This window comes from Hyla sarda, chromosome 4 (genome assembly GCF_029499605.1).
Source record: "Hyla sarda isolate aHylSar1 chromosome 4, aHylSar1.hap1, whole genome shotgun sequence".
NCBI classification, from domain to species: domain Eukaryota; kingdom Metazoa; phylum Chordata; class Amphibia; order Anura; family Hylidae; genus Hyla; species Hyla sarda.
Window position 1 is genome coordinate 401,180,768 of NC_079192.1, and position 144,179 is coordinate 401,324,946.

Genomic DNA, 144,179 nt, shown 5'->3' on the forward strand with positions numbered 1-144,179 from the left:
ATCTCTCTCATAGTTGAGGTATACCCATGATGAAAATTACAGGTCTCTCTCATCTGGAAGAACTTGCACAATTGTTGGCTGACTAAATACTTTTTTGCCCCACTGTACAGTGGGGATCGAAAGTTTGGGCACCCCAGGTAAAAATTTGTATTAATGTGCATAAAGAAGCCAAGGAAAGATGGAAAAATCTCCAAAAGGCATCAAATTACAGATTAGACATTCTTATAATATGTCAACAAAAGTTAGATTTTATTTCCATCATTTACACTTTCAAAATAACAGAAAACCAAAAAAGTATCACAGCTTTTTGTAGCCAGCCAAGAGTCTTTCAATTCTTGTTTGAGGAATCTTTGCCCATTCTTCCTTACAAAAAACTTCCAGTTCTTTGAGATTTCTGGGCTGTCTGTCACGCACTGCTCTTTTAAGGTCTATCCATAGATTTTCAATTATGTTGAGGTCAGGAGATTGTGAAGGCCATGGCAAAACCTTCAGTTTATGCCTCTTGATGTAATCCCCCGTGGATTTCAAGGGGTGTTTAGGATCATTGTCCATTTGTAGAATCCATCCTCTCTTTAACCAGCTTTTTCACAGATGGCATCAAGTTAGCATCCAAAATTTGCTGAAATTTTATTGAATCCATTTTTCCTTCTACTCGTGAGATGTTCCCTGTGCCACTGGCTTCAATACAACCCCAAAGCATGATTGATCCACCCCCACCCTTAACAGTTGGACAGAGATTCTTTTCATTAAATTCTGTTCCCCTTCTTCTCCAAACGTACCTTTGCTCATTCCGGCCAAAAAGTTAAATTTTAAACTCATCAGTCCACAGAACTTGTTTCCAAAATGCATCAGGCTTGTCTATATGTTCATTTGCAAAGTTCAAACGCTGATTTTTGTGGTGAGGACGTAGAAGAGATTTTCTTCTGATGACTGTTCCATGAAGACCATATTTGTACAAGTATCTCTTTATAGTGGAATAGTGTACCACAACTCCAGTGTCTGCCAGATCTTTCTGGAGGGATTGTGCAGGCAGACGTGGGTTTTGAATAGTTTTTCTCACAATCCTGCGAGCTGTTCTGTCTGATATTTTCTTGGTCTTCCAGATCTTGCTTCAACTTCAACTGTTCCTGATAACTACCATTTCTTAATAACATTCCGAACAGAGGATATTGACATCTGAAAATGTTTTGCTATCTTCTTATAGCCTTCTCCAGCTTTGTGAGTGTCAACTTGTCATTGCGTGCGCTCCGGTCCCCTCCCCCGGACCAGAGCGCCCGCTTCCCCAGCCTCCCTGTTTGGGATCCCGGCGCCTCCCGGTCAGACGCGTTGACCGGGGGCACGGGTTCCCTTGTGTCAGGGACGCGGCTGCCGTGGCGGCTGGTCCCCGCTCACGCGCCGCGTCCCTGTCTGTCCTACCTGGCTCCCCGCTCCCTGCGCCATTTGTCCCTGCCTCCCGGCGTGCGCGGCCCCGCTCTCTAGGGCGCGTGCGCGCCACCTTTTGTAAATTTAAAGGGCCAGCGCACCTTTGATTGGTGCGCTGGTCCCTGACCTCTGGCCACTTACTAATAAATGTTACCTGCCCCTTCCTGCCCTTGCCGGATCTTTGTGCCCTTGTTTCTCTGAGAAAGCGTTCCCTACAGTGTTTATTGCCTCACCTGTTGCCGAACCCGTTGCTACCCTCTACTCGCCCTCGAACCTTTGCTGCCTGCCCTGACCTCTGCTACGTCCGACTATGCTCCTGCCTACTCCCTGTGTACCACGCCATATTAGCTGCCAGAGAGGTCGAGTTGTTACTGGGGGATACGACCTGGTAGTTACCGCCGCAGCAAATCCCGACCTGGTAGTTACCGCCGCAGCAAATCCATCCCGCTTTGCAGCGGGCTCTGCTGAAGACCAGTGACTGCTTAGAACTGGTCCTCCAGTACAACCCGCTCCATCGCCTCTCTGGTCCAGAGGATCCACTACCCGTCCTGCCGGTCTGTGACAGTAAGATCCGGCCATGGATCCCGCTGATGTTCCCCTGCCAAGCCTAGCGGACCTCACCTCCATTGTGGCCCAGCAGGGTCAACAGCTGGCCCAGTTGACTGCTATGATGCAGCAGCTTCTGCCTTCTCAGCAACAGCCAGCCTCTCCGTCTGCACCTGCCGCTACACCTCCGCCTGCAGTTGCCACCGGTTCCAGGATCCGTTTGTCCCTGCCTGATAAATATGACGGAGATCCGAAGTAGTGCCGTGGGTTCTTGTCGCAGTGCTCTCTTCACCTCGAGCTGCTGTCCGACCAGTTTCCTTCTGAGCGAGCCAAGTTAGCCTTTATTCTCAATTTGTTGTCCGGGAAGGCCCTGGCCTGGGCTACTCCACTATGGGATTGCACAGATCCAGCCACTTCTTCCATCCAGAACTTCTGCCAAGAGTTCCGGAATGTGTTTGAGGAGCCCGCCCGGATTACCTCCGCAGAGACTGCCTTACTTAACTTGACCCAAAGAGGTTCTTCCGTGGGTGACTATGCCATTCAGTTCCGCACCCTGGCCTCTGAACTGAACTGGAACAATGAAGCCCTTTGTGCCACCTTCAAGAAGGGTCTCAACAGTGAGATAAAGAACGTTCTGGCTGCACGTGACCTACCTTCCACCCTTAGTGACCTCATTTTGCTGGCCACTAGGATTGACAAACATTTGGCCGAGAGACAAGAGGAACTCCTCCTTAAAAAGGAAAAGGCTCGTCCTAGACGCTACCCTCGTCTGGCTCCCGTTTTTCAGCGTCCACCTCAAACCGCTACTGGGCCTCTCGCCGTGGAAGCCATGCAGGTGGATCGGTCACGCCTGACTCCGCAAGAACGAAGCCGCCGCAGAGACGAGAACCTATGTCTGTACTGTGCCAGTAATGAGCACTTCCTTAAAGATTGTCCTTTCCGTCCCCCGCGTTCGGGAAACGCTTGCACCTAGTAAACGTGGGAGAGGCGTTGCTAGGTATGGATTCATCCTCTCCACGTCTCACCATACCCATGCAGTTGTTCATCTCTTCCAAGTCCTCTTTCTCCGCTACCGCCTTCTTGGATTCAGGTTCAGCTGGCAACTTCATTCACGCCTCCTTGGTTGACAAGTACCGCATTCCAGTAATCCGTCTACTCAAGCCGTTCCTCATCTCTACAGTTAACGGTGAGAGGCTCTCTACCACTGTGCAGTACCGTACCCAGCCTCTGCAGATGGACATTGGAATATTTCATACAGAGACTTTACAGGTCTTTGTCCTTCCTTTCTGCTCCTCTGAACTCCTCCTGGGTCTGCCGTGGCTTCAACGACATTGTCCTGTCCTGAATTGGACCACCGGTGAGATCCTGCGATGGGGTTCCTCCTGTTTTGACCATTGTCTCAAGCCTGGTCCGGTCAAACTGGTCCCGCAAGTTTCCCCGCCTCCTGATCTGCCCAAGCCATCCCATTCTTTTGCGGATGTCTTTTGCAAAAAACAAGCTGAGGTCCTTCCTCCTCACAGACCCTATGACTGTCCGATCGACCTGATGCCCGGTTCGACTCCACCTCGGGGCAGAATTTATCCTCTCTCACCTCCTGAGACTCTTGCCATGTCCGACTGTATTCGTAAGAACCTGCAGAGGGGGTTCATAAGAAATTCTTCTTCCCCTGCTGGAGCTGGTTTCTTCTTCGTGGCCAAGAAGGACGGTTCTCTCCGTCCCTGCATTGACTACAGAGGACTAAATAAAATTACCATCAAGAACCGCTACCCTCTGCCCCTAATCTCTGAGCTATTTGACCGTCTCCAAGGGGCTAAGATCTTCACCAAATTGGACCTTCAAGGGGCCTATAATTTGATCCGCATCCGTGAGGGAGATGAGTGGAAGACTGCCTTTAACACAAGGGACGGGCACTTTGAGTATCTGGTAATGCCCTTCGGCCTTTGTAATGTGCCTGCCGTCTTCCAGGAATTTGTCAACGACATCTTCAGGGACCTGCTTTATACCTGCGTGGTCGTATACTTGGATGACATCCTCATCTTTTCCCCCAATTTGGACCAACATCGGGTCCATGTGCGACAAGTTCTCACTCCCCTTAGGAGAAATCGCTTATACGACAAACTTGAAAAATGTATTTTTGAACGGTCCTCCCTGCCTTTCCTGGGATACATTATCTCAGTCCAAGGACTTCAAATGGATCCAGCCAAGCTTTCCACGGTTCTGGATTGGCCACACCCCTCTGGTCTCTGAGCCATACAGAGATTCCTGGGCTTTGCTAATTACTACAGGCAATTTATCCCTCATTATTCCACTCTTGTGGCCCCTATCGTGGCTCTAACTAGAAAAGGAGCCAACCCCAAATCCTGACCTTCCCAAGCTGAAGAAGCCTTCCAGTCTCTGACAGCCGCCTTTTCCACAACACCCATTCTCTCTAGGCCAGATTCCACCAAGTCCTTCTCTCTCGTAGATGTAGTAGATGCCTCCTCGGTGGGGGCCGGAGCTGTCCTCACCCAAAAGTCTTCCGGGGGCAAGACAGTGACTTGTGGCTTCTTTTCTAAAACATTCTCTCCCGCGGAGCGAAATTACTCCATTGGAGACAGAGAACTGCTGGCCATTAAGTTGGCACTGGAGGAATGGAGACATTTACTCAAGGGCGGAACACATCCTGTGAACATCTTCACGGACCACAAGAACCTGGCTTATCTCCAGTCTGCTCAGAGACTAAATCCCCGTCAGGCTCGTGGTCTTTGTTCTTCGCCCGTTTTAATTTTGAAATTCATTTCCATCCTGCTTGTAAGAACATTAGGGCAGATGCTCTGTCTCGCTCTTCGGATGTGGTGGGTGACGAGTTATCTCCCCAATATATCATCCCACCAGAACGCCTTATTGCCGTCGCTCCCTTGGACCTGCGCCTTCTTCCTCCGGGCAAATCTTACGTACCTCCACGTCAGCGGCTGCAAATTCTCAAGTGGGGCCACGCTTCCCTTTTTGCTGGTCATCCCGGGATACAAAAATCTCTCCAACTAATCTCCCAAAGGTACTGGTGGCCTTCTCTGGAGAAAGATGTCTCGGACTTCGTCCAGGCCTGTATGATTTGCGCCCGGGATAAATCCCCTCGTCAGAAACCAGTGGGTCTCCTCTTGCCTCTACCTGTTCCTGAAGTTCCCTGGTCTCACATCGCTATGGACTTTGTTACTGATCTTCCCTCCACCTATGGCATGTACGTTATTTGGGTCGTGGTAGATCGCTTCTCCAAAATGGCTCACTTTGTACCCCTGCCCGGTTTACCTTCAGCTCCCATGTTAGCCAAACAATTCTTCCAACACATATCTTCCGTCTCCATGGCCTACCCAAACATATTGTCTCGGATTGTGGGGTACAATTTGTCTCCAAATTCTGGAGGGCTCTTTGTGGTCAGCTCGGGATCAAAATGGACTTTTCTTCTTCGTACCACCCTCAGTCCAACGGCCATGTGGAACGGGTCAACCAAATTTTGTGCGACTATTTGCGCCACTTTGTGTCCTCTCGCCATGACAATTGGGTGGATCTACTTCCCTGGGTGGAATTTTCCTACAATTAAAAACAATCCTCTGCTTCTAACAAGTCCCCTTTCTTTGTAGTTTTTGGCCGTCATCCTCTTTCACCTCTGCTGCAGTATTCCACTCCTTCTTCTGTACCTGCTGTTGACAGTCTTGTACTGGACTTTTCCGTTTGGCGTGAAACTCACGCTGCTCTCCTCAAGGCTTCCGCTCGTATGAAAGTCCAAGCCGACAAGAGACGCAGAGCTCTTCCGGAATTCCGCCCAGGTGACAAGGTTTGGCTCTCCTCTAAATACATCAGATTTAGGGTCCCTAGTTACAAGTTGGGCCCTCGCTACTTGGGACCCTATAAAATCAAGAGCCGGATCAATCAGGTCTCTTACCAGCTTCATCTTCCCCCCTCCCTCCGAATCCATAACTCCTTCCATGTCTCCATTCTTAAACCTGCTGTCTTTAACCGTTTCTCTCCCAAGCTTGTTTCTCCCACCCCTGTTGCCGGTACCTCCGATAATTTTTCTGTCAAGGAGAACTTGGTGACTAGGATCTCTCGGTGGAAAAGATTTTTTTCTGGTTGATTGGGAGGGCTGAGGTCCTGAGGAGAGGTCTTGGGAGCCTGAGGAGAACATCTTGGACCGCAGTCTCATCCTCAGTTTTCTGGGCTCCAAGAAGAGGGGGAGACCTAAGGGGGGTTACTGTCACAGCGTGCGCTCCGGTCCCCTCCCCCGGACCAGAGCGCCCGATTCCCCGGCCTCCCTGTTCGGGATCCCGGCGCCTCCCGGTCAGACGCGCTGACCGGGGGCACGGGTTCCCTTGTGTCAGGGACGCGGCTGCCGTGGCGGCTGGTCCCCGCTCACGCGCCGCGTCCCTGTCTGTCCTACCTGGCTCCCTGCACCGTTTATCCCTGCCTCCTAACGTGCGCGGCCCCGCTCTCTAGGGCGCGCGCGCGACACCTTCTGTAAATTTAAAGGGCCAGTGTACCAATCACCAACCCTGACCTCTTCCTAATAAATGTTACCTGCCCCTTCCTGCCCTTGCCGGATCTTTGTGCCCTTGTGCCTCTGAGAAAGCGTTCCCTACAGTGTTTATTGCCTCGCCTGTTGCCGAATCCGTTGCTACCCTCTACTCGCCCTCGAACCTTTGCTGCCTGCCCTGACCTCTGCTATGTCTGACTACGCTCCTGCCTACTCCCTGTGTACCACGCCATATCAGCTGCCAGAGAGGTCGAGTTGTTACTGGGGGATACGACCTGGTAGTTACCGCCGCAGCAAATCCATCCCGCTTTGCGGCGGGCTCTGGTGAAGACCAGTAACTGCTTAGAACCGGTCCTCCAGTACAACCTGCGCCATCGCCTCTCCTTTGGATAGGGGATAAGATGTCTCAAGGCCGGAATACCCCTTTAAAGGGGTATTCCTGCCCCTATCCACAGTGTAGGTGTTAATTGTTTGATCATGGAGGACTCAACCTCTGGGACCCCCAGTGATATCCTGAACGGCTCAACTTTTCTTGCTGCATCGAGCATAATGTGTTGATAAGCATGTCCGCCATCACTTCAGCGATTTCTTGCATTTGGTGCACAATATTGCAGCAATGTATAACTGGATAGTTCTTTTTTGACAGAACTGTGATCACTGTATATGGAGATTTTCCATTAGTTTGTAAATTAATTGAATAAAAATTATTGCAGGCTACCTTCAACAGGATGTAAGCTCTGCAAGGGTTACTAGTGTGTGCAGAGGAGAAGTAGCTGCTTCTGTGTATCAGTAAGGCTATGTTCACACGTCAGAATTTCTGTGCGGAATTCCGCTTTGAATGTCTGCACAGAAATTCCGCTGCAGCAGAGTCCCGTAGGATTCTGCTGCACTGAGCACTCAGCAGAATTTCCGTGCCAGATGTTTCCCTTTTCTGTGTCCGCAGAAAGAATAATCATGTTCATTCTTGCTGCGGACACCGCAAGGAATGCATAGCCATCTATGAGACGGCCCATTCCTGTGCAGTCCTAGAGCCCACATAATATGCTGACGCCCGTGACATTCTGAGGTGTGAACATAGCCTAAAGAAAAACAATCTTGAAAAGGTACTTGTATGCTTAGCAGTTTTGGACTTAAAGTAGCACTCTGCCCCTAGACATCTTATCCCCTATCCAAAGGATAGAGGATAAGATGTCTGATTGTGGGGGTCCCGCCGCTGGGACCCCCGCCATCTCTGCTGCAGCATCCCAGTCTTCCAGTGCACGGAACTAACTTTGCTCCGTGCCAGGTGACTAGCGATGCGGTGCCAGAGGCTCGTGATGTCATGCCCTCCCTCTCAATGCAAGTCTACGGGAGGGGGGACGCCTGCCACGCCCCCTCCCATAGACTTGCATTGAGGGGGCATGGCGGGACATCACGAGCCGCCGGCACCGCTGCCCAATACTGCTCAGGGATCGCGTGGGGTCCAAGCGGCGGGACCCCCGCGATCAGACTTCTTATTCCCTATTCTTTGGATAGGGGATAAGATGTCTAGGGGCGGAGTACCCCTTTAATGATTGGGTCTGATAAGGACTCCTTATTGGTACCAAATGATGATAGCCAAACTCGACCCTTGGCATGGTAAAATGATTATGACTTGTGGGGGTTCTCGAGTACAACTCCAATATTGTTGGCGCTAAAACAGGGTCTTCTCAGGAGTGTAGCTGAGGTACCGTAGAAGACTTTAGAAGGTACTTTAGAAGACTTAGTACAGGATCCTGCACAACACTGGCCCTGCTGAGACGCTCCTGCTGGGGCATCCAGGTGGGTATCCACCGACTTGTAATTGGTCTGCTCAACCGAACCAGGACCTAGAGGCAACAGACGCCCAATTTTCGTTGTGTGCAATCAGGCCCATGAAACCTCTCATGGATGCTCCCTTTGACTCTGTAGTGGTCACCCTGTCAGCGTGGAATAGGCTGGGTATGTATGCAGCTTAGTTTCTCTGTCTTTGGCGGTCCAGGCCAGCTGAGAGTTGTAGTATTGCAAAAGCGTGAAACACACTGTTTGGAAAACAACTGGTATAAGCAATCAAATGATTGCTTATACAAGTCCCCTCAGCGGGGATAATAATAATTAAAATTATATATATATATATATATATATATATATATATATAGTAAAAAATTTAAATTTTTTAATATATTCTTTTAAAATATACCCCCCACCCAATAAAACTTCATCTCACCCCCCCCCCCCCATCTTTTTCTATTTGTCAAATAAAAACTCTAAATTTACATATTTCATACGCGCGCTTACAAGTTCATACTAGTAAACTCTAACATTATTGTTCCCATAAGTTAAATGCCCTAAACCAGCGGTCTTCAAACTGTGGCCCTCCAGATGTTGCAAAACTACAACTCCCAGCATGCTCGGACAGCCAACGGCTGTCCGGGCATGCTGGGAATTGTAGTTTTGCAACATCTGGAGGGCCACAGTTTGAAGACCACTGCCCTAAACGTTTAAAAAAAATTATAAATAAAAAAAGGGAAAAAATTTCATTCTACAATAAGTCATATGGTAAATAAATAAATAATACGGCGTTAAAAAAAAAAATTGAAACCTTTGGAAAAACCTAAATCGCCATTGTGAGGTTTTTCAAAAGAGAAATGTCTTTGTTGCCCATAGAAACCAATGGCAGCTCAGCTTCGATTTTATAAACCGCTGTGCTAATATGAAGGCTGGGCTCTGATTTGTTGCTTCCTTTTTTTAATGAAGGGGTTAAAGACAGCTGACAGCTCTATGATTCCGCCCCGCATCACGTGCTGTCAGTCCTCCACTGGGTAACGCCCCCTGCCAGTGACGCAGGCGCTTATTATTCCGTTACCATGACGCGCCTCACTAGTTACCTGTCCTCCTGACGTCACTTCCAAGGTGGAGCTCGCCTGCCTGCGTGGAGAATCGGAAAAAGCTCAGGGCGAACGCGACCACAGCGCGCATGCGTTGTGAAGTCAAGTCTGACCGCGCAGGCGCGAACTCACTACCTGGTTTCTCCTTATCTTGGACTGCGCATGAGTCGTCTGGTTGGCGATCGACGCGTGACGCGACTGCGCTTGCGTAGAGCGCTTTGGAGCTTGCTAGTGCGCAGGCGCGACGTGACGCGATCGGTCGTTGCGTGTAGGGCAGCGGAGCGGTTGCGCGGAGTGACATCGGCAGGTCTCCGGTGAGAGAGAAAGAGGGGAGAGAGCAAGTCCTCGGGACCGGAGGAAGAGAGATCGGGAGCGAAGATGCTCAACATGTGGAAAGTCCGGGAGTTGGTGGATAAAGCGTAAGTTGTCATGGGGCGGAGGAGGGAGCTGGGCTGTGTGTGTACACCGGGCCCGGCCTGTCACGGTGTCTGAATCTATTGCAGAACTACAACTCCCAACATGCCCGGACAGACTTTGGCTGTCTGGGCATGCTGGGAGTTGTAGTTTTGCAACAGCAGGAGGCACCCTGTTTAGGAAACACTGGTAAACCCCATAATTCTGTATAGGAGTGTTATTATTGTGACCTTTATCACAATACGATGGGACGTGTCATGTGACGGTTTTTTACGCAATACCGATACACCTAATAACCTATGGATTGTGCAATAGGTCACCTATTGAAATGGCAGAATGTTGCCTACGTGACCGGTGGCGTTGCCTATAGCAACAATCTCTGCTTTAGTGGTCCCCAAACTACAACTCCCAGCATGCCTTGATAGCCAGGGGTCTACAGCTATTGCAGATCTCTAAGGCCTCATTCACACTACCGTTAGGTGACGGTCGCCGGGAGAAAAAATACACCTTGCGCCGTCTCTTTCTCCCGCTGAAAAAGTGTGGCGCACCATGGACCCCATTGACTATAATGGGGTCCGTCGGGACCCGTTGTGGCCCGTTGAAACGGCAGTGTGAAAGAAGCCTAACCTGGGAAATACAACTCCCAGCATGCCTTTCCAGTGCCTGCAAAACTACTACTCCCAGCATGCCTTGACAGTCGGGTGTCTTTCCGGTGGCTGCAAAACTACTACTCCCAGCATGCCCTGGCAATTCTACACCTTTCAGTAGGGATCGACAGATATTGATCTTTTTAGGGCCGATAACGATAATCTGTGACCCTTCAGGCCCATAACTTATACCGATATCCTGGTATAAGTTATCGGCTATTTCACCTACCCCCGGCGGGGCAGAAGCCGCTGCAGATCTGATTTAAAGCGGGCGCTTTAAATCAATGAACTGCAGCGGCTTTTGTGGGGCCAGAGACCGCCCACTTCTCTCCCCTGCCTGTCCTGAGTCCAATCACCGCTGCTGCCCCATTGCCTCCCCCATCCCCAGTTTTATAATTACCTGTTCCCGGGGTCCGCACTACTTCTGGCTCCGGTGGCGTCCTGAGCTGTCACTGTGCGCACTTACGGTGACGTCGCGTTGAGGACGTCACTCGTCATTGTGCAGCGCAGTGCGCAAAACGCTGCAGGAGCCAGAAGTAGCGCGGACCCCGGGAACAGGTAATTATAAAACCGGGAATGGGGGAGGTGATGGGGCAGCGGCGAGGGCGGTCGTCTCTTGCCGGGGGCAGGGCGAAGCGGGGCATTATCAGCACATCGGCAAAGTACTTGCCGATACCGTCCAAAATTGTGAATATCGTCCGATTATATATCGGCGAAACCGATAATCTGTCGATCCCTACCTTTCAGCATGCCTTGCTGGGAGTTGTAGTTTTGCAACAGCTGACGAGCCCCAAGTTTTGAGACCCCTACTACATGGCTACATGTGGTAAGCAGAAACCTTTTTCGATGGCTATCCCGCCACTAACACAGGCCCTCTGGCAGTGTTTTTCTAACAGTGTGTCTCCAGCTGTTGCAAAACTACAACTACCAGCATGCCCGGACAGCCAAAGGCTGCCCGGGCATGCTGGGAGTTGTAGTTTTGCAATTGCTTGGGTAAACACTGCCCTGTGGTTTGTACTCTGTATATATTTGGCATGGCCCTGCAGAGTGATTTTTCAGGGGGGGGGGGAGCATAGTCTTTGGGCTGTGAGACTGTACTGCTAAAAAACGCACTAATATAGGAGGTCCTGCCACAAATCAAGCGTTGAGCTGCCTTTAGAGTCCATTTAAACTATGGGTTTTCTCTCTCCTCTTAAAGGGGTACTCCACTGGAAACCCTTTTTTTTCTTAAATCAACTGGCGCCAGAAAGTTGAACAGATTTGTAAATTACTTCTATTGAAAAAAAAAAAAATTTCCCAATCCTTCCAGTACTTATCAGCTGCTGTATAATACACAGGAAGTTCTTTTCTTTTTGAATTTCCTTTCTGTCTGACCACAGTGCTCTCTGCTGACACCTCTGTCCATTTTAGGAATTGTCCAGAGTAGGAGCAAATCCCCATAGAAAACCTCTCCTGCTCTGGACAGAGGTGTCAGCAGAGAGCACTGTGGTCAGGCAGAAAGAAAAGAACTTCCTGTGTATTATACAGCAGCTGATAAGTACTGGAAGGATTGGGATTTTTTTTATAGAAGTCATTTGCAAATCTGTTTAACTTTCTGGCAGCAGTTGATTTAAAAGAAAATGTTTTCCAATGGAGTACCCCCTTTAACTCCTACCAGATAGCTGATGGAAACCCGTCGGAACCCCATTCAAAGTCAATGGGAGCTGTTGGTGTCTGTTGTGATCCTACTTCTTCAGAGACCATTCGGCGCCAAAAAAAAAAAAAAGCCGAATGTACCCTGAATGGGTTGGAGCACAAGACTGATGTGAAGCTAGCCTTAAAGGGGCAGTCTCCTGAAGACAGTTCCTGTCTATACTCCCTGTTATGGATATCCTGGAGGCATCTTGACCCCATTCAGGATCCCCTTCTATGTTCTGGAATTTGGAGCCGCTCCATACGAGCCGTCCTGGGATTACAAGGACACCTATTTATCTGAATGGCCTCTATGTAATCCTGGCTGGCCTTGGATTCCTTTGACACAATCAGCTGTTTACTAGGACCTGGTGGGATTGGCCGCATTTTCAAAAGTTTTTTATCTAGGGAGACTGCCCCTTTAATACCGTATATACTCGAGTATAAGCCGAGTTTTTCAGCATGATTTTTCGTGCTGAAAACGCCCCCCTCGGCTTATACTCGAGTGAACTCTCCGCCTTTCAATCCCTTCTCAGCTGTCCGGGCATGCTGGGAGTTGTAGATTTGAAACATCTGGAGGTCCGCAGGTTGAAGACCACTGAGGCCTTCGTGACACCTAGTGACGTTTCCTTGACGACGACGCACAGGGACGTCCGTGCGCAGCAGACGTCCCCTATGCGTCGTCGTCAAGGCAACGTCACTAGTCCGGGGCCGGCCCGGAGCAGAGAAGAGGGCCTCCCGGTGAAAATGAACAGCCCGGAACGACTAACCCTCCCCACCGGATGGTCCCTGCAGCATAGATGGCCTGGACCAGCTCACCCTTCCTTCCCACCGAGGGGAGGTGAGTAGAAAACTAAAGGGGGGTCTGGATGATGACGAAGGCCGCAGTGGTCTTCTACCTGCGGACCTCCAGATGTTTCAAAACTGCAACTCCCAGCATGGGGGGGATGTTGTATTTCCCACCCTAGGCTTAAAATCGAGTCAATAACTTTTCCTGGGTTTTTGGGGTGAAATTAGGGGCCTCGGCTTATATTCGGGTCGGCTTATACTCGAGTATATACAGTATTCTGTTTTTACACCACAATGTTTCACCACAGATCTGCCATTAAAACCGTGCACTATAGCTGCTTCTGGCCCTACAGGGGCCACTATGTGTGCCTCTACCCTCATGCGGCAAGCCTGCCCACTTCTGGAATTAGTCGCAGTCATCTGACACCTGCTGACAAATATGTAATCTTCTTGGAATTTGATCTTTCAGTTTAGTAAAACTGAGTTTCTCAGGGTTATGTGTTTTTTATTTTTTTATTGTTATCCTGCACATTCACTACCACTAGTTCTACAGCGCCATCTGTTTTATTCTAGCACAGTTGCATTCCTGTAACTGGGTCATGTGATCACCATTCTGAATCACAGCGCTTTTTTTTCAGGAAGTGGTCAGTCCTGGGTCAGCTGACTTCTTGTCCACTACAGTATGACGTCATCACTAGTGATGAGCGGCAGGGGCCAAATACGAATTGGCGATATTTCGCGAATATATGGACGAATATTCCTCCTATGTTCGCGAAATTTGCATATTCGCTATGTTCGTTGTTTTTTTTTTTTCCCCCAATGCGAAAATTCGTAATGAAATTCGCATAGTGCGCATACGCAATTATATCTTTCACCTAAAAGAAGGGAGGGATCAGTGTCCAGTCTGGAAGTGCTGATATTTGCATAAATAATCTCATTTGAAAAAAAAAATCGTCATTACAAATATAGATCACTATATTCTAAATATTCGCAAAATTGTGAAGTGCCGATACTCGCGGTAAAAATTTGCATTTGGAATATTCGCGCTCAACACTAGTCATCACCTATCAGATGCCTCCTGCCAGTTACGGGATTCTTGGTGTACGTGCTGATAGGTCCGCCTTAAAGGAAACCATAAAGTGTAAAATACAGTGACGTTAAATCGTCCAGTAGGTAGATAAAAAGCCTCAAGTCTTCTTTTCCATTCATCTCGTCCTCACAAAGAAAATCTTACACAGCCGTCCATGCGCGAGCGGGTGTTCAGGTCTGGCAGTGACATCATACCAGCGTGCTCGTGGATGTATGAAGATGCAATGGCTATACCCGTTGTCTCTGTGCACATGATGGCGTTATGGCCTCTGTACAATCGGCATGGTGTTTTATAGAACCATACTCTGCCCATGTAAGGAGGCATGTCCACCCCCCCTCCCCCGGCCCTGCAGAAGCCGCTGCAGATTAATGATTTAAAACAGGCGCCAGAGACTGCCGCCGCCACCCGCTTCTCTGCCCCTGCCGGTCCTGGGGTCCTCTTGAGTCCAACCACCGCCGCCACTGCCCCCCCCCCCCCCCGCCTATCCTCTGGCCAGAGACCGCCACCCGCTTCTCTCCCCCTACCGGTCCTGGGGTCCTCTTGAGTCCAACCACCGCTGCCCCCCCCCCCCCCCCGCCTATCCTCTGGCCAGAGACCGCCGCCGCCACCCGCTTCTCTCCCCCTGCCTGTCCTGGGGTCCTCTCTAGTCCAACCACCGCCGCTGCCCCATTGTCTCCCCCATCCCCGATTTTATAATTACCTGTTGCCGGGGTTCGCTCTACTTCTGGCTCCGGCGGCGTCCTGAACTGTCACTCTGCGCACTGACGGTGAGGTCGCGTTGAGGACGTCACTCGTCATTGCGCAGCGCACAGCAATAGCACAGGACACCGCAGGAGCCAGAAGTAGCGCGGACCCCGGCAACAGGTAATTATAAAACCGGGGATGGGGGAGGCAATGGGGGGGCGGCGGCGGCGGTTGTCTCTGGCCGGGGGGGAGGGGCATTATGGGCATATAGGCAAGGTAATTGCTGATACCGATAATGTCCAAAATCGTGAATATCGGCCGATAATATTGGCCAAACCGATAATTGGTCGATCCCTATTAGGTTCATGCCCTTGTATCATGAAGGTATTCTTAATGCTGGGCGGTATACTGTTTCATACCAAATACCTGTCTTTTAAATTATTATTTTTTTAATAATTTTTTTCATATACTGCAATACCGGTGAGTGTATACCCTGTTGGGGACGGAGGGCGTACCTGTGCGCCCTCCGCCGGCTCCCTTCCTATAACGCGGGGACATGCTGGGGCCCCGTGTCATAGCGGATCTGGCCTAGCACCTAGCAACAGCCGGGACCCGTGGCTAATAGCGTGCGGCACCGCAATCGCTATTAACCCTTTAGATGCGGCGTTCAAAGTTGATCGCCGCATCTAAATTAAAAGCTAATCAGTGCCGGTTAGCTCAGTGGGCTGTTCGGGACCATTGCGGCATCCCGAACAGCTGGAGGACAAGAGGAGGGTCCCCTACCTTCCTCCTGCGTGTCCGATCGCCGAATGACTGCCCCTTACCAATATGAATTGGTTCCAACTTCAGGACGACCATTGTATGTTGAGGCCATTGTATGTTGAGACCATAACTCTATGGTAATTGGTCCTGAAGCCCCCAAAATGTCATCCAAAAATAGGAAAAAGTGAGGATTAAAGAAAAATAAGTAGATAACTAATATAAATAAAGCAAATCCTTACATATAAAAGTAATAAAGATCTGCTGGGAGCTGTAAATCACTGTCTATGTAGAGGACAGGAGCTTCTTCAGGGTCCTGTACAGTACACAGTGTCCTAAAAAAGTAACATGGAGCCACCCTCACCTGGTGTCCAAAGGAGCAGCTAACTCTGGGACAGGTAAAGAGTACAGAACATGTAATACCTTCCTGTACTGTAGGGGGCGCTATCAGACACCAGTCAGTGCATACACTTCAGTAATACAGGTAAAGAGTACAGAACATGTAATACCTCCCTGTACTGTAGAGGGCACTACCAGACAGCCAGCAGTGCATGCACTTCAGTAATACAGGGGTTTTACCAGTGAAATGCCCATTCTGATTGGTCGGTTCTTCCAGCCATTGACATGTTTCACAGATCTGGACTGTCCGTAGCATTGTAGGTTGAGTCTGGTTTCAGGTTACAATGGTCCAGAAAACACCGAAAATATTGTAAGTTGAAGGATCACTGTATTCTCAAATTAGGTGTTCCCCCTGTGGAGAACAAGAGCCCTCTGACTATGCACCCACTTTGAGTCCCCCACCAGTTCATTTAGCACACAAGCCGGCAGCATGGCCCCGTTTAGGTCCTAGCCGTAGGCCATCACTTCATGAGATTCCAATTCCCCTTTAATTGACCTTGAAACGTGTGGCCCATGGACCAAAAGGAAACCAGTTCCCGCCGGTGTGAGTTTCGTTAAGTGATGCTTTCTCGGTCATTTTACATCTCAATGCTCCTCCTATTGTGTGATGAGGTAAGGGAAGATGTCTTTCTCGATCTTCCTAAGGGGGCTCTTCTTGTAGAACCTGTTTGGATGGAGTTACCTAGAATTCAGAACGGTGGGAAAGTCCGGGCTTCTTTATGGAAGTAGTCACCATGGTTGCTATGGGCTCCATAGTGTAGGAGCTGAAATAATTGTAATATTGGAGACTATAGTCAGATAGCGACCTGCTGTATAGCTGCAGTCTCCTAGTGGGATGGCAAAACTATATCTTGGCTGTCTGGGCATGCTGGGAGTTGTAGCCACCCAAAACCTGCTGGTCACCCAAACCTGCTGGTTACATTGGGATCGGCTGATTGTCTGTTTATGGCCTTACGGCTCTTTTATGACAGATAATGTTGGAGAAAGTGAAGGATTAGGCATGGTATATTTTAACAGCTTGGTCATATTATCTGGCATCGGCTTACCCCCCCCCCCCCCCTTTTTCCATTCAGAAGACATGAACTCTCAGCCAAGTTGAGCGTTAAAGGGATGCTCCGCATTTGGAACAAAATGTTCCGAACGCTTAGCGTCGGCAGCTCGTGACGTCATAGCCGCTCATGACATCACACCCCGCCCCCTCAATGCAAGTCTATGGGAGGGGGCGTGGTGGCGTCACGCCCCCTCCCATAGACTTGCATTGAGGGGGTGGGGTGTGACGTCATGAGGGTGTGGGGCTGTGACTTCACAAGCTCCCGGCTCCAGCGTTCGGAACAGTTTGTCCCAAACGCTGAGCTGCGGAGTACCCCTTTAATGTGGATAGGGTGAATGGGAGAAATAGCGGCCAGACATTGTTGATTCAATAGCTATTGAGCTGTGCGTGTAATAAATATATATATATATCTCATGCATTTTATGATTGTGTGTATATAGATAGCCCGGTGACAAGCTGATAACGAGAGCTGTATACTGACACATGACTTGTTATCAGATATATGTATCTATTGAAGAGGTTATTGCCCTTTGTCAGTGAAAGCTATACCTTTTTAAGCTTACCTCCAGTTTCAGAAATCCTTTGATATCTCCGAAGTTTTGACCACTGGGGGTCCAGGTATTGAGACCACCACTTCAGCACAGGTTGGGAGGGGGATAAGCTGTGGCTGGTTTCATAGACTTTGAGCCCTTACACTTTCTGCCCTCTTGGGCGACCCAAGCAAGAGGCCATTAAAGCTGAAGAGACTTGGCCCAGCTTTGTTTCAGTGAGTGATGGCGGAGGGGGGGGGGGTGCTGGTCATATCTACCCCCAGATCCCTACTGTTCAAAAGTTCTGACACATTATTACTAGGGATCGACCAATATCGATTTTTATTTATTTATTTTTTATTTTTTTGGGCCAATACCGATAATCTGTGGACTTTAAGGCCGATAGCCGATAACTTATACCGATATTCCGGTATAAATTATCAGCTATTTCAGCACACCCCCCAAACCCCCCCACCGCTGCCCTCTCGCTTCTCTCCTCCTGACGGTCCTTAGTCCAACCACCGCAGCCGCTGCCCCATTGCCCTGGGAGCGTGTAATTGTGCACAGGGAAAGCTGTGGCGTACGTTGTTTTTTTACCAGACCACCCCTTCGAGGCTCTTTTACACAGACAGATTATCTTCTGAATGAGGCCGAGGCCTGAGCTCTGTCGCAGAGTCCATTCCAGTGACAAGCAACAGACCTGGACGATCCATTGCACGATGGGTCCCATTGACTTTAAATGGGGGTCTGTCGGGTTTCCATCTGGTGTTAGCAAACAGAGCTCAACGGTAATGTGAACCGGGCCTTAGCGTTTCCTAGTTCATCGGCTGATCAGATCTTTTCTGCAGTCAATAAATTTGTCATGGGGCCCCACGTTGCCTTGATGTGCGGGGACAATAATGAAGTTTAGGGCCGTACGATTTAGCCCTAAAGGCTCCGTAACTAAGCACCGATAACTGAGAACACTGCTCATGATGGAGAGCCTGTCCGCTAATGCACAAGGGCTTTTATTGTAGATACACACCACACTACTGCTGACAGTTCTTTATAAAGGATGGAGAGAGGGGTTTAAACATATCCAACGTTCCTGCATGACTTTCCAAGCACCGCTTACCAAGGTGTCCGGAAGGCGGATCCTTCATGCTCTCGGCTCTGTGCATGGAGCTGTTCCCCGGCCCCTTCTGAGATTAAGCTCATTTTATGCTTTTACTTTCCTGACAACAATTGTCATTCATAGGACCCAGACGATTCCTGTACGCAGCAGACAGCCTTCCAGTATACTACCAGATGATAGCGGATTAGGGAGTTTTTCATCCTGCAGTTCCGTTATGGCACTCCGGTTATGACTTACCGTATTTTTCGCTCTATAGGACGCACCGGCATATAAGACGCATCCTATTTTAAAGGTGCAAAATCTAGAAAAAAAAGATTCTGCACCCACCAGTGGTCTTCAACCTGCGGACCTCCAGATGTTGCAAAACTACAACTCCCAGTATGCCCGGACAGCCAACGGCTGTCCGGGCATGCTGGGAGTTGTAGTTTTGCAACATCTGGAGGTCCGCAGGTTGAAGACCACTGGTATAGGAGATTATACTCACGTGTTCCCGCCGCTCCGGACCCGTCACCGCTGCTCTGGATGTCGCTCCGTCGCTGTCCCCGGACGTCTTCTTCCCCGAGATCCACGCTCTCCGTCATCACGTCGCTACACACGCCGCTCCTATTGGATGACGGGATGGCGTGCGCGACGACATGATGTCGGAGAGCGCCGGCCATGCAGGGAATCCCGGCACGGAGCAGACACCGAGGAGGCAGGTAAGGTCCCTCCCGGTGTCCTGTAAGCTGTACCGGACGCCACGATTTCACAGCGGCAGTCCCGAACAGCCCGTCTGAACAGCCAGGTTAGTGTTATTTTAGCTTCAGATGCGGCGGTCCGCTTTGATCGCCACGTCTGAAGGGTTAATACAGGGCATTACCGCGATCGGTAATGTCCTGTATTAGCCGCGGGTCCCGGCCGTTGATGGCTGCAGGGACCAACCCGATAGGTGTGTATTCGTCGTATAAGACGCACCAACTTTTCCCCCCAGTTTTGGGGAAGAAAAAGTGCGTCTTATACGGCGAAAAATACGGTAAGTGATTCACGAGGATCTGACCTTTGGGAAGAGGGGCTCCCAGTTCCTATTGTAGTAAGAGACCTGACATGTGCAGTCTTTCTCCTTTAAAATCAATGAAGATACAAAAATGGCCAACCTCTATGCTGAAATGGGGAAACCTTGACCCCTCACTAGCTGCCCTGTGGAATAGACCTTTTGGGATTATTGACGATTGTCTGCAGTTATTTCCAGGCACCCGGTATGTGGTTCATATGTGTTGGCATTGAAGGTAATCCATTACCCAGGTGTAAATGTAAATGTCTGCTAAATATCCAAGGAGCCACTAAATTCCTCCTAATCCTGAGAACCTGACACGTGAGACTTCATTTGTTTGACGGATTCTGGCCGTTTTGTGTCGACGGTCTAATGCAAAAGAGCAGCCGGTAACAACGCATAAAACCTGATGACTTAAGATGGAGAAAAATTCTCCTGAACTGGGTTATTTTTGTAAATGGGGACAACCAGATTTTGTAAGGGGCAGAGCATGGGTGCTGTTGGCTTTCTGGGGATAGCGACTTGCCTGCAACATGACTAATAAGTTTAAAGGAGTACTCCGGGATGTAAAACTTGTGTTTCAGACTGCCGACAGTTAAAAAATAAATAAATAAATAAAGGGATTGGGTAGTCAAACTGCACTCAGCCAGTCACCGGCCGCAGCAAAGTCCCGCCTTGGCCAGCGATAGGCTGAGCGGCAGTGTGACTTTTTCGGCCCCGGCACTGGTCTTCTTCCTGGTGCCGGGACGGAGAACGGGATGTAAAATTTGTGTTTCAGCCTGCTGGCAATAAAAAAAAAAAAAAATAAAGGGATTGGGTAGTCAAACTGCACTCAGCCAGTCACCGGCCGCAGCAAAGTCCCGCCTTGGCCAGCGATAGGCTGAGCGGCAGTGTGACGTTTTCAGCCCTGGCACTGGTCTTCTTCTTGGTGCCGGGAACGAAAACGTCCCCACTGCCACTCAGCCGGTGATTGACTGAGTGCAGGATGACTCGCAGTCAACCGGCATCCAGGAAGACGATCGCGGCGGAGGCTGGAGTGGGTTACCGGAGGAACCAGGGGAGCGGCTTTACTATCTTCTTGACTGCCGGCAATCTGAAACACAATGTTTACATCCTGGAGTACTCGATGGCTAAGGTCACGCGTACCGTACGTAACTGCATATTTTCCTACCAGTTGAAGTCAATGGGTAGCAAAATCAGCTGCATGTTTTACTACCCACTGACTTCAATGGGCACGTGGCACCCTACCCTAAATGTGCCCATGCACCTTTAACAGGGGTTGTATGGCTGGCAGCTATCACTCCTGATGCCACCATACGCGTGCTCAGCGATGCCAAGCTTATGTGTTCTGAATGGAGAGAGAGGGGGCGGGGGGAAGCCATTGTCGGACTCTCCTTATCCCCTACCCCCCCCCCCCCCCCCCCATCCACCAAGAACAAAAGGATTGGGCAGTTGTCTTCTAGCATGCCTGATCCTTCTATTTACCAACCTCATCTGTCATGAAGGGTGAGTCAAGAGGCCCCTATATACATTAGGCAGTCGGCCAGTCCCACCAAAGTCTATTCAGCGGTGATGCTAGAAGGGGAAGTGTACCTGTTCTGTATGAAAGGAGAATGGACATATAATCATGAGCGCAAGGAGTCTCATTCCAACACAGTACAAGCTGAATGTCAGTATTGTACATTGTATTGAGGTTGTGAACTCAGGCCAGTCCTTGTCCTTGTGATTTGTAGGGTCAAAGAGATGGTCACCCAATTAAGGCACACCCTATTTACCCAACAAGCTGCTCTGTTATGGACAAGTTAGACTATGTATTACTGTGTTTCCCAACCGATGTGCCTCCAGTTGTTGCAAAACTACAACTCCCAGCATGCCCGGACAGCCTTCGGCTGTCCGGGCATGCTCTGAGTTGTAGCTTTGCAACAGCTGGAGGCACCCCGGTTGGGAAACACTGATGTATTATGTAGTCGCCCGTTTTCTCAAGGATCAGTATTCGGCGTATGACAGCAGTGAGCGTATTTAAAGGGGTATTACAGGAAATAACTTTGTTTTTCATTTTTTATTTTTTTTTATGTCAACTGGCTCCAGAAATTTTAACAGATTTGAAAATTACTTCTATTAAAAAAAAAAATCTTAATGCTACCAATAATTATCAGCTGCTGAAGTTGAGTTGTTGTTTTCTGTCTGGCAACAGTGCTCTCTGCTGACATCTCTGCTTGTCTCGGGAACTGCACAGAGTAGAAGAGGTTTGCTATGGGGATTTGCTTCTACTCTGGACAGTTCCCGAGACAGGTGTCATCAGAGAGCACTTAGACAGAAGAACAACTCAACGTCAGCAGCTCATAAGTACTGAAAGGATTAAGATTTTTTAATAGAAGTAATTTACAAATCTGTTTAACTTTCTGGAGCCAGTTGATATATAAAAAAGTTTTTTCCTGGAATACCCCCTTTAATGCTGCGGATGCATTGCAGACAGTCACAGAGCTACGGCAGAGTCGGCTCCCTTTAGCTCTGTGTGTCTGCTCGTAGCGGCAAATTTCCTGCCTGCAGTCATGATCTGCACCTTAGCACTAAATATGCAGCGGATGCGCTGTGTGTGACCATACCCCAAGAATAGATTTGCAGAGTTAGTTTGCAAAATGGAATCAACATTGATTTCCTGGGAAATGCAGTCCTAGCAGCTACTGCCTGTGTCTCTGTGCGGAGACAAAGTACAGGAAGTGTGGGCAGGACAAGCAGTACTCTGTGCAGGCTTCTGGCTTGTCAATCAGCCTGCTGTGTAAGCCGGGGGCAGATCATAGAGCCTCAGTGTACAGAGTCCCGCTTGTCCTCAGTGTACAGAGTCCCGCTTGTCCTCAGTGTACAGAGTCCCGCTTGTCCTCAGTGTACAGAGTCCCGCTTGTCCTCAGTGTACAGAGTCCCGCTTGTCCTCAGTGTACAGAGTCCCGCTTGTCCTCAGTGTACAGAGTCCCGCTTGTCCTCAGTGTACAGAGTCCCGCTTGTCCTCAGTGTACAGAGTCCCGCTTGTCCTCAGTGTACAGAGTCCCGCTTGTCCTCAGTGTACAGAGTCCCGCTTGTCCTCAGTGTACAGAGTCCCGCTTGTCCTCAGTGTACAGAGTCCCGCTTGTCCTCAGTGTACAGAGTCCCGCTTGTCCTCAGTGTACAGAGTCCCGCTTGTCCTCAGTGTACAGAGTCCCGCTTGTCCTCAGGGTACAGAGTCCCGCTTGTCCTCAGGGTACAGAGTCCCGCTTGTCCTCAGGGTACAGAGTCCCGCTTGTCCTCAGGGTACAGAGTCCCGCTTGTCCTCAGGGTACAGAGTCCCGCTTGTCCTCAGGGTACAGAGTCCCGCTTGTCCTCAGGGTACAGAGTCCCGCTTGTCCTCAGGGTACAGAGTCCCGCTTGTCCTCAGGGTACAGAGTCCCGCTTGTCCTCAGGGTACAGAGTCCCGCTTGTCCTCAGGGTACAGAGTCCCGCTTGTCCTCAGGGTACAGAGTCCCGCTTGTCCTCAGGGTACAGAGTCCCGCTTGTCCTCAGGGTACAGAGTCCCGCTTGTCCTCAGGGTACAGAGTCCCGCTTGTCCTCAGGGTACAGAGTCCCGCTTGTCCTCAGGGTACAGAGTCCCGCTTGTCCTCAGGGTACAGAGTCCCGCTTGTCCTCAGGGTACAGAGTCCCGCTTGTCCTCAGGGTACAGAGTCCCGCTTGTCCTCAGGGTACAGAGTCCCGCTTGTCCTCAGGGTACAGAGTCCCGCTTGTCCTCAGGGTACAGAGTCCCGCTTGTCCTCAGGGTACAGAGTCCCGCTTGTCCTCAGGGTACAGAGTCCCGCTTGTCCTCAGGGTGCACGGGGGCCCCCGCTTGTCCTCAGGGTGCACGGGGGCCCCCGCTTGTCCTCAGGGTGCACGGGGGCCCCCGCTTGTCCTCAGGGTGCACGGGGGCCCCCGCTTGTCCTCAGGGTGCACGGGGGCCCCCGCTTGTCCTCAGGGTGCACGGAGGCCCCCGCTTGTCCTCAGGGTGCACGGGGGCCCCCGCTTGTCCTCAGGGTGCACGGGGGCCCCCGCTTGTTTTTTTTTTTTTTTTAGCAAATTACAGGTATACTTTATGCACGTGTCAGCCATAGCAGAGTGTAGAAGAAGGCAGCAACACTGAAAATGATCAATTCAAACGTCAGCATTTTTTTGTCTCTTATAGAGAGGTATAAGCTATTACAAAATGTGGAGGCATTTTCTATACCTGTTCTAGTTGATGTGCTATTTATAGGTCATCTGCTGTCTTGTATACTTCTTCCCTCTCTGACATAGATCTCATAATGTAGCTTATATTTCCCATGTTTCCTCTGGCTCTGGAGTAATGAAGGGGAGTCTCATCACACTTGCTCTGCTCTGAATCTTTTCTAGGTACAACAAATGAAATATCAGTGACACAGAACTTGTGACCCATAACTCATTGTCCCATAGCTTCAGTCTGTCTGCTCTGACAAGCTGGGAGAGCCGTGTGAAGCTGCATGTCATAGGAATATACTGGAGATTTTTGTATGGACTCCCCCACTATATCCCTGCTCTCCTGGTATACTACCCCCCCCCCCCCCCCCCCCCCAGATAAGGCAGAAATATTTGAACAGGAGAGACTCATATCCCGATATATAAAGTATATCATATATGTGCCCTGAGTGGGTGTCACTTACTTGCAGCTACAGTAAGGACTTAAAATGTATAGATGCAGCTGAGTTAGGACGAAACGTGTTACGCTGTAGGAATACTGGTGACGATTTAGCTTTGAATGCGCAAAAAGATTTTGTCAGAGTAATTCCTTAGGTGTACGTGTTGTAAGCTGATGGTTGATTATCTGCAGAATGATGTTCATTCAGTTTGTGTCTTATAACCTATAGTAAGTGGCTGCGCCCGATCCGCTGAAGCGTAAGTAATGAGATCTGTGTGTTTGGAGTGACGGCTCACCATCATTTGACAGCACTTTGCTTGTATAATTTGTCTCCTTGCTCCTTTCTGGGCACTTAGGATGCAAATAACCCAGCGTCTGTAGATTGACATTACCAAAAGTTTGCCTTTCAGCTACGACGTGATTGTTCTGCCAGGTTCTTGTATAGCCAGAGATGGTAAAAGGACCAGATGGCTTAAAGCGTACCTGTCAGATCGCCCCAAAAAAACAACTGTTATATGTTGCTCAGTATCTCATCCTGATCACGTACATATCATTTTTATGTGTCTATGACCTATATTTATCTCAGAATTAGCTTTATTTCTAAATTACCTTAAAGGGGTACTCCGGTGGAAAACTTTTTATTTTTATTTATTTTTATTTTTTTTAAATGAACTGGTGCCAGAAAGTTAAACAGATTTGTAAATGACTTCTATTAAAAATCTTTATCCTTCCTGTACTATTTAGCAGCTGTATGCTACAGAGGAAATTCTTTGCTTTTTGAGTTTCTTTTTTGTCTTGTCCACAGTGCTCTCTGCTGACACCTCTGTTTGTGTCAGGAACTGTCCAGAGCAGCATAGGTTTGCTATGGGGATTTTCTCCTGCTCTGGACAGTTCCTGATACGGGCATCAGGTGTCAGCAGAGAGCACTGTGGACAAGACAAAAAAAAAAAAAAAATTCCTCTGTAGCATACAGCAGCTGATAAGTATTGGAAGGATAAAGATTTTTTAATAGAAGTAATTTGCAAATCTGTTTAACTTTCTGGCACTAGGTGATTTAAAAAAAAAAAAAAGTTTTCCACCGGAGTACCCCTTTTTTAAAAAATTTTTTTCTTCCTTTTATTTTGCGAGAAGAACAAATGTCAGCAAAGTACTACAAACTATCTTAAGAATTCTGGTATTCTTCGCAGCATAAATCTTTGATGTTTTCCTCCTCCTTCCTGTGCTCTGCACGTGAGGTTTTGTGCTCAATCATCAAATTTTTTTTTATTTTTAGGTTTACTAGCCTTTTTAGTTTTTCTGTATACAGCCAGGACACTGTAGACCACTTTATGTAGTGGTGGTAGGTAGGGAGGGAGGGAGGTAGGTAGGTAGGTAGTGGTAGGTTAGTAGTAGGTAGGTAGGGGTGGTAGGAGGTGGTGGTAAGTAGTCGTTGCCATTTGCATCCGAACCATTTTAGGGTCCGATCTGCTCAGAAAAAAAAAAAGCCGATCGGCTGTTAACGTGTCTGTGGAAACGGCTGTGTGAACCTAGCCTTAGATAGACTTTTTAGTGGGGGGTTTTAGGATATAGGTGGGATTTTGATGAAGTGGTTGCATGGGCAGGGGTATATGTAGTGTTTTACCCTTTATTTCTTGTAAGTGTAGTGTAGTGTTTATAGGGTACATTCACACGGGTGAGTGAGTTTCCCACTGTGAGTTTGAGCGGCAGGGGAAAATCTGCTGCATCTCAAGCCTGCAGCGGGAAACTCATTATAAACCCCCGCCCGTGTGAATGTACCCTGTACAAAACCTCCAGCTGTTGCAAAATTACAACTAAAACCCCCAGGGGTTTCACGGGGTGCCTGCTGAATGATGTTAGCAGGCATCCCGATCCGGACCAGAATTCCCACGGGCGTACAGGTGTGTCCTTAAGTACCAGGACGTCAGGGCATACCTGTACGCCGTGTCCTGAACGGGTTAAAGAAACAAAAACAAAAACCCTGTCACATAACATTGAAAAAATGTTGTATTGGTAATTGGTGAGTACTTGTATTGGTAATCTTACCCTATCTTACTCGGGACATCCCTAATGATGACCCATAGGGTTGAGAAATGGAACACACAGGGGCAAATGGAATTTATATTGGTATATTTAGTTATATAGTAGCATGAAAGTAATTAACAAGTTCCCGTTAAGTATCAGCACCACAGATTACTATTATTTGCAGGTCTTTACTTTATGACATTTCTGGTAGAGTTGCCCTCTAAAGGGGTACTCCACTGCCCCAGTTTCCGGAACATTTAGTTCCGAATGCTGGGTATGGGTTTCGGGGGTTGTGACGTCACACCACGCCCCCTCAATGCAAGTCTATGGGAGGGGGCGCCCCCTCCCATAGACTTGCATTGAGGGGGGGTGAGATCACGAGGGGCGTGGCCATGATGTCACGACCCCCCCTCACCCAACGTTCTGAACTAAACGTTCCAGACGCTTTTAACCCTTTCTAGGCTTCAGTATCCTGAACGTTGTTTCTCTTCCATTGCCAGTGTTCTTTCCCCTTTTGGCAAGCGACTAGTGCAGTACGGGCACACGCTGCCCATGTTCCCGACATCATAGAGAATTCATGAATCACTGACTTTCTCCTGAGCCCGGCTCTGGCTGGATCACATTACACAGTATCTCATGACACTTTGTCATTGTGCTGTGTGGATGTACCCGCAGATCATCTCCTGCCATGCGAACATCTCTGCGGGCGCTGCGCTCATAATCTCATGACTAATAGTTACATTTCACATTGCAGATAATGCGTCGCTGGGTATTTGGCTCCAGGTGGGATGTTGACGTCCAAAAGACTCATCGTAAGGATGTGGATCACCAGAGCCAGAGCTCCGCTGCATTATACCGGATCCGAGCTATTTTATTGTACTTTTATTTCTTTTTAGCTATTTTTACTCTACAGTTTGGCAAATATTTTCCCTGTGGTTCATTATATTAAAATACATCAGACATCTTTATTGGTGCAAATGAACCTCATAGCTATCTGAGGCCTAATTCATATTACCTTTTTAGGATCTTATTTCCGTATATCTCAGGACATAGTAAAAAAAAAAAAAAAAAAAAGTTTAACCCCTTAAGGACCAGGCCATTTTACACCTTAGGACCGGAGCGTTTTTTGAACATCTGACCACTGTCACTTTAAACATTAATAACTCTGGGATGCTTTTACTTTTCATTCTGATTCCGAGATTGTTTTTTCGTGACATATTCTATTTTATGTTATTGGTAAAATTTTGTCGATACATCGTTTTAGTGAAAAATTCCAAAATTTGCTGAAAAAATAGAAAATTTAGCATTTTTCTAACTTTGAAGCTCTCTGCTTGTAAGGAAAATGGATATTCCAAATAAAAAAAAAATTTATTCACAAATACAATATGTCTACTTTATGTTTGCATCATAAAATTGACATGATTTTACTTTTGGAAGACACCAGAGGGCTGAGCAGGAATTTTCCAATTTTTTACAAAATTTTCAAACTCACTATTTTTCAGGGACCAGTTCAGGTTTGAAGTGGATTTGAAGGGTCTTCATATTAGAAATACCCCATAAATGACCCCATTATAAAAACTGCACCCCCCAAAGTATTCAAAATGACATTCAGTCAGCGTTTTAACCCTTTAGGTGTTTCACAGGAATAGCAGCAAAGTGAAGGAGAAAATTCACAATCTTCATTTTTCACACTCGCATGTTCTTGTAGACCCAATTTTTTAATTTCAGCAATCATCCAGTTCCGGTCTCTGCCCGGCGAGCGGCAGAGACTGGAAATACGACAGGACGTTCTCTAACGTCCTTGGGCATTAAAGCCCAGGTAGCGGGGACGTTAGAGAACGTCCTATGTCCTTAAGAGGTTAAATGTCCCATTTCACAAAAAGTTATAATTAATGACTTCGCTACTGTAAGAATAAAGACCAATGCATGCAGTGCCTCACGTAACCGCAAAACGAACACGTTAAATGACCGTGAAGAAGCTTTTCATGTGCTTCACTATATGGCACGCAACGCACAATTAGGAGCAGCAATACTTATACTTTCCATAGTGTTGTGCTCTGCTGTTACAGGGAACCCATGGGTAACCTAGCCTCTCACTGATACGGGATTAAGTAAATATGTTTTCTGCAGGACTAGAGACACTTGTATAAGTGAAGGGAATGGAGAGTCAATAGTTCAAGACTGAAGCTGTAAACCATTGGAAAAAGGCTATGAAAACTTGTAAACTCGGTTGTTAGCTTAAAGGGGGTACTCCGCCCCTAGACATCTTATCCCCTATCCAAAGGATAGGGGATAAGATGTCAGATCGCCGGGGTCCCGCTGCTGGGGGCCCCCGGGATCGCCGCTGCGGCACCCCGCTATCATCTTTTTGGAGAGGGGATAAGATGTCTAGGGGCGGAGTACCCCTTTAAACATGACTATGGGATTCTACTAGGGAAATCATGTTTTATAATAAATGTCCCTTCCTGGATCCTCCCACTGCTCTATCTTCAGCAGCAGATCAGCACACAAACTGTTCAAGACAGTAGACTGTTGGCTTCCCAGCCTCTAGTCCTGTGGTAATGACATGTATGTTGCCTACAAAAAACTCTGAAGTCGGAACATTTATCTACCGACTCCACAGCCCTGGTATATACTGTAGCATGTTCTTTGACTTTAAAGGGGTACTCCGGTGGAAAACTTATTTATTTATTTTTATTTTTTTTTAATGCCAGAAAGTTAAACAGATTTGTAAATTACATCTATTAAAATCTATTCTTTGCTTTATGAATTTTTTATTTATTTTTTTGTCTTGTCCACATTGCCCTCTGCTGACACCTCTGTCCGTTTCAGGAACTGTCCAGAGTAGCATAGGTTTGCTTTGAAGATTTTCTTCTCTGGACAGTTCCTGATACGGGCATCAGGTGTCAGCAGAGAGCACTGTGGACGAGATAAAATAGAAATTCAAAAAGCAAAGAATTTCCTCTGTAGCATACAGCTGCTAAAAAGTACTGGAAGGGTAAAGATTTTTTTAATACAAGTAATTTACAAATCTGTTTAACTTTCTGGCACCAGTTGATTTAAAAAAAAAAAAGAAATAAAAATAAAATGTTTTCCAACGGAGTACCTCTTTAAAGGTAGGTTCACACATAACTAAACCGCTTCGGGTTGCCCGCAGTGCAAAATCTGCAAGTAGATTATGGTGCTACACGTTGACTTGTTGAATTCCGTAGCGGGAAATCTGTAAGCAGAATTTCACCTGTAGGGCAACCTGGAACAAGTTTAGTTACCAGAGATCCCCTTTAAGCTTTTTTTTTTTCTTTTTAGCATTGTAAGATGTACACTGTTTTATTCAGGTTTAGCCTCAGGCAGATTCCAGATCTTGGATAAAGCAATGGAAATATACAGGATGGAGAACAACAGCTCTTCATATAGAGGCAGCAGGCCTATAGAGTTATACATGAGCAAGGACATAGGGAAGGTAAGTGGGGCACATTTTGGAGGCGACAATCGTCAGTGTAGGTTTTTGTTGCACCGTTTTTGGAGGGGCGGACAGAGTAGTAAGGGGCAGGTTTAAGTGGGGCTTATATTGAAGGAAATTCAGTATATACAGTGATCCCTCAATTTACAATAGTTTCAACATACAATGGTCTTTTCTGGACCATTGTAACTTGAAACCAGACTCAACATACAATGTTATGGACAGTCCAGATCTGTGAAACGTGTCAATGGCTGGAAGAACTGAACAATCAGAATGGGCATTCACTGGTAAAACCCCTGTATTACTGAAGTGTATGCACTGACTGGTGTCTGGTAGTGCCCCCTACAGTACAGGAAGGTATTACATGTTCTGTACTCTTTACCTGTACCAGGGTTAGCTGCTCCTTTGGACACCAGGTGAGCGCGGCTCCATGTTACTTTTTTAGGACATTGTGTTCTGTACAGGACCCTGAAGAAGCTCCTGTCCTCTACATAGACAGTGATTACAGCTCCCATCAGCTCTTTATTACTTTTATATGTAAGGATTTGCTTTATCTATATTCGTTATCTACTTATTTTTCTTTAATCCTCACTTTTTCCTATTTTTGGATGACATTTTGGTGGCTTCAGAACCAATTACCAGGTTTCCATAGAGTTATGGTTCCAACATACAATGGTTTCCCCATACAATGGTCGTCCTGGAACCGATTAATATTGTAACTTGAGGGACCACTGTATTGTAATTCTGCAGTGTTTACAGTGCTGCAGGGTCCCGTTGAAAACAATGGAAGGCTGATACGCCTGAATCTTCAGGTGGACGTTCGGCAGTGTGCACAGGCCCTTATTCTGTAATCTGAATTGGGAATTACTGGAACCTCCCTTTTACTACATTTCTGCTGACATCCCAGCCTTCATATATAGCCTCCAGGTAAGTATGCAGATCGCTGCGGCCCCAAGGCTTATCAGATCTCATTGTAGTTGTGATATGTTTTATAGCACAGATTGTTTTATAGTTCCTGTTAGATGTGTAGTTATTCTGTGCTTCCTCCTCCTGAATGATAGTGTTTATCTGGCTTTTTCTGTATTTAGGGTTAGGGTAACACATTCTGCAGCAGATGGTACACAGTGAACAATCTACTGTAGATTGGCTACGAGCAGACACACAAGGTTACCTGGCCGGAGCCCTGTGGGAGCAGGAAGGTTTAGGGGTCGGATCGTGCATCACAGTCACTACAAGCAGGGGGCTCACTTTAGTGATTGATGACGCTACTCATCCGCAGCATGAAATACACTGCAGATGTGGTATGTGTGACCCTACCCTTAAAGGGGTACTCTCGGTACCCCTTTAAGGTGCTCGGCGTTTGGAACAAACTGTTCCGAAACGCTGGGGCCGGCGCTGGGAGCTTGTGACGTCATAGCCCCGCACCCTCATGATGTCACGCCCCCTCAATGCAAGTCTATGGGAGGGGGCGTGACGACTGTCACGCCCCCTCCCATAGACTTGCATTGAGGGGGTGGGACATGACGTCATGAGGGGGCGTGGCTATGACTTCACAAGCTCCAGCGTTCCTAACAGTTTGTTCCAAACGCTGAGCAGTGGAGTACCCCTTTAAAGGTTACTTTGCTGCTAGACATCTTATCCCCTACGATCTCCGCGCAGCACCCGGTGTTCTGAACAAACGCCAAATGGGGGTGGTTATGACACCACGCCCCCTACATTCATGTTGGCACTGCCGCCTGAACCCAAAGTTTGTTCAGAACACCGGTTGCAGTGCAGAGATCGCTGGGTTCCCCTGCAATCGGACATCTTATTCCCTGTTCTTTGGATAGGAGATAAGATGTCTGGCAGCAGAGTACCCCTTTAAGAGGAAAAGGAGATCCTTTTTCAATTAGGGGAGCTCTGGGGATGACCTCCAAGTGCAATACTACCACTGATCATACACGCTAGATCAGTGGGCTCCAAACTGTGGCCCTCCAGATGTTGCTACAACTTTGTTTAATTTCTACAGCTCTTTCGCTGGCAATGTGTCTCCATGGTAACAGACAGCAAACCTATTCTAAGTAGAAGAACCCTGTGGTCTCCATAAGCCACGCCCCCTGCTATTTTCGGCCTACAATCTCTTCATCACAGCTCGGCCTCAGGTAGGGGTATGAGGACGAGAGGGTCAGTGTTGCTTTTCCTCTCCCACAAAGTTATGTAGGAAGATCAAGCAGCGCCCCCTAAAGTGAAAAATCCATAGCAGCCATATATATTAAAGTACTGGACTATAACCTAGAACAGTGTTTCCCAACCAGGGTAACTCCAGCTGTTGCAAAACGACAACTCCCAGCATGCCCGGACAGCCAACGGCTGTGAAAACCCGTCCAGGGGAGAAGTTGCCGAGTTGCCCATAGCAACCAATAAGATCACTACTTTCATTTTTGAAAAGGCCTCTGAGAAATGAAAGAAGCAATCTGGTTGCTATGGGCAACTGGGCAACTTTTCCTCTGGACTGGTTCTGATTAAATCTCCCTCACACTATAAAATTCATCCGATTTAAAGATCCGTTTGATGTTTCGTTATCAAAACCCTGAAAAATCGGCCATAAAAGGGGTACTCCGCCCCTGGCATCTTATCCCCTATCCAAAGGATAGGGGATAAGATGTCAGATCGCCGCGCTCCTGCTGCTGGGGACCCCGGGGATCGCCGCTGCGGCACCCCGCTATCATTACTGCACAGAGTGAGTTCGCTCTGTGCGTAATGACGGGCGATACAGGCGCCGGAGCAGCGTGACGTCATGGCTCCGCCCCTCATGACATCACGGCCCGTCCCCTTATTGCAAGTCTATGGCAGGGGGCGTGACTAGAGATGAGCGAACTTACAGTAAATTCGATTCGTCACAAACTTCTCGGCTTGGCAGTTGATGACTTATCCTGCATAAATTAGTTCAGCTTTCCGGTGGGCTGGAAACGGTGGATACAGTCCTAGGAAAGAGTCTTCTAGGACTGTATCCACCTTTTCCAGCCCACGGGAGCATCGGAAAGCTGAACTAATTTATGCAGGAAAAGTCATCAACTGCCGAGCCGAGAAGTTCGTGACGAATCGAATTTACTGTAAGTTCGCTCATCTCTAGGCGTGACGACCGCCACGCACCCTTCCCATAGACTTGTATTGACGGGGGCGGGCCGTGACGTAACGATGCTCCGGCCCCTGTATTGCCCGTCATTTACGTGCAGAGCGATCTCGCTCTGCGCAGAAATGATAGCGGGGTGCTGCAGCGGCGATCCCCGGGGTCCCCAGCAGCGGGACCCCGGCGATCTGACATCTTATCCCCTATCCTTTGCATAGGGGATAAGATGTCTAGGGGCGGAGTACCCCTTTAAGTGGGCACAGTGCGGGAGGTTTATCAAAACCTGAGGAAAAGTTGCTGAGTTGCCCATAGCAACCAATCAGATCGCTTCTTTCATTTTGCAGAGGCCTTGTTAAAAATGAAGAAGCAATCTGATTAGTTGCTATGGGCAACCCAGCAAATTTTCTTCTGGAGGGGTTTTTGATTAATCTCCCCCAGTTTTGCACCAAAACGGCCCATATAGGGTTAGAGGAGGCGGTACATGACACAGGAATTCAGAAATCACCACAGAAGTAATGCTCCGCCCCCTGATCCCCTGCACCATGTATAAGGCTACGTTCACACGTGCTGATTTTGCTACCCGTTGTAATCAATAGGTAGCAAAATCGGCTGTAGCCTAATATTCACGTGTGTGAACGTAGCCTTATACATGGCGCAGGGCATCAGGGGGCGGAGCATTACTTCTGTGGTGATTTCTGAATTCCTGTGTCATGTACCGCCTCCTTTATGAAAGTCAGTTTCCTCCCACTCCTTACAAAGTCTTTTGCAGTACTTTGTACCGTCTTTCTCCTTCATGCCGCCTTTTTCCTCTCCCGTACCTGCGCCATTGTTGAAAGGTTTACTGCCGGATTTCTCTGTGCTAGTAAATGATTGCCTTATATTGTCTGTGTGATCCGGACGTCACCCCATAAGTAACATTCTACTGGTGTCACCTGTCACACACTAGATCAGTGTTTCCCAACCAGGGTGCCTCCAGCTGTTGCAAAATTACAACTCCCAGCATGCCCGGACAGCCTTCGGCTGTCCGGGCATGCTGGGAGTTGTAGTTTTGCAACAGCTGGAGGCACCCTGGTTGGGAAACACTGCACTAGATCTAGTTTCTTTTGAAGTGACTAGAGATGAGCGAACTTACAGTAAATTCGATTCGTCACGGACTTCTCGGCTCGGCAGTTGATGACTTTTCCTGCATAAATGAGTTCAGCTTTCCGGTGCTCCCGTGGGCTGGAAAAGGTGGATACAGTCCTAGGAGACTCTTTTCTAGGACTGTATCCACCTTTTCCAGCCCACCGGAGCACCTGAAAGCTGAACTAATTTATGCAGGAAAAGGCATCAACTGCCGAGCCGAGAAGTTCGTGATGAATCGAATTTACTGTAAGTACGCTCATCTCTAGAAGTGACACTTAAAAGGGGTATTCCACGAAAAACTTTTTTTTATTTTTTTTTATATATAATCAACTAGCTCCAGAAAGTTAAACAGATTTGTTAATGACTTCTATTAAAAAATCTTAATCCTTCCAATAATTATCAGCTGCTGAAGTTGAGTTGTTTGTTTTCCGTCTGGCAACAGTGCTCTCTGCTGTCACCTCTGCTTGTCTCGGGAACTGCACAGAGTAGAAGAGATTTGCTATAGGGATTTGCTTCTACTCTGGACAGTTCCCGAGACATGTGTCATCAGAGAGCACTTAGACAGAAAAGAACAACTCTACTTCAGTAGCTCATAAGTACTGAAAGGATTAAGATTTTTTAATAGAAGTAATTTACAAATCTGTTTCACTTTCTGGAGCCAGTTGAGATGGATGGATGGATGGATATTATTCCTGGATAACCCCTGCGGCCCACAGTATTTTATTGTCTGTAGAAAGGAACCACATACTCCATAGGGAGTTTTTTTTTTTTTTTTTTTCATTTACAGACCTATATGAGGGCTTGTTTTTTGCAGATGCAATTTTACTAGGTCATTCCTTTCTTCGGGTTTCCATTTACAAAACTGGATAAAAATTGTGAAGGGAAATTGAAATGTTATCTCGATCCTTTAGGCCGGTACGGTTACAACAATACCAACTTTGTACAGTTTCTGTCATGTTTTACTGCTTTGACAAAATTCTAAATGTTTTAGATTTTTTTTTTTTTTTTTTTTTTTTTTTTTTATTGCCATTTTCTGCCCCTATAATTTTTTTTTTTTATTATTCCGTATTGTTCTGCAATTCTGGCATTTTAGTGTTTTGTTAACGTTTGCGCCATTACCCAAACAGTTTGGTTAAAATGTTACATTTTCACAGTTCGGACAAATGCATTTTTTCTTTTTTTAATAGAAAAACAGGAAAAGGGAAGTGGTTTCAAATTTTATTATGGAAGGGGTTAATACTATTGTTTGTGTGTGTGTGTGTTTTTATTTTTATTTTTTAATGCACCTTTGGCTGTGTGTACATGATGGCGTTAACTTATAGGGGTTAACACTAGTGATGAGCGGCAGGGGCCATATTCGAATTCGCAATAATGTTCGCAAAATTTGCATATTCGCTCACTTTCTTTTCCGTGTGAAAATTTGCATGAAAATTTGCATAGAAATTTGCATGTGAAAAAAAACAAATATTCCTAATTACGAATATATAGCACTATATTCCGAATATTCGCGATAAAAATCCGCATTACGAATATTGGTGCTCAACACTAGTTAACACTATACAGTGGTCCCTCAACATACGATGGTGATCCGTTCCAAACGAACCATCGTTTGTTGAAACCATCGTATGTTGAGGGATCCGTGCAATGTAAAGTATAGGAAGTTGTACTCGCCTGTCCCCGCTGCTCTGGACCGTCACCGCTGCCCTTGATGCCGCCCTCCATCGCTGTCGCCGCATCCCCGGAGTGTCCCCGCCGCTCCGGAACGTCTCTACTGCCCGGGATCGTCTGTCTCACGTCGCCGCCATCACATCGCTACGCACACCGCTCCTATTGGATGACGGGACGGCGTGCGCGGCGACGTGATGACGATGACTGAGAGCGCCAGCGATGCAGGGGATCCCGAAGAGGACGGTCTGGAGTGCCGGGGACATGAAAGTGATCGTCAGAGGACCACACGGGGCACCGTAAACGGCTATCCGGTGGCAGCTGAAGCAGTCTGCTCTGCCGGATAGCCGTTTATGCGATGGCCCCGACATACAAAAGCAGCGTATGTTGATGCTGCCTCTGAGAGACCATCGTATGGGGAAATGATCGTATGTCGGGGCCATCGTAGGTTGGGGGGGGGGGGGGTCATTTTATTGGTATTTTTGTTCTCCCCTTTCGCTGTCCAGGCATGCTGGGACTTGTAGTTTACAACAGCTCTAGGCACACTGGTTGGGAAACTCTGCTTAATACATGCAAATATTTTTGGCTGCCAAGAAGATGCAGCATCACCAGTCATGACCAGAGTTGTGCCAAGTTCTCAATCTCCTGTTGTATTTTATCACAGCAGCATTCATTGTTGGCAGCAGCGCCGCAGAGCTGATGCCAGCTAAGCCACCGGTCTGATTCAGTCACATGAACAGACCGCACGTCTCTCAGTGGCATATTGAATGGCGGCATTGTACAAATGATGTGATATAATGGGGAAGTGTTTCCCATCCAGGGTGCCACCAGCTGTTTCAAAACAACAACTCCCAGCATGCACAAATGGCATAGTAGCGTTAGTTATTTTGTTTACACAATTTCTGTTAAGGGGGTATTCCAGGATTTCTTTTTATTTGACTATCCTGCAGGGGCTGCAAAGTTAGTTTAGTTCATAATATAGTGTCTGTACCTGTGTTTGATGGCTGGTCTCCCAGTTTATGTGGTCTTTGCCCTGATGTTCATTTTTAGCAGCATACAAAAAGTGTTGTCTCACGCTTTTTCCCAGGTTGCCGTGCGGCCCGACACGTTACATCAGTAGTCAGGTGTTGAAAGGGAGCATGTCTGTGCTTCAGTGGGTGGAGCAACAGATCATATCTACATATATGTGTAGGGGTACATGGTGACAAGGGAGGATTGTTATATATTATTATTTTGGATTAGCAGGTGTCCCTTGAGGGGACTCTCCAGATTACTGGGGGTTCTCCTCCATGGTTTTGGGAGACCATGTGTGATCTGGCTCCAAATATTTTAATTGTTTTTAAATGTGTGATATATACATTGTTTATTATGTGATCTGAATAAAGTATAAATTGTCATTTATCCATTGGTGCGTGCCTATATGTGCTTTTGCTTTTTCTAGTTTGGAATTAATGTGCTTATTATGAAGCATTGGTAGCACCCATTGTTTGGTTTACTCATTGGTTGAGCCCACAAACATTTGTGTAGGTGTTGAAAGGGAGCATGTCTGTGCTTCAGTGGGTGGAGCAACCGCAGTGTGGGAGGAAGTTCATTCTCCACAGGACTGCAGGGAATTGTAGTTTCAAGCACTGCACGGCAGGGAGCTCAGCTGTGCTGCAAAGGGTGGGGTGGTTGATGTGTGGGAAGATAAGTCACCTCTCACCTAGAAACAAGGGATCCTGGGCATTGTAGTTGGTGGGAGGACAAAGAAACAGGAAATGGCCATTTCCTAAAAAAACAAGCCAGCAGCGTGATGGGGGACACAGGACATGGCCATTTACCACCAACACAAGCACAGGTCCTTGATAAGCATGTCTATTACCATATTGCAGCTAAGTACTAAAGTTAACTTATGTTGGATAACACCCTTTAAAGTCTGGATCAACCGATATTGATTTTTTAGGGCTGATACCGGTATGTGAACTTTGAGGCCGATAGCCGATAACTTATACCGGAATATCGGTATAAGTTATGGGCTATTCCCCCCCCCCGGCCCTGCAGAAGCCGCTGCAGATCAATGATTTAAAGCGGGCGCTTTAAATCCATGAACTGCAGCGGCTTTTGCGGGGCCAGAGACCACCGCCGCCCGCTTCTCTCTCCCCTGCCTGTCCTTAGTCCTACCACCGCCGCTGCCCCATTACCTCCCCCATCCCCGGTTTTATAATTACCGGTTCCCGGGGGGTTCGCGCTACTTCTGGTTCCGGCGGCGTCCTCCTGAGCTGTCACTGTGGGCACTGACGGTGACGTCGCGTTGAGGACGTCACTCGTCACTGCGCAGCGCACAGCAATAGTGCAGGACGCGGCAGGAGCCAGTAGCGCGGGCCCCGGGAACAGGTAATTCTAAAACCGGGGATGTGGCAGGCAATGGGGCAGCGGCGGTGGTCTCGGGCCATCGGGGCATTATCGGCATATCTGTAAGGTAATTGCCGATACCGATAATGTCCAAAACTGTGAATATCAGCCGATTAATATCGGCCAAACCGATAATCGGTCGATCCCTACTTTAAAGTCAATAAAGGCTCCGCAAAGTGTCCCACAAACCCATGAAAGATATTTGGTAATAGCGGTGAAACTGTAATAAAGTTATTTTTTATTTATTTTGTTTCTGCAAGCAAATCTGCAGCAAAAAATCTCAAGGATATCTGGTTTAGTGTGTGTACGTACCTTTTTTTTTTTTTTAGGGGTATGTTTACTTATGACTTAGAGATTGTTTTAGAGGAGTATTTTTGGAAAGTGGTCAGCTAAGCTACGTACATAAGGGATTGAAGAGATACATGTAGGGTATGACTGATGTATTTAGAAGGAGCATCGGATGGGTGTCAGAATGGTTTATTATGATTGCTGCTGCAAAACTACAACTCCCAGCATGCCCGGACAGCCTTCGGCTGTCCGGGCATGCTGGGAGTTGTAGTTTTGCAACAGCTGGAGTCACCCTGGTCAGAAAACACAACCCTAAGCCATATTAAATCTGATGCCTAGGAGTTGTCGTTTAGCGAAAGCTGCAGAGTCACATGCTGCATTAAAGGGGTATTCCAGGGAAAACCTTTTTTTTTTTTTTTTATAGATCAACTGACTCCAGAAAGTTAAACAGATTTGTAAATTACTTCTATTAAAAAAATCTTAAAGGGGTACTCTGCCCCTAGACCTCTTACTTATATATATATATATATGTGTGTATATATTCTATATCAACTGGCTCCAGAAAGATAAACAGATCTGAAAATTACTTCTATTAAAAAATCTTAATCTTTTCAGTACTTATGAGCTGCTGAAGTTGAGTTGTTCATTTCTGTCTAAGTGCTCTCTGATGACACCTGTCTCGGGAACCGCCCAGTTTAGAAGCAAATTCCCAAACCTCTTCTAAACTGGGCGGTTCCCGAGACACGTGTCATCAGAGAGCACTTAGACAGAAAAGAACAACCTTAACTTCAGAAGCTCATAAGTACTGAAAGGATTAAGATTTTTTTAATAGAAGTAATTTACAAATCTGTTTAACCTTCTGGAGCCAGTTGATATATAAAAAAAAGTTTTTTTTTCCTGGATAACCCCTTTAATGCTGCTTTACAGCAATGGTCTCCAGCTGCTGCAAAATCACAAGTTCACCAAGGTCACACTAATGCATCACGAAAAATGCTACGATTGCGGTTAGTCGAGAAAAGAGCAAGATCTTTTTGCCTGTAACTAAATATAGTGTATCTGTCTGACGTCCTCTGTGTTTTGGGGCCTCTCCACTCCCGTTCCGGAATTGGCTTCCCCCTGATAAGAGCTGTCGCTGTCACATGCGTCCTGCTCACGTGACCCAGCGCGGTTTGGCTTATTGCAGAGGTGGCATGCCAGGAAACATATTGCGATGGCAGCGTGAACTCAGGAGTTAAGAGGCTGATCACATAGTCTGATTAAGGGCTTACTCCGCCAGTATAAGCAGCATTGCCCTTTAGTGGTGACTGATGAGAACATTTCAGCAATGTGACAGAGGAAGCTGCTCTGCTCGCAGCCTCCCCCTCCCCCGGGTTGGACTTCTTCTGGTCCCGATGACAATTAACTATTTATTCCAAATTGTTAAAAAAAAAAATATTCAAAATTAGCTTGTTATTCCTGGAGGTAGATGAATCACGGAGCAATATTTGGGTCACATCGACCTGACATGTATTGTGTGGTCATGTGACCGGTATGCCGCGCTCTCTTTAATCATACGCTGATCCACCGCCAGGGATCATAAACTTTAATAGTCGTAGATTACGGCCATTAAAATCATGTTTAATACAAATGGCTCTTACAGCAAATTCCCACGATAGTAAGAGCCTATGGGCCGTCCGTCTATTTGCTTGTAGCAGAGCCTAGCCTACGTGCCTATTAAAGGGGTACACCACTGGAAAACATTTATTTATTTATTTTAAATCAACTGGTGCCAGAAAGTTAAACAGATTTGTAAATTTCCTTCCTTTCTGTCTGACCACAGTGCTCTCTGCTGACACCTCTATCCATTTTAGGAACTGTCCAGAGTAGGAGCAAATAGAAAACCTATCCTGTTCTGGACAGTTCCTAAAATGGCCAGAGGTGTCAGCGGAGAGCACTGTGGTCAGACAGAAAAGGGAATTAAAAAAAGAAGAGAACTTCCTGTGGATCATAACAGCAGTTGATAAGTACTGGATGGATTAAGATTTTTTTAATAGAAGTAATTTACAAATCTGTTTAAAGGGGTTATCCAGGAAAAAAACTATATATATATATATATATATATATATATATATATATATATATATATATATATATATATATATATATAGTCAAAATTATCAAAAACGCATGATTTATTTTTTATAAAAACGGACGGAACTGTATGCACTTTTAAAAACAGTATACAGTTATAAAACGCATCCAGATTACTTTTTCCCCATACTGTTCCATCTGTTTATTTGCCATACGGTTCACACCACGTTTTTGCAATACAGTTCCCGTATACCTTTATTAATTTGAAAAACTTACGGAACCGTACTGAAAACCGTATGCACTGACTCTCCATTGAAAACCGTATGCCAAAAGATGCATCAGGTTGTGTCCGTTTTGAGACTTGTACGGTTTTGTCAGTTTTTTTCCCCGTACCCAAAACCGTAACATACCACGGTTTTTGATCCAGGTGAAAAACCGTATACGTTTTTTTTGTTTTTTTTTAACATGGGCGTCAATGGGACAGTAGAGAACCGTATGTGCGTACAGTTCCATCCGATTTTCACCATACGGTTTTTTACTTTGCACAGTTTCTTCTTGGAATTTCAATCAAACAAGTGAAACTTTATTCATACTGTAGTGAAAAGTTAAAGGGGTTATCCAGGTTATTTTTTTTATATATCAACTGGCTCCAGAAAGTTAAACAGATTTGTGAATTGCTTCTATTAAAAAAAATCTTAATCCTTTCAGTACTTATGAGCTTCTGAAGTTAAGGTTGTTCTTTTCTGTCTTAAGTGCTCTCTGATGACATGTGTCTCGGGAACCGCCCAGTTTAGAAGCAAATCCCCATAGCAAACCTCTTCTAAACTGGGCGGTTCCCGAGACACGTGTCATCAGAGAGCACTTAGGCAGAAAAGAACAACCTTAACTTCAGAAGCTCATAAGTACTGAAAGGATTAAGATTTTTTTAATAGAAGTAATTTACAAATCTGAATATGAAACAAATATGAAAACAAGTTTTTTTTCCTGGATAACCCCTTTTAACTTTCTGGCACCAGTTAATTTGAATATTTTTTTTTTTTTCCAGTCGAGTACCCCTTTAAAAATGAGGGGTGTGAAGGGCTATATACATAGAGGAGCTTAGATAGAAATACTTGGGCTACAGTTCATTGTTACAACATATTCAGAATGAAGTTATTATCAGTGGAAGTGGTGAAATTCCACACCCTGGGCAGTGATTAAAGGGGTACTCCGCAGCTCAGCGTTTGGAACAAACTGTTCGGAACGCTGGAGGTGGGAGCTCGTGGCATCACACCCCGCCCCCTCAATGCAAGTCTATGGGAGGGGGCGTGACGGATGTCACGCCCCCTCCCATAGACTTGCATTGAGGGGGCGGGGTGTGATGTCATGAGGGGGCGGGGCTATGGCATCACGAGCTCACGGCTCCAGCGTTCGGAACAGTTTGTTCCAAACGCTGAGCAGCGGAGTACCCCTTTAAGTTGCGTTTTTTTATTATTTTTTTTTCTTCAGAGGTCTGACACTTTATTTCGTGCTTGGCTTTATGTGGTGAGGTTACAATTGCCTGCAGCTATGACTATTAAGTATTGTATATGTCTCTACTGAATAAACACAATTACATCTATGACCGCAGGAGGCTCTAGCACGTGGCTGGGGAACCTTCTTTCTGCCAAGGGACATTTTGGATATTTGTAAGATCAATCGCGGGCCATACAAAATAATTAATTTTTAAACATTGGTCGCGATAGTTGGTCAAACATTTATATAACTCGCCCCAATGTGATGGCTGGAACTTAGGGCTGGGCGGTATACCGGATCATACCGAATACCGAAATTTTTGTGCTGCACGATATGAATTTTAAAGGGGTACTCCGGCGCTTAGACATCTTATCCCCTCCCATAGGCTTACATTGAGGGGACCCCGTGATCTTGCACGCCGCACCCCGTCTACAAACAGTCCCCGAAGCGTGTTCACTCCGGGTCTGATTACTGTCGATCGCGGGGACGGAGCGTTGTGACGTCAAGGCTCCGCCCCGTGTGACGTCACGCTCCGCCCCCTCAATGTAAGCCTATGGGAGGGGATAAGATGTCTAAGCGCGGGAGTACCCCTTTAACCCATACCGCAATACCTGTTTTGCCCCTCCCTCGGGAATGAATGAATCAGCCCAGCGCTGTCACCCGCGAGCGCTGTTCTGCCCCCCCCACCATGTTGCAAAACTGCAACTCTCAGCATGCCCGGACAGGCTGTCCGGGCATGCTGGGAGTTGTAGTTTTGCAGCATCTGGAGGTCCGCAGGTTGAAGACCACTGCTATATACTGTATCCCTATGCCCGGGCTGCAAAAAATAAACAAAATAAACAGTAACTCTCCTCCCGTTGGTCCGGTTCCGGCCTCACCTGCATCTTGGGGACGGGAACGTCAGACAGCCGTCAGCCTATCACCGGCCGCAGCGATGTTCTGCCTCGGCCGGTGATAGGCTGAGCCCATTGTCATGTAAGGAGCCGCCCAGAGCTCCTTACATGACAGTGCGCTCAGCCTATCACCGGCCGAGGTGGAACATCGCTGTGGCCGGTGATAGGCTGACGACTCTCCGACGTTCCCGTCCCCAGCGTAAGGCAGACGTAGGAACGTGCGTTGGTTTATTTTGTTTACCTTTTGCAGCCCGGGCATAGGGATACAGCTATAGAGTGTCAGCGCCGGCGGCCGCAACAAACAGGACGAGGAGGACAGCGTTTGCGGGCAACATGTGAGTATTTACCCCGATGGGGGCAGCGATGGGTTGATAATTAATTTGAGGGGGGGGGGGGGGGAGGAAATACCGTTATATACCGTGGAACCGCCAAAAGTTATAAAAATCCTGTAATACACACATTTGGTCATACCGCCCAGCCCTACTGGAACTGCTTCTCTGTGGCTTCTCAGTATGAATAAAGTTTCACTTGTTTGATTGAAATTCCAAGAAAAAATTGTGCAAAGTCAAAAACCATATTGTGAAAACTGGATGGAACCATACGCACATACGCTTTTCTACGGTTCCCATTGACTCCCATGTTTAAAAAAAAAACTATACTTTTTTTCACCTGGACCAAAAACCGTGGTCGGTTACGGTTTTGGATAAGGTGAAAAAAAACTGACAAAACCGTACAAGACTCAAAACGGACACAACCTGATGCATCTTTTGACATACGGTTTTCAATATGGTTCCATACGGTTTTCAAATTAAAAAGGGTATACGGGAACTGTATTGCAAAAACGTGGTGTGAACCGTATGGCAAAAAAACGGATGGAACAGTATGGGAAAAAGTAAACCGTATGAGTTTTTTTAAACTGTATACTGTTTTTAAAAGTGCATACAGTTCTATCCATTTTTATAAAAAAAAAATACAAAAAAAAAACCATAAGTTTTTGATAATTTAGTCCATTTTTAATAAGAGGGGTGATGGGTGGGGACTTTAGAATGCAAATGCGCACGTGCAAAGTTAAAACCGTATACGGTTTCCCGTATGGAACTTTATACGTGCGTTTCCCATTGACGTCCTTGTTAAAAAAAAAAAAAGTATGCAGTTGCAGTACGGTTTTTAAACCTCCCATTAAAAATGGACAACATTATCAAAAACGTATGAATTTGTTTTTTATAAAAACTGACGGAACTGTATGCACTTTTAAAAACAGTATACAGTTTACTTTTTCCCATACTGTTCCATCCGTTGTTTTTTGCCATACGGTTTTCGTTAGATAAACTGATTGAAACCAGTATGGCAAAAACGTGATGTGAACCCGGCCTTAGATGAAAAAAAAATTGGCAACTTCCTGGCAGCGCTTATGTAACAGTATAGAAACCATAAAGGACATTGCAGTGAGGTCTGCCGCCGACTAACCGGTTTCTTTACATCACATCTCGCCCAGTAAAGCTGCTCCTCCAGTTTTCTGCTCAGTAGTTTCAGAAACAAAGAAATGATTAATATCATGTACAGGGAGGGAGGGCGGGCGGGCGACGCAATACTTCCGGGGTGATGCCACAGGGGAAGGACAGGTGCTGCGGTGATACAATAGTGCACTACAGTACGGGCCGAGACACGTAGACACCTACCTCCACCTCTCATATATTCATTATGTCCCGAGCGTTTGTACACAACTTTTAAGAACGTGAGAGCGCGTGAAGGCCGTGACTGGTCTTCTGGGCAGCATGGGGTTAACTCCGTGCCACTTTGCCCCTCTTGGAGCCTTTCCATGCCACATTGTTCTCTGCATTTGTCGACTGGCGGGAATCCGCCGTGTAATCTGAACCGGATGAATGGCCGTATCGGGACTGGTTTACTGAGCAGCACCTGCCGCCTGCGTCGGATGTGGTTTACTGAGGGATGAGATTACGTGTAGCGCCACAAATCGGCGCCATTTTCAAATTGACTAACTGTTGCGGCACTGCAATAAACGTACAGTTAGAAAGACTTGCATATTTGGCGCAGTTCTCAGCCGCTACTCAGTTCTGCCAAATCCATAGCAGTTGGCAGTAAACCGCACATGGTTTCCCCAACTCGGCCGCATGGTGTAGGGACATCCTAAGGCAGTCGTCTCCAAACTGCAGCCCTCCAAATATTGCAAAACTACAACTCCCAGCATGCCCGGACAGCCGTTGGCTGTCCGGGCATGCTGGGAGTTGTAGTTTTGCACCATCTGGAGGGCTGCAGTTTGGAGACCGGTGGAAATCTACTGGTGCCAGAATGTTAAACAGATTTGTAAATGTCTTCTATTAAAAATTCTTTATCCTTCCAGTACTTTTTAGCAGCTGTATGCTACAGAGGAAATTTCTCTTCTTTTGCAATTAATTTTTCGTCTTGTCCACAGTGCTCTCTGTTGACACCTCTGTCCGTGTCAGGAACTGTCCAGAGCAGGAGAAAATCCCCATTGCAAAACCTAAGCTGCTCTGGACAGTTCCTGACACGGACAGAGGTGTCAGCAGAGAGCACTGTGGACAAGACAAAAAAAGAAAGGAATTTCCTCTGTAGCATACAGCTGCTAAAAAGTACCGGAAGGGTAAAGATTTTTAAATTGAAGTCATTTACAAATCTGTTTAACTTTCTGACACTTTCCACCGGAGTACCCTTTTAAGTCTACATTCAGTATACCCTAAAGTATTAAAGAATTTTGATACCCTAAAGAGTGAAGGGGAGAAAAAAACACACACCAAACAGTGTGTCTGCATAGCTTTTCAGCAGTGTTATGCAAGACAGTGCCATTTTCTACCCCCCCCCCCCCCCCCCCCGACACATGTCAGCGATTTCACATAAAACAGAGCGTTGTTTTGAGTAGAAATACTTGTATTGCTCAGTAAGGCGAAAAATATTCATACTTAGTGACAGGTCACCTTTAAACTCACTTATGTACTTTCCCAGAGGCATGAAGGGAGGAGCTTTATTCATTTTTTTTCTTTTCCTTAAGGCAATCTTTTAATTGTGAATACTGGTCAGTGCTATGAATTGGCATAGCAGTGATCAGTGTAATCGGTGATCTACTTCTATGGTCTGCCAGAAGGAAGACCATAGCAGAAGATCGCCAGAGCGGCACAGAAGCAGGTGAGGGGAGCTCTGGTTGCCATCTTGACTCATTGGCCCCCCGGGATTGCGCCTTGAGTGGTCTGATGAGTCTCTCAAATATCCTTTTATACTTCGGATGACGTTATCAGTATCGATCATGGCATTTGTAGGGGTAATGGGGGCCTCGGGACAAACAAAAGCAGGTGGTCCAGCACGTCAAAGAATGCAGCTTTATTTTAGAGAACGGCACACGTACAGGTAGATGTCAGACGCGTTTCGAGTAATGGGGGACTCAGCTGAAAGCAGCTGGGACTGGTGGTCTATCAGGCAAGCGCAGCTTTGGATGGAACTTGGGACGTCATGGTGGCAGTGGAGCCTTTAGTGCCCCAGGGCCCAGGTGCAACTGCTAACGTTACAGCCCCTATAATTACGCACGTTTCCATAACGCTTATATATTATATACTAATATATTTGTCCTCTAGTGCCCCATTTCCTGGACAGAAGTGAGAAGGGAAAAAAAATATAAACCATGTGTTGTGACTGGTATTGCATTGAATAGGGCTGCACTGCTATACCATACTCCTCCTCACTCAACAGCCATGTTTTTATTTTTTTTTAATTTTTTTATTTTATTAGTTTTTTTGTTAGTCATGGAGAAAACCTGAAGGGACTAATGTTATACCCATGAGCACACGTTATTGAGACCAATATATGGAGGGTGGATTATTAAACCATTTACTTATAGGTTACCAACAGGCAACCCAAAAAAAAAACTTTTCCTCCCATATACCCCCCAAAAAAATGAATGTTAAAAGTGAAATCTTTATTAGTTTGAATCCGCACATTAATTTTGTTTAAAATATACAAAGTGCCATATTGTCCTATCGAAAAATGTCCTGACCATCCGGTCTAATGAATGTGCTCCATTTGAAACAATACAGGGTGCCTGCAGGAACTCCCGTATTCTTGAGAATATAGGACACTGGCACCTGATTTTAAACCATTTCACACGGCCCCCCTCGACATGTTTCACTACCGAAGTAGCTTCATCAAGAGGCCATGAGTGCCCGCTTGCCTCTTGATAAAGCTACTTCGGTAGTGAAACATGTCGAGGGGGGCCGTGTGAAATTGTGCCCTCTTGCCTCTCATGCCTGCTTTCCCTCATGCCCGCTTGCCTCTTGATGAAGCTACTTCGGTAGTGAAACATGTCGAGGGGGGCCGTGTGAAATTGTGCCCGCTTGCCTCTCATGCCCGCTTGCATCTTGATGAAGCTACTTCGGTAGTGAAACATGTTGAGGGGGACCGTGTGAAATTGTGCCCACTTGCCTATTGATGAAGCTACTTCGGTAATGAAACATGTCGGGGGGTGGCGGGGGGGGGGGGGCGTGTGAAATTGTGCCCGCTTGCCTCTCATGCCCGCTTGCCTCTTGATGAAGCTACTTCGGTAGTGAAACATGTCGAGGGGGGCCGTGTGAAATTGTGCCCTCTTGCCTCTCATGCCTGCTTTCCCTCATGCCCGCTTGCCTCTTGATGAAGCTACTTCGGTAGTGAAACATGTCGAGGGGGGCCGTGTGAAATTGTGCCCGCTTGCCTCTCATGCCCGCTTGCCTCTTGATGAAGCTACTTCGGTAGTGAAACATGTTGAGGGGGACCGTGTGAAATTGTGCCCACTTGCCTCTTGATGAAGCTACTTCGGTGGTGAAACATGTCGAGGGGGGCCGTGTGAAATTGTGTCCGCTTGCCTCTCATGCCCGCTTGCCTCTTGATGAAGCTACTTCGGTAGTGAAACATGTCAATGGGGGCCGTGTGAAATTGTGCCTGCTTGCCTCTCATGCTCGCTTGCCCTCGTGCCCGCTTGCCTCTTGATGAAGCTACTTTGGTAGTGAAACATGTCGAGGGGGACCGTGTGAAATTGTGCCCGCTTGCCTCTTGATGAAGCTACTTCGGTAGTGAAACATGTCGAGGGGGATCGTATGAAATTGTTTAAAATCAGGTGCCAGTGTCCTATATTCTCAAGAATGCGGGTTTTCCTGCAGGCACCCTGTATTGTTTCAAATGGAGCACAGTCATTAGACCGGATGGTCAGGACATTTTTCCATAGATAGGACAATATGGCACTTGTATATTTTAAACAAAATGTATGTGCGGATTCATACCCATGAGCAAGATAGAAACTATTTACTAGATTTTCATGTTCATGGCATCATTCTGGTACATTACACTCCAATATAATAATCCTCTGTCTCATGGGGAATTAGGATGGTGATACATTCCTTCTTAGGCCTGTGCTACGGCGTCATCCGGTCTACTAACCCATTTATTCTATATTGATCCACATAATGTATGCTTTCGACATCATGGCCGCCATGGGTTAATGCCTCCTTGTATCTCGTATCATGGCAGAAAAAAAATCTGCCCATACACCTTCAATAGCTGCTGGACAAGCAAATGTTCACTTCATAGCTATTCCCCATACACGTGCACACACAGTTTGGAAGAGTGTGCATGTGGAAAATGTATGAGCCACTACCAACTGCTTATCTCCTTGGGCAGAAAGGATGGGGCGCTCGCCTCCAAGGTGTCCGAGAGAGGACATCCCCACGCACACATGGTCTCATTAACATCACATTTTTAAAGACTTAAAGGGGTACTCTGCCCCTAGACAGCTTATCCCCTATCCAAAGGATAGGGGATTAGATGTCTGATCACGGGGGTCCCGTCACTGGGACCCCCCCCCCCCCCCCCCCGCGATCTCCGTGCAGCACCTGGCATTCTCAATATGTTCAGAACGCTGGGTCGGGTGGTCGTGACGTCATGCCTCACCTCCCCGTTGGGTCATGCCACACCCCTCCATGTCTATGGGAGAATTGAGGGGGCGTGGTGACATCACGAGGGGGCGTGGCATGACGTCACAACCACGGCCTCTTGAACCCAGCATTCCGAACATAATTTTGTCAGAACGCTGGGTGTCTGCACGGAGATTACTGGACCCCAACGATCAGACATCTTGTCCTCTAGCCTTTGGAAAAGGTGATCAGATGTCCAGGGGCGGAGTATCCCTTTAAAGGAAAACTGTCAGCTTTCTCCCCCCCCCACACACACTAACCAGTGGTACTGGCTGGTAGTGTGGGGGATGCTGATCAGTTTGATGCTTACCGTGCCCGGATCCACTGCGCCGTTCAGCCGTTATCTTCTATTTTCAGTATATGCTAATGAGGTGCTAACTGGCACTCTGACGTCAGTGCCTCCGGCCGCAGCACCGCCCAGCTCATCAATATTCCTCCCCTCTCTCTTCATTTACAGAGCGGGGAGAAGAGGGAGAGGCGGAGGAAGGGTAGGAATATTGATGAGCTGCGCGGCTCTGCGGCAGGCGGCACTGACATCAGAGTGCCAGTTAGCACCTCATTAGCATATACCGAAAATAGAAGATTACGTCCCAACGGCGCTGTGGATCCGGGCACGGTAAGCATCAAACTGATCAGTGTCCCCCGCACTAGCAGCCAGTACCGCTGGTTAGGGCCGAGGGAGAGAAAGCTGACCGTTTTCTTTTAATGTAAATATGACTTACGTTAGTTGCCCAGTCTTGCAGAAGTTGTGCCAACTATGCTCTTCTTCATATGGGCAGCTAAACTGAATATAAGCCAAGTGATACTGTCCTGCCACGGTATGTGAGACATTGGTGACAGATTGTTAGGGTGGGTTCACATCACGTTTCCCCCCCATACGGGAGCGCATACGGCAGGGGGGAGCTAAAACCTCGCGCTCCCGTATGCCATCGTATGTAATTAATTTCATTGAGCCGGCCGGAGTGAAACGTTCGGTCCGGTCGGCTCATTTTTCCCCGGACCTAAAACTGTGGTCAACCACGGTTTTAGGTCCAGTTGTAAAAGCGCATACGGCGCAAAAATGAGCCGACCGAACGTTTCACTTCGGCCGGCTCATTGAAATCAATTACATACGGGAGCGCGAGGTTTTAGCTCCCCCTTGCCGTATGCGCTCCCGTATGGGGGAAAACTTGATGTGAACCTACCCTTAGTCAGGACCCAATCTGTACGGCAAAGTTTTCCTACACGTGTGCAGACTTGGAGTTTTCACCACTGATCTCTCTGTCCAGATACATGTGTGTGTGTAGTTTGTGTTTAGTGTCTTTATAATGTGGTAGAACAGGTAGCGGGCATTGTGGTGAGAGACTTGTGTACAATGGGATTTCCTGTTCTTCGAGATGTAACCTCCAGCTCTTACTACACGTTCAGAATTGGTTCATAGGTTAATGTAGGAGGATCCAGGCCTGGGCGTGGAGCGTGTTTCTATTAGGTCAGGTGTGAATGCCCTCTTCGGGGTGTGCCCCCTGTGAACAATGACCTACTTACATACAAACTTCATATCTCATCACCTAGCCAAGAAATTGTTAAAGGGGTACTCCGGTGGGAAAAAAATGTTTTCAGATCAACTGATGCCAGAAAGTTAAACAGATTTGTAAATTACTTATATATAAAAAAAATATATATCTTAATCCTTCCAGTACTTATCAGCTGCTGAAGTTGAGTGGTTCTTTTCTGTCTGACCACAGTTCTCTCTGCTGACCCCTCTCTGTCTCAGGAACTGTCCAGAGCAGGATAGGTTTGCTATGGGGATTTGCTCCTGCTCTGGACAGTTTCTGAGACAGAAAACGGTGCTCTCTGCTGACACCTCTGTCTGTCTCAGGAACTGTCCAGAGCAGGAGCAAATCCCCATAGCACACCTATCCTGCTCTGGTCAGTTCCTGAGACAGAGAGGGGTCAGCAGAGGGCACTGTTATCAAACAGAAAAGAACAACTCAACTTCAGCAGCTGAGAAGTACTGGAAGGATTAAGATTTTTTTAATAGAGATAATTGACAAAAAGTTAAACAGTTTTGTAAATTACTTCTATTAAAAAAAATCTTAATCCTTCCAGTACTTATCAGCTGCTGAAGTTGAGATATTTTCTGTCTGACCACAGTGCTCTCTGCTGACCCCTCTGTCTGTCTGAGGAACTGTCCAGAGCAGGATAGGTTTATGGGGATTTGCTCCTGCTCTGGACAGTTCCTGAGACAGACAGAGATGTCAGCAGAGAGCACTGTTTTCAAACAGAAAAGAACAACTCAACTTCAGCAGCTGATTAGTACTGAAAGGATTAAGATTTTTTTTTTATAGAAGTAATTGACAAATCTGTTTAACTTTCTGGAGCCAGTTGATGTGAAAAATATATAGTTTTTCTCTTGAATACCCCTTTAAGGCCAATAGCTGTGTATTATCTCTTATCCTATGCCCTATGGCACAGCTCATACCTTTTTATTAGGTCACCAGCGTCTCATTTCTTCGTAGCCGTAGGGGCAAGTGTTTGCCTTGCTGATTCTAGATGTTACAGGCGTCGGGCGTCATTTATTTGGATTGCACTGAGCCAATAAGTTTCAGGTCACAGGAAGGGCTTGATGTATGGGCAGCCGGCCTTTACATTGCCTGGAGGATGCGGCTGGCTAACACCGCGGGCTCCGCAGTAATGATCTACAATTATTCTGCCATTAGAGCCGTAATTACAGATCTGACAGCCGAGACGCACGGTTCTCATGTGCCGCGGATAGACGCGCAAATGTGTTTCCCTACTGCTGCAGGAGAGGAGGGATTGTCGCATGGAGGTTCACAGGGAAAGGGGATCAGAAGATAAACCCTGACAGTGATGGCCGCATGGGGTTAGCACCCTACGGGTTCCAATGTTTATATTCCAGTTTTGCTGGTCTTGCCTGTCTTTGCCCTTAGAGGACCTTTACATGTAGTGGTGGGATGTCTGGTTTTATGTAGGTAAATCTTAAAGGGGTATTCACATCTCATAAAGTGATGGCATGCAGTCAACTTATGAACCTTTCATCTAGGACAGGGTTTTAAAACCTGTGTGCCTCCAGCTGTTGCAAAACTACAACTCCCAGCATGCCCGGACAGCCTTTGGCTGTCCGGGCATGCTGGGAGTTGTAGTTTTGCAACAGCTGGAGACACCCTGGTTGGGAAGCACTGGCCTAGAGAAAGATGAAGCAGCAATGGCCCCCTCACAGTATCTACTTGCACAGCAGCTGGACCCATTCACTTACATAGAAACATAGAATGTGTCGGCAGATAAGAACCATTTGGCCCATCTAGTCTGCCCAATAATCTGAATCCTATCAATAGTGCCTGTCCCTATCTTATATGAAGGATAGCCTTATGCTTATCCCTATCTTATATGAAGGATAGCCTTATGCCTAGCTCTATCTTATATGAAGGATAGCCTTATACCTATCCCTATCTTATATGAAGGATAGCCTTATACCTATCCCTATCTTATATGAAGGATAGCCTTATACCTATCCCTATCTTATATGAAGGATAGCCTTATACCTATCTTATATGAAGGATAGCCTTATGCCTATCTCTATCTTATATGAAGGATAGCCTTATGCTTATCCCTATCTTATATGAAGGATAGCCTTATGCCTATCTCTATCTTATATGAAGGATAGCCTTATACCTATCTCTATCTTAAATGAAGGATAGCCTTATGCCTATCTCTATCTTATATGAAGGATAGCCTTATACCTATCCCTATCTTATATGAAGGATAGCCTTATACCTATCTCTATCTTAAATGAAGGATAGCCTTATACCTATCCCTATCTTATATGAAGGATAGCCTTATACCTATACCTATCTTATATGAAGGATAGCCTTATGCCTATCTCTATCTTATATGAAGGATAGCCTTATACCTATCTCTATCTTATATGAATGATAGCCTTATGCCTATCCCGCACATGTTTAAACTCCTTCACTGTATTTGCAGCGACCACTTCTGCAGGAAGGCTATTCCATGCATCCACTACTCTCTCAGTAAAGTAATTGTTCCTGATATTACTGCAGAAACCTTTCCCCTCTAATATAAAACTATTTCCTCTTGTGGTAGTTTTTCTCCTATATAAATCTCTTCTCCTCCTTTACGGTGTTGATTCCCTTTATGTATATAAAAGTCTCTATCGTGTCCCCTCTGTCTCTTCTTTCTTCTATACATGTTAAGGTCCTTTAATCTTTCCTGGTACATTTTATCTTGCAATCCATGTACTAGTTTAGTATTGTCTCAAAATGCTCTCTAGAGTATCTATATCCTTCTGGAGATACGGCCTCCAGTACTGCACACAATACTCAAAGTGAGGTCTCACCAGTGTTCTCTACAGCGGCATGAGCACTTCCCTCTCTACTGCTTATACCTCTCCCCATACACCCATGAGCACTTCCCTCTTTCTACTACTTATACCTCTCCCTATACACCCATGAGCACTTCCCTCTTTCTACTACTTATACCTCTCCCTATACACGCATGAGCACCTCCCTTTTTCTACTGCTTATACTTCTCCCTATACAACCATGTGCACTTCTCTCTCTACTGCTAATACCTCCCCCTATACACCCAAGCATTCTGCTAGCATTTCCTGATGCTTTATTACATTGTCTTCCTAAGTCTTCAGAAATAATGACCCCTAAATCCCTTACCTCACATACTGAGGTCATAGAGCTGTGCTGCAATTCTGCTGCAAAACAAGTGGCCGGGAGCGCTGCTCTGAAGGATTGCAGCTCTCTGGTCACTTCTTTCCCAAGGCAACCTATGAGACCCCCAGAAATCCTAAAGTGATGGCCTATTCTAGTCATACCCCATCTTTTATATGAGAACACCCCTTTAGTTATTCTCTGCTTACCCTTTTCAGATTGCCACATGAAGCCAGCTGAGTAGGAGCATCCTTGCTCCCATAGGCTAAAGCCCTTGGCAATTAGCAATTCTGTCCGGGTATGCTGGGAGTTGTAGTTTGTCAACATCTGGAGGACCGCAGTGTGGAGACCGCTTCTGTAAGGTATACCGAAGCATGCAGGCCCATTATATGCCATAGTTTGTCATAGATTAGGTACATGGGGGCTATGGCTACAGGCGCCTTGGCTGCATATACATCAAACATGAGGTATATATTGGTGTTGCAAAACTTCATATCCCATCATGCCCTGACAGCAACCAATATTAGTTTGAAACCAATATGGCCGTCATTACGGTACAGACTAGCATTTTTTTATGCAGCTTTTTAAAGAGGTACTATGCCCCTAGACATCTTATCCTTTATCCAAATCTTAGGGGATAAGATGTCAGAATGCCGAAGTGCCCCACAGCCGTGGTTGCCCCCCCCCCCCCCTTCATTAATACCTATGGGAGGGGGGCATGACGGCTGCGGTTGTTATTAATCCGGCAAGTAGCAGTGGATTACTAGGTTGCCGGCCCGGAATTGGCAGGAATTCCCAGCGGCCAGACCCACTGCAATATCCTGTCCTAAGGGAATTAGATGTTTAGGGATGGAGTACCCCTTTAAGGATGGGCTCAGGAAATTATTCAAGTTTTCTAGACTTGGTTGCAAAGAGAGATGTAGTGGTCCAAAAAGGATCAGGCAGAACGAATTTAAATGCCTGATCCTTTGGCTGTCCTGGGAGAGCAGGGTTTTCTACCAGGGGTGCCTCCAGCTGTTGCAAAACTACAACTCCCAGCATGCCCGGACAGCCTTTGGCTGTCCGGGCGTGCTGGGAGTTGTAGTTTCACAACAGCCGGAGGCACCCTGGTAGAGAAACACTGTTCTAAGTAAGAGGCGCAAGGAGAAACCTAAAAAAAAAAAATAAATATGTATGCCATTCCACTCCTTGCAGTCCGGTGTCTCCTCTCTTCTCCGTACAAGCAGTAGGACCGTTCCTTCTTCAGCCAATCACTGGCTGCAGCGGTGTCACGTGTCAAGCCAGTGATTGGCTGATGGGGAAAAGTCTTTTTCGGCTGCAAACAGACTAGGTTTCCCGCATCTGGCGGGGGATTTGAAAACCATCCGGAAAACCCAGCGTATTTGCAGTACAAAAAGCTACCTATAGGGGGAGGTTTGTAGTTTTGCAGCAGCTGGAGGCCCCTCAGTAGGAAACACTCTGTTGTAGAGGTATCAGAGAGAAGCAGTACTTCCCCCTCTGAGAACACATGCACACTGGGCCAAACAGAGCATGCATGTGTTGAGGGCTCAGGAGATTTAAAGGGGTTATCCAGGAAAAAACTTAGATAGATAGAGAGATAGATATATATAGATATATATATATATATATATATATATATATATATATATATATATATATATATATATATATATAATATAATATAATATCTATATATATATATCTATATATATCTATATATATCTATATATATATATATATATATATATATATATATATATATATATATATATATATATATATATATATATATATATATCTCCATCAACTGGCTCCAAAAAAGTTAAACAGATTTGTAAATGACTTCTATTAAAAAATCTTAATCCTTTCAGTACTTATGAGCTGCTGAAGTTGAGTTTTTCTTTTCTGTCTAACTGCTTTCTGATGACACCTGACTCGGGAACTGTTCGGAGTAGAAGCAAATCCCCATAGAAAACCTCTTCTACTCTGTGCAGTTCCCGAGACAAGCAGAGAGCACTGTTGCCAGACAGAAAAAAACAACTCAACTTCAGCAGCTGATAATTATTGGAAGGATTAAGATTTTTTTAATACAAGTAATTTACAAATCTGTGTAACTTTCTGGAGCCAGTTGATTGATAATAAATATATATATATATATATATATATATATACCGTGTGTGTGTGTGTGTGTGTGTGTGTGTGTGTGTGTGTGTGTGTATATATATATATATATATATATATATATATATATATATATATAATATATTTATAATATTTATTTATATTATAATTTTTTTTTCCTTGGAGTACCCCTATAAATGTCAGTCAAACCAAAAAAATGAATGAATAAACATTTGACATGTGAAGTTATATCTGTACATGTTGCCCTGTAGTGTTTATGAGGCTGTACTACCACAACCCTACCAGATCTCCACCCCGAGCATCATAAATATATGATGAGGCTCTTACCAGCCATATAAAGAGTGATGCAATGTTAAAATGGTTCCTGGAAATCTGGGTCATTACATCCGCTCCTCAGCCTGCGCCTTCCAGGAATATCTAGTCACTCCGCACACCGCAAAAAGCTGCTATCCGCCTGCCAGGATCACCGGCGGCGGCTGCTGCGTCCACTGTCATCACAGAAGAATAGAAATAATTATTACTGCGGGGGTTAATGGGCCATGAAGTCCTCAATAATCCATTCCCGGAAGCGCAGAATTACTCGGTGGTCTTAGTCTTACGAAAAAACGATCTGTCCAACAAATTGGCGATCTGAGGCCCGTCCCATCCGGGACCGGAGGCGATGACGACAGTGAAGACTGACATACGAGTAAATGGATCAGCTTTGATTATACATTATAAAGCCGCTTCAATACACTCATTGTTGGTCAGGATATTGCACAGATCAGTGTTTCCCCAACCAGGGGGCCTCCAGCTGTTGCAAAAATACAACTTTCAGCATGCCCGGACAGCCGTTGGCTGTCCGGGCATGCTGGAAGTTGTATTTTTGCAACAGCTGGAGGGCCGCAGTTTGGAGACCACTGCCCTAGAGAGACCATCTGACCTTCTAGTTTGTATAGGGGCCTCCCAACCTTCAGTAAACAGAAGGATCGGGCATTTTTTTTTATTTTTATTTTTTTTATATATATATATTTTTATTTTTATTCGGTCCATTTTTGTTTTCGGGATAAATAACCCGTTATTCCACTTCCCTATTTGTTCTGAACACTTGTATGGGTGGTGCCCCCAATACACGTGGTCGCACGTGTATGTATCTAAACCACTGCCTTGTGTGAATGGCCACCTTAAAGGGGTACTCTGGTGAAAACCTTTTTTTTTTTTTTTTTTAAATCAACTGGTGCCAGAAAGTTAAACAGATTTGTAAATTACTTCTATTAAAAAAAAAATCTTAATCCTTCCTGTACTTATTAGCTGCTGAATACTACAGCGGAAATTTTTTTCATTTTGAAACACAGAACTGTCTGCTGACATCATGACCACATTGCTCTCTGCTGACATCTCTGTCCATTTTAGGAACTGTCCAGAACAGCATATGTTTGCTATGGGGATTTCCTTTTACCCTGGACAGTTCCTAAAATGGACAGAGATGTCAGCAGAGAGCACTGTGCTCATGATGTCGGCACAGAGCTCTGTGTTTCAAACTGAAAAGAATTTCCACTGTAGTATTCAGCAGCTAATAAGTACTGGAAGGATTAAGATTTTTTAATAGAAGTAATTTACAAATCTGTTTAACTTTCTGGCACCAGTTGATTTAAAAAAAAAAAAAAAAAAAAAAATATATATATATATATATAATATAATATAATATAATATAATTTTTTTTTCACCGGAGTACCCCTTAAAAGCCATTATACAGAATTCGGAAAGCATAGCTGCTTCCAAAAAAAAATTATTATTATAAATAAATACACAGCGCCTCCCCTGTCCGTAGGTTGTTTGTTGTACTGCAGCTCAGCTCGATTGGAGTGTATGGGACCGAACTTTAATGGGGAACTCTACTTTGGAAAAACGTATCCCTCATCCTGTGAAGTACAGGGACCCAAATCCAAACCCTCCCCAAGTCAATCTCCAGAACAGGCCCCGAATTGCCTCACTTAGTGCTTAAAGAGGTACACCGGTGAAAAAAGAAAATACAATTTCATATCATCTGGCTCCAAAAAGTTAAACAGATTTGTAAATTACTTCTATTAAAAAAATCGTAATCCTACCAGTACTTATCAGCTGCTGAAGTTGAGTTGTTCTTTTCTGTCTGACCACAGGGCTCTCTGCTGACACCTGTCTGTCTGTCTCAGGAACTGTCCAGAGTAGGAGCAAATCCCCATAGCAAACCTCTCCTGCTCAGGAGAGTTCTTGAGACAGACAGAGGTGTCAGCAGAGAGCACTGTGTTGAAAAGCAGAAAAGAACAACATAACTTCAGCAGCTAATAAGTACTGGTAGGATTACGATTTTTTAATAGAAGTAATTTACAAATCTGTTTAACTTTTTGGAGCCAGTCTATGTCAGTGTTTCCCAAGCAGGGATCCTCCAGCTGTTGCAAAACTACAACTCCCAGCATGTTGGGAGTTGTAGTTTTGCAACAGCTGGGGGCACCCTGCTTGGAAAGCACTGGTCTATGTAGAGGACAGGAGCTTCTTCGGGGTCCTGTACAGAACACGCAATGTCCTTAAAAAGTAACATGGAACCGCCCTCACCTGGTGTCCAAAGGAGCAGGTATCCCTGGCCCAGAGAGTAGTACAGAACATGTAATACCTCCCTGTACTGTAGGGGGCGCTACCAGACACCAGTCAGTGCATACACTTCAATAATACAGGTAAAGAGTACAGAACATGTAATACCTCCCTGTACTGTAGGGGGCGCTACCAGACACCAGTCAGTGCATACACTTCAGTAATACATGGGGTTTTACCAGTGAATACCCATTCTGATTGGTCGGTTCATGGACACGTTTCACAGATCTGGACTGTCTGTAGCATTGTATGTTGAGTCTGGTTTCAACTTACAATGGTCCAGAAAAGACCATTGTATGTTGAAACTATTGTATGTTGAGGCCATTGTAAGTTGAGGGATCACTGTATCTTGTAATACCTTTTTTTTATTGGACTAACAAGATTATGACTTGATAAAGGGAGGAATCCCGAAAGCTCGTCTCTACATAATCTTGTTAGTCCAATAAAAAAGGTCTTACAAGATACTGCAACTACCGATGATTTTGCTTTTTGCTTATAAGGAGAAGTGACATCCCAAATAAATAATATATTGATTCGCATATACAATATGTCTTCTTTATGTTTGCATCATATTATTTATGAGTTTTTACTTTTGGAAGACACCAGAGGGCTTCAAAGTTCAGCAGCAATTTTCCAATTTTTAACAACATTTTCAAAATCTGAATTTTTCAGGGACCATTTCAGTTTTGAAGTGGATTTGAAGGGTCTTCATATTAAAAATACCCCATAAATGACCCCATTATAAAAACTACACCCCTCAACGTATTCAAAATAACATTCAGAAAATGTGTTAACCCTTTAGGTGTTTCACAGCAAAGTGAAGTAGAAAATTCAAAGGCTTCCTTTTTTACACTCTTCTTGTAGACCCAGTTTTTGCATTTTTATAAGGGGGGAAAAAGTAGAGAAATCCCCCCCCCAAAAAAAATATTTGTAACCCAATTTCTCTGGAGTAAGGAAATACCTCATATGTGGATGTCAAGTGCTCTGCATTTGCACTACAAGGCTCAGAAGGGAAGGAGCTACAATGGCATTTTGGAGAGTAAATTTTGCTGGTTGTTGGGGGGCATGTCGCATTTAGGAAGCCCCTATGGTGCCAGAACAGCAAAAAACCCACATGGCATACTATTTTGGAAACTGTGCATCTTCAAGGAACGTAACAAGGGGTTCAGTGAGCCTTAACACCCCACAGGTGTTTGACAACTTTTCGTTAAAGTCGCTTATATTTTTTTTTCACAAAAATGCTGATTTTTCTCGGTGAACAGAAACACTGAGGGCGTACAGGTACACCCTTGGTCCTGAAGTCCCAGTACGCAAGGGAGTACCTGTACTCCCTTGGTCTTGGAGGGGTTAAGTACTGGCCGATACCAATTACCGATACTTTTTTCAATGTCATGTGACAGTTTTTTTTTTTTTTTGTTTTTTTTTCCTTTTAATGGGGAAAGTTTTTTTTTTTTTTATTATTAAATATATATATATATATTTTTTTTTATAAATAAATATATATATTTTATTTAAACTTTTTGAAAAGGGGGGGGGGTGATTAATATTTTTAATTGGGAATGGGTTAAAGGGGTACTCCGGCGCTTAGACATCTTATCCCCTAGGGGATAATATGCCTGATCGCAGGGATCCTGCCGCTGGGGCCCCTGTGATCTTGCACGCCGCACCCCATTAAAATCAGTCCTCGGAGCGTGTTCGCTCCGGGTCTGATTACTGTCGATCACGGGGCCGCAGCGTTGTGATGTCAAGGCTCCACCCCTTGTGACATCACGCTCCGCCCCCTAAATGCAAGCCTATCGGAGGGGGCGTGACAGCTGTGACCATTTATTTTTTTTGACATTTTTTTCCCACTTTTTAAGTCCCCATAGGGGATTGTTACATGCAACCTGTAGATTGCATACACTGATCAATGTCATGCCATAGCATTGATCAGTGTTATTGATGCTCCTTTACTAATGCCTGCCATGGCTGGCAGCAGTAAAGGAGCAATGATCGGACGCACGGAGCAGGGTTGTGGTCCTGTGGGTCATCATGTACGCTGCTGGCCCTGGGCTGTGACTGGGATCTGCTGTAAGGCTCCTGACATGCTCCAGTTGTAAAGTAATATATGGGCGGATATGGTCCGGTGTAATGAAGCCTGGTGTACCGCTAATAATTTATCTTCCTTGCAGTCAGAGGTTTCCCGCAAGGCATGCCGAATGTGCTTACATACAGAAAAACCTTGTCAGTTTTGTGGGTCTCCCACCGTGCGTAGGGTTTACTATTCTCCCAGAACAGGGTCAGAATCCATATGCTCAGAGCCCACGTGTCCACCCCCCCACCCCCCATTTATTTTTATTTTTTTACAGTCCACCGTTTGATTTATTTCCCGTCACACAAATCTAATTCCTTGAGACGTGAAGCTGAAGGGGTGCCAAGGATCTGCCATCACAGCCTGCTCCTTCCTAACAACACCCCCCACCCCCCCCCAAAAGAACTCCCCATGATCTCCTACCAAGAGGCCCTAACTAACCCACACGGGCCGCACCTCCCTTCTACTTAGTCGTGTATCCTCCAATATCACATCCATATCAATCACACACGGTTTTATGCTAACAAGGTCCTCGGCCTCCTCCCAACGAGTCCTCCACATCTGGACGTAAATTCCTTCCTTGCACCGAGGTCACCGGGATCCTGGGTACGGCACAGAATGAGGTCTGCGCTTTACATGGGAAAGGAAGAGAAAGCTGGGGGTCCCCTCCTTCCAAGATGTGTTTTGGATTTAATTGCTTTGGATTAAAGCCACATACAGTTTAGTTTTCTTAACTCCATGTCCGCTGGGAGATCGTAGACACAGATAAAAACCTACCATGAAAACGCTTTCTCCTAAAATCACAGACTACCTGAATCTATTAGGCCTTGGTGGGTCACTTTATGGCAGGTTGATACAAATTCTATTCAGCTGTCCTATTATTTGTTCCTGGCAAAGCTGGGTGATAAATAATATGGCCACTTTTACAATTCGGACATTGGTTATCATGTAGTTCTCCTATATAGAGTACAACCGCCTAGTGGTGATACATCCCTCACTGTATAATGTGGTTGAATTGCTAGTCATGAATGAAAAAGTTGATTGAACTGTCTGCCCCATGTGTATGGTGGCATCCTGACCTTATGGGATTGAGAGTATGCTGCTCTAGAGGAAATTGAGCCCTTAAAGGGGTACTCCGTCACTAGACATCTTATCCCCTATCCAAAGGTTAAGGGATAAGATGTCTGATCACGGGGGTCCTGCCGCTGGGACCCCTCCATCTCTGTGCAGCACCCAGCATTCGTTTAGAATGCTGGGCTGGGCTGCTACCCCCATCATGGAACAGACCCTGTTCCATGATGGGGGTTGTAGTACAGGGGCTGACAGATTGATCGCATGTGATCAGAAGTTAATAAACAGGAGCGGGCAGCATGCTCCGCTGCTCTGCGATGTACGGTGTATTTTTACTTTTAAATTCCCTGCGGGTAGCCCTGAATGGCCGGCGCAGAGGAGCCATTCAGGGCTCCCGGTGGGGTTTTTAATCTAATTTGACCCCCAAATCTATGCCCCCCATGCATATTTATAATAATTAATTGGCCCCAGTGTGTTTTAGAATATATTAGCCCCAGTGTGCTTATCCTTATTTCCCCCCAGTGTCAATATTTCCCCTCCCGCTGCCTGCTCATCATCTTCTTGGAGCAGGGCAGCAGGGACATGTCGGGCAGCGGCGGTGAATGAATAAAACTTACATGCGGGGTCATGTTGGCTTCATTCATTCACCGCCGCTGGTTCCCGACATGTCCCACTGCTGCCCTGCTCCAAGAAGAGGATGAGCAGGCAGCGGGAGGGGAAATATTGACACTGGGAGGGGGAAGGAATAAGGATAAACACACTGGGGCCAATGAATTATTATAAATATGCATGGGGGGCATACATTTGGGGGTCAAAGTAGTAGTTTAAAAACCCCACCGGGAGCCCTGAATGGCTCCTTGGTACCGCCTATTCAGGGCTCCTGGCGGGGGATTTCAAAATGAAAGTTTACACAGTAGTATGTACATCACAGGGGAGCGGATCACATCAGGTCTCAGAAGTGAGACCCGGTGCGATAAATCCCTTATCGCCTGTACTACTACCCCCAACAAGGAACAGACTCTGTCCCATGATGGGGTAGTAGTACAAACACTAATGTAGCCTCCCCATCCACCGGCAGACTCCCGGAGGAGGAGTAGTAGTAGTAGTCCCTCAGCACTGCAGGAGTCTGCTGATGTCACCTCTTCTGAGCATGCTCAGAAGTAATAAATGATATTATAATCCAGGTGCAATCAGATGACATTAAAGGCTCATCCGTTTGCCATAGACTTCAATGTTAACATTTTAATGGCCGTTATTCCACCGTTTTTCCGCCGTTATTCCACCATTTTTGACGGAAGAAAAATTACTGCATGTGACGTTTTTACTTCAGTCACAAATAACGTCTGTTATTCATGACTGGCTATAACGGGTGATAACGGATATTCAAAAAATCCCATAGACATGAATGGGATTTTGTAACAGACGTTTTTAAGGGTTTTCTAACGTTTATAGCGGATCTTTTAACGGAGCAAAAGTATAGTGTGAAAACAGCCTTAGAGAACACATCCTATCCACATCCTATCTGAATGAATGAACTAATCGTATGAAATACTTTCGTCTTTACATAGTTGAATGTGCTGACAACAAAATCACACACAAATTATCAATGGAAATCACATTTATCAACCCATGGAGGTCTGGATATGGAGTCACACTCAAAATCACAGTGGAAAACCTCACTACAGGCTGATCCAACTTTATGTAATGTCCTTAATACAAGTCCCAATGAGGCTCAGTAGTGTGTGTGGCCTCCATGTGCCCGTATGACCTCCCTACAATGCTTGGGCATGCTCCTGATGAGGTGGCGGATGGTCTCCTGAGGGATGTCCTCCCAGACCTGGACTAAAGCATCCGCCAACTCCTGGACAGTCTGTGGTGGATGGAGCGAGACATGATGTCTCAGATGTGCTCAATTGGATTCAGGTCTGGGGAACGGGCGGGCCAGTCCATAGCATCAATGCCTTCCTCTTGAAGGAACTGCTGACACACTCCAGCCACATGAGATTTAGCATTGTCTTGTATTAGGAGGAACCCAGGGCCAACCGCACCAACATATGGTCTCACAAGGGGTCTGAGGATCTCATCTCGTTACCTAATGGCAGTCAGGCTACCTCTGGCAAGCACATGGAGGACTGTGCAGCCCTATAAAGAAAGGTCACCCCACATAATTACTAACCCACCACCAAACCGGTCATGCTGGAGGATGTTGCAGGCAGCAGAATGTTCTCCACAGCGTCTCCAGACTCTGTCACGTCTGTCACATGTGCTTAGTGTGAACCTGCTTTCATCTGCGAAGAGCACAGCGTCGCCAGTGGCAAATTTGCCAATCTTGGTGTTCTCTGGCAAATGCCAAACGTCCTGCACGGTGTTGGGCTGTAAGCACAACCCCCACATGTGGATGTCGGGCCCTCATACCACCGTCATGGAGTCTGTATCTGACCTTTTGAGTGGACACATGCACATTTGTGGCCTGCTGGAGGTCATTTTGCAGGGCTCTGGCAGTGCGCCTCCTGCTCCTCCTTGCACAAAGGTGGAGGTAGTGGTCCTGCTGCTGGGATGTTGCCCTCCTCTGGCCTCCTCCACTTCTCCTGATGTACTGGCCTGTCTCCTGGTAGCGCCTCCATGCTCTGGAGACACTACGCTGACACACAGCAAACCTTCTTGCCACAGCTCGCATTGATGTGCCATCCTGGATGAGCTGGAATACCTGAGCCACTTGTGTGGGTCGTAGACTCCGTCTCATGCTACCACTAGAGTGAAAGCACTGCCAGCATTCAAAAGTGACCTAAACTTCATCCAGGAAGCATAGGGACTGAGAAGTGGTCTGTGGTCACCACCTGCAGAACCACTCCTTTATTGGCCGTCTTACTAATTGCCTATAATTTGCACCTGTTGTCTGTTCCATTTGTACAACAGCATGTAAAATTGATTGTCAATCAGTGTTGTTCCTGAGTGGACAGTGGGATGTCACAGAAGTGTCATTGACTTGGAGTTACATTGTGTTGTTTAAGTGTTCTCTTGAGCAGTTTAGTCCCGCCCTTACTCACCATTTTATTCACTTCCTCCCTGAGTCTGCTGTGCTGGGTCTCTCTGTCCAAGATTTTGAATTCTGAATTCAAAGTTTTTGATTCTGACAGTGCCCATCTAAGCTCTTTTTCTGTCCTCTGCCGAAAGTGCAGACACTTGGCCACAAGTTGTATGTTCGTTACTATCTCGCAGTCCGTGCCGGTAAGAGTCGAGCTCTTTCCCCCTCCCCCGTGGGCATCCTGCTATGATCGTTTTATTTCGACCACAAGCCATTTAGGCTGCTTTATTTCCAAGGGTGATGTGATCCCCCTGTCTCATTTGTATTCAAGATCCTAATGGAATAGGAAGGGGGGAAAAAAGGCCTCCCCTCTGCTAAGTTAAATGCATTGTAAGGTGTCCTGAGGGTATCGGCAGCACTAAGCGGGCCCCGTCCCGGTGCTGTAGAGCAGCTCATTATGGAGCCCAGCGGTGGCATTATTAAGTCTCTCAGTGCCGCTCAGGACTAATGCTAATCACCTGTGTTTTCTCTTATTTTTTTGCAGCACCAACGTGGTGATGAATTATTCAGAGATCGAGTCTAAGGTTCGAGAGGCGACCAACGATGACCCCTGGGGACCTTCCGGGCAGCTCATGGGAGAGATAGCCAAGTAAGTAATGGCTGATTTCCCGGGAGAAGAGGAAACCGTTCTACAACTTTAGCTGGAAAACTTTCTTCCCCCCCGTGGTCTGTGCACGGAATAGAAATGCCTTCTTGTAGTGGGAGTTGCGGAGCTCGGTTTAGTCTGACAGCTTGGGATGATCCGGATGCCTTCCAGCCATGGAGCGTCCGCACCAGTGATTCAGCCGGCACACTTATATGTAGGGGGTCATTATGTGATAGATGCATATTATAATCCACGTAAATTACACGTTCTCATCAGGGCTGAGATGTTCTTACATGTCCTACTTTTGCGTGACTTAAAAGTAAAAAAAATGTTTTTGTAAACTTTTCCCATTAAAGGGGTACTCCGCTGCTCAGCGTTTGGAACAAACTGTTACGGACGCTAGAGCAGGCGTCGGGAACTCGTGATGTCATAGCCCGCCCCCTCATGACCACGCCCCACCCCCTCAATGCAAGTCTATGGGAGGGGGCGTGACAGCCGTCACGCCCCCTCCCATAGACTTGCATTGAGGGGGTGGGGCGTGACGTCATGAGGGGGGAGGGCTATGACATCACGAGCTCCCGGCGCCAGCTCCAGCGTTCGAAAAAGCTGGTTCCGAGCGCTGAGCGGGGGGAGTACCCCTGTTAAGTCGACATGGATTTCAACATCTCTGCTTGCTGTTATTCAGTAGGAACCTGTACTGGTTATGTGATGGGACCAAAGTTGCACAGCTTACTGTATAAACCAGCGTTTCCCATCCAATGGGCCTTCAGCTGTTGCAAAACTACAACTCCAGGGGTGGCTGTCCAGGCATGCTTGGAGTTGTAGTTTTGCAATAGCTGGAGGCACACTGGTTGGAAAACACTGGTATAAAACATGTAGCTGTTTCTCTGTCACTTGACTAGGTCAGAAGGAAACACAGGGCTCTGACTGACTGCAAACAGAGATTTAAAAAATGGTTAGAGGGGTACTCCCCTGGAAAATTATTATTATTATTATTTAAATTTTTTTTCTTTTCTTTTTTTTTTCTTTTTAATGAACTGGTGCCAGAAAGCTAAACAGATTAGTAAATTACTTCTAAAAATCTTAATCCTTCCAGGACTTATCAGCTGCTGTATGTTCCAGAGGAAGCTCTTTTCTTTTTGAATTTCTTTTTAGTCTTGTCCACAGTGCTCTCTGTTGACACCTGATGTCCGTATCAGGAACTGTTCAGAGCAGAAGAAAATCCCCATTGCAAACCTATTCTGCTCTGGACAGTTCCTGACACGGACAGCGATGTCAGCAGAGAGCACTGTGGTCAAGACAAGAAAGAAATTCAAAAAGAAAATTTCCTCTGTAGCATACAGCTGCTAAAAAGTACTGGAAGGGTAAAGATTTTTTAATAGAGGTCATTTACAAATCTGTTTTAACTTTCTGGTACCAGTTGATTTAAAAAAAAATAAATAAAAAAAGTTTTCCACCGGAGTACCCCTTTTAAGAATTGACCACAGGTTCTCAAGAAGATTGAGATCTGGGGAGTTTTTTGGCCATGGGCTCTTATCACTTGTGACATGGTCTCCGTCATGCTGGAATAAGCTTTGTTTATCACCAAACTGCTCCTGTATGGTTGTGAGACGTCACTGTATAATGATGTGTAGATGTCCTTCTTTATCCATGGCAGTGTTCATAGGTAAAGTGTCAGCCCACTCCCTTGGAAATGAAAACAACCGCACACATGAATGGACCCAGAGTGCTTGACGCCATGTTAACACATTGACATTTCAGTGCCAAATTCCGCATTGGATTTTGGCACAGAGATTCTGGAGAGTCCCGTTGAATTCAACAGGAATCTGCTAAACTGTGCACACAGCAGAATTTACATGCCCAGCACGGAAATTCCATTTTCCGGGTCTGAAGAAAGAATGAACACGTTCATTCGTTTTGCAAACTCCGCAAGGAATGCATTGCTGTCAGAGACGGCGCTTTCTTGTCTATGAGACGGCGCTTTCTTGTCTATGAGGCGGCGCCGTCTTGTCTAGGAGGGCGGCGCCGTCTTGTCTAGGAGGGCGGCGCCGTCTTGTCTAGGAGGGCGCCGCCGTCTTGTCTAGGAGGGCGCCGCCGTCTTGTCTAGGAGGGCGGCGCCGTCTTGTCTAGGAGGGCGGCGCCGTCTTGTCTAGGAGGGCGGCGCCGTCTTGTCTAGGAGAAGACTATTTCCTGTTTCCATATTATACTGGCACATGAGGACTCCGGAATGTCTGCACAGAGACTTTCTGTGCGGACATTCCAGCCTTACTGTTTGCACGACTCCGGACTCATGGTAGCACTCACCTCTTTATCTCTACAGTCATTCGTGATGTCCCAAACAGTCTAAAAGGGGGGGTTATCCTTACCCGTCCTCTGCACTCCAATCCCTTTACTTCCTGCAGAATGTTCATCTGTCCTTGATTTTTATTTGATTATTTTTTGGGGGGGGGGGATAAAGATGTTTTTTTTTTCCTCTTCTTGACACCAGGCACCTCCCGAAACCTTTGCCACATTGTGCATGCAGGCACTGACACAACTTCTTGCTGCCATTCCTTGGCAATCTCTGCACTGGTGCTGAACGATGCTTATTCTAGCATGATGGAGACCACGTCGCATGGCAAAAGTGATAACTAGAGATGAGCGAACTTACAGTAAATTCGATTCGTCACGAACTTCTCGGCTCGGCAGTTGATGACTTATCCTGCATAAATTAGTTCAGCTTTCAGGTGCTCCCGTGGGCTGGAAAAGGTGGATACAGTCCTAGGAAAGAGTCTCCTATGAATGTATCCACCTTTTCCAGCCCACCGGAGCACCGGAAAGCTGAACTAATTTACGCAGGAAAAGTCATCAACTGCCGAGCCGAGAAGTTCGTGATGAATCGAATTTACTGTAAGTTCGCTCATCTCTAGTGATAACTAAGGGGCTCTGTAAACAAAATATTGAATGTTTGTGCTGGAAAGATCCATAGATATCAATCCCATTAAAGGAGTACCAACCATGATGGGGACCCGGTATTGGCGCGGCTAATGCGTGTGCCTTCATCCTCACTGAGGTCAACGACAGGCCCCCTCCATCTCTATGGGACAAACACCAAGCACAAACACTGCATCTCCGCCTCTCCTATAGAGATACATGGAGGGCCAGGGTCCCGTACAGGAGATCCCCCCCCCCCCGCGATCAGACTCTTATCCCCTAGAGCAGTGGTCTCCAACCTGCGGACCTCCGGATGTTGCAAAACTACAATTCCCAGCATGCCCGGACAGCCGTTGGCATGCTGGGAGTTGTAGTTTTGCAACATTTGGAGGTCCGCAGGTTGGAGACCACTGCTCTAGGGGATAAGAGTGTATGGCTGCAGATCTCCTTTATAATCCTATGGTCAATCCTCAACTCAAAGCACTGACTAGACAAGAATAAGTTGTCACCAGTCAGGAGTCTTTGCATAAACTTGATGGATTTCTTAAAAGTTAAAAAACTTAAGAAATGCTTTCAGTTGTACCTCAGTTAGGCTGCATTCACACCACGTTTTTGGAATACAGTTCCCGTATCAGGTTTTTGATGAAAAACAGATTCCTCAAAACCTGACAAAACTGTATCAGAACGTGTGTACAAATGTTAACCCGTATACAGTTAAAAACCGTATATGGTTTGAAAAATGATGTCCGGTTGCATCCGTTTTTTAAGAAAAAAAAGTATACATTTTTAAAGGGGTTCTCCGGTGCTAAGACATCTTATCCCCTATCCAAAGGATAGGGGATAAGATGCCTCATCGCGGGGGTCCCGCCGCTGGGGACCCCAGTGATCTTGCACGCAGCACCCCGTTATGATCAGTCCCTGGAGCATGTCACGCACCCTCCCATAGGCAGGCATTGAGGGGGGCGGAGCATGATGTCACACGGGGGCGGGGCCGTGGCGTCACAATTCTCCGGCCCCTGTGATCGCCAGTAATCAGACCCGGAGCGAACCTTCTCCGGGAACTGATTATAACGGGGTGCTGCGTGCAAGAACACGGGGGTCCCCAGCGGCGGGACCCCCACTATCAGGCATCTTATCCCCTATCCTTTGGTTTGGGGATAAGATGTCTTAGCGCCGGAGTACCCCTTTTAACTTTTCACTGCATTTTGAATAAAGTTTCACTTGTTTGATTGAAATTCCAGGAAAAAAAACCCTGCAAAGTCAAAAACCAGATGGAACCGTACGCACATACGGTTCTGTACTGTTCCCATTGACTCCCATGTTAAAAAAAATAAAAAAGTATATGTTTTTTTTTTACCCAGACCAAAAACCATGGTAGGCCACGGTTTTCTGTCCGGGGGGAAAAAAAAAGTTAAAAACCGTATGGTTTGAAAAATGGAGACAACCGTATACGCTGCATACAGCTTTGAATTGGAAGTCTATACGTATTTTTTATTTTTTCATTTTATTTTTTTATGAAACCGTATAGCAAAATCGTGGTGTGAATCCACCCTAATATACAAATCTGTTTTTAACTTTCTAGCACCAATTGATAAAAAATTAATAAATAAATAAATATATACACACACACACACACATATATATATATATATATATATATATATATATATATATATATATATATATATATATATATATATAATATTAATTAAATAAATAAAGAATTTTTTCACCGGAGTACCCCTTTAAAGTGTGTTCCTAGGTTGCCGTTGCGTATGCATTATCACTTACCGATTATTATGAAAGCTATATATCTGTTCTGTGTTCCCTCACTAGAGATGAGCGAACTTACAGTAAATTCGATTCGTCACGAACTTCTCAGCTCGGCAGTTGATGTCTTATCCTGCATAAATTTAGTTCAGCTTTCCGGTGCTCCGGTGGGCTGGAAAAGGTGGATACAGTCCTAGGAAAGAGTCTCCTAGGACTGTATCCACCTTTTCCAGCCCACGGGAGCACCTGAAAGCTGAACTGATTTACGCAGGAAAAGTCATCAACTGCCGAGCCGAGAAGTTCGTGACGAATCGAATTTACTGTAAGCTCGCTCATCTCTATCCCTCACCTATCTAGGTAGGACTTGTTCATCCTGAGCTCGCTGGTCCTTATACAGATACAGCAGATGATACAGTGTCAGATTCTATCATTTTGGGCCCAGTATAGCCCTCATTCATTTCTATACGGGAATTGACAGCCCTGCGTCCACCATATCATGATAGCGGTCACACCCTGTCCCAGTCTTCCTCGACCAAGATGCCTCCAGCTGTTGCAAAACTACAATTCCCAGCATGCCCGGACAGCCTTCGGCTGTCCGGGCATGCTGGGAGTTGTAGTTTTGCAACAGCTGGAGGCACCCTGGTTGGGAAACACTGCCCCTTATCCACATGGGCTCTATAAAGGGCACATCTGGACACCCGCAGTACACATAGGTGGTGTTCCTCACATGTGTTTTGCTGATAATCCATCCTAGACAGTAAGCAAGGTGATGCGCTGACCTCTTAAAGGCAAAGCATATGTTATTACGGGTGCCCCGTAGCCACGTGTGGAGTGATATATGACTAGTAATTCATAACTCACTGATGTCAGGGGATCAGCGATGGGATTTCATGTGTTCAGAACACACAGGCAGCTCTGCAGCGTTCCCGTCGTAGTATTCCAGCTCTCTTCTGCCATCTAGAGGAATGCGGAGGGAAGAGCGGCCATGAAATTGTACTGACTTCTCCCTATTACCCTTGTGTATTTTTAGGGCCACATTCATGTACGAACAGTTCCCAGAGCTCATGAACATGCTGTGGACGAGGATGCTGAAAGATAATAAGAAGAACTGGCGCAGAGTTTACAAGGTAAGTGACGCTCACAGGCACGTGGCGCCTTTTTAGCCCAAGTCACACTTGGCATAAATGCTGCAAATATTACCAGCAGATTTGCACAGGTAAAATCTACAGTCGCATTATTTCTGTATAGAAATACAAGCTGGTGTGGATTTTGCAGGTTCGTAGTATACAGATTTTCCCTGCGATTTTTAAAGGGGTTATCCAGGAAAAAATTTATATATATATATATATATATATATATATATATATAAAATATATATATATATATATTTTTTAAATCTATATATATATACATACATACATATATATGTATGTATGTATATATATATAGATTTAAAAAAAATATATAGATAGATAGATAGATATAGATAGATATAGATAAAAAAAAAATATATATATATATGTATATATATATATATATATATATATATATATATATATATATATATATATATATATAAAAAAAAAATATATATATATAAATATATATATATATCTATCTATCTCTATCTCAACTGGCTCCAGAAAGCTAAACAGATTTGAAAATTAAAAACAAAAGGAAAAATAGCCAGCACAACAACCTAATACACAGGTGCCCGCTGCTGTGGCAAATACAAAATGTACAAAAAAAGGAAAGTTGCAACAGCACTCTTCGTCAAAAAATGGAGGCTCTTAGCGCACTTTTTGATCAAAATGTGTCCCCCCATCCACCACGCGGAGGTGGCCTCATATCGGATGGGACCCTAACATGATAACTCACCTCTGCTGTGCATATAGCCTCTGACTGTGTGACATGTTGGGGTAAAGAGGATATTTCAGTGAGGAAAAAAATATTTCAGTGAGGAAAAAAATATTAATGTGCAGGAAAGATTTTTTCATAAAAAAAAAATTTTTAAGGAAGGATTTTTTTCATGTATATGATTCTGTACAATAAAAAATATCAATGTACAATAACCCTCTGAGTGGTGGACTCTCCTCAAAGCAATATAAATCATAACTTAATGTTGTACGGTGAGGTCCCGTCCAGCATGTCACTTGTCGTCCTAGGAAAAAAAGGGGAAATAAGAGGGAAAAGGGAGAGAAAAAAAACACATTAATTTTCTCAGTCACAATGGTAATCTTATCCTAAACGGGAGAGAAGACACAGATAACATTCAGAATTCAGGCATTATAGATTTGAGGTGTCACTGTAAAATCAACTATATATATATATATATATATATTATAAAAAAAAGTTTTTTCCTGGATAACCCCTTTAACTACATGTGTCTCCATCCGAACAGGTTGGATGTTTTTTTCTATTGGGCTTTTAAAGGGGTTCTCCAGTGGAAAACATTTTTTTTTTTTAATTTTATTTATTTTTTTACATCAACCGGTGGCAGAAAGTTAAACAGATTTGTAAATTAATTCTATTTAAAAAATCTTAATCCTTCCAGTACTTATCAGCTGCTTTATGCTCCAGAGGAAGTTCTTTTCTTCTTGCATTTCCTTTCTGTCTGCCCACAGTGCTCTCTCCTGACACCTCTGTCCATTTTAGGAACTGTCCCATAACAAACCTCTCCTGCTCTGGACAGTTCCTGTCATAGACAGAGGTGTCAGCAGAGAGCACTGTGGGCAGACTGGAATGAACTTCACAACTTCCTGTGGAGCATACAGCAGCTGATACATGCTGGAAGGATCTAATTTTTTAATTAAAGTCATTTACAAATCTGTATAACTTTCTGGCACCAGTTGATGTGAAAACATTGTTTTTCCTCTGAAATACTCTTTTGAAGTCATTGGGCTTCCTATTAAGGGGTATTCCGATCTGGACATTTATGACACTTTCAAGGATGTGCCACAAATGTCTGCTAGAAGCAGGTCCCACACCTTCCTCGAGATAACATCGCTACACTGTTTACACAACTCCCATTAACCTCCAAATGCTGCATTAAAGGGGTACTCCGGTGGAAACCTTTTTTTTTTTTTTTTTTTTTTGGTGCCAGAAAGTTTAAACAGAATTGTAAATTACTTCTATTAAAAAAATCTTAATCATTCCAGTACTTATTAGCGGCTGTATTCTACAGAGGAAATGCTTTTCTTTTTGAATAGTTATTTTCTGTCACGCCCACAGTGCTCTCTGCTGACCTCTGATGTCCATTTTAGGAACTGTCCAGAGCAGCATAGGTTTGCTATGGGGATTTTCTCCTGCTCTGGACAGTTCCTAAAATGGACAGCAGAGTTCAGCAGAGAGCACTGTGGTCGTGACAGAAGAGAAATCCAAAAAGAAAAGCATTTTCTCTGTAGTATACAGCCGCTAATATGTACTGGAAGGATTAAGACTTTTTAATAGAAGTAATTTACAAATCTGTTAAACTTTTTCGCACCAGTTGATTAAAATAATAAATAAATATATACCTCCCCCATGGTCAAAAACAGGCTGGAGAGGGTTGGGGAACCCTTGATGTCGAGATAGGTGTGGGTCCCAGAGTTAAGGCATTTATGGTATATCCCATGGATAGCCATCAGTGTAAATGTCCTATTTCTTCCACACCCCTTTAGTCTTTCCAGTAGGCAAATGGTGCATATAGTACTACAGTATTACATAACACCCATTGATTCCGGGGTACGGTCATATACGACACGGCTCAGCAATGTACAAAGGCGCTATTAGGAATAAAGATAAATAAAATAAATCCTCCCACCCCCGCCAGCCATTAACCTGCCGTCTCATCAGTATTGCTGAGCTCCTGTCAGTCGTAAATCCACACACACCTTGTATTCTCTCCTTTTAATCTTCCGCGTCGGCGATTGCCTCCTTAATCCCACCAGCCTGTATTGATCCTGCGGAGTGGCGTCACCACTCGCTTTATAGTTACAGTATACAACTCTTTGTAGCATAATTTATGCCTTGGTTGCAGAGCTTGCTTTGCATTGTGGGAGCGCTGCAGTTGACATAGTGGAATATGTTGCCTTACCCCCCCCCCCTTCTGTGTACATATTAAATAATTCTGCTCGACGCTGCGTTGCTGTATATTATAGCCGCACATGCTCTGCAGTTTGATGTATGTTCCCCGGCAGATGATGCTGCGCTCAGGGTGACGGGAAGCAGGAGGTTGCGGAAGGCAGCCTGCAGGGTGCACAGCACGCTCTCTCCCTGCGCTCCCCCGAGAGCCGTAGCGTTAATATTTAATGCCCTCACACACTCACTAGTTATACATCCAGCCTCTCTTCTGAGGATTAGCTGCCGGGCTCGTCCAGGCTCTCTCCTTTTATTACTAACATTCCCTACTGTTTTTTTTTTTTTTTTTTTATTTATAATTTTTTTTTTTTTGTTCCTTTTTTTTATTTTTTATTTATTTCCTCTTCTGCAACTAAATGTCTGTTTCAATAATCTGTATTTGGGAGACGAGGACTGACAGGAAGGGACTTTGAATTCTGGTATCTTGTATTGCGTTGTGCACCCACCCCACAAGATCAAGGATCCTTAAAGGGGTACTCCGGCGCTAAGACATCTTATCTCCTATCCAAAGGATAGGGAATAAGATGCCTGATCGCCGGGGTCCCGCCGTTAGAATCGGTCCCCGGAGCGTGTACGCTCCGGGTCTGATTACTGGTGATCACGGGGAGAGGGCATAGTGACGTCACGGCTCTGCCCCCGTGTGACATCATGCTCCGCCCCCTCAATGCAAGCCTATGGGAGGGGGTGTGACAGCATGATGGGGGCGGAGCGTGATTTCACTATGCTCCCTCCTCGTGGTCGAGATGGACTCAGCCTGAGGACCTCCAGCGGTTCCGGAAGGTGGGTGCTGCATAGTAGATCGCGGGGGTCCCCCTGACATCTTTTCCCACCGGAGGACCCCTTTAAGTGCACTTCCCTGTATTGAGTTTCCCCGGCACCGCCTCTCAGCTATGATTGACAGCTGTAGTTTCCAATCAAGACACCTCTAGAGCAGTGTTTACCCAACTAGGGTGCCTCCAGATGTTGCAAAACTGCAACTCCCAGCATGCCTGGACAGCCTTTGGCTGTCCAGGCATTCTGGGAGTTGTAGTTTTGCAACACCTGGAGGCACCGTGGTTGGGAAACACTGGTCTAGACCAATCAGTCAAAACTTAAAGAAGGGACAGGAAAAGCCCTCAATACATAGTTCAGGGCACCTAACCAGAAAAGCCTGCCTCCTTGGCACTTGCCGTGTCAGCCACCACCACAGCAAGTGTCCAGCAGGTGGCTCTTTTTGGAAGATGCACCACCTTGTATTGACTTTTTACTCGACGACTCCTCCTCAGCTATGATTGACAGTTGTAGTATCCAATCAGGACACCTCTAGAGCAGTCAGTCATAGCTGAGAGAAGGACCAGGGGAAGCTCTCAGTACAGAGAGTTCATGGCACCTAACCAGAAAAGCCTGCCTCTCTGGCACTTTCCGTGGCAGCAGCCTGTAAATCAAACATCTTTTTTCAAACATGCAGGTTGTAGGACCAAAACAACTAGTATCATTCCACTCTGGTTTTGCAACATCTGGAGGGCAACAGGTTGAAGATCAGTGGGTTAACCCTTTAACATGGGTTTCCATCAACATCTGATTAGCGGGGGAGTCTTCTACTAAACAGCTTATCTGAGGGGCTGCAGGAGTCCCTGTTTACCAGAAACAGTGCTATAAGTTTGGTAGTGGCTGTACCTGGTACTACAACGAAGATCAGCTCAGTCCCATTCGAGTGAACAGAACTGGGCTGCAGTACCATGTGCAGTTATCTTTAACCCCTTAATGACCAAGCCCATTTTCACCTTAAGGACCAGGCCAATTTTATTTTTGCATTTTTGTTTTTTCCTCCTCGCCTTCTAAAATCCATAACTCTTTTTTATATTTCCATCTACAGACCCATATAAGGGCTTGTTTTTTTGCATCACCAATTGGACTTTGTAATGAAACCTCTCATTTTACCATAAAATGTACGGCAAACCCCAAAAAAATTAAGGGAGGAAATTTAAATTAAAATCAAAATTTTGCACATTTTGGAGGGGTTCATTTTCACACTGTCCAATTTACGGTAAAAAATGACGTGTTCTTTATTCTGTGCTCAATACAATAAAAATGATACACATGGCTAGATACTTTTATATTTTTGTATCGCTTAAAAAAATCTAAAACTTTTTGTACAAAATCAGTAATCTAAAATCGCCCTATTTTGACCACCTATAACTTTTAAATTTTTCCGTATATAGGGCGGTATGAGGGCTCATTTTTTGCGCCGTCATCTGTACTTTTTTTTAGTTACAACATTTGCATATATAAAACTTTTAGATAATTTTATTTTTTTTATAAAATGTGACAGAAAAGCAGCATTTTTGGACTTTTTTTATTTTTTACGTTTACGCTATTCACTGTACGGGATCATTAACATATTTTGATCGGACATTTACGCACGCGGCAATACAAAATATGTTTATTAAAAAAAAAATTTACACATTTTGGGGGTAAAATGGGAAAAACTGACAATTTTCATTTTTATTGGGGGAGGGGATTTTTCACTTTTTTTTTTTACTTTTTTTTTTTACATTTTTCAACTTTTTTTTTTAACACTTATGTCCCCATAGGGGACTATCTATAGAAATCCTTTGATTGCTAATACTGTGCAGTGCTATGTATAGGACACAGCACTGATCAGTATTATCAGTGATCTTCTGCTCTGGTCTGCTCGATCACAGTCCAGAGCAGAAGACCCCGGGAGACGGCCGGAGCCAGGTGAGGGGATCTCCGGCCGCCATGCTGGATGATCGGATCGCCGCGGCAGCGCTGCGAGCGATCCGATCATCCAATCAAAGTACCGCAATGCCGCAGATGCCGTGATCTGTATTGATCACGGCATCTGAGGGGTTAATGGACATTTTGCGCGATTGCGGATGTCGGCCATTACGGGTGGGTCCCCTGCTGCTGCTAGCAGCCGGAACCTGCCGTGTATGACGCGAGCACCGTTCCGATGCTCGCGGTTATACACAGGACGTAAATGTACGTCCTGGGGCGGGAAGTCCCGCCAAACCAGGACGTACATTTACGTCCATGGTCGTTAAGGGGTTAAAGGGGTACACCGATAAAAAAACATTTTAGGAACTGTCCAGAGCAGCATATTTTTGCTATGGGGATTTTCTCCTACTTAAAATGGACAGAGATGTCAGCTGAGAGCTCTGTGCTCATGATGTCAGCAGAGAGCTCTGTGGGGCCCCCTGCGATCTCCTGTACGGGGCCCCGGCAGTCCGCAGGAAGGGGGCGTGTTGACCACCGCACATAGTGGTGGCTGACACGCCCCCTCAATACAACTCTATGGCAGAGCTGGAGCGATAGCCATGTATTGAGGGGGCGTGTCAGCCGCCGCTTTGTGCGGTGGTCAACACGTGCTATCTGGCCAGCGAGCCGGGGCCCCGTACAAAGAGATTGCGGGGGGCCCCGGTGGTTGGACTTCCCGCGATCTGACACCTATCCTTAGGATAGGGAATACGTTTTTCACCACTGGATTACCCCTTTAATCCTTCCAGTACTTTTTAGCAGCTGTATACTACAGAGGAAATGCTTTTCTTTTTGCATTTCTTTTCTTTCACGACCACAGTGCTCTCTGCTGACACCTCTGTCCATTTTAGGAACAATTCCCCATAGCAAACCTATTCTACTCTGGACAGTTCCTAAAATGGACAGAGGTGTCAGCAGAGAGCACTGTGGACAAGACAAAAAAGAAATTCAAAAAGAAAAGAATTTCCTCTGTAGCATACAGCTGCTAAAAAGTACTGGAAGGACAAAGATTTTTTTTTTTTATAGAAGTAATTTACAAATCTGTTAAACTTTCTGGCAGCAGTTGATAAAAAAAAATAATAATAATGAATTCATTAAGTTTTCCACCGGTGTACCCCTTTAAGCAGTGCTCTCCAAACTGCAGCCCTCCACATGTTACAAAACTACAACTCCCAGCATGCCCGGACAGCCAACGGCTGTCCGGGCATACTGGGAGTTGTAGTTTTGCAACATCTGGAGGGCTGCAGTTAGGAGACCACTTGCCTTAGGATGTCGCTACACCATGCGGCACTGTGTAGCGGCTGAAAATTGCGCCAAATACGTAAGTCTTTCTAACTGCACCTTTATTGCAGTGCCGCCATAAACAGTCAGTCAATTTGAAAATGGCGCCGATTTGTGGTGCTACGCGTAATCTTATCCCTCCAGTAAACCACATCTGACGAAGGCGGTAGGTGCTGCTAAGTAAACCTCTCCCGGAGTACCCCTTTAAGATTTGACAGACTGGATCCATGTCCAGTAGGTATGAGAAGGGGACAAGTTTCCATAGTGGATGCTGTTGATACAAGTATCGTCTTGTCCATCCTGCTCCATAACTCACCGGTATCCCTGTTTATAATGGCAGAGGATCTGTCATGGAGAGAAGCCTGTTAAATAACTTACATATGGAAAACTATATGAAAAATGTCTTTGTGCGTCTGTGACATTCCTCGGGCTGACCTCTGTGTAGACGCCTCTCTGCCGACCTCTCCTGCGCCGCCGCCGTGAGACGACTTAAATCCCTTTTTGCCATCTGTGAGTATCGAGCCATTCTTCATCCCATCTGTATGTTGATTATTAAGCACAATTGAGCACATGCTCCGACTCCGATCCCCCCACACTTGTCTCCAGTCATGTGCACTTCCATTTGGTAGAAGAGTCAATTGGAAGCATGACCCGCTCCATAATTCACATTTAATGGCTTCTCTGTCTTTGTCCCATATGCTTAACGCCGGCGAATCCCACAGAATATGCAATTATGGCTCTGCTTTTTTTTGGGACGAGTAAAATCAAATCTACAAAGTAAGAAAGCGTTTTTCATTAGAGCCTTTAAAGAGGTACTCCGGTGAAAACCTTTTTTCTTTTAAATCAACTGGTGGCAGAAAGTTAAACATATTTGTAAATTACTTCTATTAAAAAATCTTAATCCTTCCTGTACTTATTAGCTGCTGAATACTACAGAGGAAATTCTTTTCTTTTTGGAATGCTCTCTGATGACATCACGAACACGGTTCTCTCTGCTGACGTTATAATAATAATAATAATCATAATAATAATAATAATAATAATAAAAGCTTTATTTATTGTTGTCCTTAGTGGGATTTGAACCCAAGTCCCCAGCACTGCAAGGCAGCAGTGCTAACCACTGAGCCACCATGCTGCCCTTAGCATACATCTGCTATGCATGGCTGCTAAAATGGACAAAGATGTCTGCAGATGTCATCAGTGGACAGTGATGTCATCAGTGTTCCAAAAAGAAAGGAATTTCTTCTGTAGCATTCAGCAGCTAATAAGTACTGGAAGGATTAAGATTTTTTAATAGAGGTAATTTACAAATATGTTTAACTTTCTGCCACCAGTTGATTTAAAAGAAAAAAGGCTTTCACCGGAGTACCCCTTTAACTACCAAAGCGCTGTCTGAGGATGAGGAGTATACAGCGATGAACCAAGAAAGAGATGACTTTGTTATAGTAGTGTCTGTTAGAAACCGAAGGAACAGCGCCATTCTTGTCTATGGGCTGCGTGTGGTATTGCAGCTTATTTCCAAATCCAAATTATTTCCATATATTGCTCACTAACATACCCTCCGCCTAATTAATACCTAAAGGGGTACTCCGCTGCTCAGCGTATGGAACTAAATGTTTCGAATGCTTAGTCGGGAGCTTGTGACGTCATAGCTCCGCCCCTCATGATGTCACGCCCCACCCCCTCAATGCAAGTCTATGGGAGGGGGCATGACTGCCGTCACGCCCCCTCCTATAGACTTGCATTGAGGGGGTGGGGTGTGACATCATGAGGGGGCGGAGCTATGACGTCACGAGCTCCCGGCGCCAACTCCAGGGTCCGGAACAGTTTGTTCCAAACGCTGAGCAGCGGAGTACCCCTTTAACAATCTGAACAGGGAGTGCATAATTGTGTAGTATGAATGGGGACCCACAATGTTTAAAAGTTCTTTTTCTAGAAGAAGGGCACTTTAAATCGCACCTGTCATATCACAGAAATAAGTAATGCTTCTATGTTACTCACCGGGTCATGCAGGGACTTTACTCGTGTTTTTCTGTATTTGGCTCTCAAATCCCTCTGTTCTGCGGCTCACTCATTCTGACATCCACTGCTCAGGAAGCACTGGTCCCACCTCACTCACCATGCATTCACTTCCTCCCTGAGTCTGCTTTGCTGTGCAGTGTTGGGTCACTTCATCCAGTCACTGCAGGCTCCTCTGTAACCCCTCCTCTCTGGTTTCATGCTGCACTCTGATAGGACAGGAGTGAGTACAGTGGAGTGCTAATCCCACCCTCACCTTCAGATTTTGTCTCAGCCTGTTCTTCAGCTGGGACAAAGATGATGCTGCAGCCGGACAGAATTATGTTCTGGTTGGTATGGGGACTCCTAGTGGTCTTTTTTTATTTATTTTTATTTTATTTTTTTATAAGCCATGAAGGAGAACTTTTTTTATGAAGGATATTAGAAAGGTTAAAGGGGTATTCCAGGCAAAAACTTTTTTCTTATATATCAACTGGCTCCGGAAAGTTAAACAGATTTGTAAATTACTTCTATTAAAAATCTTAATCCTTCCAATAGTTATTAGCTTCTGAAGTTTTCTGTCTAACTGCTCAATGATGATGTCACGTCCCGGGAGCTGTGCATGATGGGAGAATATCCCCGTAGGAGCTGGACAGCTCCCGGGACGTGAGTCATCAGAAAGCAGTTAGACAGAAAACGGCAACTCAACTTCAGAAGCTAATAACTATTGGAAGGGATGAGATTTTTTAATAGAAGTAATTTACAAATCTGTTTAACTTTCTGGAGCCAGTTGATATGTATAAAAAAAAAAAGTTTTGGCCTGGAATACCCCTTTAATGTTTTGCCAAGATGTACAACATATAAAAAGTTTTTGATTTTGACAGTGACCATGTAAAGAAAGAAGAGCTTTGACTTTAGGTCCTGCTCCAGCAAAGACTGAATCAAAGTCCTTTTCAGCTGGATGCCAGGCACAGAAAGTAGTCCCCAAATGTATGACTTCCGGAGCTTAGAAGAAGAAGTTGTTAGTAGCGACTGATTTGACTCGGTTGGACATCTCATAGTTCTCTTGTCATAACGGGGATACCTTAATACATCGGGGTCTCCAGGGTTTTGGGTAGGGCTGAAAACGTCACAGTTGATCTAGGCCTATGATAAAAAATAGTTTTCTGGGGATAGAACATTGATCCAGGAATTTATTCTGATGCCATATTGCAGTCATAAAGGATTTTTTCCTGTCATGGGGCAATAGGCATCATCCTCTTGGGGGGGGGGGGGGGGTTGCCTTCCTCTGGATCAACACAGTACGGTTGTAGGTTGAACTTAATGGACTCTTATGTTTTCCAACCTTATAAACTATGTACCAGCTCTCTTATAGTATTGGATAAGTATTCCAATCCGTTCTCCAGGAAGAAGACATTTCTTAGTACTACCTATAGCTCTTTGTCCAACCCATGTAAGAGCCTTGAAACACCACTAGAGTATTAGCCACATTAGGCTGCATTCACACTATGGATGCCGGATCTGGCTGGGGGAGGGGAAAACCAGGCGCTCCCGTACCCCAGCCGGACCGGCTCTGAAATCCATTTACTTTAATGAGTCGACTCTGGTTGACTCATTTCTTCCTCGTATCCGTTTTCGTGACCGGACCTAAAACCGTATTATACTACGGTTTAAGGTCCGGTCACAAAACCTGATACAGGGCAGAAATGAGCCACTGTTTGACTCCAGTCGGCTCATTAAAGTGAATGGATTTCAGCGCCGGTCCGGCTGGGGTACGGGAGCGCCCGGTTTTCCTCTCCCCTAGCCGGATCAGGCAATTGTGGTGTGAATACCCCCTTACAGAAGACACCCATCTGTGTACAGGTGTGTTCGGGTTCTCTTCTATAGTCAGTACAGAGCAGGGAGCTGGTTGGTTAGTGCCTTTTACACTCATAGCATAGTACTCACTGAGGAGGACCAGCTGGTATATAGACTTACAGGCAATGCTCCTTGGGAACAGAGTATGCAAATAAGGTATATCTAATTAGAACCAGTTTCTCACAGAAAGGAATCCCTTTTTTTTTTTTCTAGCCAACCAGCACCCTGCTCTGTAGTGACGAGAGGCAAAGACCCCAAAACACTTGTCTATCCATTGTTGCCTGGTTTGACTGGTTTTATTGAAAGAGCTTTATTGACCTTTAGTCGTCATTACAAGTCATAAAATAAATTCCAATCATACAAAGCATGACAGTATAATATACAGCACAGGTTGCCTAAGCTATGCACCGTACCACATGCTACACTAACATTCCGCTCCATCACTCATTTTAAAAGAAACAAAGTCAAACCACAATACATTAGCTATGGTTGATATCAAAGAAATGTTTCAAGGCTTTTTTACAAGTTGGGCAATGACTTACCGTATTTTTCGCCGTATAAGACGCACTTTTTCTTCCCCAAAACTGGGGGGAAAAAGTCGGTGCGTCTTATACGGCGAATACACCCCTATCGCAGCGGTCCCTGTGGCCATCAATGGCCGGGACCCGCGGCTAATACAGGACATCACCGACCGCCGCGTCTGAAGGGAAAGTGACACTAACCCGGCTGTTCAGTCGGGCTGTTCGGGATCGCCGTGATTTCACCGCGGCGGTCCCGAACAGCCCGACTGAATAGCCGGGTTAGTGCTTACAGGACACCGGGAGGGACCTTACCTGCCTCCTCGGTGTCTTCTCCGTTCAGGGATCCCCTGTATGGCCGGCGCTCTCCTTCCTCGTCGTCACGTACGTGCGTCGGCGTGCGTAACGACGTGATGGCGGCGACGGAGAGCGAGGATACCCGGCCAGCAGCAGAGACGTTCCGGAGCGACGGGGACACGGCGACAGCGATGGAGCGACATCCAGGGCAGCGGTGACGGGTCCGGAGCGGCGGGGAAACGTGAGTATTACCTCCTATGCAGTGGTCTTCAATCTGCGGACCTCCAGATGTTGCAAAATTACAACTCCCAGCATGCCCGGACAGCCAACGGCTGTCTGGGCATGCTGGGAGTTGTAGTTTTGCAACATCTGGCGTTCCGCAGGTTGAAGACCACTATTGGGTTCAAAATCTTGAATTTTTTAGATTTTGCACCTAAAAATTGGGTGCGTCTTATACGCCGGTGCGTCCTATAGGGCAAAAAATACGGTACATGGTAGCTACCTATAGGTGGCACAAGAGAATCAAATTTCTTTCTTGTGGAGGATAGCTAATTTGCATATAACTTTTTCCTATGGAGCCTTACTTATAAGTCACCATAAGCCAAAAGGGTCTATTGAATAAAAAGCAGCGCACCCCTTAAAATTGAGAGCGGGAAGCATTGTCTGGTATTCCACCAAGAATTTTTATTGTTACAGTGGGCACTAGAGATGAGCCAACTTACAGTAAATTCGATTCGTCAGAACTTCTCGGCTCGGCAGTTGATGACTTATCCTGCATAAATTAGTTCAGCTTTCCGGTGCTCTGGTGGGCTGGAAAAGGTGGATACAGTCCTAGGAGACTCTTTCCTAGGAATGTATCCACCTTTTCCAGCCCACCGGAGCACCGGAAAGCTGAACTAATTTACGCAGGAAAAGTCATCAACTGCCGAGCCGAGAAGTTTGTGGCGAATCAAATTTACTGTAAGTTCGCTCATCTCTAGTGGACACCTTCTAAATGCCTCTTCATGTTAAATGTGAATGAACAAGTGAATGAATTGCAGCCACCCTTATACTCGGCCTCTGCTCCATGCATTCTCTATGGGGCTTTCGAGCATTGCCTATTCAGAAGACAGTCATAGTTAAGCATGCACAATGCTGCTACTGTCAAGACAATGGACGTTCGTGATCATTGGTGGACCCCCTCCACCACCAATCAGATTTTATCCCCTATCCCAGTATTTCCCAACCAGGGTGCCTCCAGCTGTTGCAAAACTACAACTCCCAGCATGCCCTGACAGCCTTCGGCCTGTAGTTTTGCAACAGCTGCAGCCTCACTCATAGGAAAACACTGGCATCCACTGTATAGGGAATACAAGTGAATGAATTGCAGCCACCCTTATGCTCGGCCTCTGCTCCATGCATTCTCTATGGGGCTTACGAGCATTGCCTGTTCGGAAGACAGTCATAGTTAAGCACGCACAATGCTGCTACTGTCAGACAATTGACGTTCGTGAACATTGGTGGACCCCCCACCCCCACTGATCAGCTTGTTATCCCCTATCCCAGTGTTTCCCAACCAGTGTGCCTCCAGCTGTTGCAAAACTACAACTCCCAGTATGCCCGGACAGCAGTTGGCTGGTTGATTTTTTTTTTTTTTTTTTTTTTTTAAACACCACCCCTGTCCTCAGGTTTTGTGTTATTTCATCTCATTCTGTTGAAGTGGCAAGTTGTAATACCACACACAACCTGAGGACAGGCGTGGCACTGTTTCCAGAAGAAATTAGCTCAGTTTTTCTATTTCAAAGCAATACTATATTAGTTTGATGTTCTCCTACAGCCTATATGTAAAACCATGCTTATCACGTTTTTAGTTTTCATTGTATGCTGACATTTGTCATCTCTTGTATAATCTTCTTCGGTTCCTGGCAGACAGAGGTGTATCTTGTATCTTCTGGGCCCGAATACAAAATCTACAATGAGGCCCTATGCTCTATTTGGGAAAACTGCCCTCTAAGGGGGCAGATGTTCCTTGCAGGCCCCATAAGAGAGCCTGGGGGGGTCTGGGGCTGAGCCATTGCCAAAATTCAGATGCTATGTCAGTGTTTCCCAACCAGGGTTCCTCCAGCTGTTACAAAACTACAACTCCCAGCATGCCCGGACAGTTTTTGCTAGGAGTTGTAGTTTTGGCACACCCTGGTTGACCTACGTCCTGTCCTAATAATAGGGGCGCAGGTGAAACTTTGAAAAAAACCTGATGCTTACCTAGCCCTGATCCCCATAGGTCTGCCGCAGATCCCGTTCTCCTCCATGTGGTCTCTGTGTCTTTTCTGGGCTCCCGATGAGCAACTGGTTCCAGGACGTTTCCCGCTCCGCAAATCAGTGGCCACATCGATGTCATGTGTCAGGTCAGTGATTGGCTGAGAAAGAAGGTCCTGTAAATCCCACGGGACACCGGTCTGCATGGAGGAGATTGGGATCTGCAGAAGACCTACGGGGGATCGGGGCTAGGTAAGCATCCCCCGAGCCCCAGCACACCATTAACGCCTTAACGACCACGGACGTAAATGTACGTCCTGGTTTGGCAGGACTTCCCGCACCAGGATGTACATTTATGTCCTGTGTATGACCGCGAGCATCGGAGCGGTGCTCGCGTCATACACGGCAGGTTCCGGCTGCTAGCAGCAGCCGGGGACCCGCCGGTATTGGCCGACATCCGCGATCGCGCGAATGTCTGCCATTAACCCCTCAGATGCCGTGATCAATACAGATCCGCATGGCGGCCGGAGGTCCCCTCACCTGGCTTCGGCCGTCTCCCGGGGTCTTCTGCTCTGGTCTGAGATCGAGCAGACCAGAGCAGAAGATCACCGATAATACTGATCAGTGCTGTGTCCTATACATAGCACTGAACAGTATTAGCAATCAAAGGATTGCTATAGATAGTCCCCTATGGGGACATAAAAAGTGTAAAATAAAAGTTGAAAAATGTAAAAAAAAAAAAAAAAAAATTAATAGTGAAAATTCCCCTCCCCCAATAAAAATAAAAATTGTCCGTTTTTCCCATTTTACCACCAAAAAGCATAATTTTTTTAAATATACATATTTGGTATCTCCGCGTGCGCAAATGTCCGTACTATCCAAATATAATGTTAATGATCCTGTATGGTGAATGGCGTAAACTTAGAAAATTAAAGTCCAAAAATGCAGCTTTTTTGTCATGTTTTATTTTAAAAAAATTAATAAAAAATGATCTAAAAGTTTCATATACGCAAATGTGGTATCGATAAAAAGTACACATGACGGCGCAAAAAATGAGCCCTCATACCGCCCTATATACGGAAAAATGAAAAAGTTATAGGTGGTCAAAATGGGGCGATTTTAGATTACTGATTTTGTACAAAAAGTTTTATTTTTTTTTATTTTTTTTAAGCGGCACAAAAATATAAAAGTTTCTAGCCATGGGTATCATTGTAATCATATTGACCCACAGAATAAAGAACACACGTCATTTTTACCATAAAGTGTATAGTGTGAAAACAAAACCCTTCAAAATGCGCAAAATTGTGGTTTTCATTTAAATTTCCTCCCTAAAAAAAAAATTTTTTTGGGTTCGCCGTACATTTTATGGTAAAATCAGAGGTTTCATTACAAAGTACAATTGGTCACACAAAAAACAAGCCCTTATATGGGTCTGTAGGTGGAAATATAAAGGAGTTATGGATTTTAGAAGACGAGGAGGAAAAAAACAAAAATGCAAAAAAAAAATTGGCCTGGTCCTTAAGGTGAAAATGGGCTTGGTCCTTAAGGGGTTAAAGGGGGATGGGGGGATAGACGTGAAATGGGGAAGATGTGAAATTAGGGGATAGAAATGAAATGGGGGAGATTGGACATGAACTTGGGGGATTTCGCCATTTGTTTATTCTGTTTATTATTTCTATCACAAATACATATCAAAATCGCAATATTTTTATCTTTATAATCGCAATCGCACATTTCCCTCAGATTCCGCAGCCTTACTACGCTCGCTTCCTTTCCACCAGTGAGAAAAAAATGACTAATTTCCACATTTGTGTTCTCTCTCTCCCCCCCCAGTCCTTGCTGCTGCTGGCGTACCTCATACGGAACGGATCGGAGCGGGTCGTCACGAGCGCCAGGGAGCACATTTATGACTTACGATCCTTAGAAAATTACCACTTTGTAGGTGAGTATTAAGCAAGAAGGGAAAAAAAAAAAAACCTTGGGATGGGGGGGGGGGGGGAGCAAATTAAAGCAGTTGTCGGACTTGTCAGTCACCCGAACGTCTTCACAGGCTGCGGAGGCCTAATTGGGCCCGAGCGGCTTCGGGCTGTGTGAAGAACACATTCCAAGACACCGGGCCCTAGAGTATTAATTAGCGGCGAGAAGAACTTTTTGCCGAGAGGAGAAACCTAATAACAACACAAGCAGCACAACACGAGCGGCCGGGGTTTATATTAAAATATGCACCAGAGGCTGGTCCCCTGTGGCGGCAGAAAGAAAAAGGGAGCGCTTTAATTATACACCGGGAAAAAGGTCGGCCCTCCAACACGCCAGCGCGGGGCCCTTTGAAGCTGGGTTTATTCCAGCTCCACTATCCCTCCAGCCTGCGCCAAAGTCGTATTTACAGTGTAAAGGGAAGCCGGGGTGTGTTTTGAATGCTTTAAAATAATAATAAAATATATAAATAAATAAATAAAATAAATGGGTGGGTGGGGGGGGGAGTAGATCTGGTGGCAGAGGAGGCGGCAGACTTCACAGCCAGGTTATCTGCAATTAGGAGAAGCCGGTGCGCGCCGTGTGTTGTCTGCCCAGTAAAACGTGTTAATTTGCTTGAAATTGGCTCTTTGTGCGTGCTCGACCGTAGTCTTTAATGGGGACAGGAGTGAAGTTGTAGTAATGAGGAGGAGGCTTGGCAAGTCGTGAAATATTTAATATATGTGAGGGTTTTTTATTTTTTATTTTTTGCCTTCGCTGCAGGTTTAACTCTTTGAGGCGTAGTATAGACTCGTTATACAGATTCGGGATGTTAACAGTTTTAAAGGAGTACTGCAGTCTTAGACACTTATCCGCAGTATAGGGGATAAGTGTCTGATCGCGGGGGGTCCGACCGCTGGGATCCATTGTGATCTCCTGTATGGGGACCCGACTCTGTGTGGCTAATGCACTGAGGTCGACAACAAGCCCCCCCCCCCCCCATACAGCTCTAAGGGAGAGGCAGGGATGAACGAACGTTGCATCTCCGCTTCTCCCATAGAGATATATGGAGGGGGAGTGTCGGCCACGGCGTCATGCTGCGCCTGACACAAGAGGCCCCGTACAGGAGATCTTGGGGGGTCACAGCATTTGGACCCCCCCCCCACCACCATCAGACACTTATCCCCTATCCTGCAGATAGAGGATAAGTGTCTAGGGCTGCAGATCTCCTTAAACTGTTGCAGTGCAGTGGAATTCCGATAATCAAGAAAGTCTGGTAATCCAACAATATATTAAGGGAAACTGACAGCTTGTCCCGGTGTTCAACAGTGGGTTTCCGGAAGGGAATAACCAATGTGAAGAAACCCTTTTAAGGGGTTATCCAGGAAAAAACTTTTATTGAGATATATAGATAGAGATATATATATATATATATATATATATATATATATCTATATATATATATATCTATATATATATATCTATATATCTATATCTATCTCTCTCTATCTCTATCTCTACCCTCTACCCCCCTCTATCCCCTCTACCCCCTCTCATCAACTGGCTCCAGAAAGTTAAACAGATTTGTAAATGACTTCTATTAAAAAAAAAAAATCTTAATCCTTTCAGTACTTATGAGCTGCTGAAGTTGAGTTGTTCTTTTCTTTCTAAGTGCTCTCTGATGACGCCTGGCTCGGGAACTGTCCAGAGTAGAATCAAATCCCCATAGCAAACCTCTTCTACTCTGTGCAGTTCCCGAGACAAGCAGAGGTGTCAGCAGAGAGCACTGTTGCCAGACAGAAAACAACAACTCAACTTCAGCAGCTGATAATTATTGAAAGGATTAAGATTTTTTTAATAGAAGTCATTTACAAATCTGTTTAACTTTCTGGAGCCAGTTGATATATAAAAAAAATGTTTTTCCTGGATAACCCCTTTAAAGCTAATCTGACAGCCAGTTCACCCACACTAAACCCAATACACTGAGTTATAGTGCAGGTGAACTGGATGACAATGAGTAGAGATGAGCGAACTTACAGTAAATTCGATTCGTCACGAACTTCTCGGCTCGGCAGTTGATGACTTATCCTGCATAAATTAGTTCAGCTTTCCGGTGCTCCGGTGGGCTGGAAAAGGAGGATACAGTCCTAGGAGACTCTTTCCTAGGACTGTATCCAACTTTTCCAGCCCACCGGAGCACCTGAAAGCTAAACTAATTCATGCAGGATAAGTCATCAACTGCCGAGCCGAGAAGTTCGCGACGAATCGAATTTACTGAAAGTTCGCTCATGTCTCGTTCTTGTACATAGATTTTATTTTATTTTTTAATTATTCGATTTCCAGACGAAGGCGGCAAAGACCAAGGTATCAACATCCGACAGAAGGTGAAAGAAATGGTGGAGTTCGTCCAGGACGATGACCGCCTCCGAGAGGAGAGAAAAAAAGCCAAAAAGAACAAGGACAAATACGTTGGGGTGTCTTCAGAAAGTGCCGGGGGGTTCAGATACAGTGAGTACCATGCGTGTGCTGCACAGATGGCAATGGGTAGTGGGAATCACAGTGATTATAGCTTGGCATTGTGTGGGCATACAGCAGGGAAGGTGCTCCAGTCTTTTCCCTTTAATTCCGCCCACAGACGTTCACTGATATGAAAATATCAAGGTGATCTATGGTGCTTTCAACTAGGGCAGTGTTTCCCAACCAGGGTGCCTCCAGCTGTTGCAAAACTACAACTCCCGGCATGCCCGGACAGCCTCCGGCTGTCCGGGCATGCTGGGAGTTGTAGTTTTGCAACAGCTGGAGGCATCCTGGTTGGGAAACACTGAGTGCCAGAACGTGCCTCTTTAAAGGGGTACTCCGGGGAAAAACTTTATTTATATATTTTAAATCAACTGGTGCCAGAAAGTTAAACAAATTTGCAAATTACTTCTATTAAAAAATCTTAATCCTTACAGTACTTATACTGCTGCTGAATACTACATAGGAATTATTTTCTGTTTGGAACACAGTGTTCTCTGCTGACATCATGAGCACAGTGCTCTCTGCTGACATCTCTGTCCATTTTAAGAACTGTCCAGAGTAAAAGGAAATCCCCATAGCAAACCTATGCTGCTCTGGACAGTTCCTAAAATGGACAGAGATGTCAGCAGAGAGCACTGTGCTCGTGAGGTCAGCAGAGAGCTCTGTGTTTCAAAAAAGAAAAAAAATTTCGCTGTAGTATTCAGCAGCTAATAAGTACAGGAAGGATTAAGATTTTTTTTTAATAGAAGTCATTTACAAATCTGTATAACTTTCTGGCACCAGTTGAATTAAAAAAATGTAATTCATTTTCACCGGAGTAACCCTTTAACATTGACACAAACACACGTGTGAAGGCTCTTCTTGAGCTGCGCCTGCACATTCTGCCGTCCGTTTTAACCCTTTGGCAGCCAGTACAATATTTTACGCTTTTGACAAATACGTATAGACCCTGAACTGTAGTATTAAAAAATTCAAAATCATTTTACAGTCATGCAGCTTTGCGAAAATAACTTAATGGAAATCAATAGATAAGTTTACAGTCCTAAAAAGGGGTACTCCACTGGAAAACATGTTTTTTTTTTATTTTTATTTTTTTTTCAAATCAACTGGCGCCAGAAAGTTAAACAGATTTGTAAATTACTTCTATAAAAAAATCTTAATCCTAGAAAACCCAATAAAAATAGATTTGTAAAAAAAAAAAAAAAAATTCAATCTTAATCCTTCCAGTACTTATCAGCTGGAAGTTCTTTTCTTTTTTGAATTTCCTTTGTGTCTGACCACAGTGCGCTCTGCTGACACCTCTGTCCATGTCAGGAACTGTCCGGAGCAGGAGAGGTTTGCTGTGGGGATTTGCTCCTACTCTGGACAGTTCCCGACATGGACAGAGGTGTCAGCAGAGAGCACCGTGATCAGACTGAAAGGAAATTCAAAGAGAAAAGAACTTCCTGTGGAGCAATACAGCAGCTGATAAGTACTGGAAGGATTAAGATTTTTTAATAGAAGTAATTTACAAATCTGTTTAACTTTCTGGCACCAGTTGATTTAAAAATAAAAATACAATAAAAATGTTTTGAAGCGGAGTACCCCTCCCCTTTTAATGGTTAATTTAGCAAGATCCCCCCCCCCCCCCCCTGAAATCTGTATAATGTTACTATAGAATAGTGGTCTTCAAACAGTCGTTGGCTGTCTGGGCATGCTGGTAGTTGTAGTTTAACAGCAGTTAGAAAGCCACTGGTTGAAGACCAGTGCTATAGAGCAGTGGTCTCCAACCTGCGGACCTCCAGATGTTGCAAAACTACAACTCCGGGCATGCTGGGAGTTGTAGTTTTGCAACATCTGGAGGTCCGCAGGTTGGAGACCACTGCTATAGAGGGAAGAAAAAGGTACATAAATAGAGACAGTAAGTGCTGTAAAGCAGCGGTCACCATTCTAGGGGGGGGTCTCTCGAATGAGGAGGAGGGCTATAAAAAGCCTGAGGGTAAACATTTTGGATATAAAGATGGCAAAGTGCTCCAAGTTGTCCATAGGCACCAGCCTTTTTTTTTATAGTGTGATACAGATGAGATTTTACAGTTTCAGGGATGCTAAACTATATTTTCTTACATAACCATTTACTGTGTATCAAAAGGGAGTCTGGTGTTCCCTGTTATCAGCCATCTGTAGGATACAAGTATAGCATTACTGGCAGTGGAGAACCCGCTGATCCTTCACCTCCAGTGGGAATTAGGATGTAACCCGTGGCACAAGATAGGATCCTGGAGCACGGACCGCATTCCACCCCATCCTATGTAGATAACAGGATAGAAGAAATGGTGGATCCAGCTCACAGAAACAATGTATAAAAAGCAAGACTTTAATGAAACCTATTAAAAAATCCCAACACAACATGTCCCTAAAAACAAGTAACACTGTACACTAGCCCTTAAAGGGATACTCCACCCCTAGACATCTTATCCCCTATGCAAAGATGTCTGATAGCCGGGGACCCCCGCAATATAGCAAGCGGCACCCACCTGTTTCTGCTCCGGAAGCGCTGGAGGGTCTGAGTCCTGACCACGGGAACGGAAGATCGTGACGTCACAACTCCGCCCCTGTGTGACGTCACGCCCCACCCCCTCAATGCAAGTCTATGGGAGGGGGCGTGACTGCCGTCACGCCCCCTCCCATAGACTTGCATTGAGGGGGCGGGGCGTGATGTCACTCAGGGGCGGAGTCGTGATGTCACGATTTTGCGTAGGCGGGAGGAATTAGCATGAGATCCTCCAGCGCTTCGGGCAGTACTTACAGGTGGGTGCTGCTTGCTATATTGCAGTGGTCCCCAGCGGCGGGACCCCGGCGATCTGACATTTTATACCCTATCCTTTGGATTGGGGATAAGATGTCTAGGGGTGGAGTACCCCTTTAATCATGCCCATGAATAAAGGAGATATCCAGTGCTGAAAAACTTATCCTCCATCCTAAGGATAGGGGTTAATTTTCAGATCGCGGGGGGTCGGACCGCTGGGGCGCGATCTCCTGTTCGGGGCCCCGGCAGCCCACAGGAAGGGGGCGTGTTGACGACGGCACGAAGCGGCGGTTGACACGCCCCCTCAATACAACTCTATTGCAGAGCCGGAGCGCTGCCTTCGGCAATCTCCGGCTCTGCCATAGCGTTGTATTGAGGGGGCTTGTCAGCTGCCGCTTTGTGCGGTGGCCGACACCCGCTATCTGACCAGCGAGCCGGGGGACTCATACAGAAGATCGTGGCGCCCCCTGGCGATCTGAAACTCATCCCCAATCCTTAGGATAGGGGATAAGTTTTTCAGCACTTTAGATCTCCTTTATTCATGGGCATGATTAAGGGCTAGTGTACAGCCCGAAACGTGTCAATGTTTTACTTGTTTTTAGAGGATTTTTTCAATGTTTTTAAATCTTGCCTTTTATAAAACAATTTCCGCCAGCTGGATCCACCATTTCTTCTATCCTATAACAGGGCGCAGCCTCCTTGTAGAGAGATGATTTGTTTTGGTGGCTCTATGTGCCCAGTTCGGTCAGAACAGGGAAGTCATTGACCTTAAAAAGGAGCAGATGTCTGGCGCAAACCAAGTGTCCATTACCCAAACATCCCAAGTGGCTTCCCCAGTAGCAGGTCACACATTATACATTACACTGTTCATCATGATAAAAGTTCCTGCCCAGCGGCTGTCCAGCCCATCTAGAAAATAGCCCAGAATTGTGACAGTCACCTGATCTCAGGGGTAGGGTGATAGTGGTCGCCCTCTTATCATGCACCTTCCTTGCCGTATGCCCCTCGAGCTTTTGCTATGTAGCTCTGATGTTTCCAAATTCTTCCCTCTGTCTGTGCAACCCAGGCACGGGTCCCTGCATCTGTACCCCTCTCTCTTTCATCCTTAATAATCCCATCTCAATGTTGGCAATCCTGATCATCTGGTGATCTCCGTAATTGATAATTTGCACTAAATTGATATCATCTGAATTTTTTGGGAGGAACAGTGATTCTCCTCTACAAGTTTTGTAATGGGTAGTGGCTATGTAAAGTAAATGTGCACCTTTTATAACTCCATTTCAAATTAAGTGAAAAAGAATAAGTCTTTGCAGTGGCTAAGCTCGATCTATCTTATACATTGTTAAAGGGGTTACCCAGGAAAAAACTTATATATATATATATATATATATATATATATATATATATATATATATCTATATATCTATATATCTATCACCTGGCTCCAGAAAGTTAAACAGATTTGTAAATTACTTCTATTAACATTTTTTTAATCCTTTCAGTACTTATGAGCTTCTGAAGTTGAGTTGTTCTTTTCTGTCTAAGTGCTCTCTGATGACACGTGTCTCGGGAACCGCCCAGTTTAGAAGCAAATATCCATAGCAAACCTCTTCTAAACTGGACACGTGTCATCAGAGAGCACTTAGACAGAAAAGAACAACTCAACTTCAGAAGCTCATAAGTACTGAAAGGATTAAAAAATGTTAATAGAAGTAATTTACAAATCTGTTTAACTTTCTGGAGCCAGTTGAAATATAAAAAAAAAAAAAAAAAAAAAAATTTTTTTCCTGGATAACCCCTTTAAATCCTCTGCATAACCATAAAATGATGGCATCCACCTCTATAGGATGCCTAGGAGCGCATTTAATACTATTTAAAGGGGTGCTCCGTTGCCCCAGTGTTTGGAAAATTTTGTTCTGAACGCTTGGAGCAGGCGGTGGGCGTCGTGACGTCACGGTCATACCCCTCGTGATGTCACACCACGCCCCCTCAATGCAAGTCTATGGGAGGGGGCGTGGTATCCGCCACGCCCCCTCCCATAGACTTGCATTGAGGGGGCGTGGCGTGACATCATGAGGGGCATGAACGTGACGTCACGACCCCTGCAGCCTGCACCCAGCATTCTAAACAAATGCCGGGTGCTGCACAGAGATCGCTGGGGTCCCGCCGCTCGGACAGATCAGACATCTTATCCCCTATCCTTTGCATAGGGGATAAGATGTCTAGGGGGTGGAGTACCCCTTCACTCATTATGTTCAGTGCATAAATAGTATACACTAAGCTACTCTGCTCCCCCTAGTGGTGGCTACAGGTAGCCAAAGTTTGACTAAAGCTACTTTTTTGTTTAAAGGGGTTCTCCCTTGTTTATACTGTTTTTTGTTATTATGTTTGTGTGTTATGTGTGTATAAGTATGTGTTTTTTTTTATGTGTGTTGTGATTATGTATATATGTATTTTCTTACCTTTTGTGAAGATCCGGAAGCTGGCCCCTTTTTCTTCCAGCAGCTTGCTGTGTAACCTCGGCCTCCACCATGTTGTGTTCGGTAAGTGGGATGTCAGGGGGGTGTGTTTCTGACGTCCGAGGTGAATCTTTTCTTCCTGTTTATTCTGTGGCTCAGCGAAGAATCTGCGGCCTCTTCCGGCGCATGCGCAGGTATTTTTTTTTTTTTTTTTACCAATAAAGTTTTTTTCGTCTAATTGACAAACTGTCTGCACTTGCGCGAAGCTACGCTATTAGCGTAGACCTAACGTACGCTACGCTGTTAGCGTAGCACTTGCGTACTCGCGCATGCGCAGACAGTTTGTCAATTAGACAAAAAAAACGTTATTGGTAAAAAAAAACTACCTGCGCATGCGCCGGAAGAGGCCGCAGATTCGTCGCTTAGCCACGGAAGAAACAGGAAGAAAAGATTTGCCTCGGACGTCAGAAGATAGGAAGGACAGAAGCAAGAACACACCCCCTGACATCCCACTTACCGAACACAACATGGCGGAGGCCGAGGTCCACATCAAGCCACTGGAAGAAAAAGGGGCCAGCTTCCGGATCTTCACAAAAGGTAAGAAAATACATATATACGTAATCACAACACACATAAAAAAAACACATACTTATACACACATAACACACAAACCTAATAACAAAAAACAGTATAAACAAGGGAGAGCCCCTTTAATGGCCTATCCATAAATATCAGATTGGTGTTAATCTGCCCACTGCCCCCTTCACGATCAGCAGTTTAAAGGGGTACTCCAGCCCTAGACATCTTATCCCCTATCCCCCACAATCTCTCCTGCAGCACCCACTTGTCATCAGCCTCACGGAGCAAAGATCGCTGTGTCTGATGACTCGCGATACAGGGGCCGGAGTATCCTGATGTCACGGCTCCGCCCCCTCATGACATCAGGCCCCACCCCCTCAATGCAAGTCTAAGTGAAGGGGGCGTGGTTGCCGTCACCCCCCTCCCATAGGCTTGCATTGAGGGGGCAGAGCTGTGATGACACGATACTCCGGCCCCTGTATTGGGAGTCATCAGACACAGAGCGATCTTTGCTCTGAGAGGACGATGACAAGTGGGTGCTGCAGGAGAGATTGCCGGGGTCCCCATCGGCGGGACCCCCGCGTTCAGACATCTTATCCCCTATAAGATCACCAGATCTTTGTCCCCATGGCTGATGTCACATATTAGAGTTATTTCTCTAATATTGACAACAGGAGTTTTTTTTGGGGGGGGCTTTTAACTTGTGTGTGTGATCGATGTCCTACAGGTGACCGATACGACTCAGAACCTCGCTCTAAATGGGACGAAGAGTGGGATAAAAGTAAGACCGGATTCCCATTTAGCGATAAGTTAGGGGAGATAAGCGATAAGATCGGCAGCACAATAGACGACACCATCAACAAGTTCAGGAGGAAAGATAGAGAAGATTCTCCTGAGAGAGGCAGGTAAGTGATCGGTGGCCTGCTGTATATGTTCTGTATTCACTAAAGGATTTTGGGATGCCTTGGTCTTCTATAGTGAACTGTAAGGAGTGGATTAAAGGGGTACTCCCCTGGAAAACATTTTTTTTTAAATCAACTGGTGCCAGAAAGTTAAACAGATTTGTAAATTACTTCTATAAAAAATTTTTAATCCTTCCAGTACTTATTAGCTGCTGAATACTACAGAGGAAATTCTTTTCTTTTTGGAACTCTCTGCTGACATCACGAGCACAGTGCTCTCTGCTGACATCTCTGTCCATTTTAGGAACTGTCCAGAACAGCATATGTTTGCCATGGGGATTTTTTTTCCCACTCTGGACAGTTCTTAAAATGGACAGAGATGTCAGCAGAGAGCACTGTGCTTGTGATGTCAGCAGAGAGCTCGGTGTTCCAAAAAGAAAAGAATTTCCTCTGTAGTATTCAGCAGCTAATAAGTGCTGGAAGGATTAAGATTTTTTTTTAGAAGTAATTTACAAATTTGTTTAACTTTCTGGGCACCAGTTGATTTAAAAAAAAGTTTTCCACCGGAGTACCCTTTTAAAAGGGGCATGGGAAATGATTGGACAAAGCCATTGCTGCTGTGGTGGGTTCCAAATGTTGTAGATGCTCCAATAATGGCAGGTTGGCTATTAAAGGAAAACTGTCACCAAGTTCACCCACACTAAACCCAATACACTGGGTTATAGTGCGGCTGAACAGGAGTCCATGACGGTCAATTACGGTACTTTTTTATGTTTTCTTGTCGCCGAGTTGTCATCCGCTAAAGTTTGCCTTTCACTTGCGCTCTGAAGGCTGGTTCCCCGCCTGCAGCCTTGCTTCGGGTCCCAGAGGAAGGGTCCTTAGCCAGCTACCCCCCCCCCCCCCCCTTGTTCGCATATTCATTTTCCCCCTGAGCGCAGCGTGTCAGGAGAGCGCTCTGTGCAGTGTAACTGCGCATGCGCCGGTCCCTCGTTGCACCTGAAAGTAGCAAGACTTCAGAAGGAGGTACTTCCGGGTGCAGCGAGGGATCGGCGCATGCGCAGTTACACTGCACAGAACGCTCTTCCGAAACACTGCGCTCAGGGGGAAAATGAATATGCGAACAAGGGGGGTGCTGGCTAAGGCCCCTTCCTCCGGGACCCAAAGCAAGGCTGCCTGCGGGGGACCAGCCTTCAGAGTGCAAGTGAAGGGCAAACAGTGGAACCTTAGTAGGCAACAAGAAAAAACAAAAAAGTAAGTGACCCATCTATGGACTCCTGTTCAGCCGCACTATAACCCAGTGTATTGGGTTTAGTGTGGGGGAACCTGGTGACAGTTTTCCCTTAATGTGAGATGAGACCTGTTTAAGAAAATACAAGTTTTATATTCATTTATTTTAAATTTCCTTGGTATTTACTTTTTACCCTGGAAAACAACATAAAATTATATCCAGGACAAGTCCTGGTCTGTAATGTCAGTAACATGTGGCCGAAAAATAAAAGTAAAATAGAAAGCAAAGGCGTATACTAGGTGGATAGACTTGTCCTACATGTACAGAATGTGGTAAGAAATGGAGGCACAACCAAACATTGTCCCCCCCGCCCCTCCCCTCTTCTAGTGACGAAGAAGAAGACCGGAAAAACAACCGGGTAAAACATACAGGAGAGTTCAAAGACGAGGAGGAGACGGTCACCACCAAGCACATCCACATCACTCAGGCCACCGAGACCACCACCACACGCTCCAAGCGCAACCAGTCCAAAATCGACCTTGGCGCAGCCGCACACTACACCGGAGATAAAGAAAGTCCTGAGCTCACCTCGTCCGCCAGTCATCCTGCTGCAAATAAGGTCAGTACCCTGATGTCTGTCATTTACTATATATCTGTCAGCTGATCAGTGTACAGCGGTCCCTCAACATAGGATGGTAATCCGTTCCAAATGGACCATCGTATGTTGAAACCATCGTATGTTGAGGGATCCGTGCAATGTAAAGTATAGGACAATGGTCTCCAACCTGCGGACCTCCAGATGTTGCAAAACTACAACACCCAGCATGCCCGGACAGCCAACGGCTGTCCGGGCATGCTGGGAGTTGTAGTTTTGCAACATCTGGAGGTCCGCAGGTTGGAGACCACTGGTATTGGAGGTTATACTTACATGTCCCCGCCGCTCCGGACCGTCACCGCTCGTCACCGCTGCCCTGGATCTTGCCTTCCATCGCTGTCGCCCCGTCCCCGGGGTGTCCCCGACGCCTCTGCTTCCCCGGCATCCTCGCTCTCCGTCGCCGCCATCACGTCGCTACGTATGCCGCTCCTATTGGATGACGGGACGGCGTGCACAGCGACGTGATGACGACGATGGAGAGCGCCGACGATACAGGGGGTCCCGAAGAGGACGCGCCGGAGCCCCGAGGACAGGTAAGTGATCGTCAGCAGACCACACGGGGCTCCATAAACGGCTATCTGGTGGCAACTGAAGCAGTCTGCGCTGCCGGATAGCCGTTTATGCGATGGCGCCGACATACAAAAGCATCGTATGTTGATGCTGCCTTCAACATGTGATGGCCTCTGAGAGACCATCGTATGGGGAAATGATCGTAGGTCGGGGGGGGGGGGGGGTCACTGTATATTGTTGTGGGGGTAAATTGCCCTATTACATGGAAGGGTTATCGGTCAACAGACAGATATTGTCCCGTGTAATAGGGCAAGTGATCAGCTTATGAATTATCTGTTTTAAATAATAATGCTTGTGGGAGCCGTAAAGGGGTACTCCCCTGTAAAACTTTTTTTTTTTTTTTTAAATCAACTAATTGCAGAAAGTTATACAGATTTGTAAATGACTTCTATTTAAAAATCTTAATCCTTCCAGTACTTATCAGCTGCTGTATGTTCCAGAGGAAGTTATTTTCTTTTTTAATTTCCTTTCTGTCTGACCACAGTGCTCTCTGCTAACATCGCTGTCCATGTCAGGGACTGTCCGGAGCAGGATAGGTTTTCTATGGGGATTTGCTCCTACTCTGGACAGTTCCTAAAATGGATAGAGGCGTCAGCAGAGAGCACTGTGGTCAGACAGAAAGGAAGAACTTCCTGTGGAGTATACAGAAGCTGATAAGTGCTGGAAGGATTAAGATTTTTTACATAGAAGTAATTTACAAAACTGTTTTACTTTCTGGAACCAGTTGATTTAAAAGAAAAATATTTTCCAGTGGAGTACCCCTTTAAAGGGGGTAGTCCAGCAATTAACTTATTCTCCAAAACTGGTCAGGGAAGGGGGATTAAAATAACCCAATCTTACCTTTCTCCTGCACCGTTGCCGCTGTCACACAGCTCCAGTTCCTGCGGTGCACGTTAGCCTAGGCCAGTGTTTCCCAACCAGGGTGCCTCCAGCTGTTGCAAAACTACAACTCCCAGCATGCCCGGACAGCCAAAGGCTGTCCGGGCATGCTGGGAGTTGTAGTTTTGCAACAGCTTGAGGCACCCTGGTTGGGAAACCCTGGCCTAGGTTATGATATTAGTTTAATTGATGGCGGTCTGACCCCTCGGGGCCATCATCAATTTTAAAAATTAAGAGAACGCAGCACTCCTTTAGTGTTCAATCCCTTCTAATTTTTTTCTGCCACTGTGCAGGGATAAAAATAGTTAAAGGGGTACTCCCATGGAAAACTTTTTTTATTTAATTTATTTATTCATTTTTTTAAATCAACTGGTGCCAGAAAGTTAAGCAGATTTGTAAATGTCTTCTATTAAAAAATCTTAATCCTTCCAGTACTTTTTAGGGGCTGTATACTACAGAGGAAATGCTTTACGTTTTAGATTTCTCTGATGTCATGACCACAGTGCTCTCTGCTGACTTCTGCTGTCCATTTCAGGAACTGTCAAGAACAGGAGAAAATCCCCATAGCAAACATATGCTGCTCTGGACAGTTCCTAAAATGGACAGCAGAAGTCAGCAGAGAGCAATGTGGTCATGATGTCAGAGAAATCTAAAAAGTTAAAGCATTTCCTCTGTAGTATACAGCCCCTAAAACGTACTGGAAGGATTAAGATTTTTTTAATAGAAGTAATTTACAAATCTGTTTCACTTTCTGGCACCAGTTTATTTAAAAAAATAAAATAAAAAATTTCCATTGGAGTACCCCTATAAGTGACCACAACATCACCCCAGCGCTGAATTCCCCTTCATTCTCCGAATTGGTGAAGGTCCTAAAATGATAGCATATCAGCAACGTGCCATAACTTTGTACGACTGAAAATAACCTTTTAGGTACTGTTCACACATACAGTGTCTTCTGATGATGATTCTGATGCTGTGTTTAACTATTTATATTGATTTAAAAACCATCACATCCACAGGATATGGAATCTGTACATGTGAATGTTATCTTAAGGCTAGGTTCACATTGCTGTTTGCATCCGGCCCATTAAAGAGGTGCTCCGCCCCTAGACATCTTATCCCTTATCCAAAGGATAGGGGATAAGATGTCTGACTGTGGGGCTCCTGCCGCTGGGGATCCCCGCGATCTCCCAGCTGCACCCAGCATTCATTTAGAGCAGGGGTCTCAAACTGGGGGCCCTCCAGATGTTGCAAAACTTCAACTCCCAACATTCCCGACAGCCGTTAGCTGCTGCAAATGGCTGTCTGGGCATGTTCAGGCATGCTGGGAGTTGAAGTTAGGCAACATCTGGAGGGCTGCCAGTTTGAGACCCCTGGTTTAGAGCATCGGGTGTAGCGCCGGAGGCTCGTAACGTCACGGCCACGCCCCATCAATGCAAGTCTATGAGAGGTGGCATGACCGGGACATCACAAGCCTCCCCCCCGCATTGACAGTCATCCGGTACGGGGCGAAATTCGCTCTGTGTGCCGGATGTCTGGGATGCCACAGCAGAGAACTCTGAGATCCCCAGCGGCGGGACCCCCGCGATCAAACATCTTATCCCTTGGCCTTTGGATAGGGGATAAGATGTCTAGGGGCGGAGCACCCCTTTAAGGGTCCGATCGCCTTTTTTTTTTTCTTCTTCTTTCTTGATCTAATCGGAACCTGAAACGGGTCAGATGTAAATGGCTACTATGGGGTCCTGACGGCCCTCATTCACTTGCATGGAGCCCGTCAGCGTTGTCCCCATCGGCTTACTACTCACACATCACCTGCAAGCGCTGCCCTCCTCGTCCTCCTGTTTGTTGCGGCCGCCGGCGCTGACACTCTATACCAGTGGTCTTCAACCTCCAGATGTTGCAAAACTACAATTCCCAGCATGCTCTGACAGCCAACGGCTGTCCGGGCATGCTGGGAGTTGTAGTTTTGCAACATCTGGAGGTCCGCAGGTTGAAGACCACTGCTCTATTCTATATCCCTATGCCCAGGCTGCAAAAGGTAAACAAAAATAAACTTTAACTCACCTTCCCCATTGGTCCGGACTTGCTTCCTAGGGAATGGAACTTTGGAAAGCCGTCAGCCTATCACAAGGTAGCAGCGATGTTCTGCCTCGGCCGGTGATAGGTTGAGCGCACTGTCATGTAAGAAGCCGGCCGGCGATAGGCTGACGGCTGTCCGACCTTCACGTCCCCAGGAAGAGCGTAAGGCCGACGTAGGAAGCTGAGTTAAAGTTTATTTTTGTTTACCTTTTGCAGCCCGGGCATAGGGATACAGTATAGAGCAGTGGTGATCAACCTGCGGACCTCCAGATGTTGCAAAACTACAACTCCCAGCATGCCCGGACAGCCAACGTTGTAGTTTTGCAACATCTGGAGGTCTGCAGATTGAAGACCACTGGTATAGAGTATCAGCGCTGGCAGCCGCAACAAACAGCAGGACGAGGAGAGCAGTGCTTGCAGAAGATATGTGAGTAGTGCCCTGATGAGAACAGCGCAGCGCTGGGCTAATACATTTTTTTGGGGGGGGATACGGTTATATACCGTGGAACCGCCATGAATTTAAAAAAAATACCGCGATACACATATTTGGCCATACCGCCCAGCCCTACTTGAAATGATATAAACAGCGACCTAGTTTTATTGTACGTATTATTAGTTGTATGTGGACACACGTTCTTTTACTATACTGTATGATTTAGTTGTGCACGGTCATTGTCATTTTGTTTTCCTTTTCTTTCGGTTTCAGACGTCTTCTAGTGAGGGCGGTAAGAAGGCATCGAATGATCTAGTGGATCTACTTTTTGACTCAGAAAACAAATCAGGTAACGCACTTACAGAAATGGGCAGAGGTTATGGGGGCAGGTCATACACATGGCATTGGCCAGAAGGCTTGTCTGTGCCCCAGCTTTCCCTGACTGCAGATGTGGAGGAAAGAAGGATTATTGTGCGTTTACATGGCCGTCTGTCCCCGTTATTTTTTTTTTGTTTTTTTTTATCCCCGTTTCAGTTCCGTTCTTGCAGGCTGTAAACGGATTAAGAATGGTTTAAAAAAAAAAAAATCCCATTCATGTCAATGTTTTTTTTTTTTTTTTACAATCCATTTACATCCGTTTGCACCTGTCTACACTCATTTCTGTTTTTTTGACGGCAGAAAAAACGGCACATGCAGTATTTTTTCTTCCGTCAAAAAAAAGAATGGAAGATACTGGATACAGTAAATTTAACAATGAAGTCTATGGAAAAACGGATGAGCCTTTAACCCCTTAACTATCACGGACGTTAATGTACGTTCTGGTTTGGCGGGACTTCGCGCACCAGGACGTACATTTACGTCCTGTGTATGACCGCGAGCATCGGAACAGTGCTCTCGTCATACACTAGCAGCAGCCGGGGACCCGCCGGTAATGGCCGACATGCGGGATCGCGCGGATGTCCGCCATTAACACCTCAGATGCCGTGATCAATACAGATCACGGCATCTGCGGCAGTGCGGTACTTTGGATGATCTGATCATCCCGCAATCGGGATGATTTTTTCTTTTACTTTTTTTTTTTTTATACACTTTTTATGTCCCCATAGGGGACTATTCATAGAAATCAGTTGATTGCTAATACTGTTCAGTGCTATGTATAGGACACAGCACTGATCAGTATTATCGGTGATCTTCTGCTCTGGTCTGTTCGATCTCAGACCAGAGCAGAAGACCCCGGGAGACGGCCGGAGCCAGGTGAGGGGACCTCCGGTGGCCATGCTGGATGATCGGATCCCTGCGGCAGCGCTGCGGGTGATCCGATCATCCATTCAAAGTACCGCACTGCCGCATATGCCGTGATCTGTATTGATCACGGCATCTGAGGGGTTAATGGCGGACATCCGTGCGATCGCGGATGTCCGCCATTACCGGCGGGTCCCTGGCTGCTGACAGCAGCCGGGACCTGCGGCGCATGACGCGGGCACCGCTCTGGTGCTCGGTAAATGTACATCATGGTGCGTTAAGTACCACGTCACTATGACGTACATTTACGTCCATTGTCGTTAAGGGGTTAAGACTTCATGTGGCCTTAAGAACAATGAGCAGGTTTTGGTTCACTCCTTCTTTGCTCGTTGTTCTTGTGTTTCCAGAGATGATGAAGCTTACTTGTCTACATCCCATTATTTTTTTTTCTTTTGTGCCTCGATATTTGGCCTCCCAGCAATTTTTATTTTTATTTTTTTTATTTATTTTTTTTATGTTCTGTCCTGTTGGTCGTGCCAGATGGTTAGAATTTCTTGTAGAGTTGTGGCGGCACGGGCATTGTGCCAGGCATCAAAAATGGTCTTTAGGGATCTTTTGAGTGCTGGGCAGATGTTATGGCACCACCTGCCCTGCCAGCTGTGCCGAGAGGACGGTCACAGAGTAGACATGACTGACTCCGTCAAGAACGGACCCGAGCAGCACTGCTCCCCATTGTATGTTATGTGGGTGGATTAGAATGTGAATTGTTTTTCTGTTGTATCCAAAGACTATAAAGTGTACACTACAATACCGGGAGAAAATAAACTAGATTTCTGCTTTTAGTATTTAAAAAAAATAATAATAATGTTTTCGCAATAGATGGCGGTGGTACTCGAAGTCTTGTCAAGTATATGCAACCTTCCATTTCCTCAGTCTGTATGGTTGTGTTCAGACAGGAGTGATGGGAGTGCAGCTTTTATTGCTAGTAGAGATGAGCGAACTTACAGTAAATTCGATTCGTCACAAACTTCTCGGCTCAGCAGTTGATGACTTTTCCTGCGTAAATTAGTTCAGCCTTCAGGTGCTCCCGTGGGCTGGAAAAGGTGGATACAGTCCTAGGAGACTCTTTCCTAGGACTGTATCCACCTTTTCCAGCCCACCGGAGCACCTGAAAGCTGAACTCATTTATGCAGGATAAGTCATCAACTGCCGAGCGGAGAAGTTCGTGACGAATCGAATTTACTGTAAGTTCGCTCATCTCTAATTGCTAGCTTATCTTGGCGTAAGAGTAATGGATATCTCCTCTAAGATCTTTTAGTTCATGGTGTATGATACTTAAAGGGGTACTCTGCCCCTAGACACCTAAGATGTCTGATCGGGAGGGGGGGTCCTGCAACTGGGACCCCCGCGATCTCTGTGCAACACCCCGGGTTCGTTTAGAATGCTAAGTGCTGGTGGTTGTGATGTCATTGCCACGCCCCCTCAATGCAAGTCTATGGGAGGGGGCGTGGCGGTGCCACGCCCCCTCCCATAGACTTGCATTGAGGGGGCATGGCAGTGACGACACGACCCCCCGCCGCTCGCTCCAAGCATTCGGAACAGAAATGTTTCGAACGCTGGGGCAGCGGAGTGTCCCTTTAACAGATATAAAAGTATATGCTCCTAAGGCGAAACGCTATTGCAGACCTATGTGGATCCATGCTGCCAGAGTTCCTCCGCTCTCTACATACAGACAGTATAAAGATGAGCAGATTGTGTGATGCTGCACATTGTAGTATCTGTCCGTACTCAAGGTTTGCTTTAAAGTGGTCATCTCGTCTCAGCAGTCGGACCCCCACTGGTCTTGATAACAGAGGTCAATTGTCCTCCGAACGAATGGATCAGCAGCATGCATCTGTGGCTGGCAGTTCTTTTTTTTTTATTCTTTTTTTGGGGGGCTTCCTAACATTGCCAAGCACTGAACTGGGCAATGCTTGGAAGACTCATAGAGAATGAATAGAGCAGTGGCTGAGGGTGCACACTAAGTTGGCATATTTTTCCCTTTTATTTATTTATTTATTTATTTATTTATTTTGAATCTTAATACCAGGCAAAAGTTGTTGTCCATCTAATTTGGTTCCAAGCAGATTTTACTTTGTCTACACTACAAGCATCATATTTTTCACACAGTGCCTAAAAGTGTGCGAAAAACTAGTGTATTAAGTGTGCCAGAGTCCACTATGTGGAGGAGGCTGCATATTGGGCTCCTCTTGAGCCCCCCCCAAACCATATGTAAAGCTTGTGAGACCAAATCGGAGTCCTCTTTAGCACCTGTGTGGATAAGAGAGTAGATAGAATTTAACGTTGACCGCATTTTGTCTGACACCTTTGTCTCCACTTTCAGTCTCTCCACTTCCACTGTATATCATGGGTATTTAGTGAAGGACCACCCTGGCACTGTTATCGGATTGTCTGAGTTGCTGTTTTTTTTTATTTATTTATTTATTTTTTACCCCTTAGGAACTCGGCCTATTTTCACCTTAAAGCGTACCCGTGTGATCCAACAACATTTTTTTTTTTTTTTACTATATCACTCAGTACCTACTCCTGACCATGTACATCTAATTTTTATGTGTCCAGCACCTTTATTTATTTTTTATTACATTTTTAATTTAGCTCACTAGTCTGAATTCCTCTCAAAGGGAGGGGGCGTGGCCTCACTGTGCAGGTCTCCGCCCCCTCCCTCAGTATGCTGTCTGCTCACATCTCACCTAGCATTAGCAAAACTACAACTCCCAGCTTGTCCTCACTGACAGTAGCGGGACACAAGCGGACAGTGGGAGGATTTTTCCCTGCGCTCACAGCTGTCAATCAAGGAAGTGTGTCCATGACATAGGTGATGACTCATGGACACAGCAGGACTAGTATGTGTCCAAGCAGGCAGGGGGGCAGTTGTATGACTGGCTTTTTCAGTATGAAATACTGAAAATTTTCTAATGAAAGCAAATGCAAAACCTATTGGTTATACAGGCTTTAAACAAACACTTACATTGATGTGATCTGAGGTGATACAAGGTGCTCAACTCCAAGTGCAGTTGTGTACCTACGATGGAGTGGAGACCTGCACCTATGGATCACAATGTGGTTATACATGCTTTGCAACATATCAAAAGTTTTTGTATCTGACAGCGCCCATTTAAGGACTCAGCAAATTTTCGTTTTTGCATTTTCTTTTTTTTAGCTACTCCCCTTCTAAAAATCATAACTCTTTCAATTTTGCACCTACAGGCCCATATAAGAGCTTGTTTTTTGCATCACCAATTGTACTTTGTATTGACATCACTTATTTTATAATAAAACCTGCGGCAAAAAAAAAAAAAAAATTATTATTTGTGGTGAAATAAAAAAAGAAATGCAATTTTGTCACTTTTGGGGGCTCCCATTTCTATGCAGTGCACTTTTGGTAAAAATGACACCTTATCTTTATTCTGTAGGTCCATATGGTTAACAAGGATACCCAATTTATATACCGTATATACTCGAGTATAAGCCGACCCGAGTATAAGCCGAGACCCCTAATTTCAACCCAAAATCCCAGGAAAAGTTATTGACTCGAGTATAAGCCTAGGGTGGGAAATACCTCATCCCCCCCTGTCATCATCCAGACCCGTCATTAACATCCTCATCATCCCCTTGTCATCATCCCACACATCCCCCCTTCATCATCCCCTTGTCATCATCCCACACATCCCCTTATCATCCCACACATCCCCCCTTCATCATCCCCTTGTCATCATCCCACACATCCCCCCTTCATCATCCCCTTATCATCCCACACATCCCCCCTTCATCATCCCCTTGTCATCATCCCACACATCCCCCCTTCATCATCCCCTTGTCATCATCCCACACATCCCCCCTTCATCATCCCCTTGTCATCATCCCACACATCCCCTTATCCCACACATCCCCCCTTCATCATCCCCTTGTCATCATCCCACACATCCCCCCTTCATCATCCCCTTGTCATCATCCCACACATCCCCTTATCATCCCACACATCCCCCCTTCATCATCCCCTTGTAATCATCCCACACCCCCCCCCCCTTCATCATCCCCACCCCCCTTCATCATCCCCACACCCCCCCCCCCCCTTCATCATCCTCTTCTCATCATTCGCCCTCAGTGGTCTTCAACCTGCGGACCTCCAGAGGTTTCAAAACTACAACTCCCAGCAAGCCCGGGCAGCCATCGGCTGTCCGGGCTTGCTGGGAGTTGTAGTTTTGAAACCTCCGGAGGTCCGCAGGTTGAAGACCACTGCGGCCTTCAACATGCGGACCTCCAGAGGTTTCAAAACTACAACTCCCAGCAAGCCCGGGCAGCCATCGGCTGTCCGGGCTTGCTGGGAGTTGTAGTTTTGAAACCTCCGGAGGTCCGCAGGTTGAAGACCACTGCGGCCTTCAACCTGCGGACCTCCAGAGGTTTCAAAACTACAACTCCCAGCAAGCCCGGGCAGCCATCGGCTGTCCGGGCTTGCTGGGAGTTGTAGTTTTGAAACCTCCGGAGGTCCGCAGGTTGAAGACCACTGCGGCCTTCAACCTGCGGACCTCCAGAGGTTTCAAAACTACAACTCCCAGCAAGCCCGGGCAGCCATCGGCTGTCCGGGCTTGCTGGGAGTTGTAGTTTTGAAACCTCCGGAGGTCCGCAGGTTGAAGACCACTGCGGCCTTCAACATCATCCAGCCCCCTCTCACCCCCTTTAGTTCTGAGTACTCACCTCCGCTCGGCGCTGGTCCGGTCCTGCAGGGCTGTCCGGTAAGGAGGTGGTCCGGTGAGGAGGTGGTCCGGGCTGCTATCTTCACCGGGGGCGCCTCTTCTCCGCGCTTCCGGCCCGGAATAGAGCCGTTGCCTTGACAGCGACGTATCTGCGTCGTTGTCAAGGCAACGTGACTATTCTGAGGCCGGGCCCGAAGCGCTTAGAAGAGGCCTCCCCGGTGAAGATAGCAGCCCGGACCACCTCCTCACCGGACCACCTCCTTACCGGACAGCCCTGCAGGACCGGACCAGCGCCGAGCGGAGGTGAGTACTCAGAACTAAAGGGGGTGAGAGGGGGCTGGATGATGTTGAAGGCCGCAGTGGTCTTCAACCTGCGGACCTCCGGAGGTTTCAAAACTACAACTCCCAGCAAGCCCGGACAGCCGATGGCTGCCCGGGCTTGCTGGGAGTTGTAGTTTTGAAACCTCTGGAGGTCCGCAGGTTGAAGACCACTGCGGGTGGGGGAGTTCACTCGAGTATAAGCCGAGGGGGGTGTTTTCAGCACGAAAAATCGTGCTGAAAAACTCGGCCTATACTCGAGTATATACGGTAGGTTTTATTTTAATACTTAAAAATTTTTTATAAATTACATGCACCAAAATTAGTATGTTTAAAATTGGCATCTTCTGACCCTTATAACTTTTTTCATTTTTCCCGTGTACGGGGCGGTATGAGGGCTAATTTTTTGCACTGTAGTTTTTTTATCAGTACCATTTTTGTTTTGATGGGACTTTTTGATCGCTTTTTATTAATATTTTTATGGCATATGAAGTGACCAAAAATGCACAATTTTGAACTTTGGTATTCGCTGATGACGGGCGATACAGGGGATGGAGTATTGTGACGTCACACCCTGCACCCTCAATGCAAGCCTATGGGAGGGGGGCTGACGGCCGTAACTCCCCCTCCCATAGACTTGCATTGAGGGGAAGTGGCCGTGATATCACGAGCAGGGCGCAGCCGTGACGTCACAAGCCTCCGGGTTCAGCGGCGGGACCCCCGCAATCAGACATCTTATCCCCTATCCTTTGGATAGGGGATAAGATGTCTAGGGGAGGAGTACCCCTTTAATCCTTAGCTTCAGAATTGAGGGTAGATATTGTCTGATCGAAACCAAATTTGGCACATGAGTTGCCCTCATGGGTGGGCAACTTTAGCCGGGTATTAGGATTTGATCAGAGAAAAAAATTGGAAAACAACCCACCCTAGTGCACACTGCCGCTTCATTTATTTATTCATTCAGGGGACAATTCATTTTCAGGATCAAAAGGGGGACGGGGTCTCTCCACCCCAATTAGCTACTTATTCCCCCTATAGGTTTTAATCTTGGCATAACCAAGTGTCCATGTGCTTAGGAGGCTTTGGAGCGTTCGGCCCAGGGCTGTGGAGTCGGAGTCAAGGAGTCAGACGAAATTTTGGGTACCTGGAGTCGGAGTCTGCAAACAATGCACCGACTCAAACTCCTACTAAATTTAGATTGGAATAAAAATATTAATATTAATACAGAGTCGGGGAGTCGGAGTCAGAAGTACAAAAAACTGTGGAGTCAGTCGGAACATTTTTCTACCGATTCCACAGCGCTGGTTCGGCCGACACCTGTTGTATAAGTTTATGCTTATGTATATGCTTTATTGGTCTTTTTGAAAATAAATACTAGAGATGAGCGAAATTACAGTAAATTTGATTCGTCACAAACTTCTCGGCTCGGCAGTTGATGGCTTTTCCTGCATAAATTAGTTCAGCATTCAGGTGCTCCCGTGGGCTGGAAAAGGTGGATACAGTCCTAGGAGACTCTTTCCTAGGAATGTATCCACCTTTTCCAGCCCACCGGAGCACCTGAAGGCTGAACTAATTTATGCAGCATAAGTCATCAGCTGCCGAGCCGAGAAGTTCGTGACGAATCGAATTTACTGTAAGTTCGCTCATCTCTACTAAATACCCCTAAAATGTACTTCCCTATCTTTTTACTCCTTCATTTTTTTAATTATATTTGTATTTTCTCTGTAGGCGCCACATCAGATCCATTTGGTGGTTTTGCAGATTTCGGTTCATCCGCCGCTCAGTCTTCCATCTTCCCAGCAACACAAGGTAAAAGGTCACATATTCAAACCATGTAGGCCAGTGTTTTCCCAACCAGGGTGCCTCCAGCTGTTGCACAACTACAACTCCCAGCATGCCCGGACAGCCGGAGGCTGTCCGGGCATGCTGGGAGTTGTAGTTGTGCAACAGCTGGAGGCACCCTGGTTGGGTAAACTCTTATTTAGAGACAATATAGTGATCGTTTGGCCACCAGCCATCTCCACATTATTGATTCCTATTCTATCCATTGGTTTTCTTGCACTGATCCTGAGTTACAGTGAGTCCGGAGCAACATTGACAATTTTTTTTTTTTACTATAAGTATTATGTTGGTTTTCAGGCTCAACAACACCAACCGGTAATGGAGATTTTGGAGACTGGGGGGCCTTCAGCCAGCCACCACCCGCCCCATCTGTGCCGTCAACCGATTTGTTTGCAGTCACACAACAGAGTACCGACCTATTTGCTGCTTCCCATCCGCAACCAACCCCCGCTGCCTCCAACACGACAGACCTCTTTGACATCATGGGGCCCGCACACGCCACCATGAGCACGTCCCAGAGCATGAACCTATCCATGATGAGCTCTAGTACTGTAGGAGTGACGCTTCCCATGTCAAGATCTCAGGTAAGGGGGTGGGGTGTAACACGTCATTCACGTTGGGAGGAGGGGTGTACTAGGCGACAAATTTATAGATTTTATCGGTGCGATGTAAATTGAAACCTATTACTTCTCAGCCCCTGCAGAACCTCGGTCTTCAGAAGCAGAACACGCTGCCCACGCACGGAACAGACATGAAGGTTCAAGGCAAATCCCTCCCGGCCACCTGGTCTGACCCCAGCGTTAACATCTCCCTGGACAGTCTCTTGCCAGGCATGCAGACCTGTAAACCATCGCAGCCCTCCTTAAACGCCATGATGCAGCAACAAAGTAAGTGCGTTCTGTAGAGAAACCAACGTCTGGACAGGCAGACCATAGTTAGGCTGGGTGCACACCATGTTTTGTTAAATACGGTTCCCGTATACGGCTGGGAGGAGGGGGGGCGGGGCCTAATCGCGGCACCTGCACCCAGCCGTATTCGAGAACCGTATTTAATGTATGTCTATGAGCCGACCGGAGTGAACCGCAGCCTCCGGTTGGCTTCGTTTTCGGCTGTATGCGATTTCCCGACCGTAGGCAAAAAACGCGTTCGGCCACGTTTTTGCCTGCAGTCGGGAAACCGCATACGGCCGAAAACGAAGCCGACCGGAGGCTGCGGTTCACTCCGGTCGGCTCATAGACATACATTAAATACGGTTCCCGAATATGGCCGAGTGCGGGTGCCGCGATTAAGCCCCGCCTCCTCCTCCCAGCCGTATACGGGAACCGTATTTAACAAAACGTGGTGTGAACCCAGCCTTAGGCTGGGTTCACACCACGTTTTTGCAATACAATTCCTGTATCAGGTTTTTGATTAAAAAAAACGGATTCTTCAAAATCCGACTAAGGGTGCCTGCACACTACGTTTCTTAAGATACGGGACCGTATACGGCTGGGGAGAGGGGGGCGGAGAGTCGGGGGCGGGGCAACCGCATGCTGCCATATGCGGTCCCGTATCTAATGTATTTCAATGAGCGACCGGAGTGAAACGCTGCCTCCGGTTGGCTCCGTTTTTGCCCGTATACGGTTTCCCGACCGGACCTACGAACGTAGTCAACAGCGTTTTTAGGTGCGGTCGGGAAACCGTATACGGGGCAAAACGGAGCCGACCGGAGGCAGCGTTTCACTCAGGTCGCTCATTGAAATACATTAGATACGGGACCGCATACGGCAGCGTGCGGTTGCCCCACCCCCGACTCTCCGCCCCCCTCTCCCCTGCCGTATACCGTCCCGTATCTTAAGAAACGTAGTGTGCAGGCACCCTAAGGCTGCATGCACAGCGCGTTTTTGCTATACAGTTCCCGTATACGGTTTCAAGTTAAAAACCGTACGGAACTGTATAGAAAACTGTATGCATTGACTTAATATTGTAAACCGTATGTCAAACGCATCATCCGGTTTAGTCCGTTTTGCATCTCATATGGTTTTGTCCAGTTTTTTTTTCCCCGTACCCAAAACTGTAGTCTACCACGTTTTTTGGTCCGGGTGAAAAACTGTATTAAACCGTATACGTTTTTTTTTAACATGGGAGTCAATGGGAACCATACAGATCTGTATGTGCATCCGGTTCCATCCGGTTTTCACCATATGGTTTTTGACTTTGCACAGTTTTACTTTCTTGGAATTTCAATCAAATAAGTGAAACTTTATAAAAAAAAATGGAGGGAAAAGTTAAAAACGTACACTTTTTTTTCTTAAAAAACGGTTGTAACCGGACATAATTTTTCAAACCGTATATGGGTTAAAATTTGTACACACATTTTGATACAGTTTAGTCAGGTTTTGAGGAATCCGTTTTTCATCAAAAACCTGATACAGGAACTGTATTGCAAAAACGTGGTATGAATGCAGATTAAAACACTATCAAAACGCGTGTACGAATTTTTATCCGTATACGGTTTGAAAAATAATGTCCGGTTGCATCCGTATTTAAGAAAAAAACGTATATATTTTTAACTTTTCACTTCATTATGAATAAAGTTTCACTTGTTTGATTGAAATTCCAAAGACAAAAACCGGATGGAACCGTACGCACAAAAGGTTCTGTATGGTTCCGATTGACTCCCATGTTTAAAAATAAATAAATAAACGTATACAGTTTAATACGTTTTTTTACCCGGACCAAAAATAGTGGTAGGTCATGGTTTTCTGACCGGAAAAAAAAACAAAAAAAAACGTATGATATGAAAAATGGACACAACCGTATACATTATGGTGCGTACAGTTTTGAATGGGAAGTATATGGGTACGGTTTTCTGAACGGTTGCATATGTTTTTATTTTTTAATGAAACCGTATGCCGAAACCGTACAGCAAAATCGTGGTGTGAACCCACCCTTACCTCTGTGTGGTTTAATTTAAAGGGGTCTTCCAAACAGGACACTCATCACCTATACATAGGAGAGGAGGGGTCTGATCACTGGAGGGCTGAATGTTAAGACCCACACAATGACTAGGACTGGTGTCCCCCTGGTTGGATGAGTATAGAGTGCGCTGCCACCTATTTAGCTTCATAGGCCTGAGGGTGGCCAAGCGCAGCACTCTATCTTCATTAAAGGGGAACTCCAGTACATTACATCTTATCCCCTATCCTTAGGGGATAAGTGTCTGATTGCTGGGACCCCCTGAAATCTTCTGCCCAGCACCCCAGTGTTCTAAAATGGCCCCCTCCATGTATCTCTATGGGAGAGCCAGAGATACAGCACTCCAATAGAGATAGATGTAGCGGCGTGTCGGCCACTGCTTCATGCGGTGGTGGATAGTAATCCGGCACGGAGCAGAGGTCGCTCCATGCATGAGAAGAGCCGAGGCGCCAGGCAGGAGATAGTGGGGGTCCCAGCAGTCTGACACCCCACAATCAGACACCTATCCCCTATCCTGTGTATAGGGAATAAGATGTCATATACCAGAGTTCCCCTCTAATGGTCTATATACACGTACAGGATCCTGCGCAGGATTTTCTGTTGCAGATTCCAATGTAAACTGAATGACTGAACACCGCTTGAAATCCTGCGCATCAAATCTGTGCAGAATACTGTACGTGTGAATAGACCCTAAAGGGGTATTCCAGGGAATAACAATTTTTTTCATACCAACTGGCTCCAGAAAGTTAAACAGATTTGTAAATGACTGCTATTAAAAATTCGTAATCCTACCAGTACTTATCAGCTGCTGAAGTTGAGTTGTTCCTCTCTGTCTGACCACAGTGCTCTCTGCTGACACCTCTGTCTGTCTCAAGAACTGTCCAGAGCAGGAGAGGTTTGCTATGGGGATTTGCTCCAACTCCAGTTCCTGAGACAGACAGAGGTGTCAGCAGAGAGCACTGTGATCAGACAGAAAAGAACAACTCAGCTTCAGCAGCTAAGTACTGGAAGGATTACGATTTTTTTTTTAATAGAAGTCATTTACAAATCTGTTTGAAGCCAGTTGTTTTTCACTGGAATATACCCCTTTTAAGCCTATTTTGTTCTTTAAAATGCAATAGCCTGCATGATGAGGAAGGTCCTTGTAGGTACCAGCGTTCCGACCCCCCCCCCACCAATCCTGCTAATAGGTGATGAATGGTGTCCATGGGGAGTTTGGTGACCACAAGCTGTATAATATGAAGTGATTTTCTGGAGATTTGAAGCCACTAGACCAGTGTTTCCCAACCAGGGTGCCCCTAGCCGTTGCAAAACTACAACTCCCAGCATGTCCGGACAGCCTGGAACTGTAGTTTTGCAACAGCTGGAGACACTAGACTATGCTTGGGTAGAATGTCACTACCAGTACATTACAAGGGGTCGATGGGTGGGGGGGGGGGTAGATCCTTCAGACTCCACACACCAGAGCATTTGGCATCTTTATCGTATAGATCTCTTATACGGTGTCACTTTATTTTCGTTGCCCTATTGGTAAAAAGTCCAGTATGATCCCTCCCATGCCATATATTGGACCACGTTCTACCATACAGTAAATAATAAAATTAAATATATATATATATATATATATATATATATATATATATATATAAATTTATTTTTTTATTGCACCGTATAAGGGGAACAAACGCGCACTCCGCAGACCTGTCATTCACATATACTGTAAGTGGCTTCTTCACAAGTCTTTATGGCAGTGTTTTCTAAACAGGGAGCCTCCAGCTGTTGCAAAACTACAACTCCCAGCACGCCCGGACAGCCAAAGGCTGTCCGGGCATGCTGGGAGTTGTAGTTTTGCAAAGTAAAAACAAAAGGAAAAATAGCCAGCACAACAACCTAATACACAGGTGCCTGCTGCTGTGGCAAATACAAAAGGTACAAAAAAAGAAAGTTGCAACAGCACTCTTGTTCAAAAAATGGAGGCTCTTAGCGCACTTTTTGATCAAAATGTGTCCCCCCATCCACCACGCGGAGGTGGCCTCTGATATGAGGCCACCTCCGCGTGGTGGATGGGGGGACACATTTTGATCAAAAAGTGCGCTAAGAGCCTCCATTTTTTTGACCAAGAGTGCTGTTGCAACTTTCTTTTTTTGTACAAGTTGTAGTTTTGCAACAGCTGGAGGCACACTCTTTGGAAAACACTGGGGAAAAAAAAGCCTTGCAGGACACCAGTGAATGAGTAGTAATATGTCACCAGCCTCCGTGATATTCATAGAAAAATAAAGGGTTGCAGCCGACCATACACATTAGATTAAAGGGGTACTCCAGTGGAAATTTTTTTTTTTTTTTTTAAATCAACTGGTGCCTGAAAGTTAAATAGGTTTGTAAAATACTTCTATTAAAAAATCTTAATCCTTCCAGTACTTATTAGCTGCTGAATACTACAGAGGAAATGTTTTCTTTTTGGAACACAGAGCTCTCTGCTGACATCACGAGCACAGTGCTCTCTGCTGACATCTCTGTCCATTTTAGGAACTGTCCAGAGCTGAATATGTTTTCTATGGGGATTTTCTCCTACTCTGGACAGTTCTTAAAATGGACAGAGATGTCAGCAGAGAGCACTGTGTTCCTAAAAGAAAAAAGAATTTCCTCTGTAGTATTCAGCAGCTTATAAGTACTGGAAGGATTAAGATTTTTTTAATAGAAGTAATTTACAAATCTGTTTAACTTTGTCACCAGTTGATTTAAAAAAAAAAAAAAGTTTTCCACCGGAGTACCCCTTTAAAATTGGCATAACCCCCCAATTTTGACCAGGCTGGGCAACTATCGACACAGCCCCAGATGTCAGGGGTAAGAGGAAGCCGCATCATGACTTTCAACACGTCTGCCACACACAGAAGTGTATGGCAGCGAATCATTCCCTTGTCTCCATTCAGAACACATGCATGCTCTGCTAAATCGAGTGTGCATGTGTATGGAAGGTTTAAAGGGGTATTCCAGGAAAAAACTTTTTTTTATTTTTTTATATCAACTGGCTCCAGAAAGTTACAGATTTGTAAATTACTTCTATAAAAAAAAAAATCTTAATCCTTTCAGTACTTATGAGCTTCTGAAGTTAAGGTTGTTCTTTACTGTCTAAGTGCTCTCTGATGACACCTGTCTCGGGAACCGCCCAGTTTAGAAGAGGTTTGCTATGGGCATTTGCTTCTAAACTGGGCAGTTCCCGAGACACGTGTCATCAGAGAGCACTTAGACAGAAAAGAACAACCTTAACGTCAGAAGCTCATAAGTACTGAAAGGATTAAGATTTTTTTTTAATAGAAGTAATTTACAAATCTGTTTAACTTTCTGGAGCCAGTTGATATATAAAGAAAAGTTTTTTTTCCTGAATAACCCCTTTAAAGCGATTCGTGTATGGCCGAGCAAATACTGATGATTTCTTCTTCCCTAGACATTCAGCAGCCTATGGGGATGTTGCCGCAGAGCTTTGCAAATCTGAACGTCAGCGGAAGCCCAGGCATGATGCCCATCAGACCTCAAGCGAGCCCCGTTATGCCCGGTCCCATGCCAGGAGCCATGGGTATCCCGAACATGATGACTGGCACTATGGGCATGTCAGGAATCCCTCCAGCGATGAACCAGGGGATGATGGGCATGCCCCCTACTATGGGCATGCCTATGGGATTATCCCCCGGAGTAATGCCACCTAAACAAGATGCCTTTGCAAACTTTGCCAACTTCAGCAAATAAAAAAAAAAAAAAAAAAAGCTTTATCCAGCCGATCCCACGCAGAGCTGGCGTATTGAAGGATTTTCAAACCACACACAACGTGAACGAAGGAGAGGAGGGGGGGGGGGGGGGGTGCGGGGCTCGACCCGGAAGCCCCATCCTCCGAAATCGATATCTTTTATAAATGAATAGAAAATTAAAAAAAATGGACTTCCAGCCGAGCTGTTTGTAGAGGAGACTCTGCTCTGTATGAGCGCTATTGCCTTTATGTACCAGACAGGTTTAAGCGGGTACACGGCGTCCGCGATCAGGGTGCGGGACAGGGCGCCTTTAAATATGTTTATCCCCCCCACCTCCTTTCTCTTTTTAGGTTTCAGAATTACCCAGATGTGACTTCATAGATTCACGCACGGTAACTTTCACATTCCGAACTTCATGAATGATATCAGCTCCTCGATTGGGACAGATTATTTTTTCTTAAAATTTTTTTTTTATTTTTATTTTTATTTTATTTTTTTTCTTCATTTTTGTAATGTAACATATATAAGAAATGATCTATTTTTCTCCAAAGTGACTTAGGTTGTTTAGTGATCGCTGCTTCTAAGGAAGTACGTCCTGCAGTGTAGACCCCGTCTGCCTCCCGTAGCCGCCATTACTCACACTATAGGGCAGTGTTTCCCAACCAGGGTGCCTCCAGCTGTTGCAAAACGACAACTCCCAGCATGCCCGGACAGCCTTCGGCTGTCCGGGCATGCTGGGAGTTGTCGTTTTGCAACAGCTGGAGGCACCCTGGTCGGGAAACAGTGCTAAAGGGTATATGATTAGGGGTAGTTGTCCCCCAGTTGATCCAGATCCTATGCATGTAGTAGGCTCAGAGACATTGCATGAATTTGCATTGACCCCCCCCCCCCCCCCAATAATACCTTGCTGCGTTAAAAGGGCACTCTGCTAGAAAAAAAAAATGTGTATATATATAATTTTTTTAATTTTTTCTTTTTAAATCAACTGGTGCCAGAAAGTTAAACAGATTTGTAAATGACTTCTATTTAAAAAATCTTAATCCTTCCAGTACTTACCAGCTGCTGTATGCTCCACAGGAAGTTCTTTTCTTTTTGCATTTCCTTTCTGTCTGACCACAGTGCTCTCTGCTGACACCTCTGTCCATGTCAGGAACTGTCCAGATTAGGAGTAAATCCCCATAGCAAACCAATCCTGCTCTGGACAGTTCCTGATATGGACAGAGGTGTCAGCGGAGAGCACTGTGGTCAGACAGAAAAGAACAAACCATGTCAGGAACTGTCCAGAGTAGGAACAAATCCCCATAGAAAACCTATCCTGCTCTGGACAGTTCCTGATATGGACAGAAGTGTCAGCAGAGCGCACTCTGGTCTGACAGAAAAGAACAACTCAACTTCCTCTGTAGACTACAGCAGCTGATAACTACTGGAAGGATTAAGATTTTAAAAATGGAAATGAGTTACAAATCTGTTTAACTTTCTGGCATCAGTTGATTTAAAAAGAAATGTTTTCCAGCAGAGTACCCCCTTTTTAAAGCAGTGTTCCCTAACCTGCAGCTCTCCGGCTAACCAGGGCATGATGGGGGTTGTAGTTTTGCAGCAGTGATGGAAAGCACAGGATGGAGATTGCTGTTGCCTACACCCTATGTCATAGGAGCCTCTGGTAGCAAAACTCAACCACAGTGCTATAAACCAGGCTGCAAGTTTTAGTTGCATGATAAAAAAAATAAAAATAAATAAAAAGTCTAATATACTATATGTTTTAAGAGCTCTGCTTGCTGTCAGAGAATGGGAACAACCAGCCAGAGCTTGGAAAGAAGCGCTGATCCTGTATTGCTGTGATCCTCCTAGCAAGCCGTGCAGTTTTTTTGTAAGTAGGGAATGATCAGGAAAGGGGTTTTCTTTCTGACAGCAAGCAGAGATCTTGAGACTTTGCGTATAGGTAAAAAGTTGCAGATATTTCAATTGTACAGTGATTATATGGGATAGAAACCCCCCTGTTAGGGAATTTTGAGGGGTCCCACATTAAATGCCCCTTCATCCAAAGCAAGGGAGCTGTGAAATGCCACATTCCTCCTGTGGTGGCGCTACAGGGAGACCAAAGTACTTGCTGCGACTTCTAGCTGATATTTCTGGGCCCTTCTGTCTAAAAGGAAATTATCAAAGGCAGACAACACTTTTTAAGGATTAGGGAAATAAACATGGCTGCTTTCTTCCAAAAGCAGCTCCCTACTTGTGCATGGGTCACGTCTGATATAACCGAGTGGGGCAGAGCTGCAATACTACACACAACCACTGGGCAAGTATGGCGCTGTTTCCAAAAAGAAAGCCAGCATGTGATTCCAATCGTATGCAACCCCCTTTATACGTTACCTAAAATACCAATAATCCCCCCCGCAGTTCACTACACGCTGCCGTGGCCATCTGGGAAATGTAGGGTAGTGCTCCCCGGTCCCGTACAGGCTCCTCTTCCTCTACAAAGCTAAAAAAATGATTTTAGATTTTATATAATTTTTTGTTGTTTCCCCTCCTGCGCTTCTCTTCCCTTGTACATAAGGCAGCAGACGGTGTTGGGAATCAGATATGTAATACAGATCTATATTATTACTGAGGTGAGCTGCTGGAGCTGCCTTTTCAAATTTATTGGCTTGAAATAAAATATGTATTAAAAAAAAAAATTTAAATCTGTTTTTTTTTATTTTTTATAAAAGAAAAATTTCTTAAAGGGGTACTCCGATGGAAAACATATTTTTTTTTTTAACTAGTGCCAGAAAGTTAAAACAGATTTGTAAATCATCTCTATTTAAAAATCTTAATCCTTCCGATACTTATCAGCTGCTGAATGCTCCACAGGAAGTTCTTTTCTTATTTAATTTCTTTCCAGTCCGACCACAGTGCTCTCTGCTGACATCTCTGTCCGTGTCAGGAACTGTCCAGAGCAGTATATGTTTGCTCCTACTCTGGACATTTCCTAAAATGGACAGAGGTGTCAGCAGGGAGCACTGTGGTCAGACTGGAAAGAAATTAAATAAGAAAATAATTTTCTCTGTAGTATTCAGCAGCTAATAAGTACTGGAAGGATTAAGATTTTTTTAATAGAAGTAATTTACAAATCTGTTTAAAAAAAATAATAGTTTTCCAGTGATGTACCCCTTTAAATGTTTTATTTTTTTCTTATCAAAACGGTTCTTGGTTTTATTAGTGTGGGGGGTGGAGGCATCTGCGGAGAGCGTGAAACCAACTGTTCTCTCTTTGTCCTCCCCCTTGTGTTTCATAAAGGCATTGATCACTTACCTGTCTCCATAGCGGTCCAGATGTTTTCCACCATTAAACCTTCTGACCCGGGCTCTTTACCTGCCTGCTTCATTCCTTCCGCCGTTTCGCACCAACATTCACACAGAGAGGAAATAATTACAATTTGGGCAAAGTAATTTTCATCAATAATTTAGGATTGTTTAATGACATCTCCTCGTGCTGACGGGCGCAGGGTGCCGGGGCCGACGTCGCTTCATCTCCAGCCCTTCTAATTAGACCGAAATTCATGGGCTGCAGCTAATGGTGATGGAACATGATTCACGGCCTGAATAAGAGATGAGGCGCGGGGGTAATTAGCGCACCACCGACGCTTTTAATCTCTCAACCATTCGCCCTGGTTAAATTGGTTTCAAAGAATAGAAGCTTTCAAGTATTGTTACATCAGCAGCCCCCGCACTCACCTATTACTTGGCGTCTGAGCCGCGCCGTAAGGTTTTGGCACTACGGGGGTCAGTGTCATGATAATAGAGGTAACAGTACATCGATGTCAACCCCCCCCCCCCCCCCCCCGTGCTACCAACCAGACGTATGTATACGATCACAGCTAGATAAGAACTCATGTATATCATACATACATAGCTCCAGTGCTGATTTAAAAAAAAAAAAAAAATAAATATATATATATTACAGTGACCCCCCCCCCCCCCCCGACCTACGATGGCCCCGACATACGATCATTTCCCCATACGATGGTCTCTCAGAGGCAGCATCAACATACGATGCTTTTGTATGTCGGGGCCATTGCATAAACGGCTATCCGGCAGCGCAGACTGCTTCAGCTGCCACCGGATAGTCGTTTACGGTGCCCCGTGTGGTCCGCTGACGATCACTTACCTGTCCTCGAGGCTCCGGAGCGTCCTCTTCGGGATCCCCTGCATCGTCGGCGCTCTACATCGTCGTCATCACGTCGCTGCGCGCGCCGTCCCGTCATCCAATAGGAGCGGCGTGCGTAGCGACGTGAAGGCGGCGACGGAGAGTGAGGATGCCGGGGAAGCAGAGGCCTTGCCGGAGCGTCGGGGACACGGTGACGGCGATGGAAGGCGACATCCAGGGCAGCGGTGACGGTCCGGATCGGTGGGGACACGTGAGTATAACCTCCAATACCAGTGGTCTCCAACCTGCGGACCTCCAGATGTTGCAAAACTACAACTCCCAGCATGCCCGGACAGCCGTTGGCTGTCCGGGCATGCTGGGTGTTGTAGTTTTACAACATCTGGAGGTCCGCAGGTTGTAGACCACTGTCCTATACATTACATTGCACGGATCCCTCAACATGCGATGGTTTCAACAAACGATGGTCCATTTGGAATGGATTACCATTAGAGATGAGCAAACCTACAGTAAATTTGATTCGTCACAAACTTCTCGGCTCGGCAGTTGATGACTTATCCTGCATAAATTAGTTCAGCTTTCCGGTGCTCCCGTGGGCTGGAAAAGGTGAATACAGTCCTAGGAGACTCTTTCCTAGGACTGTATCCACCTTTTCCAGCCCACGGGAGCACCTGAAAGCTGAACCATGTCTGGTTTAAAAACACTATTATCCAATAGAAGGGTTGTGTACTTTCTATAATCCCTACTTATTAGGATTCCTTTTATATTTAACATTTTTTTATAAATAAATAAAGCTACTGACTACTTGCTGCGCCCCCCAGTGATCAGATGTGAGGAGGAGCCTGGTAGTAAGTGTTTGATTTCCCTGCAGTGCCACCGCAGGAGAAATGAGGAATTACACTGTGCTTATTCATTTTAATGGGTTGTCTGTCCAATAAAGGGCTGGTCCTCCAAAGTTAAAAACACTATTTGAACCACTCTCCACACTGGTTAGGCAAAGCGGAGAGTAATTTAAATAGTGTTTTTAACTGTGGAGGACCTGTCCAGATCCCAGGACCATCCTCCCTGTCCACAAAACGAATGTGTTCTGATGATGGACCACCCATAGAGAATTCTCAGTTCCTATGCTTCCTGGCTGATGTTTTGGTCCCTTTTGAATGCTGGCGGTGCTTTCACTCTAGTGGTAGCATGAGACGAGTCTGCGACTCACACAAGTGGCTCAGGTAGTGCAGCTCATCCAGGATGGCACATCAATGCGAGCTGTGGCAAGAAGGTTTGCTGTGTCTGTCAGCGTAGTGTCCAGAGCATGGAGGCACTACCAGGAGACAGGCCAGTACATCAGGAGACGTGGAGGAGGAGCAGGAGGAGCACTGCCAGAGCGCTGCAAAATGACCTCCAGCAATCCACAAATGTGCATGTATCCACACAAACGGTCAAAAACAGAGTCCATGAGGGTGGTATGAGGCCCGATGTCCACAGGAGGGGTTGTGCTTACAGACCAACACCGTGCAGGATGTTTGGCATTTTCCAGCGAACACCAAGATTGGCAAATTCGCCACTGGCGCCCTGTGCTCTTCACAGATGAAAGCAGGTTCACACTGATCACATGTGAGAGATGTGACAGAGTCTGGAGACACCGTGGAGAACGTTCTGCTGCCTGTTGCCTCCAGCATGACCGGTTTGGCGGTGGGTCAGTAATGGTGTGAGGAGGCATTTCTTTGGGGGGGGGCCGCACAGCCCTCCATGTGCTTGCCAGAGGTAGCCTGACTGCCAATAGGTCCCGAGATGAGATCCTCAGACCCCTTGTGAGACCATATGCTGGTGCGGTTGGCCCTGGGTTCCTCCTAATGTAAGACAATGCTAGACCTCATGTGGCTGGAGTGTGTCAGCAGTTCCTGTAGCAGGAAGACATTGATGCTATGGACTGGCCGCCCGTTCCCCAGACCTGAATCCGATTGAGCACATCTGGGACATCATGTCTCGTTCCATCCACCACAGACTGTCCAGGAGTTGGCGGATGCTTTAGTCCAGGTCTGGGAGGACATCCCTCAGGAGACCATCCCCCACCTCATCAGGAGCATGCCCAGGCGTTGTAGGGAGGTCATACGGGCACGTGGAGGCCACACACACTACTGAGCCTCATTGTGACTTGTATTAAGGACATTACATAAAGTTGGATCAGCCTGTAGTGCGGTTTTCCACTTTGATGTTGAGTGTGACTCCATATCCAGACCTCCATGGGTTGATACATTTGATTTCCATTGATAATTTTTGTGTGATTTTGTTGTCAGCTCATTCATCTATGTAAAGACGAAAGTATTTCATACGATTAGTTCAGTCAGATCTAGGATGTGTTATCTTAGTGTTTCCTTTATGTTTTTGATCAGTGCAGTTTTCAGAACACATGTCTGGTATAAAGCTGAAGAACTATTAGGAACAATATCGCCACCTTGTGGCAGGCTTCATCATTGCAGCAGTACATGCTATTGATTAGATGCCCAGTAAGTGCAGATTTTTTTTCTAGTGGTTCATATAGTAAATGTAATGAATGGTGTTGGCATTGTGGGTGCATGAGCCATGATAGCGCAGTGTAAATAATACACGTAATACATACTCCATATAATACAATATGCTTATGTGCGACTGGGCGTAAAATCCATCTTACTACGCATGATCTGGGGACTGGCTGCATTGTATATAGATGGATACACATGATAGATTAGTCATGCCTGCTCTAAACGGACTTATGGTCATACAAATCAGACATCGCTGGCATCTAATGGGAAGAAGACGGAAGCATCGCTCATGGCGGCACCATACAGGTATGTCCTACAGAGCCATTAGGACTTACACACAGCTGTTTTATGGATCCACAATATGGCCCCTATAGAAATTTGATGGTCCAGAAATATTATTGAAATCTGGAATTTATGACAAAAAGTATACAAAAGTATTCTCATATAAAACATTAAATGGGTATTCCGGCTTTATACATCTTATCCCCTATACAAAGGACCCCTATAGGGGATAAGATGTGTGGTGTCCCGGTACCGTATCGCATACCATACCTTGTGTATAAGTCCCCAAAGTCAGAGTTCCTACTTTTAGGTAGGGTTCCCCAGGTGGGACAGCCCCTAGTTGCCTCTCTTCTACTCTAATATAATGTATACATGTACATATTTACTAATAATAATGTATATTTTATATAATGTATAGTATGCCTACCTGGTTAACGTCGCAGGACCTTCGGTCATGTGACTGTTAATATCCTCTATGGTATGTTAGAGGACCTTTGGAGGTCCTTGGGTCACATGTTTACCCATAATTCTATGTAAAGGTGATTGACACAAGTATTGGACCAATCAGCTCTAGTCCAGCCCCTGCCCATATAAGGGAGCTGTAGCCAATTATCGCTCTCTTGGGTTACTGCTCTCATGGATGCCGGACTAGCAGGATGGATCTGAGCAACTTTCAAGGACACGCTAGGCCAGAAGCCTGCCGGCCTTAGCACACCAGTGCACACTTTCTGTCACCAGTTAAGTTTTCTACGGGAGTACCCCTTTAATTCCTGAGTATTGGGGGGGTGGGGGTTCCATGTTCCCATGATAAGTGCAGGTCCCAGAGGTGTGATAGATCAGACATTCATGGCATATACTCTGTGGCCGACCACTTTTGGCATATACTCTGTGGCCGACCACATCCATAAACATGCACGCTCAGTTTGGCCGAGTGCTCGTGTACTATGAAGGGAGAAAAAGGCAGCTGAGAATCCTTTTGAAATCCAAAATCCTCCCGAAATCTCCTGCTCATAGATTATTCATGTAAAAACTGTCTGATCCGGACAACTCTATTCTAATGTATACGGCCCGCATAGGTGTAATTTTTTTTTAATTACAAAAATTGATGTCTCCCCAATCCTCTCCTCCCCTCCGAGTATGTGGACCATGCCAATTATCTAGCCATAGTCGCTCCAAATTCCCTGTATAGACGTAAATGTAGTAAACGACAAAATTCTGCCTGCCTGCAGCCACCACTAGAGGGCAGACTGACTGCATACTATTTTATTATTAAGAGCAATGAGTAAATCACATACAGTTAACTCTAGGGGTATGTTCACACTACGTAATTCCCGTGGAATGCCGCAAATGGAATTACGTGCTGTGAACATAAACATCAGTGTGACTGGGTCTTCCGCAAGACCCGTTCACACTGCGGAATTTCAGCGGCGGACAATTCCGCCGCTGAAATTGTTCCGCACAAAGAAAGAACATGTTCATTCTATGCGCGGAAGTCCGCAAACACTGCATAGCCGTCAATGGTGACGGCACAGTGCCGCGAGGTCCTACCGCCGAAGTATTGTGGTGGCCGCCAGATGGAATCTCCGTTTGCGGAATTCTGCGAGCAGAGATTCTGTTCATTATCCGTAGTGTGAACATACCCTAAAGTTGCAAATAGTGCAGTGTTTCCCAACCAGGGTGCCTCCAGCTGTTGCAAAACTACAACTCCCAGCATGCCCGGACAGCCTTCGGCTGTCCGGGCATGCTGGGGGTTGTAGTCTTGCAACAGCTGGAGGCACCCTGGTTGGAAAACAGTACCCTAACCCTTTTCAATCACTATAAGATTTTCGGTTCGGACCCCGCAGCCCCTAAACTTTACATTAAAGGGGTTATCTAGGAAAAAACTTTTTTTTGTATATCAACTGGCTCCAGAAAGCTAAACAGATTTGTAAATTACTTCTATTAAAAAATCTTAATCCTTTCAGTACTTAGGAGCTTCTGAAGTTGAGTTGTTCTGCAGTTGAGTTGTTCTTTTCTGTCTAAGTGCTCTCTGAGGACACGTGTCTCAGGAACCGCCCAGTTTAGAAGAGGTTTGCTATGGGGATTTGCTTCTAAACTGGGCGGTTCCCGAGACACGTGTCATCAGAGAGCACTTAGACAGAAAAGAACAACTCAACTTCAGAAGCTCATAAGTGCTGAAAGGATTAAGATTTTTTAATAGAAGTAATTTACAAATCTGTTTAACTTTCTGGAGCCAGTTCATATATATATATATATAAATTTTTTTTCCTGGATAACCCCTTTAAGTTCCGGAACGTCTTGTAAGTTCCTTTCAGTATTTTATTTATTTATTTTTTTACCCCATTGTTCGGTAAAGACCCTATTACCAGGGAAGGTGCCAGGTGTGCAATTAACATTTTTTTTTTTCTAATTTGACCACAATTACTTCTGTGTCAGGAGAAAAGAAATAGTTTGCGTTCGCATCTCTCTCTTTGGCATCTGGGATCCACAGAACAGCTGGCAAGCTAATGAATATGCATCTGCTTAAGAGCCTGCAGTTCATTAATAAACCAGTAGATGGAAGGGAAGAATTGTGCTCATCAGCTCCGGAGGAGATGAGAGGCGGCGAGCTGTGAAGTGTTACTGTCACACGCAATCCTGTTATACCAGTAACTTCTGCAGGACGACTGAAGCGATGCGAGGGGACAGGCTCCGTTCTCGTCTCGCTCCAAGGATGTAATTGTATTGTTCTAAAGTTTGAAACTTGGTCTAGCAAAGGCTGGAGAGTGGATAACCAGCTGACTTAAGACTTTAAAGGAAGGCAGATTATGTAATAGAGCAGCAAGAAATGCTAGCAGAATGCTTGGGTGTATAGGGAGAGGTATTAGCAGTAGAGAGGAAAGAGATCATGGTTGTATAAGGAGGGGTATTAGCAGTAAAGAGGGAAGTGCTCATGGTTGTATAGTGAGAGGTATGAGCAGTAGAGAGGAAAGAGATCATGGTTGTATAGGGAGAGGTATTAGCAGTAGCGAGGAAAGAGATCATGGGTGTATAGGGAGGGATATTAGCAGTAGAGAGGAAAGAGATCATGGTTGTATAGGGAGAGGTATTAGCAGTAGAGAGGAAAGAGATCATGGGTGTATAGGGAGAGGTATTAGCAGTAGAGAGGAAAGAGATCATGGGTTTATAGGGAGGGGTATTAGCAGTAGAGAGGAAAGAGATCATGGGTGTATACAGAGAGGTATTAGCAGTAAAGGGAAGTGCTCATGGTTGTATAGGGAGAGGTATTAGCAACATAGAGGGAAAACTCATGGGTGTATAGGGAGAGGTATTAGCAGTAGAGGGACGAGCTCATGTGTATATAGGGAGAAGTATTAGTAGAGGGATGTGCTCATGGGTGTACATGGAGAGGTATTCGCAGTAGAAAGTGCTCATTGGTGTATAAGGAGAGGTATTAGCAGTAGAGGAAAGTGCTCATGGGTGTATAGCAGTGTTTCCCAACAAGGGTACCTCCAGGTGTTGCAAAACTACAACTCCCAGAATGCCTAGACAGCAAAACCCACTTGAGACTTTACACCTACTATCCCTGTGCCATCAGGGTAAAGTGGTCAGCCAATAGGGGGTCTCCAGCGCTGCAGAGCGCGCTACCGAAAATACCCTGAGCAATACAGGCAAGAGAGATTTAACTACAATCCCCATCCCACTCACAATTTACCATCCCTGTGCCACCAGGGTAGAGTGGGCAACTAATAAGGGGTCTACAGCGCTGCAGAGCGCATTAGCCTGACATATCAGCCCTGCTCAGTGCCCCCAACTTCGGCACGGTACCCTCCCATAGACTTGCATTGAGGGGGCGGGTGTGACTTCACACGGGGGCGGAGTTGTGACGTCACGATCTTCCGTTTTCGTGGTCGGGATGGTATTAGCCTGAGGGCCTCCAGCGGTTCCGGAAGCCGTTACAGGCGGGTGCCACATGGTAGAATACGGGGGTCCCCAGCGGCAGGACCCCCGCCATCAGGCATCTTATCCCCTATCCTTTGGATAGGGGATAAGATGTCTAGGGGTGGAGTACCCCTTTAAATCTAGTTAGATCACTATACTACCATTTTATTCAAGCCCAGGCTTGAGGAGAGTGTACCGCCAGTAATGTATACAGATTTGTAAATTACTTCTATTTAAAAATCTTAATCCTTCCAGTACTTATCAGCTGCTGTATGTTCTAGAGAAAGTTCTTTTCTTTTTGAATTTCCTTTCTGTCTGACCACAGTGCTCTCTGCTGACACCTCTGGCCAAACTGTCTAAAGTAGAAGCAAATCCCCATAGAAAACCTATGCTGCTCCGGACAGTTCCTAAAATTGACAAGAGGTGTCAGCAGAGAGCACTGTGGTCAGACAGAGAGGAAAATCAAAAAGAAAAGAACTTCCTCTATAGCATACAGCAGCTGATAAGTACTGGAAGGATGAAGATTTTTTTCATAGAAGTAATTTACAAATTTTTTTAACTTTCTGGCACCAGTTGATTTAAAAAAAATAAAAAGTTTTCCAGGACCAGGCCAATTTTATTTTTACATTTGTGATGACATCCCTCTTTTAACCATAAAATGTACGGCCCAACCAAAAAAGATATTATTTATGTGGAGAAATTGAAAAGAAAACCGAAATTCAGCAAATTAGGGCTATTTTTTTGCGCCGTGATCTGTAGTTTTTATACCACATTTGTTTATAGTTTACTTTTTAATCACCTTTCCTAAAATTATTTTGGGAATAAAATGGGACAAAAAAGCAGCAATTTTGGATTTTTTTTTTTTTTTTACATTTGCGCTGTTCACCATACGGGATAATGAACATTATATTTTGATAGTTCAGACATTTACGCATGCAGCGATACCAAATATGTTAATTACATTTTTTTTTATGCCTTTTGGGGGGTTAAATGGGAAAAAGGGATGATTTTAATTTTTATTGGGGGAGGGGATTTTTTAAATTTTTGTATTTTTTTTTATTAGATATATATATTATACACTTTTTATGTCCCCATAGTGGACTATTTATAGCAATCATTAGATTGCTAATACTGTTTAGTGTTGCTCGCGAATATTCGCAATGCTAATTTTATTCGCGAATATCGCATATTCGCGAATAGAGCACTATATATTCGCAATTACGAATATTGGTTTTTTTTTTGGTTTTGTATTTTTTCACAGTACACATCACAGTGATCACCCCTCTCTGCTTCTAGCTTGTGTGGTGTAAAGAAGGCTCTAATACTACTGCGTGAGTCTGGCGTGCGAATTTTCTCTTATGCGAAAATGTTCATATGCTAATTTTCGTATCTGCAAATTTTCGCTTATGCTAATTTTTTCATATGCAAATTTTCGCATATGCGAAAATAAAACGTGAATATTACGAATATGCAAATTTTGCAAATATACGACGATTATTCGTCCATATATTCGTGAAATATCGCAAATTCGAATATGGCCTATGCCGCTCAACACTAATACTGTTCAGTGCTGTGCATAGGGCATGCCACTGATCAGTGTTATCGGTCATCTTCTGCTCGATTTCAGACCAGAGCAGAAGACGGCCGGAGGCTGGTGAGGGGACCTCCGTCCGCCATTACAGATGATCGGATCCCCCATTTTACCGACTGCACTGCTGCAGATGCCTTGATCTGTATTGATCATGGCATCTGAGGTGTTAATGGCGGACATTAGCGCGATCGCCAGGAGGGGACCAGCCGTTATCTTCCGGCCACCCCCTAACTCCATCTACACCAAGGACAGTGACTGGTACTCATTGGACCGTGCATTATTTTAGTGCTGACTAAACCTATTCCCCTTTATACTCGAACAGGAACCTCCTTGCCCCCTGGGCTCCGATACTGGTACCAGGTTCCATTGTTCTGTACCACAAACCCCGGGCGCTGCTGACCACAGATGACTTGAGTCTCTCGTTGTCCTTTTCTTCAGTTCTTCGGGTCCCTTAATGAGGAGACAAGACAAGATGAACGGCACTTTTTTTTTTTTTTTCCCCCGTTGCTGTTCCGCAGCCGGAATACAGATCACCCTTTGTCCGCAAGTGACCTAATTAGTTAATAAAGTAATTGAATATTAAAAAGGATGTTGCAAGTGATTAAAATGTAAGGGGCACTCAGAACATTATTAAAGCCATAAATCATGTATCAGTCTGTTCATTTACATATGCGGCTGCCATGTAACGCGCCCGCTCCTCTCCAATTAGTCTGAGAGCGCAATGTGCCGAGAAGGTTTGATATTCTCACAAGAAGGAGATTAAAAATAAAAAAAATAAGAAAAGAAAGTCAAAGCGGCCGCACAGGTAAAACATCTCCAACACGGGGAGCACTTATCTTCATTAAAAGAAGGAATAGAGGAACGAAGCGCCGCCAAAACGAGGACGATTTGTAGAGTTTTTGTACAACAAAAGACAAGACTGCCGGGGAATTTGGTGCAGTATTTTATGCCGACTAGGTAGATGTACCGTATTTTTCGTCCTATAGGACGCACCGGCGTATAAGGCGCACCCTATTTTTAGGGGCAAAATCTAAAAAAAAAAAAAAAAGATTTTGAACCCAATAGTGGTCTTCAACCTGCGGACCTCCAGATGTTGCAAAACTACAACTCCCAGCATGCCCGGACAGCCGTTGGCTGTCCGGGCATGCTGGGAGTTGTAGTTTTGCAACATCTGGAGGTCCGCAGGTTGAAGACCACTGCAGGAGGAGGTAATACTCACGTGTCCCCGCCGCTCCGGACCCGTCACCGCTGCCCTGGATGTCGCTCTATCGCTGTCGCTGTGTCCCCGTCGCTCCGGAACATCTCTGCTGCCGGCCGGGTATCCTCGCTCTACGTCTCCGCCATCGCGTCGTTACGCACGCCGACGCACGTGCGCAACGACGAGGAAGGAGAGCGCCGGCCATACAGGGGATCCCTGAACGGAGAAGACACCGAGGAGGCAGGTAAGGTCCCTCCCGATGTCCTGTAAGCACTAACCCGGCTATTCAGTCGGGCTGTTTGGGACCGCTCTCTTGGCGGCGCTCTCTTGTGTATAGGACGGCGGAGGACCACTGCACCCAAAGGGATGTGGTGTCCCGCTGAGGTTATCAACGACAACAGCACATCACCTGGAGGGAGGGTGAAGAGGGGGCGGTCGGGGCAGTTGTGCAGCTCGAAACCCCTATCCGTGAGCACAAATAGTGGAGACGGAAAAGGGCTAAACAAAAAAAAGGGGGTTATATACGAGCGCTACTGCTGATTGGGAAAAGGATTCAGGACGCCACTGTAGCACAGGAAAGTTTGAGATTCAAAACAATAGGACAACGCGTTTCAGCACTAGCATGTGCCTTCTTCAGGTCCACAAAACAGTTAATGTCTGTCCTGTAGCCTGTGTTGTGCTTAGGTCATGCCACCTAAGTACAACAAAGGCTACAGGACAACAGACATTAACTGTTTTGTGGACCTGAGGAAGGCACATGCTAGTGCCGAAACACGTTGTCCTATTGCTTTGAATCTCAATAAACTGTCCTGTGCTACAGTGGCGTCCTGAATCCTTTTCCTTTTCCCAATCAGCAATAGCGCTCGTATATAACCCCTTTTTTTGTTTAGCTCTTTTCAGTCTTCACTATTTTAGGGCTAGGGTTACACTTGAAAGGGGATGGATACAGTGTCAGAAGACTATAGTGTCATACAATACAATTTTAAAGGGGAGCCGGGAAACTTCCTAATCCAATTAAATTCTGACAGCGGATTCTAATGAATCTTAGAAGTCTAAACCTGTTAACCTGTTGGGGTCGGAGGGCGTACCTGCGTCAGGACTGACTGACCGACCGACCAATGGCAGGAGGGGGAGCGGGAGGGTTAAAGTTAAGATCCTCCGCTCTGCCCACCCATAGAAGTCTGGGCACAGTGGGGGGGGGGGGGGGGGGGGGGGTTTGGAAACTCCGAAACTGGTGTGGGGGTTTTGGGGTGGCACAGGGGTCTTACCCGCGGGAGACAGAGGATGCTGTGGGCGACATTGAAGATCCTCTTTGGTTAGTGATCTTCATTGTGGCCTTCTAGAAGTTACAAAACTACAACTCCCAGCATGCCCAGACAGCCAAAGGCTGTCTGGGCATGCTGGGAGTTGTAGTTTTGCAACATCTGGAGGGCCACAGATTGGAGACCACTGCACACTCCAAACTGTGGTTTCCAGATGTTGCAAAACTACAACTCTCAGCATGCCCAGACAGTCCAGGCATGCTGGGAGTTGTAGTTCTGTAACATCTGGACCTTCAGATGTTGCAGAACTACAACTACCAGCATGTCTGGACAGTCTTGGCCTGCTGGGAGTTGTAGTTTTGCAACATCTGGAGGGGAGCAGTTTGGAGACCACTACACAGTGGTCTCCAAACTGTAGACCTCCAGATGTTGCAAAACTACAACTTCCAGCATGCCCAGTCAGTTATGCTGGGCGTTTTAGTTCTGCAACTTCTGGCCCTTCAGATGTTGCCAAACTACAATTTCCAGCATGCCTGGACTGTCTGGGCATGCTTGGAGTTGTAGTTTTGCAACATCTGGAGGTCTACAGTTTGGAGACCACTACACAGTGGTCTCCAAACTGTTCTCCTCAAGTTGTTGCATAACTACAACTCCCAGCATGCCCTTTAGCTGTCAGTGCATGCTGAGAGTTGTAGTTTTGCAACAGCTGTAGCATAAAGGTTGGGAAACACTGAGTTAGGGTCTGATTTCTAACTCAAAGTTTCCCTACCCATGTGCCTCCAGCTGTTGCAAAACTACAACTCCCAGCATGCACTGACAGACCGTGCATGCTGGGAGTTGTAATTTTGCCATAGCTGGAGGCACACTGGTGGGAAGGCACCCAGTTGGTCTGTTACCTAATTCAGTGTTTCCCGACCAGTGTGCCTACAGCTGTGGCAAAACTACAACTCTCAGCTTGCAGGGTCTGTCAACAGGACGTGAAAATTAAAAATGTAAAAATTTTTTACTAAAATGCAGGTGTTTTCATCTTCACAAGGGGTAATAGATTAAAAAAGCCCCCCAAAATTTGTAACACCATTTATTCTGAGTAAGGAAATACCCCATATGTGGCTGTAAAGTGCTCTGCGGGCGCACTACAGGGCTCTGAAGAGAAGGAGCAAAATTAGTTTTTTGGAGAGAGAATTTGGCTGGAATTGAAGGCCATGTGCGTTTATAAAGCCCTCATGCTGCCATTTTGGAAACTACAGCCCTCAAGGAATGTAATAAGGGGTGCAGTGAGCATTTACACCCCACAGGTGTCCGACAGATTTTTTGAACAGTCGTCCGTAAAAATGAAAAACATTTTTTTTCCTTTGCACAGCCCACTGTTCCAAAGATCTGTCAAATACCAGTGGTGTGTAAATGCTGACTGCACCCCTTTTTACATTCCATGAGGGACTGTAGTTCCCAAAATGGGGTCACATGTGGGGGGGGGGGGGGGGTCCACTGTTCTGGTAGCATTGGGGCTTTGTAAAGGCACATAGGCCCCTGACTTCCATTCCAACCAAATTCTCTCTCCAAAGGGCCAATGGCACTCCTTCTCTTCTGAGCCCTGTAGTGCGCCCGCAGAGCACTTTACATCCACATATGGGGTATTTCCATACTTTAGAGAAATTGGGCTTCAAATTTTGGGGACCTTTTTCTCCAATACCTCACGTGAAAATGAAAAATTTGGGGTAACACCATGATTTTAGTTTTAAAAATCAAAGTTTTCATTTCTACGGCCCACTGTTAAAAAAACCTGTGAGGTGTAAGTACTCACTCTACCCTTGTTCTGTTTCTTAAGAGTTAAGGGGGGTTGGGGGAACAGATGTAAAAAGCTCATTTACCATGTGCTCCCAGTTATATAGGCCTGGGCTGAGGGGGAGGGGCAGAGTGCTGACCAAGCGAGAGAAAAAAAAAACGGAGGGGACAGAAAACATAATATGAACTCAACTAGAATGTAACCCCTTGGATAAACGAATATATATATCGCATATTAGGGGTCCACAACCGGCATTGATCACCGCATCGTAAGGGTCTATTCACACGGCAGAATTTCCGCCTCAAAATAAAGCCCCATAGACTTCTATGGGATTCCGCACTCCCATTCACACTTCTGTATCTCCGCTTATTAAAAAAAGAAAATAACTTCCTGTGGAGCATACAGTAGCTGATAAGTACTGGAGGGATTAACATTTTTTAAATAGAAGTAATTTACAAATCTATTTAGTCGAATGGTCCAGAGTAGGAGAAAATCCCCATAGCTAAACAAATGCTGCTCTGGTCAGTTCCTAAAATGGACAGAGATGTCAGTAGAGAGCACTGTGCTCGTGATGTCAGCAGAGAGCTCTGTGTTCCAAAAAGAAACAAATTTCCTCTGTAGTATTCAGCAGCTAATAAGTACTTGAAGGATTAAGAATTTTTAATAGAAATAATTTACAAATCTGTTTAACTTTCTGGCACCAGTCGATTTAAAAAAAAAAATTTCCACGGGAGTAACCCTTTAAAGGCTGAGAGACAAAATAGGAAGAGTCTCAATGTAAATACATCTGACAAATTTTTTATTTATTCTGTCTTTTTATGTAGCAAAAAAAAAAAAATCTTTTAAATATCCACAGGAGGCATCTATGGGACAGTCACGATCCGTAGAGCATTGTTGGCTTCATGAGGACGGTGCCGAACATCTGCTGCCTGGTTACTTTATAGCAGACAGACATCCACCTTGAAGTATAGGACCCTCCGCAGATCTACACGTCATACAGAGGCCTATAGGAGAACAGTCACATTATACAGTAACATTTCTTTAATCTGGCACCTAATACTCCAGCATTGGTTTCCAATACAGATCTTCAAGATGGAAATTAAAGGGGTTCTCCAGTAATAGAAAAACAAAGCTAATTTCTTTCAAAAACCGCTCGCCGTCTGTCTCCAGGTTGCGTGTGGTATTACAACTTGGCTCCATTCACTTCAATGGAACTGAGCTGTTGAACCACACCCAACTTGGAGACAGACAAGGAACCATTTTTGAAAGAAATTAGCTCTGTTTTTCTATTCCTCGACAACCTCTTTAAGATACTAGTGAACGTATGATCATCCAAACCCTATCTTAAAAGTGGAAGACCATAAAGCAATGTGAATACACTAAAGGCCGGTTCACACTACGTCTGTAGTGTAGGAGTGTCTCTAACCGGACCTAAAGCCGTTGTATACCCTTGTTTTAGGTCCGGTGGGAAAATTGTATATGGGGCAAAAATCTATCTACATGTGGTTGTCATGTGCAGTAATGTGAGGCTTCTTGTGCCCCCCATACACTGGAGAGGCCTGCTGTGACTGCTGGGAAATTGCAAGATGGGATGAAAAAAGTTGTGGGAGTGTGCGCTGTGATTACTGAGGGAGTGGTGGGAGTGTGCGCTGTCGTTACTGGGGGAACGGTGGGAGTGTGCGCTGTCGTTACTGGGGGAACGGTGGGAGTGTGCGCTGTCATTACTGGGGGAACGGTGGGAGTGTGCGCTGTCATTTCTGGGGGAGTGGTGGGAGTGTGCGCTGTCATTAATGGGGGAGTGGTGGGAGTGTGCGCTGTCATTACTGGGGGAATGGTGGGAGTGTGCGCTGTCATTACTGGGGGAATGGTGGGAGTGTGCGCTGTCATTAATGGGGGAATGGTGGGAGTGTGCGCTGTCATTACTGGGGGAATGGTGGGAGTGTGCGCTGTCATTACTGGGGGAGTGGTGGGAGTGTGCGCTGTCATTACTGGGGGAATGGTAGGAGTGTGCGCTGTCATTACTGGGGGAATGGTGGGAGTGTGCGCTGTCATTACTGGGGGAATGGTGGGAGTGTGCGCTGTCATTACTGGGGGAATGGTGGGAGTGTGCGCTGTCATTACTGGGGGAATGGTGGGAGTGTGCGCTGTCATTACTGGGGGAATGGTGGGAGTGTGCGCTGTCATTACTGGGGGAATGGTGGGAGTGTGCGCTGTCATTACTGGGGGAATGGTGGGAGTGTGCGCTGTCATTACTGGGGGAATGGTGGGAGTGTGCGCTGTCATTACTGGGGGAATGGTGGGAGTGTGCGCTGTCATTACTGGGGGAATGGTGGGAGTGTGCGCTGTCATTACTGGGGGAATGGTGGGAGTGTGCGCTGTCATTACTGGGGGAATGGTGGGAGTGTGCGCTGTCATTACTGGGGGAATGGTGGGAGTGTGCGCTGTCATTACTGGGGGAATGGTGGGAGTGTGCGCTGTCATTACTGGGGGAATGGTGGGAGTGTGCGCTGTCATTACTGGGGGAATGGTGGGAGTGTGCGCTGTCATTACTGGGGGAATGGTAGGAGTGTGCGCTGTCATTACTGGGGGAATGGTGGGAGTGTGCGCTGTCATTACTGGGGGAATGGTGGGAGTGTGCGCTGTCATTACTGGGGGAATGGTGGGAGTGTGCGCTGTCATTACTGGGGGAATGGTGGGAGTGTGCGCTGTCATTACTGGGGGAATGGTGGGAGTGTGCGCTGTCATTACTGGGGGAATGGTGGGAGTGTGCGCTGTCATTACTGGGGGAATGGTGGGAGTGTGCGCTGTCATTACTGGGGGAATGGTGGGAGTGTGCGCTGTCATTACTGGGGGAATGGTGGGAGTGTGCGCTGTCATTACTGGGGGAATGGTGGGAGTGTGCGCTGTCATTACTGGGGGAATGGTGGGAGTGTGCGCTGTCATTACTGGGGGAATGGTGGGAGTGTGCGCTGTCATTACTGGGGGAATGGTGGGAGTGTGCGCTGTCATTACTGGGGGAATGGTGGGAGTGTGCGCTGTCATTACTGGGGGAATGGTGGGGGTGTGCGCTGTCATTACTGGGGGAATGGTGGGAGTGTGCGCTGTCATTACTGGGGGAATGGTGGGAGTGTGCGCTGTCATTACTGGGGGAATGGTGGGAGTGTGCGCTGTCATTACTGGGGGAATGGTGGGAGTGTGCGCTGTCATTACTGGGGGAATGGTGGGAGTGTGCGCTGTCATTACTGGGGGAATGGTGGGAGTGTGCGCTGTCATTACTGGGGGAATGGTGGGAGTGTGCGCTGTCATTACTGGGGGAATGGTGGGAGTGTGCGCTGTCATTACTGGGGGAATGGTGGGGGTGTGCGCTGTCATTACTGGGGGAATGGTGGGGGTGTGCGCTGTCATTACTGGGGGAATGGTGGGGGTGTGCGCTGTCATTACTGGAGGAATGGTGGGAGTGTGCGCTGTCATTACTGGGGGAATGGTGGGAGTGTGCGCTGTCATTACTGGGGGAGTGGTGGGAGTGTGCGCTGTCATTAATGGGGGAATGGTGGGAGTGTGCGCTGTCATTACTGGGGGAATGGTGGGAGTGTGCGCTGTCATTAATGGGGGAATGGTGGGAGTGTGCGCTGTCATTACTGGGGGAATGGTGGGAGTGTGCGCTGTCATTACTGGGGGAGTGGTGGGAGTGTGCGCTGTCATTACTGGGGGAATGGTGGGAGTGTGCGCTGTCATTACTGGGGGAATGGTGGGGGTGTGCGCTGTCATTACTGGAGGAATGGTGGGAGTGTGCGCTGTCATTACTGGGGGAATGGTGGGAGTGTGCGCTGTCATTACTGGAGGAATGGTGGGGGGGTGCGCTGTGACTACTGGGGGAATGGTGGGAGTGTGCGCTTTGACTACTGGGGGAATGGTGGGCGTGTGCGCTTTGACTACTGGGGGAATGGTGGGAGTGTGCGCTTTGACTACTGGGGGAATGGTGGGAGTGTGCGCTGGGATTACTGGGGGAATGGTGGGAGTGTGCGCTGTCATTACTGGGGGAATGGTGGGGGTGTGCGCTGTCATTACTGGGGGAATGGTGGGGGGGTGCGCTGTCATTACTGGGGGAATGGTGGGAGTGTGCGCTTTGACTACTGGGGGAATGGTGGGAGTGTGCGCTTTGACTACTGGGGGAATGGTGGGAGTGTGCGCTTTGACTACTGGGGGAATGGTGGGAGTGTGCGCTGGGATTACTGGGGGAATGGTGGGAGTGTGCGCTGGGATTACTGGGGGAATGGTGGGAGTGTGCGCTGTCATTACTGGGGGAATGGTGGGAGTGTGCGCTGGGATTACTGGGGGAATGGTGGGAGTGTGCGCTGTGACTACTGGGGGAATGGTGGGAGTGTGCGCTGTCATTACTGGGGGAATGGTGGGAGTGTGCGCTGTCATTACTGGGGGAATGGTGGGAGTGTGCGCTGTGACTACTGGGGGAATGGTGGGAGTGTGCGCTGTCATTACTGGGGGAATGGTGGGAGTGTGCGCTGTGACTACTGGGGGAATGGTGGGAGTGTCGCTGTCATTACTGGGGGAATGGTGGGAGTGTCGCTGTCATTACTGGGGGAATGGTGGGAGTGTGCGCTGTCATTACTGGGGGAATGGTGGGAGTGTGCGCTGTCATTACTGGGGGAATGTGCACTGGGATTACTGGGGGAATGGTGGGAGTGTGCGCTGTGACTACTGGGGGAATGGTGGGAGTGTGCGCTGTCATTACTGGGGGAATGGTGGGAGTGTGCGCTGTCATTACTGGGGGAATGGTGGGAGTGTGCGCTGTCATTACTGGGGGAATGTGCACTGGGATTACTGGGGGAATGGTGGGAGTGTGCGCTGTCATTACTGGGGGAATGTGCACTGGGATTACTGGGGGAATGGTGGGAGTGTGCGCTGTCATTACTGGGGGAATGGTGGGAGTGTGCGCTGTCATTACTGGGGGAATGGTGGGAGTGTGCGCTGTCATTACTGGGGGAATGGTGGGAGTGTGCGCTGTGACTACTGGGGGAATGGTGGGAGTGTCGCTGTCATTACTGGGGGAATGGTGGGAGTGTGCGCTGTCATTACTGGGGGAATGGTGGGAGTGTGCGCTGTCATTACTGGGGGAATGGTGGGAGTGTGCGCTGTCATTACTGGGGGAATGGTGGGAGTGTGCGCTGTGACTACTGGGGAAATTAGTGAATTGTATGCTGTGACTACTGGGGAAATGGTAGGTGAGAATTGTGACTACTAAGAAGCTGGTGGGAGGCCTGAAGAAGTGCTGAGAAGACCTGCCATGACTACTGGGAAAGTGTCTGAAGAATCTGCAGTGATTATAGAAAAAGAGTCAGGTGGGTCTGCTATGACTACTGGGGAAATCAACGCAGTGGCTGCTGTCTGGGCATGCTGGGAGTTGTATTTTTGCAACAGCTGGAGGCACCCTGGTTGGAAAACACTGTTCTAAAGAAACAGATCACACAGAAGCATCCTCAACCCTAAAATAAATAATTTAAAAAGGTGGAAGCATTTTCAGTCAATAGACACAATCTTACACAGGACATACAGTCACATGACCGGACATAGTCACATGACTGCATTTATTACTGCTTTATTTCCACCATAAATACTTCACAAGTCATTTAGTTACCTGAGGTCTATGGCATAAAACTGCCAAAGAAAACCTCCTCCAATTGTTCCCCGCAGTCCGTGTCTTCTCGCTCGGCCGTCTCATTCAGGGACATGCACTAGTAGGACGCTCTCTCCTCTAATAAACACCTGCTTCATGTGCCGTGTGAACACCTGCTGATAGTCGATCTTCTCCTTGCGTCGTCTAGTCCGTCGTTTGGGCATGGCGCCCTTTTGTCTTTGAGTCTGGTCGCTGATGTCCTGTCTGGACTGCTGAGAAGTTTTCCTACGCTCCCTGCTGGTGGAGCGGGACTTGTCTTCTCCGCCGCGCTGCGTCCTTGTAGGTGGAGGCTCTAGTCTCTGTGATGCGGCGCTGTGCGCTTCTGTAGAGGACCGGTCTCCCGACTCCTGAAGCTTCAGTCTGTCAAATAGCTGTAAAATGGAATAAATGGAATCATGATTAAAAGGGTACTCCGTCCCTAGACATCTTATCCCCTATCCAAAGGAAAGGGGGTAAGATGTCTGATCGCGTTGCCACGCCCCCTTCCATAAACTTGCATTGAGGGGTTGATGTCATGAGGGGGTGGGGTGCTACAGGAGAGATCGCGGGGGTTCCCAATGGTGTTGAAACCATCGTTTGTTGAAACCATCGTATGTTGAGGGATCCGTGCAATGTAAAGTATAGAAACATAGAATGTGTCGGCAGATAAGAACCAATTGGCCCATCTAGTCTGCCCAATAATCTGAATCCTATCAATAGTCCCTGGCCCTATCTTATATGAAGGATAGCCTTATACTTATCCCATGCATGTTTACACTCCTTCACTGTATTTGCAGCGACCACATCTGCAGGAAGCTATTCCATGCATCCACTACTCTCTCAGTAAAGTAATACTTCCTGATATTACTTTTAAACCTTTGTCCCTCTAATTTAAAACTATGTCCTCTTGTGGTAGTTTTTCTTATTTAAAATCTCCTCTCCTCCTTTACCATGTTGATTCCCTTTATGTATATAAAAGTCTCTATCATATCCCCTCTGTCTCTTCTTTCTTCTATACATGTTAAGGTCCTTTAGCCTTTCCTGATAAGTTTTATCCTGCAATCCATGTACTAGTTTAGTATCTTCTTTGAACTCGCTCTAGAGTATCTATATCCTTCTGGTGATACGGCCTCCAGTACTGCACACAATACTCCAAGTGAGGTCTCACCAGTGTTCTGTACAGCGGCATGAGCACTTCTCTGATTCTACTGCTTATACCTCTCCCTATACATCCAAGCATCCTGCTGGCGTTTCCTGCTGCTCTATTACATTGTCTTCCTACCTTTAAGTCTTCTGAAATAATTACTCCTAAATCCCTCTCCTCAGATACTGAGGTCAGGACTGTGTCAAATATTCTATATTCTGCCTGAGGGTTTTTATGCCCCAGGTGCATTATCTTGCACTTATCCACATAAAATTTCAGTGTCCAGAGTTCTGACCATTCTTCTAGTTTGCCTAAATCCTTTTCCAATTGGCGGATCCCTCCAGGAACATCGACCCTGTTACATATCTTTGTGTCATCAGCAAAAAGGCCAATATCTTACCATCGAGACCTTCTGTAATATCACTAATGAAGATATTAAACAATGTTGGTCCCAGTACAGATCCCTGAGGTCCCCACTGGTGACAAGACCTTGCTCTGAATATTCTCCATTGACTACAACCCTCTGTTGTCTGTTACTCAGCCACTGCCTAATCCACTCAACAATATTGGAGTCCAAGCTCAATGACTGTAGTTTATTGAGAAGTCTTCTATGTGGGACAGTGTCAAAAGCCTTACTAAAATCTAGATATGCGATGTCTACTGCCCCTCCGCCATCTATTATTTTAGTCACCCAGTCAAAAAAAAATCAATAAGATTTGTTTGACATGATCTCCCTGAAGTAAACCCATGTTTTTCATCTTGAAATCCATGGGATTTTAGATGTTCCACAATCCTATCCATTAGTATCCATTAGTAATTCCATTAATTTCCCCACTATTGATGTCAGACTTACTGGCCTATAGTTGCTTGATTCCTCCTTACTACCTTTCTTATGAATGGGCACAACATTTCCTAATTTCCAATCTTCCGGGACGGCTCCTGTTACCATTGATTGGTTAAATAAATCTAACGGTTTTGCTAGCTCACCACTAGACTCTTTTAATAATTTTGGGTGTATCCCATCAGGCCCCTGTGATTTATTTGTCTTCACTTTAGAAAGCAAACGTAGAACCTCTTCCTCTGTAAAGACACATGCATCAAACAATTCCTTAGTTTTCCTCTCTAATGGAGGTCCTTTTTCTTCTGTAAAAACTGAACAGAAGTATTCATTAAGGCAGTCGGCTAGCCCCTTATTCTCTTCTACATACCTTCCTTCCTTTGTTTTTTAATTTAGTTATTCCTTGTTTTGATTTCCTTTTTTCACTTATATATCTGAAGAATGTCTTATCCCCTTTTTTCACAGACTGAGTTAGTTTTTCTTCTGCCTGTGCTTTAGAAGTTCTTATAACTTGCTTGGCCTCTTTCTGCCTAGTCTTGTAGATTTCCCTATCTTCATTGCTCTGGGTATGTTTTATAATTACTAAATGCTAGTTTTTAGTTTTTTTTATGATTTTGGCCAATTCTGCTGAGTACCACAGTGGTCTCTTCCTTTTTCTGCTTTTATTGACAAGTCTAGTGCAATTTTCTGTTGCCTTCAATAAAGCGTCTTTTAAGTAGTCCCATTTCTCCTGAACTCCATGTAATTTGTTCCAGTCTGATAGGGACTCATTTATGACTAATCTCATTTTTGAAAAGTCTGTTTTTCTAAAATCTAAAACTTTTGTTTTTGTGTGGTGTTACTCCTTCACTGTTTTTATATTAAACCACACTGACTGGTGATCACTAGATCCCAAACTTCCACCAACAGTAACATCATATACCAAATCCCCATTTGTGAATACCAAATCCAAAATGGCCTCCCTCCGGGTTGGCTCCTCAACCACTTGTTGTAGAGATAATCCCAGTACGGAATTTAGAATATTTGTACTCCTGGCAGAACTTGCTATTTTGGTTTTCCAGTTTATATCCGGAAGATTGAAGTCTCCCATAATGATAACTTCCCCTTTCATTGTCATTTTAGATATTTCTTCAACTAGTAGATCATCTACTTCTTTAACTTGGCCAGGTGGTCTATATATCACACCTACACGAGTTACTGCACGGTTACCAAACTGCAACGTAACCCAAACTGACTCTGTGGTTGCCTCACTAACTTGTATTATTAGGACAGTGGTCTACAACCTGCGGACCTCCAGATATTGCAAAACTACAACACCCAGCATGCCCGGACAGCCGTTGGCTGTCCGGGCATGCTGGGTGTTGTAGGTTTGCAACATCTGGAGGTCCGTAGGTTGAAGACCACTGGTATTGGAGGTTATACTCACGTGTCCCCGCCGCTCCAGACCGTCACCGCTGCCCTGGATGTCGCCGTCCATCGCTGTCACCGCGACCCTGGGGTGTCCCCGACGCTCCGGCAAGGCCTCTGCTTCCCTGGCATCCTCGCTCTCCGTCGCCGCCATCACGTCGCTATGCACACCGCTCCTATTGGATGACGGGACGGCGTGCGCAGCGACGTGATGACGACGATGGAGAGCACCGACGATGCAGGGGATCCCGAAGAGGACACGCCGGAGCCCGGAGGACAGGTAAGTGATCGTCAGCGGACCACACGGGGCACCGTAAACTGCTATCCGGTGGCAGCTGAAGCAGTCTGCGCTGCCGGATAGCCGCTTATGTGATGGCCCCGACATACAAAAGCATCGTATGTTGATGCTGCCTTCAACATGCGATGGCCTCTGAGAGACCATCGTATGGGGAAATGATCGTATGTCGGGGCCATCGTAGGTCGGGGGGGTCACTGTATATACACACACACATACACACACACACACTGCATACTCTGCATTATTTTCACTTAAGGACAGTCTATGGCAGTGTTTCCCAACCAAGGTGCCTCCAGCTGTTGCAAAACTACAACTCCCAGCATGCTAGAACAGATGAAGGCCCCCTTGTTGAGAAGCACATTCATAGACAAAGAATGGATCCTGAATCCACCCCCCAAATCCATAATAAGGCACTATGGGGGAGATTTATCAAAACCTGCCCAGAGGAAAAGTTGCTGAGTTGCCCATAGCAACCAATCAGATCGCTGCTTTCATTTTTAAAAAAAGGCCTCTGAGAAATGAAAGCAGCGATCTGATTGGTTGCTATGGGCAACTCAGCAACTTTTCCTCTACATGGGTTTTGATAAATCTCCCTCACAGTCTTTATGAGACAACCCTATCTTAAAGGGGTATTCTCTCATGTTACAAAGGCAATAGTGCTGTCAAATGGCCACCCAGCTTTCTTGGACTCCTGAAAAGCCAGCCTGCCTGGTTATACCATAGCTGCTGTTTAAAAAAATAATTGTCTCGAGGAAAAACTTTTGACTTGGCGGAGTGTTCAGACGGCTGCTGGTCAGGAGAACGGGCCAGGAGAAGTCTGCACTGCCGTCTGCTCCTCTTCCCGCCTCCCTTTTGTCACATGATTGGGACACTCTCATAGACTTACATGGCGAGTTTGTCTCGATCATGTGACACAGAGCCAGTAGAGAACAAGCTCAGCCTGATTGGTGGAGATCTGAACACACAGACACCCGCCGATCCAAACTTTTGTCATGTAAAGTTTTTCCTAAATGACAGTGCACATTTAAAAGGGTATTCCAGTAAAAAAAAAAAAAAAAAAAATTTTTTTTTTAAATCTTTATCCTTCCAGTACTTATCAGCTGCTGAAATTGAGTTGTTCTTTTCTGTCTGACCACAGTGCTCTCTGCTGACACCTCTGAACTGTCCAGAGCAGGAGCGGTTTGCTATGGGGATTTGCTCCTGCTCTGGACAGTTCCTGAGACAGACAGAGGTGACAGCAGAGAGCACTGTGGTCAGACCAAAAATAACAACTCAACTTCAGCAGCTGATAAGTACTGGAAGAATTAAGATTTTTTTAATAGAAGTCATTTAAAAATATGTTTAACTTTCTGGAGTCAGTTAATATGAAAAAAAAATGTTTTTCACTGGAGTACCCCTTTAAGGCATGACTATACTGGTTGTCATCCAGAACGTAATTCTACATAAAGCTATTAAAGGGATACTCCGGTGGAAAACTTTTTATTTTTTATTTTTTTTATATAAATCAAATGGTGCCAGAAAGTTAAACAGATTTGTAAATTACTTCTATTAAAAAA

General features: G+C 46.0%; 2 protein-coding genes across 3 annotated transcripts in view; one reads left to right on the top strand and one right to left on the bottom strand.

The window, feature by feature from the left end:
- The first annotated feature begins 9,370 nt into the window (after nt 1-9,370).
- CLINT1 (clathrin interactor 1) lies at nt 9,371-117,247 on the top strand. The gene is made up of 12 exons (XM_056517350.1): nt 9,371-9,779; nt 64,821-64,925; nt 70,636-70,732; nt 86,504-86,612; nt 88,967-89,131; nt 95,694-95,871; nt 97,484-97,715; nt 101,986-102,061; nt 109,755-109,835; nt 110,166-110,452; nt 110,563-110,755; nt 116,272-117,247. Exons 1-12 carry the CDS (start codon nt 9,739-9,741, stop codon nt 116,568-116,570), a joined length of 1,863 nt encoding a protein of 620 aa, XP_056373325.1. The 5' UTR covers nt 9,371-9,738; the 3' UTR covers nt 116,571-117,247.
- A 16,817-nt stretch (nt 117,248-134,064) lies between these two features.
- Nucleotides 134,065-144,179, bottom strand: part of LSM11 (LSM11, U7 small nuclear RNA associated) — a 16,326-nt gene continuing 6,211 nt past the window's right edge. Inside the window, exons 4-5 of one of the 2 annotated variants that reach the window (XR_008843207.1) lie at nt 138,919-139,328; nt 134,065-134,269 (exon numbers count right to left, since the gene is read on the bottom strand). Coding sequence is in view for 1 of the 2 variants with exons in the window: in XM_056517358.1 (XP_056373333.1) it covers nt 138,999-139,328 (330 nt within the window). In the remaining variant the exon portion in view is untranslated. Of the gene's footprint in view, nt 134,270-138,402; nt 139,329-144,179 lie in introns of those variants that run through there. The other variant, XM_056517358.1, reaches the window with a different exon arrangement.

Coding starts and splice junctions, on each gene's coding strand:
- CLINT1 (XM_056517350.1), top strand. CDS start 9,739: ATGCTCAACATGTGGAAAGTCCGGGAGTTGGTGGATAAAGC. Junction 9,780..64,820: donor CGGGAGTTGGTGGATAAAGC/GTAAGTTGTCAT, acceptor ATTTTTTTGCAG/CACCAACGTGGTGATGAATT. Junction 109,836..110,165: donor CATCTTCCCAGCAACACAAG/GTAAAAGGTCAC, acceptor GTTGGTTTTCAG/GCTCAACAACACCAACCGGT.